This window comes from Telmatherina bonti (assembly GCF_933228915.1).
Source record: "Telmatherina bonti genome assembly, chromosome: 12".
NCBI lineage: Eukaryota > Metazoa > Chordata > Actinopteri > Atheriniformes > Telmatherinidae > Telmatherina > Telmatherina bonti.
The window spans coordinates 31414000-31558178 of record NC_136610.1 but is presented as its reverse complement, the minus strand read 5'-3'; the positions used below and the strand labels follow the sequence as shown (position 1 = coordinate 31558178).

The window sequence follows — 144179 nt, the reverse complement described above, 5'->3', positions numbered from 1 at the left end:
GGAGTCAGCTGAGTCCGGAGTTCCAATTATCCAATGGGCAGGGTGGAGATGAGCAGGTGACATGAAGGACCAATCCCAGCCAGGAGGCAGCAATCAGAGTTGTGTTTGAGCAGGAATACCAGCTGAAGGTTCAGAATTAGTAAACTGAAAAACAATACAGGCAGCCGTAACATTGACCTTTCCATCTATGGACTCAAGAAAGAAGTTAACAGCTCTCCTTCCAAATGTTTGAGCTTTTCCAGAACAAGTCTTTAAGGTGTATGGAGTTGGTTTAGCTTCTATGTCAAAGAGACTAAAGAATTCTGACTTAGCTAGTGACCTATTAGACTGTTCATCTATTACAGCATACATTTTTATTGCTTTCTCTTTTTGACCTGCAGGGTATGCTTTAACTAAACTGATCTTAGAACAAGAACGTGGGCTATTGCTTTGGCTACATACCTCTGTACACTTTGAGATGACTGAGGGTGAGCTCTCAGTTTGCTCTTTGCTGTCATTGCATGCTGGTGTGGTGCTCTTTGGAGCTGGAGCTGGAGCAGGACCAGGATGCATCGCTGATAAGTGTTTAGGGCTGTCACACTCGATGCATTTTATCACTGTTTTACAGTCTTTTGCAATATGTTGGACAGACCCACAGCACCTGTAGCAGATGTGATGCTCTTTCAGGTAGGCCTGTCTTTCTTCAACTGGTTTGTCTCTGAAGAGCTTACACTTCTTAAACGGGTGAGGTTTTTTGTGCAAAGGGCACTGGCGATCTGGTTCTTCCATTTTCTTCGGATTGAGACTATTCTGGTTTGGTTCTGCTACAATGTCCGTTTTGTGTGCTGACACAGTAGTTTTGCGGCTGTAGGGCCTCAGTTTTTCTGAGTGAGATGCAACATAACTGGTGGCATTGGACACAGTAAAGCTTGGGTCGTTCCTCATTTTTGCTTTTTGCTGCACAAACTGCGTAAAAACTTAAAAAGGAGGGAATGACACATTATGAGCCTCTTTGTACTGTATCCCCACTGCTGACCATCTTTCTTGTAAGTTAAAAGGAAGTTTGTCAACTATTTGTCTGACTCCTCGAACAGTGTCCAGGTAAGCAAGCCCCGGTAGAGCACCATCTTCTATGGCACAATTCAGCTCCAGTAAGATGTCGCTAAGCTCTTGTAACTTAACATTGTCTTTATTTGTAAGTTTTGGAAAGTCCTCTACCTTTTTTAAGAGTGCATCCTCAATGGCCTCAGGTGAGCCGTAGCACTCTTCAAGATGTTGCCAGACCATCTTGGCACCCGCAGCAGGATTCAGGATGTGTACAGCACGAATGTGTTTAGCTTGTTCAGATGACTTTGGACCTAACCACCTTGTTAACAAATCCAATTCCTCTCTGGGAGACAAGTTCAGGTCATTAGTTGCACTAAGAAATGAAGTTTTCCATGCCCAATAGTTTTCAGGTTTATCATCAAATTGCAGGAGGCCTGTGCTCACCAGTTCTTTACGAATGAGATATTTTGCAAATTCTTGTGCATTGTTAGTTGTAGGCATGTAGCTGTTAGAAGGATCAGTAGTTTGTTTTGGAGGGTTAAGCAGGTGGGTGTTACCTGAGTATGGGTTCACTGTTGGCTCCAGTTTCATTTCCCTGCTTCCCAGTAGTGGGTTTGTTTGAACATTGGCTGTAACAGGATGGGTCATTTGCGTACTGTCTTGAACATCAACCTTCCCATTTCTCTCGAAAGGCTGTACTGCATCATCTTGAATATCTGAATAAAGTAACTCACTTTGTTGTTGAACATATTCACTAGTGCGCTGTGCAGCACTGATAGGCTCGAACTCTACATACTGGGGTCTGTTGGGCTCCCCGCTTTGGAGTTCTGCCTCTTCATATGCTGTGGCTTCAGCTTCAGCTGCAGCTGCAGCCTTCTGGCACTGTAGAAGATGGAGGCTTGCATCTAAATCAGCTTTTTGCTTTAGCATACTTGCTTCCAATTCTGCTTTCTGTTTCATCACATCTGCCTCTTTCTCCGCGAAAGCTAATTGAGCTCGTGCAGCCTTAGCTTTAGCATAGGCTTTTGTGGCTGGTAGTTGATGATGACTGTTGAGACAGCTTACTTGATCTTCTGGATGACAGTGAATTGGTGTCCCCTGGTTGTGACTGTTGCTGTGTTGTAGCTGGTTGAGGTGAAACGTCTGGCTGTTGCTCACCACCGGTTGCTTCACTTAGCTGTTCAGCAGCAAAGTCTTTGAGATAACTCTTTCCTGAGCGTAGACTCATAGTTGCTTAATGTAGCTCTGTATGCTTGAACCCGCCGAGTGAACGTCTTTTTACTGTGCTGTCCTCACAACACGTGCCTATGTGAAGTTAGACAGCCAGCGAACAAAGCAGCAAATATTTTTAAAGAAGTTCTTCACACAAGGCTTGCTTTTCTTGTTTCTTATTGAAGATTTTTTATGAATTATATTTGCATTTCCATTTTTTCTTTTGTAACTGAAACATACAGAAAAGAAAAGCAAATTACTGGCTGACACACATCTCAATGCTACAGTGGAAGTTGGTGGCCTAGCTCAAACCTCATGTGCATATCACATTACCAACATATTTCTAGCAACAAGAATAATACCAACACATATGCCAGTGTTTTCTTAACATTAATACTTACAAAGAAGAAGGTTTCCCAAGGTACAAGCGTATGAGGGTACATTTAGCGTGTATATGAGCTGCTGCTTTACTTTACCAGGCAAACTACGTCAAAGACCTTTTCTATGTTAAGAGCGCTCACTCGCTCAGGTAAAGGTATGATCGATATCACAAAGATTGTTTGCAATACAGATGTTTTACGCTGTCTAATTTTCGATTTTAACATATTTAACCCTTTTAAGCATGGACTCATTCTTAATATTTATTAACTATGAACTCTTGTTTTTTAACCTTATTTATGTACATCATGAACAAAATAGAATTAGTACGGTCCTTGGCCAAAAGGCATGACAAACATTATCACTGTAAAATGACACAAGCCATCTTTTAAAAAAAGAAAAAAATCAAACAAAACAAAACATTTCTTTCCATTTTTATTATAAGTGGAATTCTTGTTAGGATAGGTGTGAAACCTTCAGTTTGTGCACAGGCTCAGAGAGAAATAAATTGCAACAAAACACCTCAAAAACAGCAAAATTCAGTAGAAAAATATTCAACTAGCAATAGACTCTGCAACCTGATTGCTCAATTTGCAGCAGTCAATGCTTATAAAGTGAACCAAAGTAGGCAGCATACAACACTACGAAAGCTCACGTTTATCTCCATGAATCCCATTTGAATAGTTAGAAATGTGATCACATTTTTGCTAGAAAGCAAATACATGTATTTAGAACTAGAATCACCCAAAGAGCATATTAGAAACTCTTATGGAAAATTATTATTTTATTGTTTGTATTCCTCAATTTGATCATTACTTTCCTCTCCTCTTATCCCCCTCATTGAGGAGTCCTCTGTGATGCTTCCTTCCCCCCGTTTCCCTCGTCTCTTTCCCAGTGGTGAGGTCAGAGGGCCTGTCCTTTCCACTGGAGGCACTTGCAGTGACGAATGGCAGCACAGCACTGCCAGCGGCCCACAGCACTAACAGTAAACAGAGAGAGGGCGAAGGAAGAGTGCAAGAGGGCTGAGATAAAAATAAATAAAAAATAAAGACCAATGCAGTGCAAGAGAAAATGAGGAAAGGGAGCTTGCTGAGAAGGACAGACATGAAGGGTCAAAATATTTGCAGGGTGCTTTCCAGCAATGACTTTAACTACTGTTTAACTACTGTGTTCATTGTTTTCTAATTTGCACTGCAGTTTCTAAAGATAAGCTTCCAAGAGTTAGTTACTGTGTTTAATTTTCTATTTTATTTTTATTCTATGTAAATATATGTGTCTCTACATATAGGATCTATAGATATACTGTATGTACAGTATTTATATTTCTGATATTGAGGCTGCTACTATAATTCACTTTCCCTACGGAGATAAATAAATAAATCTTTTCTTATCTTATCTTACTTGCACCATTGCTCCAATGTGTTGATATACTTAAGTTGTTTTTGGGTTTTTTTCAAATGAGTTCACATGTCTACAAAATAAGAAAATAAAAATCAAAAGCAGCATCGTTTCATGCAGCGTTCACAGTGTATTCATGTCCATCACCATTGAACTGTGACTCATTTCATCTGGAGTCACTACCACGCTCACTCATTTAAGCCTGCCAGTGTGTTGTGTCAGACATTTAAAAATGTATTAGGCTCTTGTGTAATTGTGGGGACCAGTGCCGGAGTGACTAATTTGAAGATTCAGGGGTATTTTGGGTGGGCCACGTGACTGTTGGATCCAATGAATAAATAAATAAGTGTGTTTTAACAGACCCAAGCTATGCTAGAACTGATTATCTATTTAGTAGTGAAGTGATGATAGGCTACTGAAATATCTATTCCACCTCTACCAACATCTATATAATTAAACTTTCAGGATGGACAAGAGCTACTTCTCCCTCCACCTGCTGTAGGCATATGTGAAACAAGGCAGAGCTTAGCGTGCAACAGCGCACAGCACTCATTGCTCAGTGAGGAGTCTGACATGCAGTGATCATGAGTGGAAATATTTCAGATTCACAAACAGCAACGATGTGCAGCTTGACGTATGTGTGTGTGTGTGCTTGAAGACCACAAACTACCTCAAACATCTGAGAATCAGTTGTAACAGAGAAGCAGAAGTGATGAGGTTATGATGAAGTGAGCTGAATAGGAGTGAGGTCCTGCCAGCTACTGTCCAGGTACAAAGAGAGAAAACGTGGAGCTGATGGCTATTTCTAGAGCGTTCACTGAGATTAACGTCTGTCTGTGGCTAAATATTTGTGCTGAACACAACAGAAGTTTCTTGCAACATTCAAAGTGAAGCATCTTGTTTAGTTAAAAGGCACAGTAATAAGTATGGTTACATAAAGTAAATATTGAATTACTGCAGGCATGCAGTAATTCATTGCATGCATATGCAGTAATATGTCCCAGATATCACCTCACCTGAATTCCACAGACCCAGATTTGGTCAGATAAGATGACCTGGAGAGTGGATCACTATTTAGACCAGGAGTCATTCAACTGTTTAATAAAAATAAAAAAAAATGTCACTGAGATTTCGAATGAAAAGAAAAAAAAAAAAAATGCATCAGATGGAGAATAACATCAATAAAACTAATCTGACTGTTTTGACTGAGGGTTAAACTGAATATTTTCAGTTGTAGATACAACAAATTAAACAGAACTGGTCTAATTTTCCTCAGTGTAACCACCAACCACAGAGAGATGTGTTTAGTCAACTCAGAGGAATCTACAGGATTTAACATCAGTCATATGTGTGTATCACTGAAAAAATTATGTTTTCTGAATATCTGTGTACTAGATGAAAAAGAAATCAGCAGGTCAAATCTCAGTCAGGGAGACAAACTAAGGACAGGAAGTAATAATGGAGGAAGAAAGCAAAAAAGATGAGGACACAGTAGATGGAGGACAAAGGCAAAAGAACATGGGAGAGGAAATGATTTGCGTGAAACATAAGGTGCTTCCACTTTAGGTTTTTACTATGGTCTCATGTGATGTGTGAGTACTAACAGATGTGTTTAGCTTTTGCACCTGCTGCAAGTGACGACCTTTCCACAATGAAAGCATGAAAACAAATTAGTTTTATTCAATGTTTTTCTAATCTGGTGCATGAGCTTTTAATGCCTATTTTTTACTGTAAAAACAACTACAGCTGTATTCATGCTAGTAATAAAAAAAAAAAAACAACAACAACAAAAAAAAACTGGATTATAAGTGGTAAACAGATGTTTCATTTATTCAGTTTACATCAAGAAGCAGTGGGCTGGTCTTAATTGTGAAACTTAAAACTGGTTTCATTCCTGCCTTGGCAAAGTCTTTACCAGCTATGAATTATACATACTCAATGGAGAGCAAAGCAGATCACTGCAGACTGTTTAATTACTGTTTAATTTCCCACAATCTCGTCTGAAGGCAACAAAGAAATCTGAATACATGAATTATCTGTTTCCATGTGGCCAGGCGTGCCCGGCATAGAAGTGAGCAGCATTTGACTGTGCCTTCGTAGCAGCAGTCTCGCTGTGGAGGCTCTCCTGCTCGGTTATGATATTTACAGAGCATCATTTGTGGTTCTTTTTTTAAAGCAGTCATTGCTTGTTTCTTACATAAGACCACGCTTGTGTCCTTGCCCCTTTTATACCCTCCCTCTTTCAATAAATCCTTTCCTCAGGGCCCTTCATTAGCATCATCTGAAGTTGCCACATCTAATGTCCCGTCTTTGATGTGCCAATCTAAAAATCACTCTGAAAACCTTTTTATAATAATAATAATAAAACAAAAACAACAACAAAATGAAATCTTCCCGTCACATTGTTAACACTCTGGACTGGGTTTGTGGAGCAGGTGATAGCGGCGTTGCGCTACAAACATATAAACACACACATTTACCCACACATGCGCATACGCCTTGTCTTGTCACCACCACGGCCATCACTCTGAGTGATGTCAGTCAAATTAATTGCTGTTCCTTTCCCGTGGCACGCTTGAGGAGCTTTTACAGAGGCAAGGACAGTCCAGGGCCCACAGTAAGTGGACTTTAAAGGACAACACAGCGTGTGTGTTTGCGAGACAGAGAAAGAAATCAGCTTTTCAAATTTCTAATAAACTTAAATTTGATTAAAAGGTGTATTTTGAAACTTGTTTTTTTTATAAGTTGTTTCTGTAATAAGGTTCAAACACTCTTGAAATGAACAGATCAAAACGCCAAATCATCTTAAATTTAGATTTGTCCTCATGGTTTGGCTCCAGACTCTCCCAGGCTAATAACAAAAGCTGTATCGGTGGGTCTCGTGAAATAAAAACCCATCACACGTCCTTGTCACTGCTCTGCTCTCCATTCACACTTCAGCTGCTTCCATATTTCTCTCACTCCCCATTCATGCATTTGAATAGATAAGGTCATTAAAGTTATCAAGGCAGGTGCATCCTTTATATTCCAATCGATCACTCCCTTGAAAATTCCAATTTATACTCACCACCATCTCTTCAACAAAACAGAAATAATGCAGGAATATACATGAGCCAAAATTCTGCTTTAGCTAGGATGTATTGTTGAAAGAGTCAGAGCATCAGCCACAGCTTTAATGCAATTAATAAAAGAAACAAAGCCAGCGGTGAAGATACAGAGGTGCCACAGCGGTTGCACTACTTTATTATTCCAAGCTGTTCACGAGTCCAGATGGGGCACTTCACTTTGCTAATGATGGCAATACATCACTAGACTGAACAGACAACATGAACACCAGCGAAATGCGAGAGTGAGATCTTGGATGTAAAACACAGCTGGTCCCATTAGGTTTCACTCTTTGGATTTTGGTGTGAAATTTGCCCCAGGAGATTTGATGTGTGGAGGTCAAAGCTGCACAGCCAATCACACATACAGCAGATTTCATGGAAACAGACAAAAACATGTTCATTAGTTTGTGCGCTGACATTTCTGAGTTTCACTTATAAGAGACATTTGGGAGACGTTTAAAAGCTTTTTATCAGTAAAAATCAAATGTTTGTGGAGTTAACAGCAGTTTTATGACAACAAAATGAATGATACGGATGTTACTCAACCTCATCTGGTCCAAAAGAAAAGAAGCACAACAGATTCAACATCCACTTTAGATACAGTACTAAATGGATTCTGATGCTTAGAAACTTTACAGAAAACATGTTTTTATAACCAATAAAGACACTCAATTCCAGAGGAGTTAACAAATTTACCACTTTGACTTAAATTAAATTGAGACAAGCAGCTTTTACCTAAAACTGTGGGACTGCTCCACTGGCTGGGGTCCTTCTGTCACATCCTCATTCAGCTTCAGTACATTGTGCTGATTTTAGTCGTGCTCAAAAGTTCTCTAATTTCATTTGGAAATCAAACAACAATCAAAGTTTGGGTATGGCTGAGAATCTGATCTCTCACAGAAGTACAATTACAGCGTGAGCACAACAGTAATAACATTCATAAAATGCACTGACAATCAGTTCACTGCCGTGCTTTTGTTCTTATTTTTAATACAAAGAAAATTAGAAAGCAGTTTGGGGTTGGAGATTATGTACAATTAATATACGATGGATAACTTTTTCACATTGCATATAGCTTCAACACCAAACCCGATTGCATGACCATCAAAACTCAACATCTGGGAGCGTTCAGATAATTATATCATTGGATCTGACGCAGCTACATGCAATATTGAAAAGCCAAATTGGAAATGTCCTTGTCTACATCTCCTGTCTAATGTGGGATTTCTTTCAGAGTACACACTGACATAACTTCCTGTTACATTTGGTCTTTATTGAATGTGGTGGCCACAGTGGTCTTAATTCAATTCAATTCAATTCAACTTTATTTATATAGCGTCAAATCACGGCAATGCCATCTCAAGACGCTTTACAGACAGAGGGGAAAACATAATGAAGGCCAATTCATAACAGCCTATATAAGGAAACCAACAGATTGAGTTGAGTCTAACTCAATCTCCCATCCTGAGCAAGCACACTGGCAACAGTGGGAAGGAAAAAACTCCCTTTTAACAGGAAGGAAACCTCCGGCAGAACCAGGCTCAGGACAGGCAGCCATCTGCCTCTGCTGTGTGGGGGGAAGAGGACAGAAAGACAACAGACAACAGGAACTGCTGCTCCCGGCCAGGGAGACCTGCTGAGACAGGAGACATACATGTTAATGATGCAAAACTGTTATGGGGGGGGGGTAAAAGAGAGAGGGGTAAAAGAGAGAGATAAAGAGAAAAAGAAAGAAGCTCAGTGTATCAGGAAATGTCCCTCAGCAGTCTAAACCTATAGCAGCATAACTAAGGGATGCTAACCATCCCTAGCTATAGGACTTATCAAAAAGATAAGTCTTCAGCCTAGTCTTAAAGGTGGGGAGGGTGTCTGCTTCCCTAACACTAACTGGGAGCTTATTCCATAAGAGAGGGGCCTGATAACCAAAGGCTCTGCCTCCTGCTCGGCTCTTTGAGACTCTAGGAACCACAAGTAAGCCTGCAGTCTGCGAACGAAGTACTCTACTTGGTATATAAGGAACAATGAGGTCTTTGATATATAGTGGTGCCTGGTTGTGGAGGGCTTTATATGTAAGGAGAAGGATTTTAAATTCTATTCTAGATTCAACAGGCAGCCAATGAAGAGAGGCTAAAACTGGAGAAATATGATCTCTCATGCTGGTTCTGGTCAGGACTCTGGCTGCAGAATTCTGGATCAGCTGAAGGCTTTTCAGGGCATATTTAGGACAGCCCAGTAATAGAGAGTTACAGTAATCTAGTCTCGAAGTAACAAAAGCGTGAACCAGTTTTTCTGCATCACTCCGAGACAGAATGTCCCTAATTTTGGCTATATTACGTAAATGAAAGAAGGCTGTTTTAGTAACCTGCTTAATATGTGGACCAAAGGACAGGTCAGGGTCAAATATTACTCCAAGGTTTCTCACTGTAGCACTGGAAGCTAAAGTAATGCCATCAAGGTTCATTACAAAACCGGAAAATGTCTTAGCGTTAGCTTCTAATGTGGGGGCTATTAACCTGGTCTACCATTTGGTCAAAATAGATTTGCAGTGACTTTGATGAATTTCTTCAAAAAATTGTGGAAATAAACCTGCCTGAGCCAATTGGTTTGGGAATGTAAAACCCAAGCTATTGTTCTAAAGTTCAACCTTACAGATGTTACATTATTATTAACTTCTTTTAACATCTCATATTTACAAAAATTAAAACAAAAACTTTTAATCTTTTTATTCTTGTCCAAAACAAACGGAAAAACACAGAGATCTTTTTCTCTGGCTTTTTTGTTACTGTGAAAGTTAAAGGGTTAAATCTGGAAAATGAACTAAATGCAAGTGCTGTACTTTGTTTATACTCCGTTCTGTTCACATTGCAACTTCAGTCTTTTTAACAGAAAAGACAAACACAACACAGTTTTTTTTTTTTTAAAAACTCAATAAATCAGATTTTCGGGGCTCCATGCTCAGGCATCAAATCATCAGGCAGAAATCTAGATATCAATTTATCATAATGAGATAACAGACATTATCTGAAAAAGGATTGTGGTCTTTACATGATCACTTGAATTATCTTGTTGACTCCATAATCAGGTAATAATGAGATTTTTCGGATGCACGGAAACGGGCTCATTATCTAACAACTCACTTGCACCAGCAGAGCTATCAAATGGAATGAATAATTACTTCATAACAGGGTTTAGGACTAGTTCAGGTCTTTTGTAATTTATTCAAACAAAAAAAAAAGCTTTTCATTTCTCTTTCTTTATAACTTGTGTAATCTGATGACTCGTTTACAACCTGTGTGATGTGTGATCATCTGCTGCTGCTGCCTGTTTTCACCCTCTGTTAGATTTCTCCAACTTAGCGTTTCCTACTTTTTGTGCTATGTTTGGTTGATTACATTGTTGAAGAACCTGTTTCCTGTTTATTTGTGGGATTAGCAGCCGGGTTGCGTATTTGGGTTGTGCATTTAATAAATTTCCCAAAGCATCTCTGTCAGTACTCAACGGCATATTCTGCTACTGATGATGATCAAGAGGCTGATTAGAATCAGTCCATGAGTGTGAACATGGATTCTGGATGCCAAAACAGTCAGTAGCTATCTGCTCCAAGTATGTCACTTTTGACAGATCTTTATTGGCCTGTGCTGTATGACAACTCGTACCATCTCCAAATGTTACAGCAGCATGTGCTTTTAAACATGAGGAGGAAGGTTGTGTTCAGCAAAAAGTCCAGATTTTGCCTATAATCGCTGGATTGTAAGGTTAACGTTTGGAAAAGATATGGAGAACTGATGCAGATTGCTGTGCTGATGGGGTAATATGTTTTAGTGGAAGTAGTGTGATGGTGTGGGAACATCTTCCTTAGTGGAAAAACAAGCCTTGTCACCACTGTGGGGAATCTTAGTGCAGAGGTATTGAGATGAAATTCTGCAATCAGAAGCAGATTCAGAAACTAACTCCAGAATCTAGGAGTGCAGAAGATGGACTAGCCTGAGGCCCTGACCTTAACCCCACTGAATACTTGTAGGATCAGCTTAAGCATGATGTTAGTGCCAGAGTGTCCGACACATCCACACTGACTGATTTGAGATAAATATGGTTTAAGAAAGGGAAATCACCCCACAGCATTGTGTTCCACCTCATTATGATGGCTGGTGACGATCATAATGAGGTGCCAGGCTGTAGTCTCTTTGTAAGCTTTATTCACAAGCTACTCGGGACACTGTTTGTTAAAAGAATAAATTCCTACTATGTCTTGTTTCTTCAAACTTCAATCATCCAATAAATGACACCAAATGGGAATCATTCATTATCCTAACCGCTTTGTCCAATGAAGGATCGCGGGGAAGCTGGAGCCTATCCCAGCAGTCTTTGGGCGAAAGGCAGGGTACACCCTGGACAGCTTGCCAGCCCATCGCAGGGCCACACAAAAACGAACAACCACTCACGCTCACACTCTCACCTAGGGGCAATTTAGAGTAACCAATTAACCTAATGTGCATCCTTTTGGATGGTGGGAGGAAGCCGGATTACCCAGAGAGAACCCACACATACATGGGGAGAACATGCAAACTCCACACAGAAAGGCCACTGTCCAAGCCTCAGCTGGATCGAACCAGCGACCTTCTTGCTGTGAGGCCACAGTGCTGTGAGGCCACACACTCTTCCATCATGCAGCTCAAACGGGAATCACAGAATAAACTGCTGGACTGGAGGAGGAAATGTGGTAATTTTGTTACCAGTCCAACCCACAAGCTCAACTCAACTGCTCATCCTACAAATGTATATTCCTTACAAATCTGGCATCATTTAAAAGAGAAATAAACAGGTTTTTCAACACTACAAGATTTATTGTCCAGGAGTGTTGTTTCATCAAAGAAATAATCATACAAACACAAATGACCTTCCTTAGAAAAAAATTCCTTTTTTGCCAAGTTTTTTATCATAACCGACAGTTAAACCCATAAAAACACCATCCACATTCATACACACTAAAAACTGAGTGATTTTCATGTATTTCATTCATTTTTAGCTCATTTTGAGTTTAAGCTCCAAAATATCTCCAGCTAAGGCTTTGTTTTTTTTTTTTAATATAAAAACATTATCTGCTTCTCTTAATGGTAAATATGGATTTCATCAGGTAACATAAGAAAGTCATCTATACAACACTTTCAAGCAGTAATAATTTATCAAAGGGCTGTTGAGTAAACGTGGTTTACAGTTCTAACAATGACAGTTTGGATTTTGTAAGCTGCTATGGCTTCTAAAAGAAATCCAGATCACAGCTTTCTTTCCTTTTAAACGTGTACGATATAATTCCAATCTGTTTTCATTCTAATATTAAGTCACTTGTGGATGTATTTTACCTGCACTTATGCCAAACATCATTTGGTACAATGCTTTACCTCAGGAGTCCATTACAGAGCCAAGGATTTAATGTTGTGTGAGAGAATATTTCTGTGAGCTGTCACGTTGAAATGTGTGACCTGCAACACAGTTATGTTGTATTTGGCGGCGTTCCCTTTGATGTTGTGTGTGTGTGTGATTGTGCATGTCAGTGTGGTGGTAAGGAGGGACAGCAGTGTCTGACACGGTGCACACTGCCCAGTTCTGGGATTATCTGTCCCAGCAGGATGTCAACACCGCTGCACCATCAGACCTCTGGCACAACAGCAGAGAGACTTAATCCCAAATCTCCTCAACTCTCTTAGGAGCTTCTGAAGACTGTGAGTGAGCACTGCAACAGTGTGCATAAAGACAGGTCCCTTTACCTAATGCAACCTTGGGCACATGTGTGGTCATGGTGCCCTTAAGTCAAACTTAGAGTTATCACAGAAATCCTCTTCTGAAGTCAGTCAGACCGGCTGCAACAGGAACTCTTGGAGTCTTTGAACCAAAGGATGAGTCAGTGCTGTGAGAGTCGTGAGTCATTTCTTGTTTAGACTGGCCGTCTCGATGTTGTGGCCTCCTGGATGCAGTCTGTGGCAGCCCAGCAGGATGGAGAAGGCCTTGCGGAAATCAGCATTGAAGGCATAGATGATGGGGTTGAGGGAGGAATTAGCCCATCCGAACCACACAAACACATCAAAGGTGGTGGGGTTGATGCAGGGGAAAGCCTCTCCTCCGCTCGACTGCTCGCAGAAGGGCACCATGCAGTTTAAGATGAAAAATGGAAGCCAGCAGCAGACAAACACCCCCATAATCACTGACAGCGTCTTCAACACCTTTGTCTCTCTCTTAAATGTCATTTTGAAAGAGCTCTCCGACTCTGCGATGCTGGAGCCTCTACCCATGCTGTTGTGTCTGTTCTTGGCACTTTCGGCCGCACGCTCCAGAGCAGAGATCCTCCTGATTTGTCTGTGTGCGATGCGATAGATCTGAGTGTATGTGGCCACCATGATGACCACAGGGATGTAAAAGCTTATGAGAGAGGTGGAGATGGCATAGGTCCGATTTAGGCTCGAGTCACAATTCTCTGGGCTTTGGTCAGATGTAGCGTTTGATCCAAGTGACACTAATGATTCCGTGAGAGGTTTGTAAGACTTAGTTTGGGTTTTGTGCCAGTTGAGCTGCACTGGGATGAAGGAAATAAGGACAGACAATGTCCAGGCCATGCTGATCATCACGCAGGCCACTCGGGGTGTCATCTTCCTTTCATAGCGAAAGGGACTAGAGATGGCCCAGTATCGGTCCAAGCTTATCACACAAAGGTTCAGAATAGATGCTGTGGAACACATAATGTCAAAAGCTACCCAGGTGTCACAGAAGGAGCCAAATGGCCAGAACCCTGCGATTTCCGTCACTGCCTTCCATGGCATCACTAAGATGGCGACCAAGAGGTCACTCACAGCCAAGGAGATTACAAAAAAGTTGGTCACTTTCGACCGCAGGTGTCGAAACTTGGTGACGGCGGCACAAACCAGAGTGTTTCCCAGCAAGGTGGTGAGGATGAGTAGCGAGAGAAAACAGCCAGTCAGGACACGGCTCGATGGCGTCTCATCCAAAAAGCCGTCATCGATGACGGTTGTGAAGTTCATGAGATCCATCCCTGAACACCTGCGTGCTGGAAGCATTCATGCCATGCTAAAAGAGTCCTGCTACATTATTCCACTGGAATTTAGGAACTCCCGATGTCCCGCCTGCAAAAATCCTCCATCATTCTTTCAGCTGACAAAGAATGAAAGACGATTTGTCCGAGGCAAGTTTGTTCTGGGAGAAACATTCTCCTGACTTTGTAAATTAGGCTTGACATCATTCGGGCTGCAGTGATGAAGAGGTAGTAAATTCCTCAGATTGTTTCCTTTTGTCTGCACAAACCAAAAGTGATTTCAGGAATCCTGTCTGCTTAGTGAACTCATCAGCAGTCCTGGAGATTGAAGAAATTAATTAGTCTTAAAAAACATTACATATTAATATTTTATTTTCATATTAAATATATACCCACACCCACACCCACGTGTGTGTGTGTGTATATATATATATATATATATATATATATATATATATATATATATATATATATATATATATATAAATAATGTGTGTGTGTATAATTTCTTAATAATGCTAAATAATGCAGCATTTTTGTACTGTTTCTTTCTCTAAAGGCTCTGATGACGTCAAGGTCACACTTGTCCGATTCAAAAGGATTTTTCCCTGCAAAATCTCACCTGTGATGATTACAGAGGAAAACTTTAGATTTATAACACTTCAATGGCTTAAACGTAATTTTTCCTGCTCTTGTGTTTATCCATACTCACCTCACAGAGATCCCGTAGCTTGAAATGGCATTTAAAAACAAATGTCCCATTACTCCCACAGGAACTTAACAAAACAAAGTCCTTCCCCAATGCGTTTAGGCTCCATAATCCACAAACACAAGCCTAAAAGCCGACCGATTCCACGCGCGCCACATCGCTCGCTGTCCTGTTTAAAAGCACACACACACACACACACACACACACACACAGGAACGAAGTGCCACTGTCGCTCTGAGTGCGTCTCCCTGCAGCCACAGTGCGGGTCTGCGGACAAATCCTGACCGCTGCCGCCTCAACTTTTACATGACGCTGCGCTGTCCCATTCAACACCGAGTGGCGCGCGGAGCCTCGTGGCGCGCTGTGGGAAGAAAAGCGCGTCACTGCTCCCCCCACCTTCTCTTTGGCAACTAGTGTTGCTGTTGACCTCTTTAATACAACAGGTAAATTTAGATTTTCTTTCTTTTTTTTTTTTTTTTGTGGGTGGTCCTACCTGCACTGATTAGGATCACAGCAAGCAATGATTGAGACTCGCTTATTAAAATGATCCACTGGAGCTTAGATTTGTTTGAACTGCATAAAGAAATGTGACAATTTCTGGAAGTGGGTCAAACATTCAAGTGTAGCTGGTCTCTGAGTCCACCTACTGGAAAGAGGCAACAATTGCAGGGAAATAAGACCAGGGAACCTGTTACATGTGACACACAATTCATAGAAGCTTGCTTTATTCCCATAAGAAAATATTCACTACTAAAGCATGGATTACTACTTCTGATTTCTCTGAGTGATCATTTCTAGACAGCCTCTAAAAATGTGGGCAGTATCACTCAGCGCACCCTCGGCTGTCATCCTGTTTGAGCTGGTCTCTCTCATGCAGAACATGATGGCCCATGATGCACTGCATGAAAGATGCAGAGGGATGCAAAAAACAGTCGTGACATGCCAGCCGTCACCTTGCGGTGATGTAAGTATTTCTGACAGGAGGAAACGAAACAGCGCAAACCCTTTTCCCTTCACAAACATCCACTCTGTTAGATTCAGAGATGTGACGTATTTAATAATATAATCCACATGACTCAGAGATAAATGAGTTCGACGCTTACAGTAGAGAAGATTTAATTCTGCTTCTCTTGACTGTGTTTTCTGTCAATTTAAAATGTTTTTTTTGTTGTTGTTGTTGTGTTTGGAGGAAATGGTGTGTTTATCCTTTCTGTTCATGCCAGTGATTTTCTGGTACTCTTGTGTGAGTGCTGCTTTGCTGCAGGGACATGAAAGACAGCAGCCAGGCAGGGTTGGGAGTTGAAAGGTCAGAGAGTCGCTGGCCCATATTTCAGAGCATTTCTTCTTCCAACCAACCACCTCCATCTCTGCTTCTGTTTTTTCTTTTTTTTTTTCCTGTTCAAAGGTGCAGCTGCTTCTCTTCTAACTTACATCCCGTGTAGTTCAGATTTTCATGCTGGGCAAAGGATGTTGGTTTCTGCTTTCTTTCCCGCATAACAACTGTCAAATCTTAAAATGTTTCCTCTCTTTTTAATAATATAATGAGTGACTGAGTAATTTGCTCTGCAGACATTGCGATGTGACAAATCCTCTGTATAGCAGTTAATGTCATGACAAAACATGTGAGTTTTTTTGGTCTGATGTGGGATGACAGATGCCCAGCCACGCAGAAAACGCACAAATGCTATGAGTAAGATGGCTCGGAGCCAAACAGGCTTGCGGTATCAACAACAACAACAACAAAAAAAAGAAAAAGAAAGAAAAAATATCATCCCTCTCTCCCCTACATGTTTTTCTTAGTGCATGTATATGACACAGTCATACCAATTATGTATTTTTATCAGCCATGCATATCTACAGAAGTCAGCACAGTCCATGTTTCTGATTCCCTGTCACCCTCTGTTACTGTTGCTTCCTGTATCTCTGCTCTATTTTGCATGTTAGGCTGCTTATATTGCTGCTTATAATGTCTTTACAATGTCCCACACTTTTGGCTAAAACAGAAGGTGGGGGACTTTGAGTCTCTTCTAAATATGTCCTCTAGTTCCCCAACACCTTCTTGTCCTTATCCTCACCTGTCATATCACACACCCACCCACCCACCCACAAACACACACACACACACACACACACACACACACATATATATATATATATATATATATATATATATATATATATATATATATATATATATATATATATATATATATATATATATATATGTATATGTATGTATAAATATTTATTTATTTCATTTTTTAACTCAGTTTTTTTTTTTTTTTATTATTTAACTTTTTAATTAATTACAATTAAATTAGACCATGTGGATAGTGGTACAAAATGTTTTGGAATATTTCAGATGCGCTGTATTTTGTTAGCTGTTTATTCTCTGATCATTGATTGGCTAAAACAACCTTAAGAGGACATCTCATCTTCGTTGTGAAAAATGTGCCATCACTTTTCATGTTTGGGCTGGCTGATTGGTGGGACAGTGGTTACTGCTGTTGTTTCAGAGAGTCACAGTTTTGGCTCTCGGCTGGGTTGTGTGCGTCGACATGTTCTACTGAAGTGTGGGTTCTCCCTGTGTTAACTGTGGGTTGGGCAGTTCCTTTGTCTCTCCCTGATGGAATGGCGAGTGCTTCTGGTCATGCCTGGCGTCTCTCCTGGTAGCTGCTTTGATAGGCTCCGCTCCTCTTCAACTGTGCATTAAAATATGTGGGTGAGGACGGACGTTTTTATAAACACCCTTTCACTTTTCACCCAAACATGATTTGTGTCTTTTCAACAGACTTGTGCTGGATGGGTGAGTTAAATTGTTTGGAATATTTACACACTTTGATTTGCTTGCCATATAGAAGTTCACATCATAGTTTACAGTCTTTTGACAGAACTGTGTTACAGATAGGTGGGTGGGGGGATAATGGATGAGTGACCTGTCCAGGGTGTACCCTGCTTCTCGCCTGCTAATTGCCTGGATAGGCTCTAATCTCCTCGTGATGCACCTCTTGTTCGTCGGTATGAGTTTAATTTTTCTATTAGGCAAGTCTGGGCTTCAGTGTCAGCTCTGACTTCAAAAACACCACACTTAGGCAGCAAAATTTGAACTCGAGGGATCACAACAGCAGATCCTGAACTATCACAGCTTCTACATTACAAATACTTTTACAGTGAAAATAAAGACACACACACACACACACATCTGTAGCATTGGAAAAAGTACCACCATGGACAATGCGATGGGAATTATAATGGGTTTAGAAACAAAACCAATGAGAAGAAATTATGAAAGTAGACAATTTATTTGGAAACAGCAGCACAGCATTTCTCAGTTGAAATAATTGTTTTCACACTGTGAACATAACTTATTATATATGATTTCCATGAATAAGTTTACCAATAATTTATCAAACAAACAAGTAAATAAATAAATAAATAAAAATTAAATAAGTTAACACATGATAATAATAAATAAAATATTTTTTTTTAAAAACACTGAAAAGTTCAGTTTGAAATGAAAGATATAAGTAATACATTCACTTGTCATGTCTGGCATTGCATCACTCATTTCTAACTGTGTATCAGTAACTACTGAAGCTGTCCTGCAGAAAACAGAATACAAGGTGCAGCTGTCAGCTGTGGTTGTTCAGGTTCTTGAAGAACAACAAGTAGATGAGAAAAATCCGTTTGACGTTTACTTGGACCATTTTGCAACTTTGGTCATGCTGGAGGAAAAGAAAGTTGTGTTTCATTTAGATATCTACAAGTAATGCCACAGTCATGAAGAAGAGTCATTTTATCTGTTTTGTGCATATTTATTATTGTTTACTCACTGCGTGTCTTTTTCCCAGTTCATCCAAGTTGTCTTTAAGTGCTTGAAGAGAAATCCCGTCATCGGTTACTGTCACATTGTCAAGAAGTTTCCTCAGCTCTCGACTGAAAACACCCACACATCTGGACTGGAGCAGCAAATTGAGAAATCTTAGTTAGGCTATTATGTTGGTTAAAATGCATGTATCACCCTGTGTCTCATAAGAAAATAAAATAACTTGCTCACAGTACCTCAAAGTAAAAAATAAATAAATAAATAAAGGAGCAATACTTACATAAGTAATATTGGTCAAATTTGGAGCCAGTGCTGTTTTCAGCTGAAGAGACTGAAAAATATATGTGAACGTTATCTTAACTGGCAAATTAATTTATGCGTTTGAAGCATAGATATGACAGCTGAGCAATACGTCAAATAAAAAGTTAAAATAGGACTTGATCATACTTACAGAATTGAAGTGGGCTTTGCTTTTGAGGTTTCTCAAGCTATTTATAATCTCAGTGTTCAAATTTGGATCTGAACAGAGGATGTAGGCAAACTGCAACAGGACTAGTACTAGCACAGGCTTAATCATGCTGCAGCGTTGTTTCTGGCTTCTCTATCACCTCTGTTGACTTAAGTGTGAGTGTTGATGTGATCGCTATCTTAACAACTCTTTATATATAGTGTAAGAATAAGGAAGTCATGACGTATAACACACTGAAATGGAAACACGAACACCATGGGTTTTTTAATTTATTTTTGGATTTTGATGCAAAGATATCTTAAAGAGCACATCTTATGTATAAGTAATATTATCTATAAAATAAAATAAATAACAATGGTTTTTACAGCAAACTTGTTAAGCCAAACTTTCATGAATGGTGTCATTTTGTATTAGTTTGTAATGAAGAAAAGTAAGGTTGGTTTATTTCTAACGCACATTTGATGTACAAGACAATTCAAAGTGCTTTACAAAAAAACATTACCGAGGGTTGGAGAAGAAGCATTAGGAAGTACTCTAAAGCAAACTTTAAAAGAGAGAAAAACTCAAACTCCACTTTATTCATATGTCACTTAAAAAACAACAGTTTACTGAAGGGCTTTACACCAAATTAAAAGCAATATAAAAACAGTTAATAGTTTAAACAAATAAAATATAAAGCTACATGACTGGCCAATAAAAAAACAGTTAAAATGAGTTCAAGAAGAAAGAAAATCACTAAACCAACAACTCAACTAGTATTAAAAGCCAGAGGGGGGAAAAAGGGGCATCTAAATTTTCTCATTTTTGAAAGTGACTGGCTGCTGTCTTGAGGGAAAATGACCATGTTATGTTTTAAAATCAAGCACAAAAAGAATATTTCATTGTGACTATTTAACCATGACTGTGGTCTGCATGGAGTTTTATTGATGTCATACTTCCGACATTGCATCCACCAGTTAACTTACGCAAGCGACTCATTAGTTTCACTGCAGCTGTTGCTTTCGGGGCAAAGTGAGAAAGCTGATATAACATTTTAAGATGCAGGAAGTCAGCTCTTGAAGAGAGAAGTATGTTGTGGCACCCAAGCCTTCTATAAATATCTTAGTTTTTATTTTTGTTTTTTTGTTTTTTTGATCTAATGGCATTTCTGATGACTCATGACTGAATGCAAATTTGTTGATGAAGTTTTAACGAATGTGGGCAGATCTCCATTTCCTGTCGTGTCCAGTGACTGAGAGTTCACTCTGTGTTTTAATGCTGACACTGTGTCACTGGGAAACCCCTGAGAGACAGACATGATCATTGTACATGTATATTAGGTTAAAGGTGTAAAGCACTTTGTACTATGTTTTTAATTCATGAAAAGTGCTTTATTAATAAAATTTGATTTGATTTGAATATACTTATTAGTTGAATGAGTTTTCTCCGCAGGGTGGCGGGGGAGATGGGGTGAGAAGCTTGGCCATCTGGGGGCTCAGAGTAGAGCTGCTGCTCCTCCACATCCATCTGGTTAGGATGCCCCTGGTGAGATGTTCCAGTCACATCCCTGCGGGTGGAGACCATGGGAAAGATGGTCATGGGAAAGGGACTATTTCACTCAGTGGACTAGAAATGCCTTGGGATCCCCCCCCAAAGAGCTGGCAAATGTGGCTAGGGAGCGGGAAGTCTGGGCTTCCCTTGTTCGGCTGCTGACCCCACGACCCGACCCCGGATAAGCGGCAGAAAATGAATGAATGGATGAATATAACCTGTATCTGTTACCTTTGATCATCTCTGTCTCCCTCAAACATTTGCTGAAATACCAGTGAGTTTAAAAGTTATTTGAAAGTTTTGAAAATGACCTTTTTTTTTCCTTGAAAGGATGACATTACTGCTTCTACCATCCATAAACTGCTGACTGAATGTGCTTTATTATCTAATCATTAGCAGAAAAGTGAATATTTTGTCAGTTTGCTAATTTTCTTCATACAAGGTCAAGGAGGAAAGACAGCAGAAATTCACACAAAGAGACATTGTTGCTGGTGATGGAAGTGTTATTAAAAGGCGGTTTTTCAAACAAATGGTTGCCTAGTTGGAGAAATTTTACAAATGGAAAACACTTAAGGTCTGCGATGGCCTGGAGACCTGTCCAGAGCGTACCCTGCCTCTCACCCAATGATTACTGGGATAGGCTTCAGCTTCCCCACGACTCTCGACTGTAATATACATTTAAGAAAATGGATGGATGAGAAACACAGAAGATAGTTGCCAATCCTTCCAGATGTCCCAACAATTTAACAGATAATGCTGAGCGAAACTGAAAAGAAAACAAAATCTTAGTCTCAACAGGTCTCAGTTAGTGTACTCGCTAAAACCAAGAAAGTGGACCACATGAGTCCAGTTCTGAGGTTTTTACACTGGCTGCCTGTCCATCAGGGGATAGACTTTAAAGTTCTGTTGGTGGTCGATAAAGCTCTGAATGGTTTAAGACCAGAATACATCAGATACCTTTTGTCCCAGTATGACCCGACCAGACCACTCAGGTCATCTGGATCTGGTCTTTTATCAGTTCCCAGAGTCAGAACTAGACACAGAGAAGCTGCCTACATCTTCTATGCTCCACATGTCTGGAACAAACACTGAAATACTCAGTTTATTACATCCAGGTCAAAGACACACCTGTTCTCAGCTGCATTTCAGTTCTTATTGAAGATTTTTAAGTTTATTTTAAGTCCAAATCTTCATGTTTTCTTTTTGCTGAAATTGATCATGATTTTAATAGTCTTTATATAGTGTAATTTCTTTTTCTTTTCTTGTTTTAATTTGAAATGATTTCTTAGTTGGAAAAGTTTCAGTGTTTCTGTAAAGCACTTTGAATCACCCTGTTGTTGAATTGTGCCATACAAATAAACTTGCCTTGCTTAACATGTCAATAGTTAACCATAGTTCACAATGGAAAACATTAAAGATGTATGGCCTGTTTGGAAGGATTGCCAGGAGAAAGCCTTTTCTTCCTATAAAAGCCATGTTCATGTTTGTAAATGTGCTCCCAAACATACCTGTTGTGCTCATGAGACCATGAGACCTGTGGACTTGTGTGAATATGTCAAAACCGAACACAGCATATCTACACAAGCGACTCCTATAGTATTATTTTGATAATTTGGACACCTTGTGGTTATTAAGCTTACCATAAACTTTAAAATAAACCAAAATGTTCAGAGTCAGATGTAGGACCATGTCTGATAGCTAAAACTGGCACATAGCAGCAAATCTACAACAAACTGACCAACATAGAAACCATCAGTGTGTTGCAATGATCCAGCCCTCATCTTGACTGAAATGCTATGGACGAATCTTAAAACAGTTGTAGGTTGGCAACTTTTCCACACACATCATAAAATTGGAAAGAAAACTTTTAGCGTATCGCTGAATAAAAGTTGAAGTTGAGTGTAAAAACAGGCTGCGTGATCGAGCCAGGAAATACTTCTCCCCCAAATTTGAACTTTACAAAACATAGAAGTGTGGAAACTCTGGAAGGATTGTGCTGTTTATGTAAATGTTTTGGTTGACCACCAGCACTAATGAGCAGTTTAGACTCATACTCAACCATGCTCATCCGCGGCAGAAACAGTTCAGGGAGGAGTCTCGTTTTGTTGCAGAATAATAGCATCAGCGTAATATCATATAATAGGTCAGAGCATCTGAGTTCAGTAGCTGCTGCATGACATGTTTTTTCTTTCTTAAAAACATAACCGGATATCTAAAGACAATTATCTGGAAGTTTCATTTTTTCACCCAGTGTTTTACGTGGAAGGCAACGTGTTTTGCTCAAATGACTGTACCTGAGAGAGCTGACAGCATTTAGCACTTAAACTAGAGTAGAGTATTTTTATGAAACTTTGTAAAACCTCAAGCTTTCAGTCAGGCTTTTTGCTGTCTTTGAAATACTTTTGGTGCAGTTGAATTTTTAAGAGATATTTTCAAACTAACCAAGTAGACATAAAGACTGTGGACGCAGTAGCAAAAGCAAATTTCACCTGACAGTTCAATACATCTGAACAAGCAGCAGGGCTATGAAACAGGCCACAGCAGAGTATGAAAGAGATATATTCTCTTTGCATATAAAAATGATTGTTTTTCTTCATACAAGCTGTGCCTTTGATTTTCTTTAGAAAAACACTTTGCCTAATTTTTCCCTGATTTAAAACCTGCAAACTTATTTTTCTTTTGTGTCTCAGTCTAATTTACACTTCAAACCAGACTGCAATTCTGAAATCTAAGAGTATGGTATTTTAACCCATCATGACCTGTATACAAGATGTCATTTTACTTCTCTAATCATGAAATCATGTCTCAACATTGCAAATACTATCAGGATTATATATATGCACGCGCAAGTCCTTTACCATTAAAGCTGTAGGTTTAATGGCTAAAAAATTATGTGCTTGTAATGCGGAATCCTATGCAGATCCCAACAAAGTATGGTTAATTGAAACAGGGAAATCCAGAGGAAAGTCAGGAAACCGTTTGACAGAGTGGCAGGAGGTTCCTGAAAACAATAGAATCCTTAATCCTGAGAATGGCTCCAGATTTTAGGCAATGTGATTATACAGGCAAGGATCAAGATCCAAAAAATGCAATGGGGAGGAAAAGGTTTGACAAGGGGTCAGGCACAAGAAGATCCAAAGGACATAACTGGGTCAACAGCAAAATGCAGGGAGAAAAGAAAACACTAGTCACAACAAGGTGAGTACAGCCAACCATCTGGCAGGGAAGCATTTCTTCTTCTTCTTGCGGTTCCGGCAGACTGAACACCACGGGGTGTATTGCTGCCCCCCTCCACTTAAAGGGAAATGCACCTCGCATCTACTCATATTCGATCATGAAGTCCGGAAGAGGTTATGAAGTGGAGCACAGCCTCCGCTACGCCCTTACAGTTCACATTTGGATTGAGGAGAACTTTTAATGATACTGAAGAGAATCCTAGCTTCATGACATCAATAAAAAGAGCTCTTCTGAAGTCCGCATATTTCTCACATTCCAACAGCACGTGATGAACCGTTTCTGACTTTCTACAGAGGTCACAAAGACCATCTTGATGTTTTCCTATTAGAGCTAGATTATTTGCCAGGCCACAATGTCCAAGTCTTAAACACGTGAGGATAACTTGCTCCCTTCGGTTTTTCCCACAGATTGGATTGCAGGATTTTACACTCTGCTGGATTTGGTGGTAGTGCCTCCCTCTTAATTCCCCGTCCCATTCTTCCTGCCATTTCCCAGAAACATACTCGTTAACTATGCTGCGACACTCGAACTGCCCCAACGAGACCCTAACCTCCACCTCCAGCTGCTTTAGAGCCTCCTTAGCGACTGCATCCACAACCTCGTTTCCCTTGACGCCCACATGGGCCGGAACCCAAACAAAGCCTACACTCATACCGCGCTGTTCTATCCTATGCAAAACGACCATAATTTCACATATTATGTCGGGCCGAGCTCCAACGCCCCCCCCTCCAGCGCCATCAAGGCTGACATAGAATCAGAGCAGATAACGACTCTCTCCTCCCTACTTGATTCAGCCCACAATAATGCCCACAGTATACCCACAAGCTCCGCTGTGAATACCGATAACCTGTCAGGAAGCCGACGACACTGCCTCATCTGTAAATGGGGTACATAGAAACCAAATCCTACCCTTTTTGTGTCTGGGTCTCTCGACCCATCTGTATAAATTTGAGTGAAATCACCCCACCTATTCACAAGATGCTCCTCCACATAAACAGAATAATTAACTGCTGAGCCATCATTCATTGCCTTATTGACAGATAGATCAACCTCTGCCTCCGGCCAGAGCCACTGTGGGACTGAAGGCCAACAGACAGGGGGCGCTATCCCTGCTGTTTCCAACGCGAGATCTCCTAAAAGACTTTTAACTGACAGGACAAGGCTACTATGATTAAGTCTCCCTCTCCCCCCTACAAATTCCCAGCAATCCGCAAGCAGAGAAGCCGAAGGAAGAGCTGTACTGGCTCCTTTTAATTTAATGCAATAATTGAGAGTCAATTTTTTACGTCTCCAACTCAATGGGGCCTCCCCCGCCTCAACCAACAACGCTGGGACAGATGTGGTCCGGAAGGCCCCAGTACAAAGCCGCAGCGCCTTGGCTTGAACCACATCTAGCAACTGTAACACTGACTTTGCCGCAGAGCCGTATGCAATGCAACCGTAATCCAAGGCAGACCTTATCATAGCCTTATACACTGTCATCATTGCCCGCCTGCCAGCCCCCCAAGAAGACCCAGCTAGGCACCTTAAGATGTTGATGATTTTCCCACACTTACTTACCAATTTGAGGACATGTTCTTTATACGTCAGCCTCTGATCAAACCATACTCCAAGAAACTTAAAAGAGGCAACTCTTTCTAAAGGCTGCCCGTAGAGCTTTAGACCATACTCAGCTAACTTCCGTTTCCTGCCAAAAATGACAAACTTAGTTTTAGCCACAGACAACCGAAAACCCCATTTGGTGGCCCACATCTCCACCTGGTCAAGAGCAGCCTGCATCCGGTTGATCAAATACTTCACATTTCTCCCTCACTTCCATACGGCTCCATCATCTGCAAAGAGAGAATGCTCAAACCCACTCCCAACATTACTGAAGATATCATTTACCATTATGTTGAAAAGAACAGGACTGATCACACTACCCTGTGGTGTTCCGTTATCCACATCTACTATGCCAGAGAAAGAGCCTCCCACTCTTACCTGAACATGTCGAGACCCAAGGAAATCTTTAATCCAGTTAAACATTCTACCACGAATACCAGCGTCATACAGCTTTATAACCAAGCCCTCCTTCCAGAGCATGTCGTACGCTTTCTCGATATCAAGAAACACACTAACAAGAGCCTCTTTGTTAAAGAGAGCTTGCTTAACATCCCTGTCAAGGAGCAAGACCGAATCCATTGTCCCACGACCAAGCCTAAATCCACTCTGAGCGGGAGAAAAATAACCAGACTTCTCAAGTCTGTGTACCAGGCGGTCAGTGACCATTCTCTCCATTATTTTACAGATTACAGCAGTCAGGGCAATTGGCCTATACGACCCAGGGCTTTCAGCTTCCTTTCCAGGTTTCAAGATCGGGACTATCACTGCATGCTTCCACTCCACTGGGAGACACCCCTCTGGCAGGGAAGCAGAAACAGGAGATGGTTTAAGTAGGGCAGAGAGCAGGTGAAGATGGTGTGTAATCAGTGAGAACAGGTGGAGCAAATGACCTTGATGAGGAAAAGGAGCGATCAGCGTTTTGGTGGACAGTTTTAGGTTCTTTTTTAAATAAACTCTTCATAAGTCTGTTTTGAATGAAGTTATTTGTCTAAATGTTTTTTTTTTTAAAATAAATAAATAAAATGCCTTTAAGTGTCCTAATGTGTTAATTTTCTTATAGTGCAAGTAATTAGTCTTGGTTTGTATTTACAACACAAACTTATAAACACCAAAGTTTCTCACATTAAAAATCTATTGCACACCAAATTGTGTTATTAGGAGGTATTAGTGTAGGTTTTAAGTAAAACTTAATGCTACATTGAAAAATAATACCCAGCATTATTAAGTGCCAATTTGTAACATTTTATGTTAACAAAATAAATGCTTATAAATGAGACACAAAATGTTCAAGTTTTTGTCAGAAAGAATAATATATAAAAACTCTCATGGCTTTAAAATGCATTTAGGTAGTATTTTTTCCTTTATCTTCTCTGAGTAAATTTTAATCTGGATAAACTAACCTAGTTCTATCTATATCTTCATCTTCCAAATGCAGATGGCCCTGTTTATTTACACGCTTTATACCATGCTATTTCTTCTGATGTGGGGGAAATTCAGTCACATGATCTCACAGTGGTTGAAAAGAATGATCACTTAATGATAGATAGATAGATAGATAGATAGATAGATAGATAGATAGATAGATAGATAGATAGATAGATAGATAGATAGATAGATAGATAGATACTTTATTCATCCCCCAGGGGGGAAATTCAGGAAAAAGAAGACAAAAAAGATAACAAAGCCGAGTTATATAAGACTCCATGTGAGATTAATTATAGTAATAATAATTTATAATATTATTTATTTGATTTAATTTATAGCTAAATATTGATTCCAAGAAAATTAGATATGGACAACTTCCTGACTAGCAAGAGATGTAACTGCTAGCCTCAGGATTATCTCAATTAGAAGCTAACAGCTAGCTTGGCGAGGAGTTTATGAAGAGATTTATTCTTATAAAAAATCCTTTCATCATGAAATGATAAAACACATTTTTTTTTATTATTCATCTTATTGGTTTGACCAACAATGGGTGGAAATGTCCATGTACTTCTCAATGTTTCCTTATAATCACAGATGCTGGCAACTATAGATATCATAGTCTTCTGGGAAAACTATAAAGTAATTGGCATAAAAAGGAATAAAGGAATTTGGTATTAATAAAGTTGTCTGAACTGAGCTCATCTGAACTTTAGCATGCTCTGTTTGTCCCACTTTTATAAAGAATGGAGTTTACACATAAAAAAAAAAGTAAGCAAATAGCCTCTATATAGTCAGGTGGCGTACCTGACCTGACTGCTAGCTATGACTGCTCGCCGCCACTGTGTAGCCTAGCTTAACTTGACCATAGACCTTGTGTAAAACAGATTTAATTCTTGTATTATCTGTTCCTGCACAAAAAATGAGTTCACTTAAGTTTGTTTGATTGCTCTGGTGATTAGAAGAATTAAGTTCTTTTCAAATGAGAAGCAGACATTTGCTTTGAAGAGAAATCACTTTTTTTGATCACACAATTTCCAGAAATATAACAATTAACAAATACATTTCTCCTAAATGTGACCTGGCATTTATATTTGTTAAATGATTCAGATTGTGTCTGATATGGAGCACACTTACAAAAACATTTAGCAGTTTTCGTGAAGGAAGCTACAGTAGTGCTCTTGTCTTTTCACCATCAGTGGATTTAGAATCAGATGAGTGTACAAGTGCCGTTGTGAGAAACCGGGTGACATGCAAGCTAATGTTTTCACATCAGGGAATCTTTGAAAGGGGCAACTTTCACAGAAAAAGGGAATTTAAGTGCTGGTTTGCAGTGATAATTCACATTAGTTCAACCGGTTGAGTGTTACTATTCCACTTAAAGACATTAGTTAACACTAGTCCACCCAAAAGAAGTGCTGACCTCAATTTTTCTACAAGGTGTCTTCCCCAGAGCTGAGGTTCAGGAGCTCCCATTACCTTATGTTGCCAATGAGTAATAGATTTGTAGGTGATCCCTTCACCAGGGGATGTTCACACCATTTCTCCCCTGTGTGGTGGAGAATCAGAGGGAAAACTATCTAATTTTTTTCTATGTGCGTTATAAGTGAATGGAAAAAATTCAAGCATGGTTTCTGATCTCTCCTATGAGACTGTGTTTTTTACTGCTGGTAAATATGATGTGAGTGAACATGAGACTGCTGACTGTAGACGGGGAAAACTTTGGTCAATTCAGAGAGACTCAGAGATAGATGGTGTGCTGATAAAAGGTTAATCTTGCATTTCCGTTGAGACTGCACTGAACCTCTAGCTTGGCACTTTGAAAGCATCATCATCCTGAGAGTCAAATGTGTAAATGCAAAACAGTTTATTCCTTTAGTATATTTTACACGACTTCATTTAAAGTCAAGTGCATGTATGCACCTTGCTGTCAAGACATTGCAATAAATGTGTCTATGCATGTTGGCACCAATTTAAGCTGTGAAATTATTGGCTTTTTTCACAATACCTAAAAGAGGCAGATTTAGACAGATTTATTAATGAATGAAAGAATGAAAATAAGACTTAAGCTTTTAACACAAAGGAGTGTTTTTGAGCATATCATTATGCTGAAATTTATCCTGTCCAGTATAAAGAGATATTGGGTTAAAAATGTGTTAAAGATAAGATAAGATAAGATAAGATAAGATAAGATAAGATAAGATAAGATAAGATAAGATAAGATAAGATAAGATAAGATTATACCAACATACAATGAGCAAAAGTAAAACTATGGATCTACTGACCACGTAAGGTGCAAAGATTAATCCTGCTTCAGAAATTATGTAAAGAATAAGATCAATAGTACAAAAATTGATCGTGATAATATAAGCCTGCATTAAGAGTGATCAATTCTACTACTTAATAAGCTCAGATTTGACTGAACTTAAGGCAAGGCAAGCTTATTTGCATAGCACATTTCATATGTAAAGGAATTCAAGATGCTTTTATTGATGGATGAGAAGATGAAGAGAAACAGAAACAATTAAAATCACGTTAAGACATTGAGGTGACTCAAGCCACACAATGGTAATGTTTCATACATTTGTTTCACATAATATATTTCTTTACAGACAAATAGTTAACATCATTTATTAAGAGTGGGACGCCTTCCTGGGGTTGATGCTTCTTGCCCTCACTGTATAGTGCCTGCTGCCTCTGGACTATTTGCACCCCGGTCATGTTCTCTTCCAGCCGTGCCATCAGGCAAGAGATACAGGAGCATTAAAGCCAGGACAAATGAATCATTTTATTCTGAAGCAATCAGAGATGTAAATGCTGCCTAGCACCTCTAACACAACTTTGTGCTCTCAGTATGTGCAATAATTGCATTCACAAGCACTGTGTGGAGTGCTGAATGTCTATCTTTTTATCTTCTATGTCTACTTTTTATCTTCTATTATTACTTTTTATCTTCTTTTATCTGTCTATTCTATTTTACACTTGACACAATAAAATGTTATGTGTTTTGTTTAACGTGTGTTATTTGTTTTAAGTTACCGTTTTTTTGTGCGGGCTTCCTTCCTGGTTGAGGCTGAAAAGCCTTAAATCTGGGCGCCAGCATGTCAGGCTCCATGTGCTGCTGGATTTTTGAGTCTTTGTTGAGTTAACATTAGCAGTTTTCCTTTCCTTGTATGTGTTATTTGGTTTGGTTAAACCACTATCTAAATTACACCCATGTGTCATTGTGTTAGGTCAGTTTTCTTCAGTTTTTGTCTTGTTAAGTTACTCTTTTTGAGTCTTGTCATATTTAGTTAAAGTTTTTTAAGGTCCATTCATTTTTGGTGGATTTTTGTATTTATTTTGGGTCAATAAAAACACAATTTTTCAAATGACTATTTGTTTTACTACTTGGTCCCTGACAGATAAGGGTTTGCATAGGCACATGAGAAAATACATGTTTTTAATCTGGTTGCAACAAGTGTCTGCAACATAAAGTCTAAATTCTGCTTCTCCATTCTTAATCTGGACTCTGGTCTGGACTGGCTGAACAAGTCCTTGGATGTAGAGCTCTGCTAAGTTTATAAATTCTGGACATATCGCAGAAGTTTTCTGGGCCTAAACCTGTTCTGGGATTTGTAAACCAGCATGGGGGTTTTAAATCTATCCTGTGACTGGAATCTTCCAGCAGGGTTCTGGATAAGCTGCAGCAGTTTGATGCTCCTTTTTGGGAAGTCCTGTTAAAAGACCGTTACGGTAATTCAGGCTACTGAAGATGAAGGCATGAAAGAGTTTCTCCTGGACTTTGAGAAAGACAAAACTTTTAATTCTATTGATGATTTTTGCGGTGGTAAAAAAAAAAACTGTCTTGGTGACAGTTTTTACGTGGCTGTTGAAAGTCAGATCTAAATCTATCAAGGCTATCAACTCACCAAGGTTCCAAACTTGATTTCTGATTTTAAGAGCCCAAATTTCAAGGTGCTTTGCAATGCTTCTCTTTATTAACACAGAAAATGTATAAAGAAAAGTGAGTAATTTGGACACAACAGAGGAAGGATTCAGCTAGTCTTATTAATGGACAAGTGGCTTGAATATGTCATACTTTATCAGATGTTTTGAATCAATAGCACAAGTAAATATGACACATCACATAATCTCCTGTTATGAATAGACATGGCAAATGTCACATACTATATACACATACATAGGCAGCCCATTGTGCATGATTAAAGGAAACAGGCAAGAGAATTTGTACAGTGAGTTAAATGTGATATAATCAGACATCAACGGTAAATACATCATCATCATTGTCATCATCATAGTCACCATTATCATCATCATCATCATCATCACTGCAAGCTGCAAGTACACACAAGTGAGAAAAGCTACTTAAAAAAAGAGAAGATTGTAATTAATCTTTTTCTCATATTAAAGCTTGTGGAAAAATAAGAGTTTTAAGAACTGATTTAACAGAACTGATGTGCGGAGCTCCCGCTTTTTGGTAGCTGTTTTCTTTTTAGATAAAAACTAAACGCAGGTTCTTCTTGTTTAGTTTTTACTCTTGAGATGGACCAGAAACTTGACCCCACTGATCATAGAAGGCCTGGTTGCTCATTTGGTGTCAGCAGATCTGATCCCTGGAATACATTTATGAATCAACATGGATTAAAAATAATTCAACAAAAGTGTCACTTCGTGGTTTTATTGAGCATTTGTGGTATTCTGGTAGCTTTGGGTTCTTTTGCTACACACAAACCAGCTGTAACGACCCCCTTTCTAATATGGAGTAAGTCCTCTCATGGAGGAAACAAAAACACCTGAGGATATCTTTAAATGGTACTAGGAAGTTGTCAATATTTGGGCCGTGTGAGGTCTTTTTGTGAACTTCTAGTGTTATCAAATGGAGTGGGGAAGACAGTGGGAACATTTTGGACTCTCTGTTGTGTTTTTTTTCGCCAATTCTTCAACGTTTTTTGTGGTCCACTGCTGGATAGACTACCACTGTAGCACTGCACTCTTGCCATGTGGTCAGGGCTGGATGCACAGGCCGCTGAGCCCAGAGTTCCTGGGGTCCCCTTCCCCACCAAAACTTTGTGAAATTTGTGAATGCTCTCTCAACAAGTGGTACCAATGGCAATACAAAAGACACTGTGGTGTAACTATCTGGCTTTTATGTAGTTTGTTTCATGTCCAAACTGCTGGTGTTGCCCTACTTAGGCCCCACATGGGCCCCACATGGGCTCCAAGTGGGCATGAGACCCTGAGCCTGTGCCCATAATGCCCATTGGATAATTTGGCCTTGCATGTGGTGTGTGTGTTTGGCCTGCAAAAATGTTTAAGCGGGTGGTAAATATCAAGATAACACCAAAGGAAATGCCAGGAACCTTGCTTAAGATAAAAAAGAAAAGAAAAAAGATGTGAATAAGATTGTGCTTTTGTTATTAAAAATGCAAACTCACTTTAAAGTAAAAACTTTCCTTCTTCTATTCTTTTAAGGAGCTTACTACCTATCTCCCAAAGTATCTGTATAAAATGTAGATAATTTAAACCCTTTTTTTATTTGAAAATACTGCAAAGAAAGCACACCAGCTGTTGTTTGCACTTGTTTGAAGGTATGAATAATACAGAGCAAACTATACAGGTTTTAGTTTTAGGTTTGGTTTTTTTTGGAAAGATTTGCATATTTCAGCAAGACAATGCTGAAAAACATTGTACATAACAACAAGAACATATCTCCTACTACACTGACCTGCCTGTAGTCCAGACTGTTTTTGGCTACTGACAATGAAACAGGGAACCAGTGAACCTGCCAAAACTATTACTTATTTTATTATTAATGTGAATAATTATAATAAAAAATTACAGATATTTGTTAGATTAATAAACCAATAAAAATATTTATTTTAAAGTTGTAACATCTGATGTGTCACCTGCTTCAAATTTTTGATTAAAGCACATGAAAGATATATGTAGTCACACTCATGCACATCAGGAAAGATTCGATCATTTACAATAAAAGTCCAAATTTCAAGTGAGTTTGTTTCTATGTTTCTTCAGAAGCTGAGGATATTTGTGAACAGCTTTAGGCTTGTCAGAGACACTCAGATTTAGAAAGCTTAACATAATGTCTGGTGTCCTGAACAATAAAATGGGTGCTCGTCATGGTTGTCAAAAACACATCAAATCTCCTATGTCAGCGTCTTTGTGTTGCAGTGAGTGGGTGCTTTTAAGTCCAATTTCTGAAGCAATGTTACTTTCAGATTTTACTGTAATTTTAGTCATGTTATTAGTTGTCAAGGCTTTTTGTGGTCAGTTGGTGTGCCATGTGAGTTCTGACTGAAACAAAGATAAAAGCATTGCATAACTAATGTAAGAGAACAGCAGGCTTGACACTGAAAGTTGGTAGGTTGGACTGTTATGAGGTCTTTTCTGGTAAAAAATTTTGAAATTTAAAGATCTAGTTGATTACAATACAATACAATACAATACAATACAATACAATACAATACAATACAATACAATACAATACAGCCCAACATGTCTTGAACCTGTTTAAAATTAAGGATTTCAGTCATAACTTAAGAGGAATTTTGTTATTTAAATAACCAAAAACTCAAACAACTGTACATCACTCATTTCGGTGTAAGGAAATTTTATGTTAGCTGTCCCGATAACATAAAATTATGGAGCACTTTGGTGAGTTTTAAGAGACTTTATAAAAAACAAACTGATTTTTGAGTTATGGTACAAAAAAATCAAGTTTTGTAATTTTTATTGTTTTGGGATTGTGGGTTATTCTTATTTTGTTGAAATGGAAAAGAAATGTCTTAGTTTTGTAAAGTAAAAGGAGTCGGTATGAAATACGCTCCATCTTCCACCTACACACTTTCAGTGTCATAAGCCAACTGATTTTTCAGATGTACTGATTACAGTTCTTTGTTCTTGTGTGATGAAATAAACATTCATTCGTTTAAAGTTGTTACAATAGTGTGGAACTGCTTTTATACAGTATAATGAAAAAATGTGTTTTGAAAGGTAATTTAATTAATTAAATAATCCAGTGAGTTGTGTATCATAGCCACCTCTCATGCTACCAATCAGAATTATCTCCCAGCAGTACAGATATTACTATATGACTCACAGTCTTTGTTCTATTTAGTGCTGCCAAGTGTTTAGAATCACCAGATAATAAACCACCTTATTTTTGCTCTGTGATTCTCCTCTGTTCTGATTATGCCGAAGCAAGGACAACAAATTTTTATTTATTTATTTTTTTTGCTCACTGTGTCTGTAGATGCCTTTTAAATATCATTTCATAAACATGAAAAATCTTACCAATCTGTGAGACTTTTTAGCTTTGGGGGTCTGCTGCCATGTTTTTAATGATGCAAAACTTTTCAGGCATTCTCCTTCAGCGCTTTCAGCGTGATGGTCAGTCCTCCGGCATCACAGAGCTGGAACTCCTCCACCATTGCATTGTCATGTGGCTGCACAGCAGCAGGGGGGGCAGAATCTGCTACAGCGTCAGCATCTTCTTTTTCCTCATCTTCCTCAAAGTCATCCGGATATTCAATGTGCTCTGAAGCATCAGGAGCCTCTGAAATGATTGCAAACATGAAAGCTGAGCAAATTACCTCTAAGGTTCTAGGAGAACGGTTGTCAAGAATTGATACCTAATATCAGTGTGTTGATAAAGTCATTATAGTCCAAGCAGGCCAGTTAATATCTTTTTCTTCTGGTTTAAAAACAAAATAACCAGACAGATTATTCCAGATCAACACCTCTGTATGTGTTGATTTGCCTCTAACTTTTAAGAATATCAACATTATTATGTACACTGAATCTAAACTTTTGTGTATAAATGAAATGTAATTGAAATATTAATTAAATGATTATTAGAAACTGAACATGGATGTACATGGATTCTTATTCTTTTCTCATGTACTCAGGCAACATACTCCTTAAGCTGATGTTTTTCTCCAACCAAATTAGCCTATAAATTCCAATAAAAACAAATGATCTTTACTCATTTTTGGGACTGAAATTCTTATTGGACTTCATTGCTTCATAAATAATACTCAGATTTTCCACTTCCTGCCAGTAACATTAAAGTAATGGTCCACAAGAATTCATTTATTTTATCTACCACTTTGTCCAGTTCAGGGTTGGGGGTAAAGTGGAGCCTATCCCAGCACAAGGTAGGGTCCACCCTGGACAGATCACCGGTTGGTCAGAGGGCCAACACAGTGAGACAGACAGCCATTCACACCCCCACTCATTCCTAGGATGAATTCATAGTAACCAATTAACCTAACAAGCATGTTTTAGGATGGTATAAGAGGAAACCTGAGTATACATGAGAACAACATGCAAACTACACACAGAAAGGCCACTGTTCGAACTTCCTCTGCACATAATATTTGGAGGGGGGGCACAAAACCTTTCTGCATTAAAAAAAGTTAAGTAATAATATATTTGTACTCCAACTACATCCCTTGATGATAAGATATGAGTTTAAATCTTTAAAAATCTGCTGAAAGTTGTATTACTGATCTTAGATTTTTTTTTTTTAAATGCTTAGAATAAAAATATTTATATTATATTTTTCTGCCTGATGAAGGATTAATAACCAAAGGAAATTCATGTTTGGTCTTTTCTCTGATAATAACAACTGCTTTTGTATTAAACATAGTTGGAAAGCCTCTATAGTCACTTTTACAGTGAGGTTTAGTTTGTAAGGATTGTGCTTCTGTGGAATAAAAAAAACAAAGCTAAAATGTGCCAAAATCCCCTCCAATATTCTCGTGGTTATGTTTAATCTTGTGGATTGAATGATTGCACTCTGCCACGGTTACAAGGAAAAACCACATAAGGTCATTGCTACACTTTATTTACTTTACACTGTCTCTGCAAACTACTTTAGGTGAGTGGAGTTTTCTATGAGACGGATGCTGCTTTAGTAAAACAACTTTGATAGTTGGATAGTTTATTTCTAAATTAACCTGCAGGCTTTTCTTTGTGTTTAGAATGAAAAGTCCCCAAGTGGTGTTGTAACTTGTTTGCCTTCATACTTTATTATATTAGATAATAATATTTTGGTACATGCAAAAGACTGTGGTCTCTTCATTACCCATCATTGATTATTACTATAACTGGTCAAGCAGGGACAGATATGCTCCATCATACTTTGCTCTTTTTTTATTTCTTGAGTCTCTCTTGTTAATTTATCATAATTTCCTATGAGTACTTTTACTAATTTATCCAGTGTAAAAACTCCCAAGTTTTATTTAGCCTTGCCACGCCTCTCCTGTGATAACTCTGGGCCATCCCTGTGCCCACCCCCACAGTTTGGGAACCACTGGTCTAATATTTCACAAAGAAACCAAACATTGATTAAACACACTAAACCAAATGTTTTCTAACTCTATTCATTTTCCTAAAACCTCTTGTGTTTCTATTTTGGACTTTTTGGATGGTCACCATCAACACCACATCAGACGATGTATCAATTTCCATTTGGACATTAACGTACCAACAGACTCAGCAGAGCTCTCTGCTGATTGTTCACTCAATTCTTCCAAGGACTGACTTCCATCTTCATCAAAGTCCTCAGGATAATGGCAGCTGTTCTGTGCACTAATGCTAAAATCATCTTCCTCCTCTACATCAGTGGAACAGGCTGGCAGTGGCTGTCCTTTGTTTCCCCATGAGTGGTACTGACTGGGAACATCAGGGCTCAGTGTTTTGTTTATGTCTGTGTTATTCCCTTCGGTCTCAGTAGTCTGCTTCTCTTGGAAAGACCGAAGGTGACTTTGCACATCAGCACTTCCGAGTATAGAAGCAGCACTGGGCCTGTTTTCTGGATTGAGGCTGAGCATTCTTTGGATCAAAGCAGAAATGCTCTGTGAAAACATGCCAGGTACAGGATCGTACTCTCCTCTGGTGATCTTATTGATCAGACTCAATAGATTTGTGGCAGCAAATGGGGGTCTGAGCACACAAATCTCATACAGGAGACAACCAAGTGCCCAGATGTCAGACTTACAGCTGTATGGGACATCCCGACAAAGCTCAGGACTGAGGTAGCTGGGTGTGCCAACGCACGTGGATGCCATATCCATTGTTTGGGTCAGTACTTTGGAAATACCAAAATCCCCCAGCTTTACCACACCTTGCTTTGTCAACAGCACATTAGACGTTTTGATGTCTCTGTGAAGTATTTTAGCCGTGTGAATGTAATCTACAGCCATGGTAACCTGTGCAAACCACTCCATCACAGTTTGCTCTGAGAAAAACTCCTCAGCTTTTCTCTCTTTCACTTTATCGTCCAAGGTTCCGCCATCACAGTAATGCATCACGATGTAAATAAAGCCGTCCTCGGAGTTGACTGAGGCATCGGTGCATTTCACAACGTGGGGGTGCTCCAGCCTCCTGATGATCTCAGCCTCTTGGAGGATATCTCTTCTTGTTTCTGCTGTTCTTTTCTCCATCTTTATCCTCTTCACTGCGCACAGGCTCTTCCGCTCCATGTGCCTCATAAGAAACACTTCGGATATTCCTCCTCTGCCCAAACACAAAATTGTCTCATACTTTTCCATAGTTCGTTCTTGGCATTGTTTCTTTTGTTGTTGTTGTTGTTGTTTATAACAGTGTTGTGGTCAGCACTGGACATTAGTCAGGAACCGTTCGTGTTTGCTGTCGTTACTATAGTAACGGCTTGCAACCTGTCATGACTTGGTTGTTTTACCTGTTTTAGCGGTTCCAGTATATGTCTTCTATGTATTTAGTTTAGTCACATTTACTTATTTTAATGTTTATATCAGTTTAATCAAATTCCACGTAAAATTAAAGCGCTTTTGATTACACACGCTGCTATTTAAAAAAAGTAGGCTAAAACAAAACCTAACAAAATCCTAACAACGTTAAAATGTTAAACGTATGTTGGCTAAACTACAGGCCATTAAACCAATAGGATAGATCAAATTGCCAGTAAGAGGGGAAAAATGAACATTTTCATAGAGATAAAGGTTCATTCATAAATGATAAGTTAAACATTTAGATATGCATTTTACATTTTACAGCTACTGACTGTTAAATATTCAAAATGGCAAAATTTCTTAGCCTTCGTTTTTTCTTTTTTTTTTTTTTTTACATTTGACCATTTTCTCACCCGAACCCTGAAAAACAAAATCTTGATGAAAGCAACAATTTATTACACCCCAGAATAAATAAATAAATAATAAAAAACTTTGTGAACATACCCAAAAAAAAAAAAAAAACACTTTCTTGTTCTTTGGTACAAAAATACAAGACTGAACTACTTTAAAAGAAGATAACCAAATATTTATATGATTATTTTTCTTTTATTTATTTACTTTTACATTTCTTTTATTCCCAGATGAGACCAAGCTGCATGGCACAAATGAATCCAGAACTAACAGAGCAAGGCCTTTGAATGAATAGTTTCTACAGTAAAGTTTGCACAAAGAGTGATATAGTATTGTGATATGGGTCTGCATGATTGCAGCAGATGAAGAATATTCCAGACTGATAATTATCTGACTCACACTGTAATGTTTTAACAAGAAAAAAACATTAAATGTCATTAAATTCACAGTGTCAAGAGTGATTAAGATCTGATCTAATGTGGTCTAGGTTTCCAAGAATGAAGTGAAATCAACCTTTACACATGTGGCAAATCTCAGTGTTAATTATTTACATGTGTTGACGAAACTTAGAGAATTGAAACTGGAAAGATTTTGCCATGCATGAGAAATGAGAGGGTCCAACACTGGCTGTTACAGCTGCTACATAAGAGGTCAGTTTCCACTCATCTGAGCAGGGAAGTCAATACACAGCAGGCAGAAAAGAAGAAATTAATCCATTACTTTAAATTATGGCTCTCTGATTGCTTTTTAGTGCAACCCTTTGGCCCATAGTCTTTTATGAAAATAACTGCTTGAGCAAAAGTGAAACCCAAATTAAACTGGAATAACTTATTGAGACTAAATCATTTGCTGACATCTTGGCAACCCCCATTTAAAAAATCCCACCTGTACACCCACCAGACACCAACATTTATATCATTTCACTCACATCTGCATCAGTTTAACCTAAATTTCAACTGATTCATTATCTGATTACAATGATATTTCAGAGTTGTTAATTAACTATGTTCTTATTGTGCTAGTTTGAGCATAGTGTTTGTGTATCTTATTTGTGCACTAGCGATGCATTCAGTCAGTTAACAATACCTTGTTACACTTTCTCTCTATGTTTTATAATGGTAGATATTTTTCCCTTATTTTTCATTAGGTCACTGGCGTCTTTGTAGGCTTCTAGGTGGATTTCCTTTGTGCACCCAACTAAGCCAAGACATCGTTGTTTTGAATTCAGTGAGCCTGGCTTAGTTATTTATCCTGGATGTCAGAATCTCACTTTTGTTCAACAGAACCCTGGTTAAACAGTATCTAAATGTAAATAAATAACCTACTATAATGAGGTATATGACATGCATGCTGTAGGAGCTTTAGTATGACGTTTCTGGTGTCGTGCGCTAGATGACGCTGTGGACACGTAGTATTTACCAATAACTAGGCAAAGAAGAAGAAACAGCGCCGCTTAACTCACAGGCACGCCACTGCGCATGTGCATGAATAGCATAAGAACATGCTATTTTTCCCTTTTTCATAATTTCTGATATTTTTACTCTTTGTTAACTTAAAATGCCACCAAAAGGGAAAGGTGGCAAGGGTGGTAAAGGTTAGTGACTGACTTTTTATCTAAAATTAAGGACACATTTTTACGTTTTACATTAAAATGAACTAAATAACAGTCTGTAAGTTAGCATCTTAACATGTTTACATGCATTTGAACAATATGCACATTTCAGTCATCTTGTGTTGCGGCTTTTAATGGATGTATCAGTTGCTGTGCTCTGACGGTGTGGTGTTGAACTTCATTGCTGTGTAGGAGCTGCTTCAGGAAGTGCAGACGCTGACAAGAAAGAGAAAGCCCAAAAGGGTGGCACTTCTGTGAAGGTAAAGTTTCAGCCCAAACTGTCTAATAAGATGTCACTCATGTTTTAATGGGCTTAACAGAGATAAATATGAGGTTTAGATAGAAGCACATGAACGGAAGAGTATATTTATTAAAAGAAAAACAATCAAATTGAAGCAGTGACATAACCTTTATTTTTATCTTTAACTTTTCATCAGGATACGTTTTGATGAGAGAGTAGGATTTCTCAGGCACATCAAAGATTCTCCATGGAAGTGAGTCTCAGCCTTTAAGGTGGCCTACACATGCCAGGAGCAAAAAAAACATTTTCTTTTTGAGGCTGTTTAATTGTGGCCTTATCAGCTTTAAGTAAGCCTACCATAAAAGAAAAAAGATTGACAGAAAGGCCTGGTCAGTCATTACATTCCTCTCGGGCTTAAATTCTGAACCTTGCCCTAACTCCCCAAAGCAACCCCAGATCATATTGCTACCAATACGGACTTGCACAGGAGACACTATACATGATAGCTCCTGTACTTATTTGTTGCTCTTATTTCCCACATGAGCTCAGTACTCTGGAACAAGGTGGAGCTGCACTTATCAGAACAAATAATGTTATTTACTTTCTCCAGGATCCTGTCTTATGCTACCTAGAATATTAACTAATTCATTTATTTTTGCCGTGTTTTTTTCCCACCCTGATTAGCCTCAGTGATACGTGATTGGCTTAAGGCTATACAGCTGTTTAGTCCCAGTACCTTGTGTTCTCTTAACCGTGTGTGTTGAAATACTCTTCCTGTCATTATTAACCATTGCAGTTAATTTTTTCACCAAACATTTAAATAATAATTGATCATATTCATTCAGCCATGTTTTCTCCTCAGAGATGAAGGTTTATTTCTGTTGTTCCAGGTTTTAAGAATACATTGGACAGTTCTTTACCAAGTTAACTTAATTTTGGTTAGAAATTACGATTTACATTCATACAGAGAACTCTAACATGCTATACAGTCCTGTTCTTAAACTTTTTCAGTCCTGCATTTTTCACGCTTCTTTTTTTTGGCAATGTCGTGTGTAATATATTTTGCACAAAAGATCTGCTGTCAGGGTGGTTTCCAAATTGTTTACAATAAATACTAAAAGGTTCAAGTTAAACCCAACTATTGTTTGTTTGTGAAAGTCCACCTGTTCTGTGCCTTTCAGGTTCGGCACATCCTTTGTGAAAAGCATGGAAAATGCATGGAAGCAATGGAGAAGCTAAAGGCCGGAGTCCGTTTCAGTGAAGTAGCAACACAATACAGTGAAGATAAAGCCAGACAAGGAGTAAGCACGCACAATCTATTGTTCTGTTAGCTTTTACCACCTGCCTTTACTCTTATACTAGTTTCTATGGATCATGTGCTGACTGTGCTGGACACATTATTCTTGATTTCTCATATCAAATGATAAAATCCAGACTGATGAATAGACAATTATTTGTGAAAATCATGTCATTATTCACAGATGCATCTCAGCACAACACAGACAAAAGTCTATTGAGCTAAGTTATGTAGTGACACCACATAAAGTTTTGAGTTTTTGGAATCTTTGAAATGCAAGCAAAGTTTTTCCATTACGGTTTTTTTTTTTTTTTTTTATCCAGGGTGATCTGGGCTGGATGACACGAGGATCAATGGTTGGACCGTTCCAGGAGGCAGCATTCGCATTACCTGTTAGTACCATGGATAAACCTGTCTACACAGATCCTCCGGTCAAGACAAAGTTTGGGTATCACATCATTATGGTGGAGGGGAAAAAGTAACATGGATCAACTCCCCACTTTGTGTTCAACTCAAAAATTGTTTGCTCTACTGTGGCTTTTTTTTTTTTCTTGATACATTATGCGAAATGCTCAAGTAAAGAAATAGTCATGTCACATCTGTTTAAAAAGTACACTAACACTCGGATACCAGTCTGATAGAAATTTTTAAAAATGAGCTTTTTACATTAACCAAATTTTCCATGACAGTTTGCTACATTTGTGGACTTGGGACTGTAAAACGGCCTAATAAATTTATTTTCATTCATCTAATGTAAAATGTGTGTTTGGTTTGTGTGTGAATGAGAGTAAAAAAGAAATGTAGTTTATTTGCCTTCTTATTTCATAAAAAGGGAAATCTTTTTAAATTCTAGTCACTTTTCTCAGGTATTATGGGAAAAATTTATCTTTTCAGAGAGTGTAACTATTGATGTTTTAACGTAGTGGTGTTGAAGTGCAAACTGCAAAACTAATGATTATTTTATGTCAGAGTTGACAATTGATTATGTTGTGAAGTAAAAACAATACCCAACAAAGCCTAGGATGATGCAATCAAGTGTTATCTAATCAACAAGATTAGAGATCAAGGCGAAAAGAAACACTGCCAAGTCTCACAAAAAAGAAGCTTTAGACTAGGATTTGGTTTCAAAAAGTTAGGTTAATGTACTGTAGAACAGCAACCATCAGTCATGGTTCTTGAATACTTATGTCCTGTAGGTTTTAGGAGTTTTCCTGGAGAGCTTTGCAGCCATCTGCTGGGGTAATACCATCAGAACCAGAGACTTGAAGCGAATCAACAAACGGATCAAGAAAGCTGGTTCTGTGCTTGAAGTAACTCTGGAGCTGATGGTGCAAAGAAGAATGCTGCACAAGCTGATGAAGATGATGGAGGATTCTTCACACCCTCTCCAAAACACAGTGAAGAAACAAAGTGTGTTCAGTGAGAGGCTTCTTCAGGTCCGATGTAAGACTGAAAGATACAGAAGAACATTCCTGCCAGCAGCCATCAGCCTCTGGAACAAGAACTCCTCAAATTAATTATATACTACAATATTGTGTGTGTGTGTATGTATATATATATATATATATATATATATATGTATATATATGTATGTGTGTGTGTGTGTATACATATATAAAACAAAATATGAGCTGATGTGGATTTCAACGCGTAATTGTATTGTGGTATCTTCAGATAACATCGCACTATTGAATTAAACGTGGCTCGAGTCATGAGATGCATCAGTTTAACACCCGGACCACTAGGGGGCAGTGGCGTGCACTGTGCAGCACAGCTCCCATCAGGAAAAGACAGTTGACGTTGTTACGCCTTGCTAGATGATTGGCGAGGTAAGATGGCGGCGCCAGAGGAGCCAGAATTATCACAGGCGCAGACCGAAAAACTGCTTCAATTTCAGGTAGACAGCACAAGTTCCATATCAACACACGTCTCTTTGAAACTTCATGTGTTCATTTGTTGTCCCTGATTGCGAATCGCCGTGAACGGGTCGTGTCGTTTGTGTGTAAAACCCTTTTTTTCCAGAATCAACTTGGATAAGAATCATCAGTCCGAAACGTCAACTAGTCAGAGCTAGCATTAGCCATGCTAGCGAAAATTAGCTAAGCTAACTAACAAGTTAGCAGACTTCAAGGACTTAATTAGCGTAACGTTTGCCATATCGGTCCCATAAGCCTTCAGCTACTCCAAATGTGAAAACCAGTATCGTCTCGACTGTGATCTTTCTGTGTTTTTAACAATAGATTTGATTTTCATTGTTGCTCACTTACTATATGTTGGCTAAGTCCATTTTAGCAGAGCTGTCATTCTCAGGCTGGCAATGAAGTTTCGAGAACTCTTCATTGTGTTAGATATCTAAAATTATTGGATTAATATATGATAGTAAGACTTATTTAGCTTTTATTTGTCCTCAGTTACTCTGTCGTTTGGGTTTAGCTTAGATCTGCAGTTAGTTGAATAATTTCATTTCACTTTTGACATTAAGCTCAGATGAGACTATTTTCTTTCCATATTCACGCAGACGTGAAATAGCTACTCAATTCAATTAATTTTTATTTATATAGCGTCAAATCACGGCAATGCCATTTCAAGATGCTTTACAGACAGGAAAAAAAACATAATGAAAGCCAATATATTATAGCCTTTATAAGGAAACCAACAGATTGAGTTGAAGGGTCCAACTCAATCTCCCATCCTGAGCAAGCACACTGGCGACAGTGGGAAGGAAAAAACTCCCTTTTAACAGGAAGGAAACCTCTGGCAGAACCTGGCTCGAGGACAGGCAGCCATCTGCCTCTGCTGTGTGGGGGGGAAGAGGACAGAAAGACAACAGGAACTGCTACTCCCGGCCAAGGAGACCTGTTGAGACAGGAGACATACATGTTAATGATGCAACACTGTTATGGGGGGGGGGGGGGAATAAGAGAAAGAGATATACTAGTAGTATAGTAGTATATCTTTACCTACGTCTTTGTAATTTGTTAACAACCAGAACAAATTGGTACACATTACTATTGTACCACAAATACTTTGTAATGATTGATTACTTCACATTTTGTTTTCACACCATGACAATTTTCAGCTTCTGCAGTTGTCTTGGATCACATAAGTATGTGGCTTTCAGTTGATTGTTACCTAAAAAAAAAGTTAGTACCTTCGTGTTTACATGGGGCTAACAGTTTTGATCAGTACAATTTTTAACACCAGTCAAACTCTCTGACTGAAATAACACAGAAAACTACATTTGTTACACTACAGATCTATGATCTAAATTTCTTTTAGTAGGGTTATCAAGACTTGTGACCACATGAACATATTTTGGAGCATCAACTGCAAATGTTATGTTATATTTTATATCAAAATAAACCAAAAAAGAAAACAAGAATAAATAAATTAAATAGAAATACATGTCCAAAAAAACCCCAAAAGGTCCCACCCTAATATTTCTTTGGACAGTCATTAGCGTTGTTTATGCCACACAGTCAATATGGCATTATTTCAACAATCTACTGGAACGTCGCAAGATTTATTTCATCCAGTGTAAAGTTTTCACCATGATTTTGTATTGGTGATGGAAGTCAGACAACAGCAGAAAGTTTTTTTTCTAGCACATCGCAAAGATTCTCAGTCTAGACAAATGGCCAAGCCATGTGTAAAAGTGATGTCTGATGCTCCCTGAACCACTATTTCACAATTTTAGCTTGGTGAATTCTGTCAAGGTCATGGAATTTGCCTGAGCCATCAAGGTAGAAAATAATCCATTGAAGGGATAACCTGGTCATTCAGTATATTAAGGTAGTCAGCTGACCTCGTTCTTTGGGGACATAGTGTTGCAGAACCGAGACCTGACCAACTGCAGCAACCCCAGATCATAGCACTGCCCCCACAGGCTCGCACAGTAGGCACTATCCTTGATGGATACATGACTTCCTCTACCTTTAGTCTTACCCGAATGCCTCCATCGCTCGGGAACAGGGTAAATCTGGGTTCATCAGACCACATGACCCCCTTCCATTGTTCCAGAATCCAATCTTGATGCTCCAGGGCAAATTGAAGCCTTTTTTTCTTGTTAGTCTCACTGATTAGAGTTCTTATGGTCACACAACTGTTGACTCTCAATCAATTGAGTTTCCTTTGCAGTATGTGTGTGGAAAAGATCTTTGTTTTATTATTAAACATCACCTTAAGATCTACTGTTGTTCTTTGATTTGTTTCACCAAACATTTGAAATGATTGCAGATCAGGATTGTTTTATGACAAAATTTCTTCCTGGAAGATGGTAGTTCTTCACTGTCCTTCCAGTTTCGGTGATGCTTTGGGCAGTTCTTAACTTAGTTTTATTGGTTTCTGCAATGTCCTTGTATTTTTTTTTTTCTCTGCTTGATGACTGATGGTTTGACCCTTTTTAAACACACTAACTTCTTCAATGGGATGTCTTGACATGATTAAGAAACGAAAAACAGTTGGGGTTACATAACTTGTTGCCAGCAGAAAGATAATCACCCATGCAGTAATTATCCAATAGGGGGTCGGTACACTTTTACTTTTAGTCCAGGTGTCGATTATTTTTGCCTTTTCTTTTTTTTTTTTTCTTTTTTTTTTTTGCCAGACAGTTTACCTACAGAACTCTTAGCTGGACTGAAATTCACAGTTAACCTAATCTGATAATGCATTGGTTGCATTAACCTTCCAATCATTGTAGAAAATCCCAAGTTTGAGCAAGTGTTTCTACTTCTGTGAGGAGTTGGAGATCTTCTGTCTGACCGTATGCTCATGTCTAACAGGATTTGACCGGTTTGGAATCAATGGACCAATGTCGTCGAACATTAGAGCAGCATAATTGGAACATAGAGGTAAAGCCACATGACAAAGGCAACATTTTTATCTTGGCTGTATCACATGAATTATTCTGTATTGATTTTATCAACTAAGCTGTTGTTGTGGTTTGCAGAGATGCAGTGGTCTGATGCATTTGATGTTTGTTTTTCAGGCTGCAGTGCAAGACCGACTTAATGAGCAGGAAGGAGTTCCCAGTGTGTTTAACCCTCCACCATCCAGACCACTTCAAGTCAATACAGCAGACCATAGAGTATATAGTTACATCGTTTCAAGGCCACAGCCCAGGGTAGGTCTGCTTGATGTTTTTGCAACCACAATGCAATCCTGTCTTTTTTTAAAATATAATTTCTGTGAAACCAGAGTGACATACTTTACCTTTGTCTGTTTTTTTCCTTATAAAATATGCTTCTCAGACTGATAAGAATACAACTACTTCTACTTTAATGTGGTTTATTGGTGCTTCTTTTCAGGGATTACTAGGATGGAGTTACTACTTGATAATGCTACCATTCAGATTTACATATTACACACTCCTGGACATATTCAGGTAATTAAAACACATTGATTTCAACTTTTAATAGCTCGATGAGTAAATTACCATCATGCTGTCTTTTTTTTCCCCCCAAGGTTTGCCCTGCGGTTCATTCGGCCAGATCCTCGTGGCCGTGTGACGGACCCTGTTGGAGATGTTGTGTCTTTCATTCATAGTTTTAAGGAGAAGTATGGCCAGTCGCATCCCGTTTTTTACCAGGGGACGTACAGCCAGGTGAGTTAATTGATGGGAGATTACAAAACACTTCCTTTTTGGGTCTGCTGCCATGTGGAAATTCTCCCAGGAAAATAGTAACAATGGTCCTGTCATTTGCTTTGTTACTGTGACACATGTAGGCACTGAATGATGCCAAAAGGGAGCTCCGCTACCTATTAGTGTACCTTCACGGGGATGATCATCAAGACACAGACGAGTTTTGCCGGTACAGTCTTTAACTTTTTTTGTTTGTCATTTCAGTGTTGAGCGTATCTTTCATACTGCTTGTAGTCGGTCTATAGAGGTGCATCAGCCTGTTTGTTTTTTGTTAGAGGTTTTTATGGCGCATCATTTCTAGTTCATGATCATGTTTATATATAACTGGTATTTCTGGCCATGTGAATATGAGAAAACCTTTTCACTGGAAATATGTGTGTCCTGTATCTGCTCTGTCACTCTGTAGCAGCACATTATGTACAGAAGAGGTCATAACCTTCCTTAACACGCGAATGCTCTTTTGGGCATGTTCCACCAGCAAGCCTGAGGGCTACAGAGGTATGCAGACTTCAGTTTATTTATTTACTGTCAGTTTTACATGTAAATGTGAAAAAAAAATTGTTTTACTTGGTTTAAGGAACACTTAATTTATATAACATAACATTAACTTTTTTAATCAAGAATGAAAAATGTAACACCATCTGCTCATGCACAATAATATGATAATTTACCAGCTAAAACTGCAGAAAGGCCATGTTTTTATAGCAGTGTGATTCAGTGTGCTGTGTAGAGACATTGAAAGAAGAAAAAATGCATTTCATTTTTAAAATTCTTCTGTCATTTTTCTTTTTGGAAGTTGTTGCTCTTTTCCCATAACAAACTACTTGTTCTGCTTGCAGAACTTGTAAATAGTTCTACAACCTGCTTCAGTGTACTGTTACATGTAGCCGAACAGTTGAGATAATTTCAGACATAATATATATTTTAGTGTCCCAAGCATTGCGGGAGAACACCTACCCATTCCTAGCCATGATATTGCTGAAGGACCGGAAGATGACAGTGGTGGGCAGGCTGGAGGGTCTCATTCAGCCAGAGGATCTCATTAATCAGCTCACATTCATCATGGATGCCAACCAAACATATCTGATGTCAGAGCGCCTCGAACGGTACGTGAAATCAGGAAGTTTACTCAACCGTCAAAATCTTTTTACATTTAAAGGGAAGTTATTTATGATAATGGTTTTGTTTGAGTCCCAGAGTGTAAAAATTTCTCTCATAGTGACACTTTAAAACATTTAGATAACAGCCAGACTCTGTAATCTTTCCTTGCATAATTCACTGAAGCAGAGTTGTGTGGAAGAGTGATTGTGACTAATGAGGACTCGTGCCGACATAGTGTAATGTTGAGGTTTTCAGACCCCATCTAGTGACTTTCTTTCCAAAAAGTGACTAGCAACAAATTTAGAAATGTTTTCTGGTGTTTTTAGAGTCGGATGTGAAAGCATGTGTCCATAATGTATTTTAAATGAGCAGCACTGCCGCACATCCCCCTCCTGCATCCAGAAGCACTCAGAAGTATGAGGCTCAGTCCTCACACAGCAACAGTCCCACCTCCCAGTTGTAGGCAGAGCAGGAGGTGGTCACATCTGCTCCATGATCAGATTGAACACAAAAACATGCAAAGCTATTACTGTAGGGCTGTGGTGATATGCTCTTGTCCCGATTTGATTATGATTTTTTGGGTGCAGATTAGATTTTTATTGCGATTCTCACAATTCTTCAATATTTCTGATTTTTGTTGATTTAAAAAATAAAAAATGTAGAAAAACCTTTTTTTAAAATTTTATTTTAGTGAAGAAAAACGACACATTAGCTAGACCAGGGGTGGGCAACTCCGGTCCTCTAGGGCCGCAGTCCTACAAGTGTTGAGTTTCCCTGCTGCAACTCAGCTGCAGAAAATCAGTGGGTAATTAGCCTAGATTAGTGCAGTTGGATGTCAAGCTCCGCAGCAGTCTGCTAATCAAGTCTGATGTGAGTCAGCTGTGTTGCAGTAGGGAAACTCCCAACACTTGGAGGACTGCGGCCCTCGAGGACCGGGGCCCTCGAGGACCGGAGTTACCCAGCCCTGAGCTAGACCATCATTCTACTGCTATAATGCCCAAGAAGACAACTAAAATGATCAATGAAAACAATCACAATGACAAAAGTTTTTATAATGGATTATTTGTATTTTGGGGGGAAAAAAAATTAGCAAAAAAATTTATTTTAAAATTGTTAAGCAAATAAAAAAATCCCAAATATTTCATTTTTCTATTAGATTTTTCCACCCCTATAACTGGCTGATCCTGCCCTGACCTACCGTTAGAGATCGGTGTCTACTAATGAATAGTGCGAAAAAAAACATTTAAGTACTATAACATGCTGTAGACTCCAAAATAAAACCCAAACTACGCTTATTAAAAATTTAACTTAAACAAGAAAATATAGACAAGGTTTTTATTTCTAAATCATATTTAAAGTGTCCTATAGTTAATGTTGCTTCTCCTCCATGCGTCATCGTCTTATTACAACTATAAACCAGTTTGATTAGATGGTTCATGGAGAGTGTTTCTGTGTAGAAAACTATCCAACTTCAGTTAGCTACTCTGGTGTCAGTGGTGTTATGTCACTCATATTTATTATAAACACTGGATTTAAAGATTGCATCGCTTCACAAGCCAACCCAGTGCATTAGCTTGTTATGTACTCCCCCAGAAGCAAGAACTTTTTTCTAAAAGGTCATTTGTTCTCTCGACCCGGTTTGGGAGTTCTTGCAGCTTGTTCTCGTCACATCAGCTGATAAGAACTTGTTTTTGAGCAGAGTCAAAGAGCAGTTGTTGGAAAATTAAAGAGTGTTATTTGCAGAAAAGTGTGGGGAGTCATCATTTCCGTTGATGCTAAAGATTCAACAAGGCTGCACAGGTGGTTAAGGAATAGCTGGTTTAGGTGATGTGAAAATGTGTACAGCGCTGCCCCACCACTGTGAAATAACTAGGACAGTTGTATTTATCTTTACCCCATCGTAAAGAGGCTTCATGTATGACAAAATCAGACCAAATCTGACTTTTTGTTGCAGATTATGTTGCTTGTTGACATACCCATTCCTGTTTTGCCCTAAACAAAGAGGGGAAAAAGTATATATGTGTAGTAATTACATATTGTTTAAGGTCTCATGGTGAGTGTAAGAAAAAGATCTTTTCTGTAGAAAATTACCAAATTTATTTATTTTTCTTTAAAGCGAGGAGAGGAACCAGACCCAAGTGCTGAGGCAGCAGCAGGATGAAGCCTATCTCGCCTCCCTCCGTGCCGACCAGGAGAAGGAGAGAAAGAAACGAGAGGAGCAGGAGCAGCGAAGGCAAGAAGAGGAGAAAGTCCGACAAACTGCTCTTGCTGAGGAGCGGAGACGAAGAGTGGGTCTTGTATACCTCGTTTAAGCATATAATCACTCTAAAGATCTGCTTAACAAAAATCAAACTTGTGTTGTTACTTGTGACTCTAGACACTCGAGGAGGAGAAGGAGAGGAAGTCAGAATGTCTTCCTCCAGAGCCTCCTGCAGATGACCCAGAAAGTGTCAAAATAGTGTTTAAGCTGCCAAATGACACACGAGTAGAAAGACGATTCCTGTTTGGTCAGTCTCTGACAGTAAGTACTTCTGATAATCTCACCCTGACAAAGTCTTATACAGTAAACCTTTTACACCAGATAGGCCATACATCAGATGGTTGATTTGAGGGAATTGACAGTTTTATGTTTGACACACATTTTGCTCAGTAATAATTTTAAAACACTTGAACTATCATATACTGATAACATGTAGAAAACTCTCCCAGCCCAAATGATTCACTTGTTCACTCGGTTATTTTCCTTTCACAGGTAATATACGACTTCTTGTTCTCTTTGAAAGAAACTCCAGAGAAGTTTCAGATAGTTACAAACTTCCCTCGCAGAGTCTTGCCCTGCCTTCCGACTGAAGAGCAACCCAACCCACCCACGTTGAAAGAGGCGGGACTCAGCCGCTCCGAGGTCCTTTTTGTTCAGGACCTTACGGACGATTAATAGATGACATACCTCTTCTACAAGGAGAAAAGCCCAACCCACCCACCCCACATTCTCACCCACCCTTTTTTTTTTTATATTTTGTTAAATGGCCATCATACATAAGGGATCATTGAGTTAAAATCCTAACCTGGAAATTAAACCACCCTGCATCCAGTCCTTGTTTGGTTGTGTTTACAGGGTTCCCAATAGCCTGGAAAGTCTTGAATTTTATCAAATAAATATTTCTTGAAGTCCTTCCTTGAGCTCATCTTTACATTTCTGTGGAAACGTTTTTCCATTTTGTATTGGCCGCTGGTTAACTCTGGTTCTTCCTTTTCACTAACTCTAGCAGCGAGTGTTACTCAGCTGCATAACCTGGTTCAGAACTGTATCCCAAACTTGTCAACTAGGTAACTGAGGAAGATTTTAATGCTAAAATGCTATCATCACCAGACAAAGCATTGAGAAGTATGGATTTTGTGACGGTGTGAATGCTTTTTTTTTTTCTTTTTTCCTAAATTAGTCCTGTTTGGTCAACTTGTCCTAATTTAACCTTCCTTCTACCTGTATATCAAACTTCCTCCTGTGATAAACAAACCCAACTAAAGCATTCTGAATTTGATGATGCTGTGATTGTTAATCCATGTAGTGTGGAGAGAAAACCTACAACTCTTAAGGAGCAGGATGGTGGATTTGGACATAAATGGGAACCCTGTTTTTCTTAACGAGCCATTACCTGTACATAAGTTTAATATTTAAAATACCCCAACTTACCTTGCATATTGTTTTATTTTGGACTTATGTGTCATAAAATGACCAAATGCAGGTTTGTTACTATGTAAAGCAGACTGCCTCAAGCTCATGAAGTTCAAGCGTACAATATTTTACAAGCCACAGCTTTTACATGTGGCTTTATCTAGTATAGTACAAGTCTGCCCATAGTGTGCCTGTGGTTACTCATAGATGCCTGTTTTTGCCTGTAACATCTGAATGGGCTCATGTAAAGATGTAATTTTCCAAGTATAAATTAAAAACATTTTTAAAATGTGGCTTTGAGAATGTGAAACGCTTATATGTGCCAGATAAGCTGCTTTTTCTCTGCGCCAGGGTTCAGGGGTCGAGTCAACAATGAGGACAAAGTCATCAAGTTGAGTGGAGCGAGAATCGTGACTTCTTTCCATATAGTAATTTATGTCCATCTGAACCATCATGTAAGTGGTCAAATAAGAAACCTTTGATATTGGTATACATCATACATTTATTAGTGAACAACCCTCTCGAATCAGCCACAACAATTAAAAAAAAAGGGGAAAAAATGATTGCACTACTTGGTAAAGCATAACTAGCAACTTTCATTTAAAAAAAGTACAAATCTTAAAAATTTCAAACAGTATACAGATGTATATATAATACACTAACTAGTTATGTTAAATGCTACAAACAATATGATTCCAATGGAATGAAAAAATTATAACAATAAGAACCATTTCCTATATATAATATATATTAGCTGTTTTGTCCCCCCCTCCAATACAAACATGGGAAAAAAAATGAGGTAACTGTAAATGTGCAAGTACCAAAGCAAAATATCTGCCTAACACAGAACACATGCCCCTGGCTCTGTTGGTGGGTGGGTAATCTGGTGTTCAGGCGAGGACCCCTGGAGGCCAAGGAGAGTAAGAACAGTAAACCACTATCCCACCACAGTGAACAAAATAGAAAATAAAATCATTGGTAAACAATAAATGGCATCTACAGAGCAATCAATCACAAATCCTAAATAAACTTTAGCTGCTTATTGGAAAACATTTTTGCACCACACAAGCTGTGAGATTATTTATTAACTCTTAACAGAAAGACTACAAGACTCTATTCTCAGTTGTCATTAAAAATTAGCTCATTACCTAGGCCTTAATGGGAAGTTCTTTTCATTTAACAGGGTAGCTGGATATTGTCAATTAAATATTTAGTCAAAAAAGAATAGTGCTAACATTAACATGAATTAAGGTATCTATATGTGAACAATACATTTTAAGATATTGATACACTGAGAGCAAGAGCCTGATAGGCAGGTACAGTACTACACTGAAATAAGTATGACAACACTTTCTTTTTTAATCCCTTAAACTATATTGATCTTCACTGACATTGTTTAGGGGTATTGGTATAACATGCTTTAAGAATACATGGGATCCATGACAAACTATTGCATTCACGCAAGTGAGTTTTCATACCTAAAAGCAGAACATCTAGCACCTTTTCACTATGGCTTTTGATAAGACTACAGTAGTTTCAGAGCATGTAATTTTCAGTCGTTAGGGCAATAACAGTAACACAATGTAAGAAGGAATTTCTGGACTCAGGACCAGTTCATTTTTTTCTTCTTTTTTTTTTTTTCTCTCTATAAAATGAAGTTAGCGCAATAAAATCTTGTAGTCATTCAGTTCTATTACAAATGTGTGCAGTACAATGCATGGCAGTTATTAGCTGAGCATTAAGATTCAAACCTCCAGAACCCAAAGCCAACTAGAGCTAAAAAAAAATAAAATAAAATAAAAAATAAAAAATCAATTGGGATCCGGTTGACAAGCATGCATATTGTGCACCATTAAATAGGTCCCCACCAGATTTTGAGATATCCTCCACTAAAACACACTTTCCTTTTTTTAATTTTTATTTTCCTCTTTTTTTTTTTTTTGTTAGTTATTTTTTTCTTTTTTTCTAAGTCATGCAAACACCTCTGTAGTCGATTTAGGAGTGAGCTAGGTAGGATAGTGTGCACTGTTGGCACATTTAGAGATGGGATAACAACCGCTATGTCTGAACATGGTTGGAGTACAGAAACAAAAGTCAAACAAGTCTGAATAATACACTTGTAATGAGTTGCAATGTACATTGCTTCTTTTCAGTGAATATTGTTAACATATTTACTGATATCTTTTTCTTGCATGCCTGTCTTTAAATGGTGTAATACCTATATTTCAGACAAAACAGAATATTATAATTGATTACATTAAATTATTTATGGTCTAAGGGAAAGGACCAAACTAAATTCAGTTATACTCTTTTCATGGCATCCTTTCCATCTGAAATGGACTGTTCTCCTTTATTTTTATATACCGAGAGGCCCTGAGTGATATTTTTTTTTTCTTTTAAAACTTACAATATATGCCAGCGATTAGATATGTACACATAGGTTAATTCTCAAAGCTGTGGGTTTAACTCATTAAATGGCTTCTTTTTTTCTCTTGAAGGTGGCACACGTCAAAAGACTCACATTCACTTAAGAAACAAACAAAGAAAAAGGCAAGATTCCTTTACGCATAAGGGTAAAGGTTAAAACTGCCTGTTAGTGCTTACTGGGGCAGTTAAGAGACAAGAGTGAATCCAAAGCAAAAGTTCATTTGTTGCTCTTTTCCTCCAACGCCCCAGATATATCCTGTTTTTTTTCTAGTGTCAACACAAGCAGGGCAACAGAAGTCTTACAGTGTTTCTACACAACTGAATACCCCAGCTCTGCGTCATTTGAAGCTTGATCTGATCGCTGTGGAAAACAAGACAGCTGGTGTTAACGTGGAGCGTCACCAGTGACTTCTACAAGGGTTTTCAACATTCTTCTGTCTTCAAACGTTTATCTAAAAGCATCCACACTGAAGCTTTACATACAGTTGCTCTTTTACAACACCATTACCACTGGCCTAAAACAATGACCTGACCAAGATACCAGATTAAAACACATACCTCACACAACAATTGATAGTGCGCCAACTGTTTCCTTCAATGGATTTTCTCTTAAGGATAAAACCAATAAATAAAACACTTTAAAAAAAAGTGTTTAAAACAAATTAAAACGACAGTATTTTCAGGATTAGTAACAGGGTTGTGCTTGTCAAGGTCATAAAAAGGCAGATCTGAAATCTTTTAACAGTAGGCTATAGATGTATTTTGAATTTTGCTCACGAACAAAGAAATAGAAAGCCCAAGTCTCCCTAAAAGGGGAAGAAAATGTTAATTTAAAACTCACCACTCACTGCACATATTGCTTTCTGCACAGGCCTTCAGTCGGGGCTCTCCTGTTCTTAAACACAGTCGGGGTGTAACCACATGCTAGTCTTCCGTCACGGTGCTTTCTGAGTGAGCAAGCAGTTCTTTTTAGTATGCTTCTTTGTCTTTTCTTTTTCTTTAAATCGGATAATTTTGGTGGCAATGCTTGATTAAAATATTGCTAGTCTGAATCAAAAGTTCATGCAAATCCTAGCATGCTGCCCTGTATCCAGTGGTTACACAATGCATTGGCTCTGTGAACAGGACAAACATACACACACAATATGCACACAAACGCTTGCGCACGCACGCACACTTGCCAGAAGAACAATGCTGACATGGAGGGTGGATGTAGCACTTGTGCAGTTATTCCAGATGACCTCAAAAAGATGCAGCCTATTAATCCGTGACTGCCACCGAACAGATCTGTTCCAGAGTGGATTATCAGGGCCAGAAGATACCCTGCAGCTGCATGTCCCGTCACTTGCAGTCCATAAACTCAGGCTTAACAAATCTGCATGTAACACAGTAAATCACGCTTTCACAATAGCATTGGCAAAGTTGAAAAGAAATAAGGAGTAAAACTGTTAAAAAGGATTGATACATTATTGCAGAACATACATTATTAACAAGTCACTTTGCCAAACACTAACACAAACATGCATCTATGATGGTTAGGCGCCGCCTCCAAACACAGATACCCATGTTGAAGTATTACTTCTTCTGCTAATTGCACAGTGCCTATCATCCTCCAGGCTTCAGGCTCATCTCCTCCAAAGCTGGACTCCCACTTTTCATGAACACCTCAACCAAATCCACTAAATATTAATGAAACCCTGTAAACAAAAGCAGCAAATAATGCATTGTAGGGTCAAATCTTTGGAATCTGCAACAAGGGGGCAGAAAAAGAAGTGGCTGGCGATCCCAGAACTCTGGCTGTAGGCTGCAGTAGGCAGTGGGTTTCATGAGACTCAGACAATGAAGCACAGCAGAGGTACAACACACTCCAGAAAGGATCCTGGATTGCTTATTGTTTAGAGGGGCAGGAGTGGTGGGCTATTAAGCTATATTTACTGGAGGACGTGGGTTAGGTGGCAGGAGTCCCCAGCTTTGAGACAGACTCTGGCGTGTGCAGCTTTCCAGTTCAGCACTCGGAGACTGTTCTCACTCCACTTCCCGGTGTACATCCGAGGCATCGGCTCGGCAGATAGGACAAGTGCGATTGGTCTGGAGGACAAGTTGAAATAACGTTAAGTTTAAAAAAAAACAAAAAAAAAACATAAACCACAGTTTGTATCTACATAGATTTTTAATCAAAGTTCCTGATTCTATTAAAACTGATTTCAACTTACCTTTAACCATTTATCCACACACTTGGCGTGAAATTCATGGTTACAAGGTAATACCCGAAGTAGCTGCCTACACTCAAAGTCACTAAAGCACACAACACACCTGTGACAGAAAAAAAAAGTTAAAAAGACGTGGATCATTTGTAGTGTCAGAAAGAAATGTGATTCTAGGAAAAAATGACAAGAGGCTTACAGCGTTTGTTCAGATAGATGGTTCTCTGAGTTGAATCTGTAGGATGGAAGTTGCTCTATGTCTGCTTTTGTGAGTCCACGTGGTTTTGCTTCACCCAACCTTTCTGCCAAATTCAGCAATGCCTTGAGAGAAGGGAGATAATGTTGGTGATGAGTTTGTTAGAACACTTTATCCCAAAGACAGCAGAGTCAACGAGACACATAGGATATACTTTTTGTCCAATAAGCTACATGCAAACAACATTTTAATGAATAACTTTGTAATAAAAGATGTAGTCATTGGTGCTGCAGTAATTGTGCATGTCATTTTCTTTTTCTTTTATTGCACTTTTGCAGCTTTGCCATGTAAAGTTCCCATTGTGGGATCAATGAAGTCTTACCACATTCTAGTTTATCTATTCTAAAAATGAATGTGTGGGTTCATTTAGTCTTTAGATAATGCTTACCGACCTCACCAATGCTGTTGTAAAAGCATTACGGTTTAAACTCCAGTCCTCGAGGTATCCAGCAGGTTTTTGTTTTTTCCCCCTACCAACACAGCTGATTAAAATCATGGATCCAGAAGCTTCTTGTCAACCTCTTTATGAATTTCATTCAGGTGTGTTGGAGCATGGAGACAACTAAAACCTGATGGGTACCGACCCTCAAGGACTGGAGTTTGACACCTCTGGTTTAAGCCCTCAGACCAATGAGGACCAGTGTCCTGCAAGATTTTCCAAGTGCCCAAGCTGGAACACACCTGAGTCAGACAAGCTCTCCACATGTCTGCTAAATACAGATAGATTTTAATCAGGTGTGTTGGAGCAGGGGCACTTGGAAAGCCTGCAGGACACCAGCCCTTCGAGTACCAGGATTGAGGATCCCTGCTTTGGACCATTTGCAGGTTGCCTGGGTAAAATACATTTCCTAGGACAGAATAAAAGACTGCCTGCTCACATGTTGGGTGTAGTGTTAAGAAAATATTCACAAAGAGGACGGACCATTTCCAGGAAACATCCAGCTACAGAGAAGTGTCTGGATCTGCATCAGATCTGGAGCATTGACATGATGGAGTAAACGGGCAATGTGTACCTGGCAGTATTTCTTTTTTTTTCCCCAGTGAGCAAAGAAGTTAAAAATGCTTCAGCCTTTTCTTCACTTTTGGGAAAGTTTCTGGGCACCGGTCCAAAACAAAGCCTAACTTCTAACCCAGTGGTTTCCAGACCAATTTTTCTTGTGGATCCCTTCATGCGACTGCCAAAAAGCCATGGCCGACCACCTGCCCTGTGGTAAAACTATGTTTGACTTTTAGCTTTTACTAGCTAGCTTCTCATTCAGGCTGACCCATCCCCTGTGCTTGAATAAAACTTAAGTTAAAGTTACCACTGACATATCACCTTACATTTTATCCCTCTTTTTATTAATGACAAATAATCTGCAATGTGTTGCATCACAAAAACTATTTGAATGAAAAAAAAAAAATCAATGTTACGAGGATAGACATGAACAATTCCCCTTCCATAGTTCCACCAGCTCACTGATCTCATAAATCCTGCAGTCTGTTAGGAGTGTCAAAAGTCAGTTCTCCCAGGCTCCTGTCCTGCAGTTTTTGGATGTTTCCTGCTACAGCACACCTGAATCTGATTTATTGGTCACTGTGTAGAACTTGACAACAAGCTGCTGAAGAGAGCTAATTTCATTTAAATCAGCTGTGTCGAAGCAAGGGCAAACTCAACCCACAGGACGGTGGCTCACAAGGACCAGAGTTGATTGGATGTATATGCTGTGGCCTGCAAAGTAGCTTTTTTTTCCTTAAACTAAGGATATACATTATAAAATATTGTTGTACATCAGACTCGGATGATCACCATTTATTCACTTTAGGACCCGGTTTCTAAAGCTGCGATGTCAGGTCCGCATGACTAAAACATCCACATAATGATAAACCATAGCAAATACACCTTTACCTGTGTCTGTATGAACATGGCCTACAGGTTGGAGACAACTACTCTGAACCATTTTTACAAATGTGATTCAGGTATATCTAAATTTTGCTCTCCTGCTACACGTGGCAGTGTGATTGAGCTGATTTAAACACAGAAAAAAGGAAAGTGATTCACAAGTGATCACTTGAAACACATCTGAAGATGCATTTTAATGACAGATGTGAAGAGAGACACATCTGTGACACAAAATGGAAATTAATAACATTGAGTCTTGACATGTTATGTTCTGTCCACCAGTTAATAAAGTCACTAACTTCATAGTTCTCCATCTCCACATCATCCACATCCAGGTCTAAGCTGATGGCTGGACCCACTGCGGTTGGAGGCACGGGAAGCATTGACCTGAACAGAAAACAAGGCATTGTCTTATGAGCAAAAACTGTATCATGATGGCAGCTTTACCAAGTAGGTGACATGCCGTGCAAATCTAAGTAATATCTAGTAACTACATTCAATTTCATTTCAATACTGGATATACAAGATGGAAAAGCCAGTTTACTGCCACATAACCAACATCTACTGCACAGTTACATTAAACACTCAGACCACATCAGCCAATAAATTAGAGGCAAGTAACTGACCACATAGATGAGAAAATAGCTAAAGAAAATAGGAATATGACCTCAGCTGAATAAGAAATGGAAGAAGTGGGATTTCAAGATCCCAAAGCTGCAGTGCTGAAGCAGATAATAATAATAACAATGACTAATAATAATATTCACTAACTGTGTTAGTAACTAGGGAGGATCACATGACTGCTTCTTTCACGCAAATCAACTCCATCAATTTTCTTGTGAATGTATTTGCTCCACTTCACAAACAAGGTGCTTTTACTGCAAGTGCTTACAAGAAGTAAGGGAGGAAGCCGGGGTAGTAAGACGGTGGGGGAGGAGGCGGGGGAAGAGGCTGCTGCAGCCGATATCTCTGTCCATTCACTCGCCGTGGCAGCACATTGGGATATGGCTGGAGAGAGAGAAAAACAAAACAGATCAAGAGCAAATCCTCTGATCATCAGGGGCTCTCTGCCTGAAACTAAAACAATTCAAGACATAACAGCAAGAACACTTTTACAGTAATGTGACAACTTTGATGCCAAGTGATGCTGAGCATTCAAATTACTTCAACTAGGCTTCGTCAACTTGTGCTCGAGAAAGTCCAGCTTTTGATAAAGGCTCAAAATGAATATCTGAGCTGTCAAAAAATTTGTACGAACAATATTCTCTGACATGATCCAAAGTTTACAGTTAAAACGTAACCAAGGAAAATTCAGTTTATCAAGGTATTTTATTCAACTCTGCAATTAAACAAGCCGTTCTCAGCTTTGTTTCATCTTACTTATTTTGTTTTAAATAAATAAATAAGCTTTACAGTAAAAAAGCAAAACACTGTTTGAAAAGACGCTGTTTCGTTTATGACCACCAACAGCTCTTTTGTTCCTTTGCGCTGATGTCCATCAATTATTCTATATTAAATTGTAGCTTCCTGAATAAATAATTTAAATTTTTTATTGTTCCAAACTGAAATCAATTCATTAACATTGTAAAGTTAAGTAGTTTAATCAAAACAAGTCAAATAAAACTGCAGGTAAAATAGTTTACTCATCTACTTAACTTCAGTTTTACTCAACTAATCACCCTTTGTTACAAGAAACATATTGGGTAAGAAACAATCATGCCCCTGAATAGTTGCTCAAGTATCTTTCAGCATGTTGAAGAAAAAAAAAAAAAAAAAAAAAAGCCCAAAATGCCCCAGTGCAGCTGCTGAGAGGCAGCTTGAGAGCATGGATGTAACAGACATCCTCCATCTCTGAATGTATGTCACTGAATGGGTGTGAAATAGGTTGTGCTAAAAAAAGTTACTGTCAATTTCCACTTGGAAAATAGAGATCTGATGATGTCTGACAGGCTGGCTCACCACTCCGAAGGGAAGCTCCTGGTGCAAAGGCTCTTGAGGAAGATACTGTAGGGGCAGTGAAGGAGGCAGCGCTGGTGGGTGATGAGAGGGAGGGTAGGAGAAGCTGCTTAATGGGTGCTGGTCCCCTCTTAGGTCAACTTCATTCTCTACCCTCTGTAGAGGCTAGCGGGACAGACAGTCTGCTGTTAGACTCAATGCTAACATGCTGGTCAACAAGTTTTTTGGTTTTTTAAAAATTTTTTTAATAATGATGACACATATAAACTGAATGACTTACCATGCGTGGGTGCTGAGGCTGTAAAGGGACAAACTGGCTCAAAGGAGTAAGGTGCGGCGGCTGGTGAGGGGGTACAGACGGGGTAGGGTGCAATACAAAATGTTCGCTGGAGATCAGGGGTGGAAAGGCTTGATAAGACACAGGTATGTGCTGCATGGTGCATGCCTGTATGAGCTGAGAAACGAGGAAAACAACACAAAAGTAGACATATTTAAGTTAATCAAACACAAAACTCTGAAGAAGCCTTCACTTATCCAAATACATATTTCTCCTAACATTCCCAACAAGGCAGCTAGAACGAATGCATGTTGTAAGCATGTAGTGAATAGAAGCGATGCACTGCATAAAACACCACTGACAGCACTGCCACAAGACCAGTCTGATAAATAAAATAATCATTTCTGCAACACCAAACACTACTTGTGCACTTAAACGAGCAAAAAACAACAACTACATGTTGCTTAGCTTTTACAAATTACTCTGCCAACATGGAGGCTAAATTACAACACCAAGCTGCTAGTTGGTCATGAACAGTGACAAATTGCATGGCTGGTATGGTGTGCTACATGGATGCCACTGACATTTAAGCTCTTCCTTTTCAAACTCACAGGAGGAGGAAGGCAGCAGAGCAGAGAGAGCTGTCCACTGAACATTACCGAGCATGCTGGGAGCTGCTGAGTGTTGCACCCTGGAAGAGGCTGCCCGGTGTGGATGGGAAATCCATGGGTTGTCACCGTCGTAACAGTGTATGATATCGGGACTGATCCTTGGTGCATCTTTTAAGGAAAGAGGTGTGAAGGAAAGCAAGTTAATTCCATAAATTGCCTAAAAGAGAAGCCTTTGTCATGGAAACAAATGATGGCACACTAACACATTATTTATTCTTAAATGTACGTGTTACAAAGGAATGCAGATGGGCAGGCAAAACAGGAAATCACATTAAATAAAAGAAGAGATCACCAGTAAGGTGTTCTGCTACCTGGTCATGTAGATCCACCATGATGGGGTTCTGCTGGGGCAGGTGAGCAGCAGGGTGAAGCATGCGTGGTGCTGTGCTGGTGTGGCTGTACTGTCTGGACTCATCTAAAGGAACCTGTTGGTGATGTTGGGAGAAGAAGAGATGATGGAAGTTCTCATCCTGGACCGGGGAATTGTGCAGCACAGGTCGGTCTCGTCTGCCCCACTGGCGTCTCACTGGTGGGCTTTGGGATCACACAGAAAAAAATATTGTTCATTTCTACTGACTGTTAGATACAGGATCCACTAACATTTTAATAGGTTGAAATGGACAGTTAAATTACATCCCTAAGTTGACTTCTCAGTTATATCAACATAGTGTTTTTAACTACAAGTTGTACTACTTTTAAATATATATAATTAATATAAAGTAGTTTTAAAGAAATTGTTTAATCATTCAACATGTCTATTACGACATGACAATAGTAAGAGGTAGTGGAGGAACAGAGTGGTATTATGAAAGCTTATCTGTTTTCCAAAAGAAATATAAATTGTTTTTTTTTGTTTTTGACAAATTTTGAGTTTCAGAGTAGAAATTAACTTATTTTTGTCAGCTGTTTATCATTAGGAAAAGGCAGCAACTTAAAACAGCAGAAATCACCCAGAACAAACCAGATTTATTGTGCAATGTGTCATTTACGATACTAAAGCATTCATCTTTCCTGAAAAAAGCTCATTAGAATGAATCTCTCCAGAAAAATATAAACCAGAACTGCATATTCTGGTTAATATTGATGTCTAAGCAATAAACAAGACTAGATATGTTGGTAAAATAATTTACCTATTTAATACTACAATATTATTTGATGTCAATACAACCCTGCTGCGCTGGTTTCAATCACATGCTGATTTCCCTGGCATTTGTTTCTACATTCTGGATCTGTGTGAGGACACCAACGTATATGCTGATAGACATGCTGTGTCCATAAATAAATTTGGGCGGGGAACCCTGGTTGTCAAGTGCCGCAGACCTGTAGGTTTCTGATGACTCCCTGTTCCGACACATTTAAGCCATATTAAACAGCTTGTCAAGTTTTGCACAGGGAAACATATAAAACCTGCTGGACTGCAGCCCTCAAGAACCAGGGTTCTTCACCACTAGTATAGATGGTGTTTGGACTACTAGCTACCTAGCCTTTGAGGTAATGATGAGGAACTACTGAAATATATATACTTTTTTTTTAACAGGAAGTATGTGGACAAACACAAAATCTTAGAGGAAAACTGTTTTTCAAATACCATAGTATCATACCATTGTACTTATTAGATATTTTCAATGCTGGGCGTGAGAAACATATTTAATTTTCTCATGTTTCCTGTGTTAAACGACAATAAATGAACCTTGACTTTGATTGACATTACCCCAAAACATCATTAGAAAACATTTTGGCCAAGTTAACAAATTCCTGTAACAGACCCTAACTGTACACACACTAATTGTATTTATATGTTATATCCATTAATGCATATATTTCTTTATGTTAAACAGTATGTAGAATATATTACATTTGTATACTATCTGTTCCTAATTTTTACTCTATATACAGAAATGTGTATCTTTCATTTTTAACTTGCAGCTAATTCACACAACTTGCTACACTATTATGCAGCAAAATAACTCAAAAGTTAAAGAAGAAACAAAAAATGTCCTGATGTGAAATATTTAAAAGCTTCACCTTCTCCTGAGATGCACTGGGGCGTTGCAGGGCTCTCCAAGGAACCTCCTCGGGTTTAAGGGGGCTGTTGGTGGCAGCCTATTTACTGCTATTTCCCATGGTCGCATTGGTGACGTCGTGCAGACGAGTCACAATCTGGGAAAGGAAACCTTACAGTGGAGGCACTTGTATGTTGCCTCTGATTGTCTTAATCCTGTGAAAACACAAAAACTGAAAAATTAACAACTTGCTCTTTGTATTTCCTGTCAATCAATAAAGCGCATTGGCTAGTCATTATAAACAGTTATGAGGTCAACAAAATCAAAGTGACTGCTCTAAATGATAACACTTGGATGAAAAACAGCTTATCAAGGTTGGCAAATGTGAAATTTCTTCTCTTTATTCCAAGTTTCCTGAAACCAGAAGAACTTTACAGAGAAAGCAAAATGCTTAAATCCATACTACTTGTTGCGAATGGATTAGATTACTGTTTTATTCCTGCATCAGACAGCATTGTCATAAACAAAATAGAATTAAAAAAAAAGGACCAATAAACCAGTTCCATATTTATATATATATATATAAAATATATATATTATTTATATATATACAAATATATATATATATGTACACATACATACATATATATATATATATATATATATATATAGTGTGTATGTATATATACACACACACAGTTGTGCTCATATGTATTCACACCCTTTCATTAAAGGCTGAATTTACAACAGTCACTCAAATAATTGGAGAATTTAAAAAGTAACAATAGCTAAAAATTTGCTAAAATATAATTTAGTAATATAAGACACTGTCTTTTCATTTAATTGTGTTGAAGAAAGAAAAAAATGTATTGGTCCTGGACAAATCAGAGCAATTTTCTGTTGAACAGTGGGACAAAATACCCGTAAACAGGTGCAGAAGTCTGACTGAGAGGAACAGAAAACACCTGACTGTAGCGAAAACAATAAAGAACTGTTCCAGAAAATATTAGTTTATGAGTGATGTAATATGTAATAAATTATCTTATTTGTTTGCTTTTTAAACAAAAATATTTCGATTGAACCAAAATTAGAAAATAATGTAATGATTTTCATAACATTTTTTATTTATTACTTTAGTCAATTTCATCCTATTTTACAGGCAGCTACTTTTTTCCTTTTTTAATGAAAGGGTATGAATAAATATGAGTAAAACTGTATATACACCCCTATAATATACAAAAACATACAGCATTCGTTTAGTCTGTGCCTAACTAGACCATAAAGGTGTTTGTACACTACTTTTATACGTGTAACAAAAGAAACAGGAACATTTCCAATCTGGCAACACGTGTAACTATGCAATAACCTATTTGATAGCATTACAATTACCTAACTATTACATGTGCAAATAACCTATACAAGTTGAAAATTGTTAATTGAGACGTGTTAAACATCCCGTGTGATTAACGCTACGGAATAAATAGGGGTCGCTGTCGTCTGCCTGAACAAAAACATGGGAAGCCATGTGCTCATGAGACAAAGCAACAACAAAAGATGTGGCAGGCAATCAGGACTGCTCGCTATTATACACCCAAGGAGGCCATTGCATTATTAAGCCATTTTTTATAAGGCATCGACAATACCGTACGTGCATAATCAATAAAATGGAAATAAACAACGCTGGGGAAAGCTCCAGGTCCTTATGACTGGAGGAAATGGAGTGTCCCCTGTTGAAGGAGAGCAGCTAACTTTAGCCAAGCTAGGCTAGCGCTTTGTCAGACCTAGCAGGATCCTCCACCTGCATGCTAATACTTGGCTAGGAGATATGCTCATTTTTTCACTGCGCATCTCACAATGCAACATGTTAAAGCCACAGACAAAACCTAATCAGTAAAATATGAAGCCATAAGTTTAGGTGCAACACAACCAACGTCTTACTTTATTAGCAGTTTACTTGCTTGGTGAGAGAAGACCGCAGGTGCTTTAGCCTCCGAAATGTCGAGTCCCATCAAGTTATCCTTGCATGTAACAGCCTCTAACCAAGCATCATTTCCCCGCAAAAAATGTACTGTTAAAGGCCAATCAGGCGATAATCGTTTTTTTCCAGCAATGTTTAGACGATAATATCCCCCAACGTCTGGTATTAGCTCGCTAACGTTAGCCTGTTAGCCCACGCTCTCAAGTGCTGCATAGGGGATACGTTTTATCCAGCAACTGCTAAATAAGCGTCTGTTTATGATAGCCTATACCTGAGAAAAACAATATTTATATCGTTAAAGTTGTGGGAAAAGTAACATCAGCTCCCTAACGACAGAAAACCTTCCTTGGCGCGTGTATGTTCCTTGAAATGCATTGTTATGACGAGACCACGCCCCTTTTAGGAGTGACCAATCGCCGCGCAGCAAATACAGACAGCAGACGTCCAGACAGCCATGGCTACAATGTATCAAAACAAGCAGTTCCTGTTGTTTGCAGATTATAAACAAAAAGATCACTGAAAAGTGGCAGGGTCAAATATAACACGAGTTAAATGCCCCATGTTGCTACTAATTCCTGCAATTAAGTACTGTTTTAACATATTCCACTGGATTTCTGTGATAAAATTGATACTTTTCCTTCAAGTTTAATCAGCATAATCGCTTTCAATGCATTTATGTATGATGATTAGAAGCTCCGGTGATAAATGATTAATTATAACTGAAGATCAGCTAAGCATATACCCTTAAAAACGGCTTAGACACTACCAGGCTACATCAGTTATTATAATCCAGTAATACCCACTGGCAATAACTGCAAGCCTGCTGCACAATGACTGAATATTTTTAGTGTAAAGTTTGTAAAATCTTTTTTTTCCCTTAACTTATTCCACTACTGACAATCTCCATGTACTAATTAATTATTTCCTCACCTTACTCTAATTCATTATGTGCACACTAGTTTGATACTGACTCATCTGGGCATCACAGTAATCTTTCCTGTATTTTTGTCTTGTTTTGATAATTTGCATCCTTCAAAAACACAAAACAAAGTACCAAACAGACAAAAACATGGGCAAACCATGGAAATAAAAGGTATGGCTTTTTAAATCATTACATAAAGCTGTGAAACATGTCCACAGACATATTTTTGTTTCAAATACACTCTGGGGTATAACTCCATTGCTGCTCACAATCCATGTTCAGTCTCACTGGAGGCCACATTGTCCTACTGAAGAGACTATACTCAGCGTGTTATGTAATATTGCCAATGCAGGATCAAGTCAGAAACACCTCTCATCTGTGATGTGAAAACTTGCATCCTTTCTTTTTTTCCCCCTAGGATATAAGGTCCTAAATCTTCCTCATTAACTTGGTGATAATCAATCTTAATTAGGCCGTATATTTCAGGCCCAATTGGTAAGATAACATATATAATATATATATATATATATATATATATATATATATATATATATATATATATATATATATATATATATATATATATATATATTTATGTGCGTGGTTTTCATGTTTAACTGGAAAGTAATGGAGTATACTTGGGGTTTTGAAGGCGTTCTCTCTGTGCACTTATTAGAGAGCTGATTGAGGAGAGGAGCCGCTGTATGCAACATAGACTAAATGTAAACATTACAACATCGCTCTCGGTAGCAGGAAAACAAGGAGGGGCTGGAGGCTGAGCAGGATGACAGCCCTAATAAGCCGTCAAACCACCTCCCTGGAAAAAGCTTCGCAACTTCTCAAATCCCAGCCAAAAAAGCGCAACAAGAAGAAGAAGAGTGTAAATACCTGATTGTTAATATGCAACCATCTGACCATTGATATTCTCCTTGTAATGTTCACATCTCGTTAGGCTAAGTGCGGCATCCTGTGGTCAGCTGTTCCTGTGTGGAACATTCCGTGGATTTCACCACTCATGGGGGAAAAAAGGTGCTTATTCGCGAAAGTCCTCATTTTATAAGCATATTTTGCTGATATATCGTGCTGAAATCTGGCTTTGTAACACCCTAGATTGTTTCTGTTAAAGCCCCATTTTCATGTCGGAAGTAATAATCCGGCCCTGCGGATGTTTGGGACTCCTTCAGTTCCCTGTTCCACCCCATTTCTGTGTATTGCAGGCGCAGAGAGCTCACGCCGCGCGGCCATTTTTACCGTAATGGACAGAAGAAATGTGGAAGACTGAGCAGAAAGTTTAGGGTTCGTTCATGGAAAGAGGGGTGTTGTGTAAAGAAAGAGAACATGTCTTAAGGAGAAATGGAGGAAAATACTCAAACCACTAAACTGTGTGAATATCCTTCTCTTCCTGATGAAGCAAGATTGGCAAGGTTTTGTCAAAAGTTTTAATGGATTAAAATGTTTCCCTGCAATATTAGTCAGCAATACTGATATGTGAAACACATTTTCTGTCGGCTTAAAAGTTGAAAGAAAAAACTGAACCTTAATAAGTCCAGACTCAGAGGGACCCCGACTGACACACACCTCATTGACATGTTCACCTTGTCAATTAGCCAGGTGCAACCCAACATGGAGAGACTGGTAATGTCCAAAGATCAACTTCATGTGTCCTACCAGTATCAGCAACTTGCCTTGTTCAACATGCTCTGTTTCTTCTTGTTGACACTTTGCTCTTGGTTGAAGTTTAGTGGCTGTAATTATTGTTCCTTGCCCCTTTAACTGTGGCTTTATTGTTCTTTTTATATTATATATTATATTATTTTATATTATGATATTGATTTTTTATGTAACATTTTATTTGCCCAGATAGGATAAATACACTGTATTAGCTATTGAACAATAAATAAAATAACTTTATTTACTGTTTTTTTTTTCATCCTTAAAGCTGTCCCGTGGATCCCTGGATCATTTTCAGTTTGGCCCTTCAAGGCAAAAAGTTTGGGCACCCCTGCTCTACAGCAACATGTGCCAGGTATCTTTTAAAATATTAAGTCAGTGACAGAAGTAAATTACAGGCAAAACAATCTATAAAATGGGACACTGCACATAGTTGGAAGACAAATCTTACATATTCTTTAAACAAAAACATACCAGGAGGATTCATTTAGATTAGTTTATGTACACGCACAACCAGAAAGTTAAAACAAAACATCCTTTTGTTTTTTTGCCCACTGATAATTTTTTTTAAAAATTAGGTGAGTCATGAACTTGATTAGGACATCTCTATAAAAGTGGAAGTTACTGGTTTGAAATATTCCGGCATGAGCAAACATAGTGCCAAGGAGGAAAGTACATCAACAGTGATCTTAGATGTTCAGCAAGTTTTGATTCCTTTTTATGTGGAACCTTGTAGACATTGAGTTGCGGTCATCATCATAATGGTGGCCACAACAGCTGAAACCTAATCATATGACAGGCCAATAAACCCAATATGTCCGCTATAAAACTTCCACTGAAAAGGATGGGCTTTCTTTCATACTTAACTGCATTTTCAATTATTTCTGCATCAAATTATACAGAAATATATTCATAACATATATGTTAGGTTAAATTGGAAGTTTTAAAAGTTATTATTAATAATATATTAGAAAGATATTGCTCTTTCCAAAGTGCTTACATTGGATGCACTATTTATTCACTTCTCATTCATACTTGCTGATGGTAAGCTACATGTGTAGCCATAGCTGCCGTGGGGCAGATTGACGGAATGTGGCAGCCAATGTGCACCGACCTCTCTGACCACCACCGGGCATCCTTACACCAGTGATACACCAGTGATGCTGACACTGGAGGCAAAGAGGGAGAGGTGTCTTGTTCAAAGAGACAACAACAAATTACTGTGGAAGTGGTATTTGAATCCTAGTCATTTTAGAATAATATGAAATAATACTTAATATCATATGTCCTTTAAAAACTAAAGAAAATCAACAATCTGCACCTTCGCAGAATTTGTCATTTGCTAACATGGATAAAAAAAGATAGCCTCAAACAACAGTTTGTTTATCTGTCTCCATGACTGATATCAGATACACCTCTATCAGCTGGGCTAATTTTTTGTGATGTTGATTAACATCTTAAAATCATTTAATTTCTTTTTACCCAAAACAGGCTTTTATGGACAAAAGAGTTGTTGTGGCCAACTATTCTGGACTTTTCGTGGATCCTAGCTGTGACCTCTGCGACTGGAGTACAGTATGTTTTCAAAGATAAATTTCTTTTCAGAAATAAGTTTTTTATAAATCTGCAGTGATGATTTTAGCCTGGAATGGTAAACACCATTCAAATCTCAAGAATCATAATTTTGCATTGATGCATAACAAAAGTAGGCACTTGGAAAGGAAACACAGCAATATACATATTTATTTGTCATGTCCCACCCATAGGATGGCTGCTACCAATTACATAGTAGGTCAAAGATGCTTTACACAATAAAATTCAAGTTAGATACGGCAAAAATACAACAAAAGTACAAAAAAAACAACATAGAAAGATAAAACACAGAATATGAAAATATATTTAAAAAGTTAAGTGTGAACAGCAAAACGAAACAGGTGAGTTTATATTTCAAATTTAAAGGTAGCAGGATCTGTGGTGTCTTGGATGTATTGTAGGAGGGAGTTCCAGAGGGCTGGGGCAGCAACAGAAAAGCCCTTATCCTCCCAGGTTGTATATGAGCAGCTCAGACATGTGTCAGTGCTGTAAGGAAGTAAAATAGGTTTTAGCAAAAGGAAAAAGAATTTAAAAAATACATAACAATAAAAAGGTTGATATTCCAGAGACCTCATCTCATAAACCTCAAATGATTCTTTCAATCAACAACTGTAACACAATGACTGTCAACATTTAGCCAAATCACCTCCTTATTATTTGATCAAATTCTCCTATCATTTCCATTACGTAAGCATTTTTATATTTCATGACCTAGACTGTGCTTTATTTATCTTATCAGGACTTATCATCTTGTCTGTGTGGAGCTGCAGCTCCCTGACTGATCCTGGCTTAATTTACCAAGATAAATATGTGAATATAGCTATGTTTCTGTTTACTGGAATTGCTTATGAAGAATTTGATTGTGTTCCTGCCCACTGATATGTTTGTGTTGCTACCTCCAGTGTTGTAAGTCATAAACCAAAGTCTAATTGGATAAGACAAGAAGAGCCAGCATCTGTATATTAGCCAACAGGAAACTGAGAGGTTGAATGTGAGAAACCATTTTGATATCCCTCTGATTTGTTTTGCTAAGAGACTTTCTGTTTGTTTTGCCTGTGTAATATGTTTATTAATCTAAAAATCGCCCATACCAAACACACACCACCCTGAAATCTTTAATGTTCAGTTTTCATAGGGGTTATAAGCAAAACTTAGACAAAGTTCTGTTCATTTCATCTTCATTCTCTGATTTTAATTTGTTTAAATGTTTTAATTGTTAAAGGCAATAATGCAATAATCATTTCTGCAGGCAAACAGTTTTACTAATCATCTTTTGAGTTCCTCTACCACATAAATATTGTTTGTGGTTTTGAGTGAAATACCCTGACAGCTATTAGTCAGTATTAACTAACTGAATCAGAGTATCTTGTGAAATCCACTTAGATTGTCATATTATCTGCCGTCACTCTGAGTAAAATGCCCCAAGCAATATACAGTTTACGCAGTTTTCCACTGACCTTCATGCCCAAGGATCAAAAAAAGTTAATTTAGGAACAAAGCAGCCTCAAATATGTGCAACAATATGTTATATGCTGATGACAACAGCTTCATTTTCTGTCTTTGGCATAAAAGGCTGAATCTTTAGAACTCCACATGTGTTTCATGTTGTTTTAATATTATTTTTTCATATGTATTCTTATTTGAACGTCCTGTTTCCTTAGTGAAAAGCTGTATCACTGCGCTTTTGTTTGAGGGAAAATGTCTGAGTATGAATTGAGCTGATTGAAACAACTGAGCATAATCTTTTGTGTGATGGCCCTTAATTGGTGGGGGGCTGAAAGGGGGGGGGGGGGGGGGGGGGGACTCATTATAGTATGGGTGTGTGGTTTCTGCACAAGAAATCAACCCACTTATTGGTTCTGATGAGGCTTAGTTTTAGAGAGCCCCCTGGTCACGTTGGGTTTACTCAATGGAAACAAGTGAGCAGTCTGGTGTTACTATGACAACAAAAGCACCCATTCAGACAAAAGGGCATTTCAGATGCCTCTAGTGGTTCTGATATGGGCACTGGTGGCCCAGCATGGCACAATGCCTCAAATTCCTGGTAGCAGGGCTGGCCAGTCAATGAGAAATTCCTATTCTAGATGATGGTTCTTATGAGTACTTGAGCTTAAAAAGCCATTTAGAGGGCATATGCTGGTTTTTATCAAATTAATCCATCAGAACTTTTTCCATTCAGAAAGTGCTTTGTTTTATGTAACGCTGTTTGACACTGGGAGGAGGCTAAATGTTGTGTTATTGGATGGACATTTCTGTGCACGTTAATCATTTATGTTTACGACTTCGCCTCGATAATCACTAGGAGAAACAAGAACCAAAGGTCTCTTTCAGACATCAGTACAGAGAAGCCCTCCGTCAGGTAAGTCAGCCTGCTGCATTTTGACTCCCATTTACATTTATAGTGTTACTGCAATGCTTTTAGCAACTACATAACTAGGTTTAAAGTTTTATTTTTTAACAAATTTAAATTTGAGTAACAAATGTTGTATTCTAAGTTGATGTAGTATAGTATCGTATGTGGTTTAACTTGACAATATGGCCACAACTATGCTATTTCATTCTTAAATACATGAGAAAATGGTTTATTCCCAGAAAAAAACATATATATATATATATATATATATATATATATATATATATATATATATATATATATATATATATATATATATATATATATATATATATGTATATATATATATATATATATATTATATTCATTTCAAGAATGGTTCTTAAAAAAACTCTCCTAAATCTTCAGACAGTATTTGTTAGTCTAATGCTACCTAAATTGTAATAAAATTTGTAATAAAATTCATAAAAAGACATTTTATGAATTTTGTTCATATCTATCAATCAAAAATATTGTCAGCATAGGTATACATAATTGACATCATTTGCCTTGTTTTGAGTGAAACTATTGCTTTGTTTTGGGTATGATTTATTTAAGAGCTCATGGTTGTTACGCTTTTTTTGTGTACTCGAAACTCCAGATGTTCTCACCATCCGCTGTTATGAATTGGGTGTGTTCGGACATAAAAGTTGCTGTTAAATTTCAACCCATATAAATCAGGGCAAAGATCATTTTCTGCACTTGACTGTGTAAAAGATGCACATATAGTCATTGTGACGTCATTCAATGATTTGTGGCTGTGTGCTCTAAAGTCTTGACGTTGGCATTTTTTGATTGCTGCCATCTTGGTTTCTGAAGCCAGAGAAGGGTGAAACTGTGGCGAAGCGAACAGTGAATGATAGAGAACCTCATACTGTTTATCAGATAAACACAGGTTACAAGCCTGGCAAACTTAGACACCATAAGCAAGCCAGTAGCTCATTTTTAAGCTAAACTATTCACCTTAGCTTTGTTACCAACACTGACTGATTTCCTGTACAATAACAGTGTGTGTTAAGTTTGGCTTATAAAAAAAACTAACTTTAAGCTCAATTTTCGTAATGAAAAATAAGTTAACATGCAGACTCTTCAGTGTCTTTTTAGAGAAATAAAACATTTTTGGCTACCAGCAGCAACTGAAATGCCCCATCATGTGGGATCGCAGACTAATTTAGATGTTTGCTAGAATAAGAAATCCAGTGAGAGGTAAGAGGTAGGGTAATGTCCTCATGGAGTAACATATTAGCAAACAGATTTTCGTTAGCAGTCAGAAAAGGGCTCAATTAACTTCTAGGACCTTGTTTTATTCAGTCTCTGTTTCTTTTCACTTTTTCAATTCAACACAGATATGAACACTGCAAAAACTCAGCCTTAAAAAACAAGAAAAAATATACAAAAATTAGGTAAATGTTGCTTAAAATAAGATAAATTATCTGCCAACAGAACAAGAAAAGTTGGCTTGTCAAGACTTCCCAAAACAAGTAAAAAAATACTCTTAAAACAATTCTCTGGCATAAAAACTAAGAATTATCATACCTTTAAAAAAATAAGCATATGTGTACTCTATTTAAGATTTTTAATCTTACTTAGATTTCAGTTTTTGCAGTGAAATGAGACCCTTTGAACCCTCTGGGTGGAGTTTTCAGTACTGAACAGTTTTAACTGGTTGAGTATTTCCAGTCAAGCAGTGTTGCCACAGCTGGAAGGACGTCAGGAAAGAGAAACACCTTTTGCTTGACTTTATTTACCTAATCTTTTCTTTACACTTAATTTGAAATGCATGGACTGGTATTTAAAATGATGTTGTAACTCCTTGAAAATAAAGCCTTTTGCTCATTGTGTTCTGGGTGTTGCTGGGTAAAAAGCCATTTTAGACTGTCTTTGGTTGTAAAGTTTCAACTGTATCTGCCTGCTTTGGTAAATGACTTGACCCGATTAATAAATAAGTAAAAATAACTGCTTGTCCATTTGGTCAGTTGATCAATAAGTCACATTTCTGTCTTTGCATTTGCAGACATGGGGGCGTTTACAAGAGGTTTTCTACTACTGTGCCTCGTCAGCCTTGTAAAAGGTGTGTATTCAGTTTTGACAGATATTCTTTCCCTTTCAATTGCCATCTAAACATTTATATGATCTGTGTTTTTCAGCCAATAGCAGTCCTTCAATTGATACTCGTGTCTACACTGTGTGTGAAGACGTCCCCATTGGTATATACGTGTGACAAACATTCACATTATTTTATTTAAACTTTTCCATTCAGTGCATGATTTTACCTACATTTCCTTTGCACAGGTGGCCATGCATTTGACATAGATGCATCAGATCTAGACAACGATCCACTGACTTACTCACTCCTTGGGAGCAATGCTGTATTCTTCACAGTGGACAGTAGCAGTGGGAGCGTAACAGTGAAAAATGCACTAGACAGAGAGGTACACGAAACCAGAACTAAAAAGTCTCTATGTGTTAATTCGTCCCTTTGACAGAATATTAAAAATGCTGAATGAATTTATTTATTCTAGAACCAGGATGTTATGATGCTTCAAGTTTCTATCTCAGATGGTTTCAATACAGTAAGTAACACTAAAGATGGTGGTTTGTGTTTCACTCAGATCAGTTTCTTTGTTTTTTTTTTTTACTTTATACACATAATGTGTCATATCTTTCAGATATCATCGGACTTAACCATAATATTAGCAGATGCCAATGACAACAAACCGTTGTTTCAGCAATCTTCTTATAACATGGAAGTTGAAGAAGTAAGTGGAACGCATCGAAACATGTTTTAACCAGTACATCACTGTTCTTCTCTGAGATGCGATGTTGTTCGTTTTTAATGTCTAGGTCTGCTCTGTAAGTCAATGTAAGATTAGCTCAGTCATGTATGAAGTCTGAGACATTTGTTTTTTTTTTTCATTTTCTTGCCCTCTTTTCTTTTCTTTTAGAATAAAGCCGTAGGATCATCTCTATTCAGTGTGCAAGCCATAGATTATGACACTTCACTCGCTGGTGTTGTTAGATACACCATTGATGAGGTAGGATCCAGTTTTAAACCACAGTCTTGTTTGGTTTATATTGAGATTTTTTTTATGAAATGCAAAATATTAACACCCCACCTCTTTTTTTCCAGGTATCTCCTAATAACATTGAAAATCCATTTAGTATCTCACCAACAACTGGGCAGGTGACATTAGTAAAACCCTTGAATTACACCTCACTGAGCTCCTTCTATCGACTGCAGATCAATGCAACTGTAAGTATAATGCTCTACTTCTTACTATATGTACTCTTTATGATGCATGTAGTAATTAAAGAAAAATGAATCCCATTAAACCTCAAGATGCCAAGGTTTGGTTTGTTCTGACCATTAATGTGGAGGAGCACTACACCCTGTTAAACCACAGCATATGGTATATAGTTTGGTTGATGAAATATTTTGTGAAGCTTTAGTTTGTTGATTTTCTTATCTTTAACCAGAGTCCTGTGTGCTCAAAATAAAATAAATTTCTTCCCTTTGGCTCATCTTCTTATGTGATGCTTGGATGAAAAAAGATGATTATGCGCAAAGTGTTGAGCTTTATTTAGAGCCAAATCACACGTTAAACCAAGCGCAGCATCTTATGGTGGTGGAGTTGAGCTGCAGGACAGCTCCTCACATATAATTGTTTTCTAATTTTTTGGACAAATCCTCTAGATAGGCTGTTTGAGACAAGCATTTTACTGTTGAGTGAATTTTCCAGCTCAGCAATAAAACAGGGTTAATCTATTTATGTTCATGACGCATATTTTATTGTTAACAGCGTATCTTTAAAACCATATCTCAGTCATAATAAAGGAACTTCAATTTAGACATTGATCCAGAGTTGAACTTAAATTGAATGACTCGAGTTTAAGTTTAAGCAGTTTTCCCCCTCTAATTCCAGTCTGTTTTTACTAAACACAGAAAACTTCTTCAGGTTTCTTCTAGTATTAATGCAGGCACACTGTCAAACAAAGCTGAAAATATGCATTCAAATCCCAAATGACTTTCTGTGTGTCATTACAGGACGGAGGAGGCAAATGTGCCTCAGATGAAACAGTTTACAACTCAGCCATTGTTTTCTCCTTCATCACGGTGAAGGATGTCCCGGACCTTGATCCACAGTTCACTGGCACTTCCTTTGTGGGAAATGTTGAGGAGAACTCTCCTGCGGTGAGTGTCAGAGGCTTCTTTACACTGTACTGTTAAACCTGAGTCAGTGTAATGCAGTGAAGCTCTCACTTTCAGCACAATGAATGAGCTTGTGTTGTTAGTCACGGTGGTACAAATAAAGCATCATATAGCGCATGTACTTCATTTGTAAAGTAGGACATCTCAACACTCTTTTTGTTTCTGCCAGGGAACATCTGTGTTCCAAGTGACCGCCATTGACCCGGACACAGGCATCCTAGATAAAATTATCTATACCATTGAAGGTGAGCTACAACAAAATAAACCAGAGCAACTTGTCTTTTTTTTAAGGAGTAAGTAAATATTTCTGCACCTTTTTTACAGCATCCACAGCAGATGGTTTGTTTGCAATCTCAAGAGATGATGGCATCATATCTGTACTGTCAATGATTGACAGAGAAGTTGTTGGCGACACTGTCACCCTGACTGTGAAGGTAACAAGCAGAACCTCATGTCTTCATTTTTTACTATATATATGAAGTTTGATTCAGCTTGCAGTTAGCTTAGCACTGGACTGGCAGTGGAGCAGCAGCTAGTCTGGGTGCAGGCTGTCAGACAACCTGGAAAGGTTTAAGGCTTTGATGCTGAAATGATAAAATTCTTAATTTCTGTTCTATTTCAGGCCACCGAGTCTCAACCAAACATTCATGAGGTCCAGGCCAGCACCACAACGAATGTGCAGATCAACATCCTTGACGTGAACGACAACAAACCCCAGTTTTACAAGTGTGAAGAAGACACTTGTGTGGTTGCGACTGAATTCACAGGAGATATTGCTGAACATTCAGTGGGTGCCGTTCCCATCAACATGGAGGTCAAAGATCTGGATAAGGTAGGAAAAAAATGACAGCTTTTCTTATAACACGTTTGTGGAAGCAAAGTCAGAGTGACATTAATGATCAATCACAATTTACTGTTTTATGATTTTACAGACTGCCAACACTGAGCTACGTTTGGAGGGAGCGGACAAGGACGTTTTCTCTGTGGAACCTTCGTTCACTCAGATCTCTGAGAGCGTAGTTCAGATCATGGTCAGGCAGTCACAAAATCTGGATTTTGAGAAAAAGCAGCAAATGATTCTTCAGGTAGAAAGAAGCAGAAAATAGATCATCAGTCACATTTCTGCAACATGTGTGTTTTGCTTTCCTCTGTTTTAAGCTCTGTACGTTGATGGAGCTCATTATGCATGTGTCATGGTACAGGTGATTGCTATTGATAAAGAAACCAACTTAGGCTCCACTGCCACAGTTACTATAAACATAAAGGACATCAATGACAACAGTCCCACATTCCCAAAGAGCACGTACAAACTGAGTGTGGCTGAGCACTCTCCCATGAACACAGTTGTGGATACCATTACAGTAAGTCCATAACAATCTGGATTTTTAGTCACTTTGAAAGAAAAAAAAGACATTTATAGAAGTTTATCTTTTAAAAATGATTTTCCCAGGCAGATGATCCAGACACGATGGATCAAGGCAACATCACCTACCTGCTGCTTCCAGAAAGCATGTATGCCTACATTTTAACCCCACTTCACAAATTCTCCTGGCTTGAATATAGCTTTTTTCTAGCTTTTTTTCTACCAATATGCCTAACAAGCTGTGCCTGTGTTTCAGATTGACATTCTTTGACGTTAATCCAGAAACAGGCGAAATATATGTGAAAAACCAGGATCTGTTGGATCGCGAAGCCAGAGCTCAGTATTCAGCGACACTGCAGGCCAGAGACTCAAATGACAATCCTGGTAGCACGGTGCTGGAGATTACTCTGACGGACATCAACGACCAGCCTCCAGTCATCAATAGAGACTCTTACCTGCAATATGTTGCAGAGGGCGAGCAGTTTCAACTCAAGATAGATGTAAGTGTGGCAAAACCTTAAGAAAAAAAACCTAAACTTTATATTAAAGGTGTGAATAATTTCATTCCTGTACATATTTATTCAAGTTGTTTTCATCAGTTTATTGTCACTAGCATGTTATTTCTTTGCAACGCTAATGAGTCAGTTTAATTTGCACGAACCTATACTTAAAATCACAATCACAAGGTGCTATACAACATGTAAACACAATACACTGTCTGGTCTTAGCTGTTGATTAACTCCCTCTAATACTTTTTTTGGTACCAGAGAACTATGTAACACAATCATTGCTGTATTAGCAAGACAATAACTATTTTGTACTTTCAACCGCTGCTTTACCTCACTGACTGCAGTTTATTACAAAATAAGTGTAAAAGCATTCATTAGAACAATTAGTCACTCAACTGGAAGACAGTTTTCACATTATGAAGGAACGCAGTACATCATGGATGTCTAAAGCAATGTTTTTCAACCAATGTGCTGGACCACATTCCTGCAGGGTTTTCAGTGTATCCCGGCTCAAACACACCTGACTCAAGCTAAATAGATCCAGCAGCATCTGAAGTTCTGCACAATCACTCATTCATTTGAGCTAGGTGTGTTAAAGCAGGGATGAATGAAAAACTTGCAGGATTGTGGCCCTCGAGGACTGGAAATGGACCCCTGCACTACATATATGTCACAGCTAAGCTAATATTAGCACTCTTAGAGCCATATTTGTTTGTCCCGTCAGCTTCTTTAGATGGTCCTGTTTTAAGTGTAGACTAGGCGCACAGTTCTCCAAACAGCTTCTGGAGATCAACCTAATGTTTCTGGGCTGAAACTCAGCTGGGGCCAGTTTGAACTGGGAAAAGTTGACAAAAGTAAGCTTCATAAGATGAGTAATGAAATTCCAAAAGACATAAATAGGTGAAAAACAGCTAAATAGGATGAACTGGATGATCTTTACGACACCAGCATGACCCAGCACAGCATACACCTTAGATACACTACCAGTCAAAAGTTTGGACACACTTTCCCATTGGATTTAATGGGAAACATTTTACTGGTAGTGTATTTCTGAGGCTTCCCCAGCAGCAGCAAAAGTTAGTAACATTTAAATGTGAATTTGTGGAGCATTAACAGAGATTATTTAACAGTGTTCAACCTTTTAGTCACCAATGGGGAAAAATAGTAAACAGGAAGCAGGAAATCTAAAGCTGAAAGCTACTTATTCTGTTGTTTTATTGTGATGCTACAAAGTTTAACATACTGAGCACTCTGAATTAGTGAAATACAACAAACAGAAAAAAACACATAAATAAAAATGTGAATAATTATTTTGTGTCCTCATTGTTAGAGACAGAAATATTAAAAGTAGTATTGTTATAATGAAACTGCTGCTATGGTTTGTAGCTAACAGGGAGGTAACAGCTTGTGCTGCAGCACTGGAGATGACACAAATGCTGTTATAATCTACAGCGAGGAAGATTAACTTTGCATTCCTCAACAACCCTCAGAGCAAACAGCCCCTTTTCCTGCAAGCATACTTTTAACTACCCGCTGTAAGTTTAAGACAAAGGAAATAAAGAAGATGCAGATGAAGGCAGTGCAACACACTGCGTATGCCCTTTAAATTATGTAAGTTATGTTAGTTCTTACATTGACACTCATTGGGATAGATCCACACCCGTTAAATGCCAGTCGTGTGTTACAATTTATAACACGTGACAGCTTTAGAGTGAACGGTTAAGTCTGAAACCATCAACATATAAGATGTAAAATTTGACAAATACAGCAAACTACCTGAAAAAAACCTGAAATTCTCCTGCTCCCAGTGGAGGATTCCAAGTATCTCGCCACTACTTTCAACAGTCGTACTCTGCATTGTTCTGTCAAGGTGAAGAACCAGCAGAGCCAAAAGGCTCTTAAACTATGTTCCTACCCTCACCTATGGTAACAAGCTGTAGGTAGTGACCAAAACAAGGAGGTCAAGAACACAAGCAGCTGTAATGAGTTTCCTACACATATCCATAGTTTACATGTTCTCTAAGAAACCCAGACATGTCTGCCAGTGCAACATGCTTGCAAAGGAGTCATTAATTTCTTCTGGATTAGTTTGAATAATTTCTTTTTCTTTGACAGGCTACAGATGGCGATGAACCCAACACACCCAACAGCGAAATTGTGTTCAGTCTTGAACCAAATGACTTCAGCAGCATCTTCACCATCGACCCGAGCTCTGGCATGTTAACAAACAGTGGTAAACTGGATCGGGAGGCTCTTGATCCAAAGCTGGATGGGAGGATTGTGCTTACTATAAAGGCAACAGACAAAGGAAGTCCCCCATTGTCCAGCACGGCTCCGGTTTTCATCAACGTGGAGGTAAGCCCTCTAACAACTAATGGGCTGCATGTTAAAGCCAATGGTGCAAGACCTTATTAAGAATCTGACATTCTTCCCCTCTGATCCGCTGCAGGACATCAACGACAACGCTCCTCAGTTTAAAGACTCATCTTACACATTCTCCGTTAAAGAAGGAATAAAAGGCAAGCATTTCTCTTTGCAGAGCTTTTATTCTTTCAAATAATGCATCAGGATTATGATTTCCTTTTTTTCATCCTATCAGGTTTCGTGGGTTCTGTTCATGCTGAGGATATGGATCAAACAACAGAGTTTAATCGTATTTCTTTTAGCATCATCAGTGGCAGCTTTGGCAGTTTTGTCATTTCAACATCTGAGGGGGAGAGTGGTTACATGGGAAGAATCACTGTGGACCCTGAGTTGGACTACGAGAGTCCCCGCAAACAGTACAAACTACAGGTAGAGGCAATGGATCTGGGGAACGAGAAAGCAGAAGTGATGGTGGAAGTGAACGTGCTAGATGTCAATGATGAGAGGCCAGAGTTTGAGTCAATAGAATCTGTGCGTGTCAAGGAGAACACTACCATCGTCGAGGCCATTGCAAAGTTCAGAGCGCACGACAAAGACACCAACCATTCGCTGGTCTATCAGCTGGAGTCTGTCACCTGCATGTGTGGAGGCTCCTCCGAACCCTGCTCCTGGTTTGTCCTCGACTCAAATGGAGACGTTAAAGTCAATGCAGAGCAAACGGTGGATTATGAAGAGTGTAACCAGGCTGTGATACAGGCTCAGGTGGTGGATGAGTACACCGAGACAGGACAGAACAACAGTATTACACCAGGTCAGAGCAGGGCTGTTTACACACAATTAAATATGTAATGTAGAATTGTAACAATATCCAGCACAGCCTACAAATATCTCACACACAAACGGCTTCACAGTTTTTTATTTGGCATCTTTCAGGACAAATGATTATCAATATCGAAGACATCAATGACAACTATCCACAATTCAGCCCCCCAGATTCTGTATTTGGTAAGCTTCTAAGAATTAATACTCAAAAATAATTTCATTTGCACTTTTGTCGTGACGATTGTATCAGGTTTTCCTCTGACATTTTCTCCCTGTTTGTATAAAACAGGGAGAATATGGCAATCCAATCAAATTAAAATGTATTTATATGGCACATTTTTAATATCAAAGAGCAGCGCAAAGGGCTTCATAATGAGAGCAGGGATTAAATATTAAACTAAAATAATTCAAACATCAAATTAAAAAGAAGCTTTCATATATCCAAGCATACAACCTAACCAAATTAAAGACACACAGCTAATCATTCATGATCTCACACACACTGATACAGATAAAGCACCCATGTTAAGATACTCCAGTCTCTAATATCAGGCTTAATAATATTAAAGATGGATAGATGGATAAAGTAATTCTTGAAGCATTTAAAATGATACAACAGTTAAACAAGAGACAAAATATTAAAATGGTTGTTTTTTTAATTAGGGAAATGATGGAATATTACTCGTGTGTGACTGTTTTGTGCTGCAATAACTGCAACCAACCTTTCATTATAAATAGTATAATTTGCTGTAATTGTTGTGGTAGTTGTATATTGAATCCATAAGAAAATTACATAAGCAGTTTTATCATTACAGTAAAAAACACAAAGGAAATAGAATGGTGATATATTCCCTTTTATTTGTGAAAAGTGCCAACAGAGCAAATTTCCTTTTTTAAAATTTTTTTTTATTAATCAATTGTTTCACCTTATGGGTTTAAACGCTAACCTTTCTTTATTGGACTGCAGTTGTGGTGTCAGAAGGTGCAAGCATAGGAACATCAGTTGCAAAAGTCACTGTAAGTATAAATGAAAAACAAAATAACTAATCTAATTTCTGCTTGTGATAGTAAACGTCACCTGATGCCTGAATATCCTTGCTCATAACTCTCTTTCTGATCTCAGGCTACAGATTTAGACTCTGGAGTAAACAGCCAGATAAAGTTTAAAGTAACAGACGTCAAATTTAAGGACACAAACGGTCAAACGTCTGATAAGCTCAACCTGTTTGAGGCTGTCACTACACAACAAAATAACATTTATGTTGGGCTTATTCAGTGAGTATAACATCACCCCATGCAGCCATTCCTGAATACTTGTAGACTTTGTTGACATTCGGATTTTATACATGTCTGTACCCTTGACTTAATTGTAACTTTTCCAATATTCCACAGAACTATCCAAAGCCTTGACTTGAACCTGAGAGGAAAATATTTGGTGACAATAACAGCTACTGATACTGGTGGCCTCTCCACCAGCACCGTATTGGAGGTGAGTCACTGAAGTCTATGAATAAACTGTATATTCCTAACCCATGCTCTGTCTATGTTGCAAATACCATGATGCAACCTATTTTGACACTGTTGTACATTTTCATGTCTCAGATTTTCACAGTGGACGTAACCTACAAAGTTGAACTGCAATTTGACATTTCTAAAGAGGAAGTACAAGACAAGGAGGATGAAATCAAGAGGTGTGGCTCTAATACTAATGTTGTTATATAGTGCAGTGTGTGTTTGATTGATTTAAAGCATTTTCTGAAACCATTTTATTTTCAGGGCACTGACATCTGCCACTGAATCTGTCGTTAAAATTATCACAATTGAAGACGCCAAAGGTATAGCATCCAGGTAAGTTCCTTTTTGAAAGTTATACATACAGCTCACATACATAACTTCACATTGCTACATATGGAAATGGATAATACAGTCTGAATATGTGTTGTTTTGTAAATCACTGCCTCTTTCTCCAAAACTAAAAGTAAGCATTCTTCTCCATAGTCCAGTGTTTCTCAGTTCCGGTCCTCAGGCCCTCCTATCTTCCCTGTTTTAGACATGATCCTCCTCCAAAACACCTGAGTCAGACTATTGAACTTACTCATCAACTACTTTGCTGCCTGTTAACAAGCCCTTTATTTCATTCAGGTGTGTTAAAGTAGGGTTGCCAATAAAACATGCAGGGCAGGGGGTCCAGAGGACCGGAATTAAGAAACACTGCCGTAGTCTGTTTTTGTTCACTAGGTGGTGCCAGTGATCTGACCCAGAAATTGTTGCTGAGGATAAATTATTTGATCATGATACTAGATGATGCTTTCATTACACAAAGAAGATATTCAGATTTACACATCAAATATTGCATATAGATTCCACGTTGTGAATGTGTGTTCTCTGTTCTTTGCTCAGGAATAAAGCAAAGAGTGTTGTAGTGGCATACTTTGTCTATCTCAACGGGACAGCTCTCACCAAGGGTGAAGTGGAAACAAAGCTTTCTAATCCTGAATATTTCCTTTTACTCCAAAATCTTGGCCTCAGTAACATTGTAAGTTTGGATAATTTCAAGATTTTTTGCTTTTAGTTATGATCTTACTAAAATACGAGAGGTTCATTTTTATTGTCTTTCAGGGAAATGTTCCGGTGACTGAAGAAGGAACAAACCCTGTGCAGTATGTCCTGCTGGGGCTAGTTGGAGGTCTCGTCATTGTGCTGGTTGTCCTCACCACGTCGCTGTTGTGCACCCGCCGAAAGTAAGAAAACTGAGTTTGGAATAAGGAAAAAGCGCCAGGCAGGAGAATAAAATACAAAACTGCTGTACCAGCACCGAAAGCAACACTTTTATTTTGAAAGATCTGAATCTAAAGGCATAATTTCTTTGGTCATCTTCTATTTTTCTCTCCAGCTACAGGAGGAAGCTAAAGGCCGCCAAAGCCATGAACTCTGCATCCACGGTAAATGTTGACAACCAGAAAAGTGGACCAGTGGTACCTGGAACCAACAAATACACCATGGAGGGGTGAGGAGACAAACATAACTAATGAGTGGAATATATAAATCACACTACATCTAACTTTTTTGGTCTCTAATGTAAATTTCTTGTCTTTCGCAGAGCTAATCCAGTGCTTAACCTCAACATTGACTCAGTTTTAGCGATTAACATGGATGAGGAGAACTCAGACATTGACAAAGTCAGGTATAGAAACCCTTTTGTGTTTTGATCCATCTTTGTAGTCGTGCTGCTCCTTGAACTGGGATCACTTCCAGGTGAACATTTTGTCACAGTGTGCTCATTACAGTATGCTGGAGTGCTGACCTTCTGCTCCCAGCCATGCCATGTGACACTTCTTTGAATCAAAACTCATTTTAGAAAAACAACAAAATAAAAACAAAATATTTGACTTATTTTTCTCCTTTCTCACCCAAGCCTGAACTCCTTGGACTACAGTGATGATGTGATCAATGAAAAGGGTACTAAATCTTCCATGGTGAGTTTGCATTTTAAAATCTATCCACACTTTGATTTATGAGAATTAAGCAAAGCTGTCTAACTTTAAAATGTGCTCTGCATAACAGCAGAGTATCCAGGAAGAGGAAGAAAACGGCGGCCCACCAGAATACAGTGAGCCTCTGGGTGCAGCACTGGCCCAGCTGGGACAGAAGAAAGGCAACGACAAGCCCGCTGTTGGTTTTACCAACCCTGTGTTTGACACAACAGACCTGTGATGTCCATCACAGGAGAGGCTAAAAGCCTCAGACGGACATTTCCATACAAACCAAATAAAAAATTACTCTAAATAGGCCTCCGCTCTCACCATCGGCAATATATTATCAAACATAAGTGATGAGTTTGGCAAATAAGTCACATCTTCTGACTGATGAACTCATTTAATAACACATTCATTTCAAGACAAAAAGTAACCAACATGGGAGACATTTAGTCAATGAGAATCATGTCAGATTCATTGTATTAAGTTCATGAAATTAGTTTGGATGGCAGAAAACAGAGAGCAGTCCTAGTCCCAGCTCTTTAAGCCACACAAAAACAGACTGATAAGATAGGTGTTTGTATCCTTTTTTTTTTTTTTTTTTAAAGTATTTAAGTTTGAATAAGTTCACTTGTTGCAGTCTGTAAGTTTAATATTTGAGAGTTCAAATGAAATGTCTCATTAATCTTGTGGAACTAAATTAAAGAGTGTAGCAAAACTGCAAAAATGACAAACAAAAATGGGACAGCAAATAAAACAGTTGTTAGTTACACAAGAAAATCACTTTATTTCAGTTAACATATTAGGCATGGTCTCAAAACATTTGTTTAATGAACTGTATATAAGTAATATCAACACAAATGCTAACTTTTATTCAGCAAATGCTACTAGAAATTAAATCAAAAGTGAGGAATTTACAAGGATATGTGTAGTGTTCGTGTGAAATGAATGCGTGTCTGCCAAAATCGTGTTGTATTTGTATTTGCATTGTGTTTGATGCACTTGCTGTCGATTGCTTTGTGGATTCATGCAAGTGGCTGCTCGAAAAAGATTATTTCATTGTTTACTGACAACTAAATGAATGTATCACAAGTGCAATCTGTGAATAAAATCTGTTTCTTCAAATGTGGACTTTCACGAGATTAATGCGTCAACACCAACATTACTGACACTGCAACAAAACCTGAACTAAAACACATTTCAAAACAATTTTCATCACACAATTTACAACTGAACCACATCTCATGGCATCAAAATACAGTGAGGAGTAAAGTAGCCTGATGCCGGGGATCAGTACTTTACTCTAGTGATTATTGTGCGTGCCGTCATCACATGAAAACTTTTCACTATAAAACTGAGTTGAAGCAAAGACCAGAATATCAGACTGACAAAAAGTGCAATAATGGCTGCAATTCCTCTTACACACACAATAGGCTAACATTTAAAGCAATTAAAATTGTGTTAAATGCCATTAAAATCACCTTTACACTGCACCGACAGAACACAAGGTCCAAAATCTTTCATTTCCCTCAGTCGCAGATGTGTTAAGCTTGTTGGCGACCTGGAGGAGAGCTGGTTGCCATGACTTCATGTTGGTTAAGGTGCATAAAAAAAAAAGCACCGGGAGCTAATATGACTAAGTGGACGACTCAGTGTGAAAACATTACAATAGCTGAGCTAATGGTGACACTTTTGCTATATCGAGTCCATTACTCTGTCAGTCTGTGCAAAGTGACACCACAGGAAATTTCAAGAAGTGAAAAACAACAACAACAACAAAAAAAAAAAAAAAATCAAACAGTATGGCTGTTTCTGTGTGATTGATGCTTCATGGTACAAACTCTGCATGCTTTTGTGCTTATTTATCTTGTGTGAGGAGGCGATTTGTTTCTCACCCTGTCAACACAATGTCACGCTGTTGCAAATCACAGCCACATATTTCAGACGTGATCCTACAGCAGAGATGATTTACTCCAGCCAGCTGCTGTCACTTCTCCTGTTACTCGGTGGTGTGCGCTCTGGAGCAACAGTGTGGCTGCTGCATGTTCTCCATCAGCAGACGGAAAGGATTTCTCCTGCGCCTTCTCCCCTTCCCATCCCGCTTCCCTATCTTCCCTGAGCGGCCCTTGCCTGAACCTCCTTGTGCCGCTTCTAATGTGAGAGGCGTGGCTGAGGGGTTGAGTGGAGGCGGGGGAGGCATGGAGGACTGCCTTTTTTGCTTTAATACCTGCTTCTCAAGATGCTTCTGAATGGCTGAACCCAGAACAGCCACTTCCACCACAGCACCATACACCTCCCACGTCATCCCTTTCTCATCCCAGCTCACCTCCTGCACCGGCTCCTCACACTTCTCCTCACTTTTTTCCTTACAGTTCACAACCTCCTTTTTGTCCTCCTCCATCTCTTTACATTCTTCCTTCTCACGTTCCTTTTTGTCCTCCTCCATCTCTTTACATTCTTCCTTCTCATGTTCCTTTTTGTCCTCTTCCACGTCTTTACATTCTTCCTTTATTTGTTCCTTTATATCCTCCTCCGCCTCCTCTATCTTCTCCTCTATGCTAGGCTCCTTCTTGATCTCAGGAAAGGTGGTAGCAACTGGAGTTCTCGGAGTCATGGGCGCTGTAGCAACTGAACGATACGCCACCTGCATGCCCACCTGCAACTCTGCGTCTTTCGTCTCTCCACCCACAGCCACACCTTTCCCGAAAGAACTGGGAAAGTAAAAGGCTTGGTCCCCATCAGGAGGAGTCATGGGGCTCGTAGCAGCAGACTGGCACTGCACCACATCCAGGCTCACCTGTGTGCGGATGTTGTGGCAGCCAAAGGGAGCAGGGGATTCAGGAACAGGAGGTTTTGTCACAGAAACTTCCCTCAGCTTCTCACACGCATCTTTGTTTTCTGTGACATCTGAAGCCTCAGCTTCCGTGCACACTTTAATATCCTCTGCTTGTCTTTTGGGATGCCTCATATTTGACGCGTCCTGTACCGGAGCGGGAGTTTCTGTGGAGATATTTCCCTTTCCGTCCTCTCTCTTTGTATTGCTGTTATTTTCTCCTGCTTCTTCATATTCGTCTATTTTCACCATCTGTGGTTCAATAGGATGAAAATGTGACTCAGACTTTTCTTCCTCTTCCTGCTCATTATTGCCATAGTCTGTCACCAAGATTGTAATGTCTTGATCCAAACTGCCCATCCTCTGCTGCTTACTCTGCTGATTCCTGTCCTCCACTGTCACTTGTGAATCTTTCACCACAGCAGCCAGGCAGCTATTAGAGCACTCCAGGGACACAGTTGAGCTGAAGCCTTCAGTTGTCTCCTTCGAAGTCGCTATTTCTAACTCAGGCTCTGCTGGACTTTTTCTTTCTGTAAAACTTTCTTGTCGGAAGCTTTCAGCCTTCTCCTCTTTCGTTTTCGCTTTCTCCACCTTGCGCGCCGTCTCTGTCCCGATCAGCACTGGGAAAGCTGTGGTCGATGGTGTCTTTGGAGTCATGGGGGATGTGGCGACTGAGCAGAACTCCACTTGCTGACCCACCTGCAGCTCTGCGTCTTTGGTGTCAGAACTAACAGCTCCAGATTTCCCAAAAGTGCTTGGAAAGAAAAAGGAATGGCCTCCTTCCTCAGGAGGAGTCATGGGGCTGGTGGCTGCTGAGCAGCACTGGACCACCTCCAGGCTTACTTGTGTGCGCATGTGGTGTTGCCCAAAAGGGGCCGGAGAACGTGGGTCGATGGGACCTGGAGTCGATGGCACAGGAACAACAATACCCACAGTACCCACTTCTTTTCCTCTGCTAAGAACATTTTTATCTGCAGGATCTCCATCTCTTGGGAGGCTGATTGAGACTGTTGTGTCTTTTTGTGCATTCATTGTCTCATGAGCTGCTGGTTGAGATGTCGGCGGCATGGCGTCAGTCTGTGCACAGTCTTTAACTTGCTTGGAGTCACATTCAGCAGTGTTATCACAAACCACTCCTGAAAGCACTTGATCTTTAGGTGTTGGGTTTTTGTCTCTCCTCTCAACAGGATTGACATTCACGTCCATTTTTTTCTGATAGTCCTCTTGAGTTGTTGACTCTTGACTCGTGTGAAGTGGACGTCCTCCAGCTACGGCACTGCAATCCGAGCCTGCTGGATCTCCTCCATCGTCTGTTTTCTCACAAGGCTGGCGATCCTCTCTAAGACCCCTCATTTCATCCTTAAGACTTCCCATTCTGTCTCTGCATTAAAGTGGTAGAATAACCTGCAGGGCATAACACAACACAGACATGCTGTTTATGCAAACTGTAATCAGAGACCAGCCCACGCACAAGCAGAGGATAAAACAACAGCTTGTTTTTCAAATCCAAATATTTTGTAACATCGATGTCAAGCATCACTAAAACTATTAGATGGAAATATATTCGCATGCTTGTTTCAGCATCACAAGGTGCTGTAAAGTTAAATCAATACTTTCTGCAAACTGTTGCCACGACAGGTGTTTACAGCCGCCCCCCCCAAAAAAAAACATTAATCACCATAGCTCGTATTTCCATTTCAGTCCTTCAGCACATACCAGCAAATCGCATGCAGAAAAATCCAGATCTAAGCTCCAAAAAAACATCCACAAGAAAACAAACAGGAAAATCAAAGTCAAATACCTCAGCAGCCAAAAGTCAGACTGAAGCCTCTCCACAACTCCTCATCAGATTAGTCTCAGAAATCACAAATTTCCTCACTGCTTGAGACCAACGACTGTCCGTGCGGCTCCCCTGTTTGATTGATTCTGATTGCACGGGCTACAGGTTTGTCTCTGGAAGAATCTATCTTAGGCAATCCTCGCTCTTTATGGCTGTGGCTGTGTCTATTGAAAAGCTTCACATTTCCAGTTTCCCTGGAAACCACGGGTGAGCTCTGGCAGCGAGTGGTAATGTAATGACAAAAACCTCTCTTCAGCTCTCTAATCATAAGTAAATCATTGTAATTAACTCCAGGTTCTCATAGCAACACAATGGCGACTGTGAGCAGACGGATAAACCTGTGATCTGGTGAAGTGGCTGTTGCTGGAGGAGTCTTTAGAAGAGGCACAAACTGATGATAAAAAGCTCCCACGTCACTTCAAGTGTTCAGTGTGAGGGCCTCTGGAGGAAGGATGAAGTATGCAGAAGAGGGGTTCTTCTTCTTCTTCTTGAGAATGAATTTCTGTTTTGAGGTAAGACAGCAGTTTGTGTCTCAGCGCGCGTATCCGTGCGCATGTGTGTGTGTGTGTGGGTGTAAAGTCCACATTTGATTGAAAACTTTGTGTGATATGAAGTAATGAACAGTTATAGTAAAAAGCAGGTTGTTGCTGTTCATGTGAAAAGATAAAAGCACAGGCTTATTACAGCCCCCCTCCCCATCCCCTCACTTAAAAAAAAAAAAAAAAAAAGTCACGCACACTCAGGTTTTGTTGGGAGAAATTTGTGATACTGTGAATGTTCTGCTGCAGCTCACATAAAAGACAACAGAAATATCCAGCCTGAAGGAGCCTGGAGGAGGCAGAGATGTGCCTCCCACACAGACAAACACTTGGAAAACACAGTTCCAAATACTCCAAGCGTCCTTGCTTGGTTTGTAAAACCCGTTTCTCCCACTTTTTCAGTTATTATGTGAGATTGAGGATGTTTCCAAATTTTTATTTTACTGCACATGTTTCATGTTTGTTTTACTGTCGCGGTGAGCCTGGCCAGAACACTGCGTGCTGACAGAAGTAGTCTCACCATCAATTCAAAGGCCTCCACCAATCCTTAGCCAGCACTGAGTTCTGTTGCCTAGCAACCGTGTAGTGTGATGGAGGGAGGTGTGCTGCTGAGGACCAAGGTAGACAGTTCTGATCACACTCTCATCAGGGGCCATCAGTCTGCCAAAGGCCATCTTCTCGGCAATGTGTTGGTAATAATGACTGTGGTGATTCATTGATGAGCGCTCTTCATAGTGCAAAAACAGCATGCGTCACAGATACAGCACTTCTACAGTTTTTAACAGTGTTATCTTCACTGTACTCAGCAGGGTATCACATTTCATGAAACCGAGAGGGGAACTTGGTACTTGTTTATTTCCCAAAATAATTACATGAAATAAAATCTCTTATAAGGCAAGAAACATTGTTTAAAAGGAGAAAAAGAGACAATTTACAAAGACTTCTTTTGGAATGTTAGTTATCTGGAAATACATACTGCATGTATGTATATTATTACTGATATATATATATATATATATATATATATATATATATATATATATATATATATATAGGCAAATTGCTATATATATATATATATATATATATATATATATATATATATATATATATATATATATATATATATATATATATATATATATATATATATATATATATATATATATTTACTGTCTAAAACCAAGGATGAACATAGAAGTTGCTCAAGTCTGCAAAACAGGTGCTGCTAATTCTTTGGGAATCATTTGGTTTCCATTTTCTGTCCGAACTCCTTGATGGTGTCCGTGGCCTTATCCGCAGCTTTTCCTATTGCTGACTGAGTCTGCCTGCTGACTTCCTGAGCAGCTTCAAGAAGTCAAGATAAAGCAGAAGAGAAATATTCAGGAAATTAAACAAGTCAGCTGGACTAACATGTGAAAAGTTGATCAAGGTTGAAGCTTTCATTAATGTATCACAAGAAAAATGTAAGTAAATCCATGTTATATTTTAGTCCACTGGTCTCTTACAGGATCAAAATGACTCATTGTTAAAGGAAGCCAAAAAGGATCATTTTACTTCTTTGATAGTGACACACACAGAATAAAATAAAAACAAAACAAAAAAAACCCCAAAACAGTCTGATATCGTGTGACAGTTTGTGGCAACTTCACCTTTCAAATTTAGAAAAACACATTTTTTTCAAGACTTTAGTGACATTTTTCATTAAAGAGCTTTTCTCATACTGACATGTAACACAGTAGCACACTTAGTCAGCTGGTGTCGACGCTCTAAAATTCGCTTTCCTCAAAAGATCTATTCTCATGTTTCAGAAGCTCATAGGCAGAGGAATGTGCGCTTTACCTGTGCTGACTGTTTCTTTGGAGGAGTCTGCCACCTGCTGCACAGCATCTTGAGCTGCTGCCACTGGAAATACATCACATCGTCTAAGCTTGTTTATGCGCTCAATGTGAGCTTTTGTTACAGGAAGACATTTAGTATTTATTGCAATACAAAGACACAAATTCCTATCTTTTTTTTTTTTTTAACTTTTGGCTCTGTATGATGCTTTAAATCTCTGTACCTGCAGTGTCTGTGACTCCTTTCGCAGCAGAGTGACTTGTCCCTTTTAGGCTCTCAAAGGACTTCTTAAACGAGGCCATGGTTCCTGTCTTTGTCCCTGCAGCCTCCACACATCCATCTGACCCGACAGGGATGGGAGCAGCCGTTTAATACCCCCTGTTCGAGCCAGACACCACCTAGCCTGCACGTTCCAGCTGGATTAACCAAAACAAAACCTGCCCAAAGAAACCTGATCAGCCTGGCATCCCAAGTATGGCAGCATTCTGCCAAGGGCCAGAGCCTGATCAGCAGATTCTACACATCCTGTAATCAAACTCCCAGACAGGAGTGTGCAAAAAGATACACACTAGGAGGTATAATACAGATGAAAGAAAAACAAAAGAGTGTTTTTTTTTTTTTTTAACTTTTTATTTACAGAGGATTTGCATGTCTGGCTTAACACATAAACCTTTATATAGACAAGTTCTGTAATTTAAAGCACATATTGATATGACAACCATTATGATTCCAAGACATAATATATTGACTTTAACTTTTTAAAATCTCCATTACACACAAACACACTCACACACAAACATGTATACTCTGTTGGTTTCTAACAGATAGTTTACTGGAATGATTTCACAAGCAACTATAAAGATACAATGTAAAAAACTCTTACTTCATTAACAAATTAATCTCCAAAGAAATGCATAAAAGAAAAAAAGAAAAAACCCACAAACAGGCATTGTTGACACTTAAGAGGAATATTATTGTATTCATATCTGCTTGCAACCAGTCATATTAATTTTTTCCCACTCCCAATGTCTCATTGGAAGATGATGAACATCTATTGCACATTTCTAAATACAGATACACACAAGTACAAAGTCACAAGCCCTGACTCTGGTCTCATTTCATTGGGAGGGAATCAAGGAAATGAGACTGAGAGGACAAATCCTACATCTCAATAAATACCTACACCCAACACATTACATTAATAACATGACATTTACAATATATAATAATAAAAGATTTGTCTTGAAGGAAGAACATTTTTCAGTGGGAATGCTTGTCTTTTTGTTGTTTTTTTTGCAACAGGGATATAATTGTAATAGTTTCAGCATTTGTCCTTTAAATTATTAGAAATGTTATTGTGCTGCTGGTTGGATGGTGGCTTGGAATGATACGTTTATGCCTCTGGCTCATAGTCCTGGCTCTCCTGGGAAAAGAAGAACAGATTTTAGAAGACAGGCGGGTCATATTTGCAGCTGAGTGAGGCCACGTGTTAAGGCTTTAATTAAAACCTAATAGTGTGAAATCCAATCTTAATCTGTTTAAGGAGAAATTATGACATGGAGTTCCTGGTAGCACATGACAGGTTGATGCTGAAGGTAATGATGTCGCGTTATCAGAGCTGAGCTCCTCTGCTGGTTCAGCACATCTCTCTGGGCAGCAGAGGGCAGCACAAGTCTGTGTGAGCCTCAAGGACGAGTTGTGAGTACATTTCCCATCTCTGTGTTGCTTTGTAAATCTCCACCACACGCACACACACAATTATGAAAAAAAAAAAAAAAGAAAAAAAAACACACACACACAACCTCCAGCTTTTTAAGGAATTTCATTTTATCCACAAATCAAATTCTCCTCTCTGATGAGGCTTGCTTTACAGTGGAGCACTCAGACTCCATATTTACAGCAATGCAGGGAGACCCTGACATTACCCACAATGCATGGAGGCACAGAGCGTCATCACCACACCCATTCAGACAGAGCTTGCACATCGCTGGTGTAACAGAGGGTGGGGGAGGGGAAAGACATGCAGAGATGATGTAGGAAGACACAGATGATGTAGCCTTCAGCCTCTGAGAGAATCACTTTTAATTTGGATCTCAGGAAATGTCTTAGTTTCATTCCTTTAATGGCTTGTCCACAGTTAGAGACCGGAAGCAGGTATTAAAAGAAAATCCATGCAAATGCCCTGAATATTGAATATAAGAGATATTATGCAAAATCTCAGTTTAGATCTTGAAACTAAAGCAGATTCTGACTTAAATCTTTCTTTAACTTTCAATTAAGAATATCATAAGCTTTGGGTTAAATGACTATACACACAGTGTATCGTTTCAACTAGCTATATTAAGTGTATTGTGTTATATTTTTCTATATCAGTATAGCTATTTGAAAGTATGCTTTTGAAGCCAATGGCTTTGTACAGTTTGTCTCACCTCTGAAATTCCAAAAATAACCATCTGTGTCAGACTAGCATCCTGCCTCCGTGCAGGCTTAAAACCACATACACCACACACACTCAGTGTTAGTAGGTGGTGCTAAATTCACTGTACTCAATGTACGCTGTGTGGCAGTTGGCTTGTTTGGCTCTTTGTTTTTATTTCCAATGAAAAGGCAGAATGACCTCAGCTTGAAATGTAGTGTTTGTGTGGGACACAAATGGAGGGCAAGTGTGGAGAGTTATCAAAATGAAATATGTAACCTTCTGAAGCTTGTGAATACTGATGAACCTCCCTCAAAGTGAAGTGAATGAACTCATCTCAGCCTGCAATCCACCTCTTTAGAGCTATCTGCCGTACAATCATTGTTTTATTTAAGGATCATAATGTGATATTTTGGAGGCAGAGACTTGTATGGGCTTGTGTCGTGTAGGCTGATTACCTGCTGGGTCTCATCATATGTCTCCCCTTCTGGCTCCAGCATCCCTTCTCCCTGGCCCTCCATGGCCTCCTGCCCATATTCCTCAGGCTGCAAAGAGGGTAAGAGGGAAATACAGAGATGAGTGAAGGAGAGAACAGAAGTAAACATTCTTACAAGAAGGTTAATATCAGGACTTTCCAATCCATGAAACCGTAAAAATGCTGTTCTGGCATTAAGTTCAGTCCGTAACAGTTTCATCTAACACAATGTCCAGATGAAACAGTATCAGTCAATCAGTACCATGAATGATTAGTGAGAAATTACTAGAGCTTGTCAAGCTGTACTGTTTTCTTTCATTTTTTGTTTTATTCCCATTTTGTAGGACAACTTTAATAAAACTCAATTAGCTAAAGTAAACATTTGATGTTCACATTCATTTTTACTTTGTTTAGTGGTAGCATGGGAGCTTATGTACAATATATATGCAGTTCATTCAATTATTCATTTTCCTAACTGTTAAGTCCAATGAAGGGTTCCGGGGAAGCCTATCCCAGCAGTTTTTCGGGTGAAAGGCAGGGTACACCCTGGACAGCTCGCCAGTCCATCGCAGGGCTATATATACAGTTTAAGAGCAATTTTAAGGTTGATTTTGGGAAGGTTATGAAGGGGTTCCATTTTATGTTAAATGCTGACATATTGTTCCAATTGATGTATGGTTACAATTTTCCACTAGAATGTATTTCAGAGATTTAGTTATTTAGTTTTTAAGATATTTGAGTAAGTGATGTGGCATGAACTCTTTATATTCCGTTTCTGGAGGACGTCTTACTTAGCTACAGAGATATGAGTAAAAGCTTTTTTTAAATAAAATTGTCTGTATACTTTGAAAAAAGATTGTGATCTTACAGGCTACAAAATCTTAAAAACAAAAATTAATATACACACAGACAACAACAAGAACAACAACAAAAAGCTTAATAAAACAACAACAAAAATGAATTTTACAGGTGTGCACTACCACTGGCCTAGTACTTTAGCTTGGGAACAATGAACTAAAAACTTTGACTCAGATGTACATTTTTACTTTTCATTAATAGTGAAATTACCAGGCTATTAATTGGCTTAACTAAGATTATTTATGTTTAACTTTAGCATGTTCGGTATGGTTTAACGATAACACCATTTCAAAGTCCTGGCTTTTTCTTAAAAGATATAAAATTTTAATAATTGACATTAGTATGTTTTTGTTTTATTCTGGTTGGCCTACAAGTTTTTATGCAATAAATCTAAAAGCTAGAAGCAGGTAAAGAAGAAAAGAGAACTAGTTGGAGAAGCAACATTCTGTGTTTTGTTCTTGTGGCAAAGACAGCAGACCTAACCTATTATGTTTTTATTTATGGCTGTGGTCGAGCACAATCACATTCTGTTAGCTTTTGCGTCTTCCTGCAGGTGTTTAACTAAAAAAAAAAAAAAATCAGTTTGTTTGGATACATCTTGTCCCATCACAAATAAAAGAAAGGATATGTGTTAACAGCTTTTATTTTTGGGGCTATTTGCTTTGGAAATTTGACCCTAAAACAGCTGGATTCTGCAACTAGTCTGATGTTGTCAACTAATTATCTGCATGTAATAAAAAGGCAACGTCATAAACAGAGAAAATGATTTTTCTCAAATGTTTTATCTTTGTCCTGGTCTTGCTTGCAATTCCTGCACTCAAACTGTCAGTCTTTTGGGGAAGGGATATACTTCAGTACTAGGATCTGCCCTTTATCCATTTATATCTGAAATGACACAAAGACTTGGTTTTGTCACCATGTGGTCCTAAACCTAAGTAAGTTTTAAATATCCAGTAACTCTCAAAGGAAACCAGCTATCATTGGTGCAACTATGAGCTCTGAAAACAAAGCTTGTGGGTCACCAGCCATTTATTTTTAAACCCAACACTAATCAAGTCAATTAGGTCACAGAAGAACAGACTATAATCCTGCGTGCTTTATCAAGCAAGTGTTACTGGTGTAAACCCACCAACAAGATTAGCATGCCCTTAGAGGTTGTACAATGGGACACTATGGCAAGACAGACCTAATCAGATGGATAACTGAGAAAGGCCGTCTATGAAATTGCAGCAGAGTTGTGTCTGATTTGTCACACATTTGAATCCACCTGAGACTTAATCATAAGAGAAGTCTTGTGTGACAACTGTGAAGCAGCTTGTTAAATTCACTTTTTAAGGTCTTGAAATGATTAATTTGCTAAATTAAACAATGTGTGACTAAAACCATTATGCAAACTTGTGCTTCTATTTTCCTGTGTAGCCTCCATGAGCTGCTATAACATTTCAGATTCATCAAAACATGGACTGCACAAGATCTCCAAAGTCTTCATGTGGTAACAGAATGTTAAAACTATTTGCTTGTCACTTAATTTGACTTTTGTTATTCAAATTCTTAGGTCTGATACTGGGCCATAAAGTCCTGGAGATGAGAAAACCCTGGTCACTACTTTGGTTATTCGCCCTTCATGACAATTACTTTGCACTATGGTACTATGACACACATAAAAAAACAAACAAAAAAAAATAGCCGTGATGGCAGCTAAAAAGTAGGTGTCCCAGTGGAAATACAACCAAACAAACAACCACCTCTGGAGCAGAGGAACCTAAGGAAACACTATGAAAATTGACGTGGTGATGTCACAGGATACCAGAGAAGAATAAACATCAGATTAAACTTTATGGCTAAAAAAAGAGCAGATAAAGCCAGAATTAGCAAATTGATGCCACTGGTCTTGTTGGTTTGATTTATCATTTTGTGTGCAAGTTTGTTCATCACATGTTACATACTATATGTTATGATATTTTTTGTGAATTCACATCATACCAGATTTTTGGTTCAGCGTGACGGCAAATTCACCTTATAGCTATGTGTATGCCATGTGTATGGATATGGAGTGTTTTTTATTTTACATTCAACAACTGCAGAAGAAGCCAATGTGCAATAAAAGAGACTCCAAATGACATTACTTTAAGATTGGATTGGACATGTTTCCCACAGATGGATCAGATCAGACTGGAATCTACTGGTAACAAGCAGCTATGTTGGACATCCTTTCACCAGTCTTTCAATTTTTTTTGAAACTTTGAAACATTTTTACACTTGTTGTCCATGTTTCCAACACATTATCTAACAGAAAGGACGTACAGCACTGGCAAAGCTAAAGCAGAACCAAAAACCTATAAATACTGTGTCAGCAGTCTAACAGTCTGGTATCTAGATGAGGAGTTTTAGCACTCTGACCGTGCCTTTGAGAAGCCTATTAGAGCAGGCTGTCAGATTTACTAGATTAGTGAGTCAGTGCAGAGGGGTGGAGAGGGTCCAAGTCTAAAGGATGAGGGCTTAGGGCAGGATGAGGACCTCTCACTGTTTCACTGACAGTCGGACACAGATAGGCAAAATGTCAGCTTGCTGACAGCGAGTTGACCGTTCATTAAAGGTGAAGTCTGCTCACAGGAAAACACAGTCTGTTCTCTAAATGTATCACTTAGATTTCAAAGTGTGACCTCAAGCAGATACTTCCCTGTTGTTTCCAAATCAAATCTGCTTCGCGATGCTCTTTACATCTATGAAACTACAACATGCAGAAGGACAAAAAAGCCTGAAAGCATGCACAGAAAGTGATATCATTTAGGGCATAAAGAGGAGGATGGGAAAAGGTGTATGGAAGAACTGACAGAGAGGTTGATTAGGTCAGAAAGCCCCTGAAAAATGGACACACTGACCTGAAACCTTAATATAGACTGAATTTAATTTTGAGTAGCACTATATTGATTTTCAAAATGTAACTGTCTTTAAAAGAAAAATAAAGCTCGACATGTCTCTGATTTTAAGTCACAAACAAACTTATCTTTTTTTTCGGTTTAGTACAGTAAACCGCTGAGCCAACAGCTCAGGGACTACATAGCTGAAATTCAGGCTGAAAAATTCTGCTTTTAACAAATAACATGGATATTCATCATATTTATCCCCTGCTCTCCAAATCTGGCTCTGCAACAACCACAAACTGATCCAGGCTCCTCAGGATTACAACTCAGCCCAAACTGCCAACAGTAATTAAACAACACTTTCTGTTTCTTCTCTACTTCTTCTCAGGCATGTGTGTAAACACACTGCTGTGGTGTTCTGTCTGCTGACAGGAGCCCATTGCAGAAAATAAAATTCTGTATCACGCTTACTGACGATGACTGTAATTCAGTGGCAACTGCTCATTAAAGCAGAATATGAAGCACACCATTGTCAGCTTAAATAAGCTCTGAGATGTTTGAGTCTTTCTCTCCTATGATAAAATGATGGAAAACAAACCCCAAAGTGGGACTTAATGGTGAAATTTAGGGAGTATGCTGACAGGTTGTAATGACGGAATGTAACTTCTGGCATTTAATATAATTTGATTGAAAAAGTTGGGGTACCCATACTTTACTAAACTTTCCTCTAATGTTTCCTTCAATGTTTTTCGCACAAAAAATATTTTCTTCACCTTAATTCATTAATCTGACAGTTGTGATATAAAATAAGACATGCAAAATAATTGAGCCTATGAAAATACTATACAACCAATAAATGAATGAATCCTCGTCTGGAATACATGAGTATCCAGCCGTTCTGTCATTCTTGTTGTTTATACAAAGCAAACATTATTATGTGGTTCCTAAGTGGAGAGAGATATTATGTTTTGACATTCTGAATCTATCAACCAGGAAAATGGTCAGAAAAATAACTTACAACAAACAAAAGTGTGTATGGACACGAAACTACTTTGCTTTTGTTTTTAAGTTTAAGAGTAGATGCTCTGAATTTTGATGAATGATTCTTTTATGCATTCTTTTAAACCTGCAGAAGTTGTTGAGTTTCGGGAGTTAAGCTGATTCTTTCACAGAATTTCTGAATGTTTTCTTTTTCTTTTCCATTATTTGCTCATTTCCAACTGAGTACTTTTCAGCAGCTGTTGCATCTGTTATCTGGAAAAGGCCATCAAGATTGTTTTCGTTTTTCTTTTTCTTTTTCTTTTTTTTTTTTTTTTTTTTGCTAATTTCTCACCAGAAATCACAAGTACTGGCAATCAACTTAAATGAATCTGTCCATTGGGAATTACGCTCCATTTTCCTCTAAAACCAGCGCTGAGGGGTTGAAGACTTGAAAGCATCTTGACAGATGGGCTATAGACCTGTGCACTTGTGAAATACTGTGCATATACAGTCCTCAAATTCTGAAGTCTTGTATTCCTTGTTGCTCAGAAAATATAACGATACATAGATCCTGTTGGTCTAATCTGATGTGTATACTACACAGGCTTATATTTCTGTGTAATACTTTCTGAACTCTGCGTTATAAAGACTTTCTGAGCAACACGATTGGCCCAAGAGTCTCATTCAGTTTTGCATGAATGTGTCATGATACTACTGTGATGAACTGGCGAGTTTCGCCCAAAGACTGCTGGGATGAGCTCCAGCTTCTCCACGACCCTTCATTAGACTAAGTGGTTAGGATAATGAATGAATGACTGAATTAATGTCATGATACTAACTTTTAAACTCCAACAAGTCCAAAGCATTAATGTTTGCACAAAATTCAAGTGTGCAGAGGTGCCAGAAGACCATAAATGAAGCATTGATGTAGCACAGGGATGTCCAGCTCCAGTCCTCGAGGGGCCCGAATCCTACAGGTTTTACATGTATCCCTACTCAGACACACCTGACTCAAATTAATCAGTAGCAGAACTTAATCCGTAGAGCCCAACTTATTGGCTGTTTGATCTATTTCACGAAAGTCAGGTGTGTTGAAACAGGAATATATGAAAACCTGTAGGACAGCAGCCCTCGAGGGACGACTTTGGAGCAGATACAGCATGTATCACTCCCACCATGAAAGTTATTTAATTTTTAGTAAAACTGACCAACTTTGCATGAAAGAAACTGTTTTAATAACTAGTCATGTGATCACAGCAATTCCAACTCCATCTAAGGGGAGAATCCATGTGTACATGATTGTAGATGGTAATAAAAGATCCTCCAACAGTCTTTTCCCCACATCTTCCAGCCTCAGCTGCAGTGATATGCAGCACTCACGTTCATATCAGTTGGGAACTCGTCCTTCTTCACAAGGCCAGTGGCAGCAACGATGTTCCCCATGGCTCCAGTGGTCTTCTCAGCCACTGCTCACACACACACACAAACACACACAAATGTAACATAATCGCAACCGCTCTGCAGACACATTAAGAGCACAATGGAAGCCCTCTTATGTTTCCTAACTGATTATTGAACCAAATGACCACACACACACACACACATGACCCCCTTAATACCCTCCCCCTTTTGACAATCCTGTCTGTTTCACATTTGACAAGCAGATGGAAAACTCACCTGTGCCCACGCTGTCCTTGGCTTTGTTACCTGAGTTAAGAAAAAAAAGAAATGGGTCAGAGAATGTGTGATGATCTTTGTTGCATTCAGAAATGGATTTTCTTTACATGCTTTACTTAAATATCTGATTAAAAGCCAATAGTTGGCTTATATTACTCTGAACTGATCTGCATTGTATTTCAAATGTCCCCTTCAGAGTTTCTCAGATCATAACTGCAAAGTGTTGCTATCAACTAGTTAGTTTTAATATAAATAGAACAATATCATTTTTTATTTATCACTCACTGACTACACAAAGTTTTGGAAACCAATAATGGCTTCAGCCCTCCGGGTTCCTCTCGTTCTCTATTGTTTTTTTTTTTTGTTTTTTTTTCTTAAGGAAGAAAAATCTTCCTATCTAGTTTAAACTACAGCCAAAAGCATTCTTCACATTTCTGACCTGTGGCGGATCTCATCCATTCAGACTGTACTCCATCAAGCTATTTGAGCAATCTACTGTCTGCCGATTGCTGCTGATCACTCAGGCCCTGACAGCCTCTCAAGTGTGCAGCACACACACGTTATTGGTCCCTGAGGGCCTTTAAAAGCCCACTGAGGAGGGACGGAATAGGGTCAAAGTAGAGAACTCTTTCTACAAAAGGCGAGCCTCAAAGCAAAACATAACTCCATTTAAGCCCCAGCTTGGATGAAGTGCAGCTACTACACAAAGTCCACTTTCATGCAAATGTATAGTAGATGCAGCTGTGAGAGAAAGATGAAATTAAAAGTTGTAATATTTATATATTTGAATTTTAAAGCGCTGGATTCTTCAAGACATGATCACAGTTTCCTGTGATGAACTAAAAACAAGAGACTTGATGAGCAATTTTTAAAATCTAGTGTAAAAGATTTTTTTAAAGTTCACAAACTACCTTCTTGTAATAAAAAATGATGGCACTTTTGGTCTCCAGCAACTGCTTTAGATCTATTTAAAATCATTTATCTTTAAATTAAAACAAAAAGACCTTAAACGAACAACCAGAAAACAATGGAAAGGAACAAAACAAGTAGATTTCAGATGCAAATTCTTCCTCAAAAGTAACATTGAAGAGAAAATGAAAGATATTTCAATGATAGGTAATATTATGTAATAGTTTTTCAAGGTTTACTATGTTTTATAGTAGCTACACAAACTGACCAACAGATACAAAACGCCATAGTTTGATGTGACTAGACTGTAGGGATTTACTGAGAATAGGACATTGATGTAATATAAGCTATCTATTAGGTCATACAGGGGAAAACATATGCCTGTCTGTTGTAACATTATACCTTGCCTCACTCACTACTCAGCTGGGTGGGTGGTCTCTTGTAGGAGCAGCTGTCAAAAGGTGCGCCACAGACCTATCAAATCACTGTTACCCCTCCTCCAAGAGGGCCTTCAAGCATCACACATGCAGCTTTCTAGGACACCACCATGCTCAGCAAGCAATGACAGAGACACCACAGAAATCCTACAGCATGGACAAGATGGAAAATTAGTCTGCACTATTCAAGAAGACCCCGACATGTCTGGGAGTCGTGATGAACAACAGGTAAACAGTGCTAAAGAGATTGAGAACTGACATATGTGACAGCTTTTGCTGTAAAAACCAGCTTTTCTTGATTTTACCTTAAACAGCGCTGCAGAAACAACAACACAGCCTGGTGAAGGCAGAGCAATCAGCAGGAGTGCCGCTGGAAATCTGGCTCCTCAAGCAACAACTATGCAACTGATAAATAAATTCCTGGCAGGTGTGTTCCCGTTGTCGCAACAACTACCTGAACTACTCAGAAGGAATTATTCATCGCAAACAACGAGGGAAATTTTAGTCCAAGAAGATGATCTGTGTCAGTCCTGAAATGTTTATCATCACTCAGGTTTAAAGCAACAGCATTCTGATGATATTTATCAAGAAAAAAAAGCAATGAAAAGGCAAACATTGCCTGCTGTATCCTCAAAAATGAGAGGATTTGCTGCTTTTATTATGTAACTATGCCTAGTAAATCTTTAGGCACTGCTGGTAACACAAGCCATCATGGGCTTCTTGTGTCAGAGAGTTATGATAACAAAATACTTTTTCACATTAACTTTAAAATTAATCGATGAATGTAAGCCAAACCGTTAAACATTGAATTATTTAGTTTTAAACATAACTTGGTTCATAATTTCATTTGATCACACTTTTTTAAGAAAACGATTGGCACAGTAAAAAATGAACCACTTCATAATAATTTTACACCATTAATGAATAATAATGAATGATCACTCAGTGACACTGAATTAAATGATGCACATCTCTGCCTTTACAAAAGAAATATAACAGAAGCTGCAGTAGAACCTGTTAAAGTGGATTTGCTGCTCCACCTCTGTCAGATGTTAGCTTTTCATCAAAATAAAATGATCTATTTTGGCAACTGTGCTGTAAATGAGGAGACAGAGACACTCAGATATCAGTGAGGATGTCCATGAGAAATCAAGCTGCACTAACTGGGATCAAATCAGACGTGTTTTTGCCTGTTTGACTTCAGGAGGTGACCTCAGGCTCAGACTGTTTTCCAGTCTGCTTCTGCCCAATGTGCAGACATGTGGCAGGAGCTGCCCCCACCATCTCGCTGTCCCTACCCACCCCCACTTTCACCTCCTCCTTGTAACACTCTCAAGTCAAGTAAAAGGACACAAGGACATGTTCCTCGTCTCACACACATCAATATTACTCATTGATGTCAATTATTATTAACCACTACAATATTACTGTTGTAAAAAAAAAAAAAATCAAATAGTAAAAGAAAAATCCCTTCTGGACTGCTTTGCTGGTTTTATTTTAAGGTCACGACTGTAATTTAAATGCGTATTGCAACAGCATGCATTAGTAATACAGAGATATTGATCAGCTGATAGGCAGGGTGATTCATCATATCTCTGCAGCTCTAATGAACACTGCTGATTTTATCAGAGGAGAGCACTTACAGTGCCACTAAACGGGAGACAGTTTAGCTTGTAGTACCTAAACAAGAACTATAAATAACTGTAATATTATCCCCTACTCGTATGATATCATTAAACAAAGAGGTAAAAATAAACTAAAAAGCTATGTACAGCCTCAAGTATGGAAGAAGCTGATACAGACCCCATGAAGCGTACAACTGAAACATTTGTTTAAGGATTTATGCTGCATGAGTGGAATTGTTAAACATATCTGCTTCTTCACTGCTGCTCCTGCATGTGACAGGGGGTATTATTGGTCTCAAAGGGGCCTATATGTGATTTGCATGAAAATAACCTGCGAACAGAAAGAAATTTGTGGCCTTACCTACAAACATAACTCCTTCCTTGGTCTTTTCAGCTGCAACTGCAACTCCTTCCTTGGTCTTCTCTGCAGCCACAGCCATCCCCTCTTTCGCTTTAGACAAACCCTTCATAAACACATCCATCTTGGCCAAGCTACTGTGGAGAGATGAACCAGGAGATGTCAGTGACTGCCACCATACATGTAGCTTTACACTTATTATGTACTCTCTGGAATCTTAATTGCTCATATTACCTGACTGGACGCCTAAAATCGTTTAATTTCCACCGATTCGCATGGACATTTATGTATTTCAGTCTAACTGTAGAATATATAGGTTATGGTGAAAGGAGGCAGCACCGCCTCCTCTGGTAGATCGTGACTGCTGCAGTCCAGCCATCATCCTGTAGTAAAACCCTTCTGCTCACTCGTGCATTCAACCCCCTTTTAAAATATTCAAAGGTAAAAATATTTCAATGAAATGTTTAATCATTGAGGCGCTCATTAATTATTACTGGTTTGTAACGCTGCTCTCTGTGGCAGAGATGACACATCTGCTCCTGGCCTTTTCATTTTGCTTTTTATTTTATTTTATTTTATTTTTTATATATATAAATGGGACTCCATCCTTCCATATAATATCAGAGGGAGAATTTATTGCAAATGCATCGCTACGTTGCTGGGGGAAGGGAAGCAGGACGCAGGCTACAGTAGGATACCAGCAGGCATCACGCATTCAGCATCGAATAATGTAGGAACAGGCTGTCCGACCGACCACAAGCAGTGGGATATTAGGAGAAAACAGAATGAGCTGCAGACTAAAACAGCTCGAATGATACTCCTGCGTTCAACGCCAACCCATCCCGGATGGTCAAGTCTGCAACATCCAGCATCCATACGCATCTATTTACACAATGTCGACTGTTTAGTTGCCTTTGGGTTATATTTCACCCATGCCGAAAAGAAACGACAAGAAAAGGCTCGTACATGAAGTACGAGCTGCGAGCCACTGTAGTGCAAGCCAGCGGCGCACCGTCCAGTGGATGACGACGCGCGCAGGCATGCTCCTCGAATGGTGGTGACCTCTATCTAAAATGTACAGAAACCAAACAAATGCAAAGGGAAATAAAGCATCCTTACCTATTTACAAATAGCCTTCGACTTGTCCCCTTATGATTCAGTCAGACACTCAAGGCAAACTATCCTCTAAATGGGAGATATCTTCAGATGATCACTATAGGTGGGCCTTCCACGGGCAGATCTCCACTAATAGGGACGGCCCCCTTCACAGTGCGGCTGAGAATATTGCGTACCCCTCCCCTCCTGTCTTCTCCCTCTACCTATACCGGCTCCTCTGATATTGATCACTCGTTTTACAGAGAGAAACATCATTTTAACAGATCCACTCCACGACATGTCGTTCTTTTCACAGTCAATGTCGCTATTTACAGTTTATGTGAAGCAACAACCCTCCCAAAACACATTAACAGGTTGTTTGGATTATTTCTTTAAACTTTTATGCAAACTTTTTCCTTTTTATTTCTCGAACAGCAAAAAACTAATTTTCTTGCACAGTTTGGGGGGTAACCATATCCATTTGTTTTGTTCCTGTTTTAATAGGAAAAGGCACCACTTCAAATAAAATGTGACACATTGGCTGTGCTCGTGTCTCACCCTGTATCGCACTTAAAATGGCTGACTATAAAACCCCTTTAACCATTTTATGTAAATATTACATTTTATAGGGAAGTGAAACTTGGACGTTAACCACTTTGGACAATTATTTAGTTGTAGCTCAATACAGCAAGTTAGTCTGATGAGGATGCCAAAGCTTTCTGGAAGGGTGGTGGAGTCATGAGGTTGGGCTACTCTGGCTGCTTATTTACTCACAAGCACCTTAATCCAACTCATGCACTCACATATGTCCTGAAACCATTTGTAAATGTTAAGAATGACGTAAGACTGTGCTAGTATTTGTTATGACCGCAGCCTACACGGCTCAGCCAATCACAGAAGAGGATCGACATCAGATGGAATCACGATTTTTTTTTTCGAGCACATATCAAACATTTTTATCAGCACATGAACAAAGCGATTTGACCACAACCGGCAAAGAGTAGGTTACTAATAATCACACGGTGTAAAAAATTGCAGCCTTACCCTTTATTGGTTCCTTCTTGTGGCTTCGAGGAATAAGGGTTAAAAACCACTCCTCCCTTTTCAGCCCCTTCTCTGACGTAATGTGCAGTGACGCCATCCTTGATGTAAAGGGCGAGTGATTACGAAGTTTTTCTCTCCCCCCCTCAACTCCCTCTCCAGTGTGAGGAAATCCCAGCTATGAGTGGGCAGACTGTGGCATTAACTCCTGTTGGATCTGAACAGAATGTCCCACAAGACGGTGACCGACATGGAGAGAGATGGAAACTGAATGTAATTGTTTTATCCCCCTGGCTTTGAAGGCCACGGCAAAAAAGCTTGAGAACAAATTGTTTATTATTATTATTATTATTATTATTATTATTGCTGCATTTTCTTTCATTTAATTTTCATCTTATTATCCTTTATTTTCTTCAGCTTCCAGTCAGTAGGTTTTGTGAGCCGCTGTCCATGGTGCTGATTTGTGTCTCTGTCCATGGTGCTGATCGGACCCTTTACACCCTACAGCAGGATTATGATGCAAATCCCCTTCCTGTCTCTTGCCATCACGTTTAAAACTGGATTAAATGGCCATAGCTGTTATTCGAGTTGTCCTTTACATTTATTTTGATGGCTAGAGGTGCTAAAGATATATTCATGTGCTGGCTTCCTCACTGGACTGCTAGCACTTGTAATCCACATCTGCCCTCCTGTGGTACTTTGTAGTAATAGCATCATTTTTGAATATACTACAATAATATTTTAGGTATTAGGTACTTTGGTTACTCTTCAACAGACTATTTGCATATATATGTGCCACTTCATCTGAGCCACCTTTGAAGGAAAAAAAACCTCACAACTAAATTATCATTTCAATTCTTTGAGAAGAAGAACATCATTATTATTATTATTTTTTTTTTTAGAAACAAACACAGTTTAGATGAGTTTTCTTTTCTAAATAAGTAAGATTATATTTGTCCAGTATTTCACCACATAGCACAAATAAAACTGTCGCAGTTGCAAATACTACCATAATACTAAATGTTAAATTTATACAGATAAACACCATCATACCTTAATGAAGTGGCCATTTTTTTGGCTGATAAAGACCCAACCCATGAAAAAATGATCAGATAAGTCCAATTTTTTTTTAATATGATGTTTTTATTTTGTCTCTTTAATAAATTTAAAATAAAATAGTAACATTTTTTAGGGATATTCACCATTTATTGCCACGTGAGAGTTTGACATTTTTTTTTATAGTGTAATCTTCAGCTTTCTGGTTCCCATTAAGAGGCAAAAGACAAGAATACAGTTGTGTTCCACAGGATTTTTAGCTAAATTTGAACCATAATGTGATGCCAAATGTCTCAGAAACTGTATGTATCACATATGTCATGCCGGGTTCTTGCGGATTAATTTTACATTTAGTTAACCTCCCCTTCATCATGAAACTAGAAAACTAGAAGAAAAACAAATAAATAAAGATAACATCAGATATAGACATAGCACATCAATCGACTGAATAATTTTCACTTGTAACAATAATGTTACTTAGTTTTTGTCCGTCTTACTTCAGTGTTTTGAAACAGTGATGAATTAGACACAGCAGGGAGGATGTAGTTTTGCTGAGTAGAGGGCAACTTTCTTCAAAGAAGAGGAGGTACTGCATGGGAAAAAGGTGGATGAATTCGGTGGTGGTCCCTTTTCTAAGGCCCACAAAGAGACCATGTCTAAAATGCAGTTGTTGACTAAATTTAAAACTGTATCTCATTTAGAGAATATAGAAATCTACCCTTATTACGCATTAGAAATGTCCCACATTCAGTTCAACAAACTTTCAAGTACAAAGTACAAAGTAAATACAAGTAAAGGGGGACAAAATACCCTCTGGTCTGGGCCTTGCTGGTTTTATACAGTTTGTTTTTGATAAAAAATATGACACTTTTTTTTTGTCGTTATTCAGTGGCATTCAACATACAAAATAAAAATCACAAAAAAAGAAAAAAAATAGCTTGACTTTCATGAACCACCCATTTTGTCACTTAATGCTTTATTTACTCACTTTACTGCCTTTTCTTTTTAAGGAAAACTCGCAAAGTAAAGGTCCAGTAATTTATCAAGTTTTTTCTGTCATAAAATAATTTAATTTGTTTTTTCTCATCTAACGCTGTATAAGCTCGTGCTGCAGCGCCAGATGCAGTTTTACCAGCAGCATCAGCTGACTGTTCTCATAGCAACAATATGTCAGGCCAGGGACACATGTAGCAGAAACTCAGCTCAAATGCGTTTAGAGTTTTGTTTTCAGGTCTTTGTATGTCTAACTGGATTTCTGTGAACAAATTTCTAGAAGAAAATTACCATATTTTTTTTTACAAAACAACGTCATCAAAGTTTACAGGTGTATTTAGTAAGATAAATGATGCTCCACCCATCGGCATCTACGGAGGGGTGCCAAAACTAGACATAGGCCTCCTAATTCATAAGAGTTAGGAAAACAAAGTTATTAGAACGGGATTATTCTGTTCAGTACTTCCTGTATTAATAAATACTACACCGTTTTTGTATGTGTATAACAAAAAAAAATATAAAAAAAAAAAAGCTGTAAAACACCCCTTCAACGGGCGATACCATTTCTGAATGTCGGCGTTCTTGTGCAGTGTTGTTGATAGCAAGAACTTTGTGGTCCTGTTTATACGGTAAGATTATTTTCAGTATTTTATTTTTGGCAGCTTTTGGAGTAAAACATTTTTCTAGTCGCAACTCAAACCCATCTATAAACCTGTTTTTGAAATTTACGCAATTTACACACAATTCGTGTATAAAGGTATGAAAAACACTTCCTAGTTAAATTTCATTTTAGTCGAGACAGTTGGTGTAATAATCTGTGGGGTGAATTACAGTTCAAACATCTTTGTGTACATACAGCTTTAACACGTTTTTCCACGTGGAGTCAAACTGTGAGAGACAAAAAGTAGATTTAATGATCTTCACTTCCCAGTTCAAACATAAACATGGATTATTATGGGTCCATGAAGAAGGAATAAACTTGATCAGTTACTTTCACATTTAATTTACTTTTCAGTATTTGAGATAATAGTAGGTACAGTATATTATCACTTTTACATGATGATTTTTTTAATATTGTGTGTGTTCATACGGAATGGGATGGGATCCTGAATTGTGTGTGTGTGCGTGCGTGCGCGCATGTTTTTGGTGCAGACAGTGAAAACCGTTTCCCTCTTCCTCTTTTATCAGCCCAAGTTCGGTTTTCGAGATCTACTATCCTGCAACTTTTAGATGCATCCTTTCTCCAACACACCTGAATAAAACGAGTAAATTCCCTCATCCACATGTCATTCAGCTTTGCAGAGGCCTGGTGACGTGAATTTGTTTGATTCAGGTGTGTTAGAAAAGGGGAAAGTTGGAGAATAGTAGATCTCGAGGACTGGATTTTGGCATTCATATATATTTTAATAATAATAATAATTTTCAGACAGTTTTGCAGTTAAACTAATGAGCAAGTCCAGAAAATGCTTGGAGAGAATATATGGACTTTGGAGCAGTTGGAAGCTTGGCCCATGGCTGATTCCCACTTTGCTTGGTTGGTAATCCAGCCTGACTCAGTGTTATTTCAGCTAACACATTGCATTTGGATTCGGTCCTGACTGGCTCCCCTCAGTCAAGAAGTTCAGAAAACTTTTCAGTTTAATTGCATTTTAATTAACAGCAATACATAAATTCACTTCTCGGTGGGCTTACCTTGGTTCTAAGGAGCTTGCTGTTTGCTGTTAATAAGGGTCCAGTGTTTCCCTTTTGAGGTTTGGTTTTCCAATCCATTTAACAAATACCCTTTTGCTGTAGTAAATTGCACATCTCCATGATGAAAACAACTCTCATCCTTGGCTGCAGTTTCTTTAAATTGAAAATCATCAGAATGGAATAACATCTGACTATTCACTTCAGTGGTTGCTGAAGATATGCTCATCGGTGCACAGCTAAACATTGTTTTTCTGAGCATTGCACAGGTTAATGCCTGCTATTTTATGTGAATGAGTGGCAGTGCACATCTGAAGTAGACTGTGTACACACCACCAGGCTCAAAATAAAGGTGATTCACTCTGCGTTATATTATTGGAAATAAATTGCGCAATAAAATGTTCTCTGCATGCAGTTCCTAAAATGCAAGCACAGCCAGATTCTCAGCCTCAGCTGGCAGCGGTCCCTTCAGCCCCCAGTGAACCTGCCTTTATCTATCATGGCCTCTTTACGACCCAAGCTTGTGCATGATGCCTTTCCTTTTACAGATCCATTGAGTGGAGTCAGTCAGTCACAGCAAGCATAATATAATTCCAATCAATCTACATTATAAAATCTTGACATAAGCTGAGGCCGCCACGCAGCAGAAATTTACAGCTGTTTAGACTGCAAGTCATTTTCCTGAGGCTTGTGCGAACAGGCCACATCTGACTTGTAGAATTGAGTGAAAATAAAACTCTGGCCAAAAAAAAAACTTCAAATATAAGTTTTACGCCTTCTGTGAAGCAGTCATAAATGATTGGGGATGTTTACAGCATTAGCTTGTATTTGGTGGGCTTGTAGAAAGTCTGTGAATAGAAAAAAATCCTTGATGTTTTTAAAAATATGAATACCAGTAAAGCAGTAGTGTTGTTCACCACTAGGGGGCAGCAGAGACTGTGTGTCGTCTTAATGGCTGCGATTACAATCAGCAGCTGTAACCAGGGTTGGAGCAACTCAAGACAAACACAAATCAGTTTAATTTAATGCTTACCCACCGATCCACTGTATGAAATATTTACCTGTTCGTGACACTTGTCTGGCGCTTGAGTGTGTAGTTATCAGGAAAAGCACAACGCTCCTGGCATCGTCTTGAGCTTTCTTGGCTTGCATGTGACACACCAAGTTTTATCTCCAACGTCCAGAATGGCTCAAGACAAACTCTCACCTCACAATCAAGATGGAAAAGGAAGGAAACGGCTTCTTCAGCTGGAATAGGCCGTTTTCATCACACATAATGAAACCCTGTCATAACAGGCTCTGTCTGAAACCCCTGGAGACATTTTGTGCTCAATTGTTTTTTTTTTTTCATGTTGTTGCTGTCTTTTTTTTTTTTTTTCTTTTTTTTTTTTTTTTATCAAAGACATCTGTGTTTGTCATAAAGATTGCTGCAGTGATTTCTCCATGTCTCTAAAGAGCACCCCTGCACTTTAGATAATGTGTGCTAATTTATGTAACATTTGTTAATATATTTGTTTTAATGATCCTCTATCCACTGTGTACATTAAATGCACTGTATAGTCTGCTGATTGAACTATCCTTTGGGTCTAATAGTGGATGTACTGAAATTAAAGGCATTATGTAAATTGAACTTACAAAGTGCTCAAAGCTATTCTCCATCTTCTTTATGCATGCAGGCTTAATTCAATGAATCTTTGTGAGAGCACTTTCACCAATGATTGAACTCGATATCCGGCACCTGAAAATAAGCCAAGCAGTACAGATTAACAATATGACATACTGGAAGCCGTATTACGTTATATTATGTCATAGCAATTTGTTAAACTGTCTCAAGACAGAAGGATGACTTATGTGTTTTGCGTGCCTGCCTGTGTCTGTCTGCAGTTTTGCAGCTTGTTGGAAAAGGTTGCCCCTTTTTTTTTTTTTTTTTTTTTTTTTCATTATATGTCAGATTTTGGCAGTTGTATAAACCCATCACAGCTGGCTGGTTGCCCACACAATCGCCTGCTATTAATTTTGATGCCTAATTGCATTACATAATATGTTATGCTACCTCTTAGAAGAGTCAAACAGCTGTGGCTGTTGGTTGTTTCTGCTGTGCAGAGTCAAGCTGTCTTTCCTCTAGTGCTGTGCCAGACAACAGTTTAATCATAAACGGGGAGCTGCTATGGGTCACTGTCAATTTTAAGCCATATCAATGGGAGACTTCTCTGCAGCCCTTAAGTATATTTTCTCAATGAATTGCAAGATTTTACGTCCAGAGAGATTTGATTCATTTATATTCTCTTATCAGGCTGCAGCTAATTTAAACACAGCAGTTGTACAATGTCATCGGTGACAGACAGAGAAATCAATCTCTTGTTACAGAGCGGCAGAGAGGACAAAGGACAGCTGAGCGTTTGCTGCAACGGACTCTTCCTATAGGTCCCCCAGCAGATGGTAGTGCAGCATCATGGAGGAGCTTCTGTCAGAGCAAAATGAAAATGGTGCAGGAGACGAGCTGTCTGAAAATGAACACTGCAGACTCTGAGGTATGCATCTTAATGGGAAAACGGGATAGTATCTTACAACTTACCTATATTATCACTGTACAAGAAAACACATTCTAAAAAAGAAAAGGAAAATCAGTGTTGATGGTGGTATATCTTTCAATATTCTCCATAAGGTGTACCCAGGAGGATGGCTGAAAGTGGAGCACACTTATTGCTGGGCTGCAATGAATGTGTCTGTGTGTTGCTGCAGTTTTGAATCCAGTCACTTACGTAAATGAATCCAGGACTGAGTGCAATCATAATATTCAAACTGCAGATTAAATACTTGATATAGAAGGAGCAGAGAGCAAACAAAGATCAGAGCAAATATCAAATATGCTGTGATAAGTTAGAAGAGTCTACAAGGGCTTCATGTATGTCACTCATCTATTTTACTTTTGTGTCATCAAATATAGCTTTTGTTATGGATACTGCTGGCAGGGGGTACAGCTATTCCGAGGTCAAATATAAAACATGTGAACTTTCCAGTTCAGGTTAGGCCTTTTTTAAAATTTTTTCCTGCACCATAAGTGCATGAAGAACTGAGATAAGCCTTGTGAGATGATATCTAAGTCCTAAATATGCTCTGTATGCCACATTTGTCACACTAGCAAATGCACAAACTCCTCTCAAAACAACAAGTGGTCAAACATCCCGTAACAATGCGGCTACCTGATATAAAAGTAGGAAGTTTGCATAACAGGAACTGCTCATGCAAGCTTTTGGCCAAACGATCCCAGCTGAGTTTCTAAGGTTCAGCATGCATTGCCATACATGTTCTGACAAAACATGCAAGTGCTGAAAACATCCGCTTGAAGTTCTGAAGCAGAGCTGTATCCTTTGATGTCATGCAAAACAGCTCTCATCAGATGAGCGCTCTGCAGACCGAGACATGCAGCATATAAAAAAAAAAAAAAAAAAAAAATGCTGTGATTGGAAACCTGGTAAGCTAATGAGTTTGCACTTCTATCTTCTCAATTTGTACCGGCTTTTGTGCCAAGGCCTTTGAGGCTTTTCTGTGCCAAGTCCTGTAATAGTGTTCTCATTGTTCGCCTGAGAATGTGACAATTTCTTTTCATAAAACTTAGGGGGGAATCCATCTCGCTTTTTTTTTTTTTTTTTTGCCCCACATGGGAAAGACAAGGAGACTGGGAAAATCACTGTGAATTATGGATATTGCTGCAGTGAAATTAAAATGATAAAAGAATGTCAGGAATAAAAAAAAAAAAAAAAAAAGAAGGATCCTGTCTTAAAAAGGCTCCAATGGCTGGATATTTCACAACTGCATCTGAGCTGCATTGCGGCGTTACAAGTCATAAGTAGCTCTTTTTAAAGACTTCTAAAGCCATATTGCTCATTACTCTTTCATCCTCTCCATGTGTCCGCCTGAGAGACTGAACTCTTGCAATTTTACAGGCAATAACCAGCTGTATTAGTTATGAGGCTCCTTGTTAATGTGTATATTAGACTCTCATTTGTTGCTGTGAAAGTGGAATTATGTAAGGCTGATTGTCTTGTTGTCATCTCCCTCTGTTGCAGCTACCGTCTAAGCAAAGCACAAAGTTAACTATCTGATAAATGAGCTACAAATGAGAGGGGGGGGGGGCAGCTTTCTGAAGAGTTGTTCAAATTATCGGCAGGGCAGTGACCACTGTGCTTATTTGAGCTTAAGATACAGGCTGTTGAGATTTGCTGGGAGCTGAACTAGAGGGTGGTTAAATCTTCAGGCGTGTCCAACCCAGTTCATTCAACCATTAATGCCTGGGAGGAAACCAGAGGAAACATTACAGCCCTCAGATCAACTCTCAGCCAGATAGACCATACTGGTTCCCTTTTCCTATGCAAATTCTCTGCTTCTGTTGCCCAGCTTTGGTAGAAATTCAGTCATTCTCACACATGGCAAGACAGCACAGAGCGCTCCATATCCTCCTCTTCACCATCCAAACACTGTTTCCTCAGCCTTTCAGTTATGGTCACTTTTGATGTAATAATGCCTGCACGTCTGGGTAGTTTGAGATAAACTTGCAGCATTGAACAGCTCTACACTGTGACGTGTATGTAAATATTTACTAACATATTTCAATGGGCCATTCTCCTGAAGAGAAACAACCTTAAAAAAAAAAAATTCAAAGAGATGAAGAAAAAAGACTGACAAATGCTTCATGAATAAAATTATGCATTTGTCTGCACTGTTAAGTACAGTACAACATCAGGCTCCAACTCTTACACACACGGACACACACAGTAATTCTATGAGGCTCAAGGTTGTCGTGCTTATTGAATATATCAACTTAACCACTGATGTCATTGATCAAAAATCCAATTCCAGTTCTATTATTGTGTTAGAGGGTAAAACAATTGCCAAATGACTTTGTAAGGTGCACTCACTTGGTAAACAGATCTGAGATCCATTAAAGCCTTGGAGATTATCAAGCCTCAGTCCAACAATTTGTGGAGATTGCTCTAAACACCTTGTTGCTGACCTTCCTCGTCCACTTGAAAGTCAATGGGAAATGTGGCAAGGAGCCCGCCGGTGCCACAAAGCGCACCCCTGCACTGTAATTATGCCGCATCTCAGCGACTGGCTATTTCCTTGTTCACTTACCTCGCTTACCTAACCATGTGTCCTTATCAATACCTTGGATGAACTCATGTAATCCAGATGTGCCATCAGCTTTATAGCCCCTCACAATACCGCTGGCCACACTTAATAAGAGTATCTTTTCTTTATGCTGTGCTGTATCTATCAGAGACTACATCTCATTAATATTAATGCCTGGGTGCAGCTTCATGTTGTGCTGCAGTTTACTGTAGCTGCTTTTCTCTGACCTTAGAATGAGGAGCGCGGATATTTTCCATGCGCTTAATCAAAATGCATTGTACCTGCTGCATTGATAGGTTAATGTACCTGAGAGGATCAATGCAGTCTCGAGGACGTCTAGCACGACAGACATTTAAAGGTTCGAGAAAGGCTGCACTCATTGTTAAAGCCTGTCAGGATCTTGATCTGGCTTAATTAAATGGAGCTGTGTCAGGTCTGGTGACTGGTGTTATGTGTTACTCGAGCTAATTGGTGAAAGCGAGAGTGTTTAGGAATGCAAATTTAACAAGGAGCTCATCGAAAAAAAAATTCCTTTACACTTTAACAAAAAAAAAGTGCTGCCTCTTTCTTTCTTTTTTACAATATTTGCAACCATCTAGGCCTCAAATCAGATCAAACTAAAAGCGGTCTTGACGTGGCTTAGATCACCAATGTTTAACATGGACTGAATTTCAGGTATTTAAAGGGGTGCTATTATGGTATGTCGAGTTTTCTGAGCCTTCTACAGTGTTACAATGTTGAATCCTCATTAGAGATGTGAACGGCACTGTTTTTTTTTTTTATCACCTAAACATGTTTTTGAGTTTGAGTTCCAGCACTCTCTCCGTTCGGTTTCCATGGCGACGAAAAACGTGTCATTTTAGAGAGTTTATTTCTACTTGGAAATCCTTGTGACGTCCCGGGGGATAAGGTTCGGTGATTGGTTACCTTCTACTGGTTAACAAGGGCATGTACAAATACATCAGGTGGGTGGAAAACGTCGGATAAAGTTATTTCCAACGATGGCTGGTGAGTTTACCAAAGAGAGACATCCTGCTGCATTCGTTGCTGTGGGTTGCTGTTTTCCACTTCGTTTTCAGGCTCTGATTCAGGTTCCAACATGTAGGGCTGTATGCTATGTGTTGACATTGTATTTTTTTTTTTTTATTGAGTTCATATTAGCCTAATCCTTCTGTTTATGAGATGTTACAATGACGGCGAAAGCAGCTGCGGTGCGCTCTCCCGATGTAGTGCAGTGGCGGGAGGCGGGGCTTAATGCGGAAGAGTCTCAATCCACTCGTTTTGCCTGCAGGCGGATCTGACAGCCTACGGAGAGGGTCGGTCTGAAGTAAATAAAGCCATTTGTGACAATAACTCGATCAATTCCAGCCCTTCTGGTCTCAGAAATAAAAATAAATTAGCTTGAAATGCACATAATAGTTCCACTTTAAAGATATCTGAGACGGGGCCATGAATACACATCTCAAAGTGATCAACATTCAAATCACTTGTTCACTGGTAATCTCCATAAAACATTGTTTTTATAACACATTTTTTTGCCTCACACACATGAGAAACGTTGCAATAATTGAAAACTATTTTCATCCATCCTGGTAAAGCTTTGTTAATCAGGTATTTCACAAGACAGTATATAATATACGAACATCACCAAGTGTTTCTTTATCTTTATTTTTTTTAATCTTTTAACCTTGTGAAATAACACCTGCGATACTGTAACATTGTCTATTGAAGAGGAAAAAGTGTCTTTGTGAATACAGAGAGAAACATTTGCTTCAAATGAATAAATAATGAGGGGAGACGAGGTGCTTGCATTAATTTGCAAAGCAAAAGATACAGAAATTTCCCAGAGCTTAAAGCAAAGCTTTTGGGGGAATTATGTTCTTGCGGCAGGGTGTTACAATATGCCACCTAAAATGTCAGCATTTGTGATAAACTTAAAAAGATACAGTGCACTTGACGGTATATTAAACTGAAAGCACTTTTAGACCTTTTGTATATTTAAACGGAGTAGCATTGCATGCATATGTAAACAAAGAATGCAGGATGCAGAATCTTGAACCAGGATTCATACATTTTGAAGGAATATGTTCATTTTACGCTTCATCTTGCATCTATTTTTTTTGTCAATATTTTGCATAGTTGTAGCTGACAAGTATATTGAAATTCACGGAGCCGAGCAGAAGAAGACAGTCATTTTACACAGGACCAGTGAACATCTGCACACCGATTGTGTCTTTTCTTTGCCAGAGTCTGGCAAGCCAAAGCAGGCCTTCACGGTCCAAGATTTGGAAAGCTGCTGTCTTTTCATGATGAAGACCTGAAAGCAAACACAGCTGCGTGGCAGTCGTTGGTCAGTGCTACACGGACATTTTATCTTTAGCCATATTGTAAATCTGACTCTCAAGCCTGGGAATTTTATATCTAACTAAACGGCTCCACAGACTTTATGTAACCTCGGGTATCTGTCTCAGCAGGGGTTCTCACCCAGAGTACCAAAGCAGAAATCCCCGTAACAGAATTTAGCTCATTCTTCTTCAGTATTGCAGCATCTCGCTGTCAATGTTTCTTTAACTCAGGGCTGAAGAATATCTTTACCTTTCTGGCTGCAGAGTAAGATCATTATGATGACGTAAACATTAACAAGAAAAAAAATTCCTGGCAAGTATTTGACTTAACAAAATAAATAAGAGGAATGTTCTGTCCCAAATGGGAAATTATTTGGGATTATGAAGTAATACATTACTAAACTGTAAGACTTTGGTTAATAAAAAAAAAACAAAACTTAATTAGTACCTCTAGAGAACAGAAACAGATCCAAGATTTCAAGGGTAACACTTGGCCAAAATCTCCGCCAGTAAATTATCTCTCACATTAGTTGGTACCCTGCTGCAGGAAAGCTCTTTTTCATTTGGAGATATACAATATGGCAGGCATGATGAATAAATATGAGTCCTGGTTGAAAGCCCAAGTATTCTCCATGTTTAATTAACCAAGCTGTCAGCAAGCTACTCGTATTCTTCTTTTATCCAAGTCAGGCTTGTTTCGTACCATCATTGTGTGTGTGCGCATGTGTGTGTGTGTCTGCTAGATAGTCAGTGTCTTTGTTTTTAGTCTCCATTTTTATTAATGGAAATGATATCATGGTGTGTGTTGACCTTTCAGATATGTTGCCAACTTATGATTTATCACTGAGCCCCACAGATTCTGGTTCTAGTTGAAGGTCTTAATGGGCATGTGATTGTCTGTCATGAGTCATCACGGGGACACTGGTGTGTTTCTCAGCGCCGCTTGCTAGTGTGCAAACACACGGATCCAACAGATGGCAACATTGTTCCTTCCTCAGCAGAACAGGTTAGCTGGCAATCTGCCAGTGAGGTAAGGGTGCATCTAGAAACCCTCAAAAATAAAAACAGCCATCAAATACAAGTGTGGGCGATGACGATGTGACTAATTGTTGCCATGGTGATCCAGTCTTTGAGATAACGTCTAACGGTAAGGGAAAAGAAGCGAGCTGTATAGACAGCAGAGGAGAAAATGAGAGAAGAAAGGAGATTTAGAGGGTGAAAGAAAAAGCAGTAATATTAGGTGTGGGAAAACAGAAAGGAAGGAAGTAACCTCATAATAAAAGGCCAATTCAGTGTCCCTGAGTCGATGCAGTGATGTAAGTACTGTGTAGTTCATGTATTCGAGAACTTCTTGCTTTACAATTCCTAGCTTTCTGAATGGATTTTTAACTCAACTTGGGTCACCATCACAAAGGTTACTGCTGGAAGAAGCTCTCTGCTAATCAAAGGTATCAAAATGAGCTGAGGGAATCCTTTAGCCAGATTTAATTATGTTTATGAAATGCCTGAAAGGGTGGCAACATGATTACAGCCTTGGATAAAAAGCCCTCTCACACAAGTCTTCCAAATGTCAAAAAATTACATGCTGCTGGATGTGTGTTTGAAAGGAAACTGGGATGTATACCTGCCACAAGCTGCAATTTGCAGGATGTAGTTATCCCTTCAATCATCCTCAGGATCCTTTCACTGAGCTTTGCGTGGAGCTGAGGTGGTGTTACGTCTGTTGTTTCCTCAAGCACTGTTACACCACGGTAAGTGCCGAGTCATTGTGTGGTGTGTTTAAATTGTGTCAGGCAGGACCGCTTGGTCGTGCACCATTGCATCAGCCCTTTCTTTTGTTAAACAGGACAATGAACATGAACCCAAGACACAAAAAGTGAGTGGAAAATAAATAGCATGAAAAGGAGGCGGCTCTTCGTTTCAACATCATGACATCATCCAATATCTTTTTTTTCTTAAAAAAAAAAAAAAACCAAAACAAAACAAAATACTAGACTAATCCAGTTTTCCCCTATGGTCAAGGTCAGCTCTTTAATAAGGCAGATATAAATCATCACTGGGCTCGCATTTCCACTCGGCGCTATCTGAGAACCCACAGTCCTGTTGTGTTGTGTATTATGGGAGCTGTGAGTGGTGTGGGAAACTATGCTGAGCTGTGGCTTGTCACCGAGCTGTGTGTCATATGACAACCTGCTACCTGGCAATAGTTTCCACTGGGGCTCAGCGATAAGAAGGGTGCTGCAGATAAGATGTCTCCTATACTGGATGTTCCAGGAGGCCCTGCCATTTACAAGGGAGGGACAGATCCTTTCTAAAGCAGAGTTAGGACTGGATTTGTTTCTCACAGCATGAAGTCGCCTCTATGTTTGATGCATTTTACCCAGAAATGTCAGTGACAGCAGGAATTTGTAGTTATAATTAATGAGTGGTGAATAGCAGCAACCACTGTAAGTGACTTTTCATTACTCACAACTCTGACTGATAACGCCTGATAACGACACAGGAATCTGGATTCGTCCTCACTCCCACACACACTTTGCAAAATGGCAGTGAAGTGACGTTTTTGACATGATACATGTTGCCTCTCGCCACGCAAAATTCGTCAGTAACACCCCTCATGTTGCTGCTCATCCCAACGCCGCTGCTCTTCATCGCTGTACCTGTCACGTTGTGACATTAAAAACAACAAAAAACAAAAAACAAAACACACACCAAACTCCCTGCTCACCTGTTTCCTTTTGTCTGTCTCCCCTTCTGCAAAAAAAAAAAAAAAAAAAATCTATATTTGCAAGAAAGTAGTTATAAATGTTTTCTGTTCAGACACACTGAGGTGGGTGAGAATGTGTTTTTTTTTCGTCATGTAACCCACTTCTGTGTCCCCTCAGCTCTCACCCAGTGTTTACAGGACAATTTGTTGCTGCAACAGCCTCTCTGCAGGAGTGTGTTAAATTAGCGGGGCGTGTTTGCATCTGCAGGCCTGTGTGAGAACATGTTGTAAATGGTTTCTCTGTGTATACATGTGTGCTTACCGCTAGGCTGTTCTGAAGAACTCTACATGCTAACAATCAGCTAAGGCTTCATTAAAATGTAAATTCTATCATGCTTCTAATGAGTCTTTACAGTGCTTCCAAAATAACACAACAAAGGCCTTATGGGGGCTTAACTTAAGATCTAATCTCTGCGTCTTATCTAAAACCTCCTCCTCTCTCTGTGCAAGCAGAATTTGAACACTGTCTGATTTGGAGGCAACAGAACAATCAAAACCAAAGCCTGGCCGGCATTCAGACTGTCCCGCTTTCTCTGTTTATTTGCTTTTCAAGAGCAGCACAAAGCTAATTGGACAGCTGGTGTTGAGCCAATTTGGGTCCCTCAGTCTGGTGTTTACCCACTTTTTGCATAATGCAGATGTGATTGTTGACATTGTATGATGTGGCTATATGGTCACAAGTGGCCATGTGGCTTGTTATCTCAGGCGTAGCGGGAGTGGCAAGACGCAGGGCTTCCTTGGGTCAGGGTAGCACTCAAGTGTCAATTTTGTGTCTTGAGCACTCGATTCATTGTCAGTTAGAAGCTGTACACAACTAACAATTATCCAAAGAGATTGCATTGCATTCTAGATCAAGTAGCCACATGGTGCACGCTGAGTGCTCTGAAAACAAGATGAAGTTAAGCATCAATTACAGCACATTTTGTCAGGCATGAATTTTCTTCTTGTTCTTGTTCCTTTTGTTATTCTTTAAAGATTTAGCTTTTATTGATTGATAGAGGAGATGAATAAAGGGAAAAAAACAAGGACAAAAATGTTACCAGCATGCTTCTCTAAACTACATTTCACTCATAAATTTGAAACAAATATATCGAACATTTACTTCAATATACTTGTAACTTGTTCCAAGAACTAAAATACTTTTAAGGTACAGCGTGTCACAAAATCAAAGCTTAATGACAAAAGAATTTAGTACATTGCTAAAAACTGTGTTTCTATTGATATCTAATTAAAATAATTATGTACTTGCTTTGGGGTTACATTTGGCAGCTGTCATATTGCACCATATTTTACTGCAGTTTCCCTGAATGGACAAATAACCATGTCAAGTGAGCTTGTACAAGTAACACTGTAAATCACAGGTGTCATACTCCTGTCCTCGAGGGGCAGTATCCTGCAGGTTTTTGTTGTCTCCATGCTCCAGTTCAACTGATGGAAATGAACGAGTAGGTTGACAAAGAGCTGTTGGATCAATTTGATTTAAATCAAGTGTGTTGGTTCAGGGAAACAACAAAAAACCTGCCAGATACGAGCCCTCAAGAACTGGAGTTTGCCACCCCTGCCTTTAAAGATGCATTACGTAACTTTCTGACCTTAAAACTTTGTGTTCCAGACTTGTTTAATGACAACGTAACATCTATTCTATGCATTTCTGGAGACGCTGCTGCCCAGCATCCCAAGGCCGAGAAATCACACTATACAACTTTTTTTTTTTTTTTTTTTTTTTTTTTTTTAAATCCAGGACGCTACATGTCTTTGCAGCAGAGGTTCACTTAATGCTAGAAAACACTTGCTGTTTTGAACATGCAAATTCAGATTAAAAGAGATAAAGGGGAAAAAACATAGTCATTGTCTGATTGTGTTTTGCTGGTTGGAGAGAGTTAACAGGTAAGGTAGGATGCAAGATGGATGCTGAATTAGCTATTGATAGTAGGTGCGTTAAGGGGAACATGACAAAAGTTCTGTATTGTGTCTTTAAATGATGCATAGAAGGAGACTGTACACATGGACACAAGTAGTTACCTGTACTTCAGTCATCGCTGAGGCCACTGCATCCACTCACAGGTTAAAACACGTTTGTCTGTAAGGATTTTGGCCAACATCCATTTACAGCTTGCTATTCCCATCTTCAGCAATAGATGTTAGTAATTCTTATACATTTGTGTTCAAAATTCTTTTAGAGGGAAAACTTGATCCTTATTTCATGTTAGCTGTAGTAACAGCACATTCAAATACAGCATCTTGAAAAAGTGTTCGCCTTGAACTTTGCCACATTTTCTTAGGTTAGAAACATAATTTATTTTAGTCAATTTTATGTGACAGACATGAAGTACTAGAAAGTCGTGAAGTAGAATGGTTCCTTTTATTTTGTAAATGTGTGATGTGCATTAAGGTTCAGTCTCCTTGAATCTTGGTTCTCTGTAGAACCACCTTTTGCTGTAATACAGTGTCTTCCATTTTTGTCCTGTATTTAGCTCCTTCCATCTTCCCATAATCCCTGACCAGCTTCCCTGTCCCTGCTGAAGAAAACCCTCCTTACAGCATTATGCTGCCCCCATCATGTTTCACGGTGATGGTGTGTTCAGGGTGATATGCAGTGTTGGTGTTCCGAAACACACAGTGTTTTGTATTTAAGCCAAAAACACAAAAAACAAAAGAAACTTTGGTATCTCTCAGAACACATTATTGTTTGCTGTGTCTTTTATGGCTTTTGGCAAATTGCAAAGTTGACTTCTTATGGCTTAATTTCTAAAATAGGTCTCGTCAAGCCACCCTTCCAAAAAAAAAACCAAAAAAAAAACAGATTCGTTGTCTATCTGACCAGATTTTTTCATTCTTGCCTTGACTAGTTCCCTTTTCTTTAACACTATCCTTTCAATCTTGTTGGATATTTTGTATCAAAGTAAAAGGAAAATGGACAACTTGAAGCTCACACGGCTACCCTCATTTCAGTTCAGTACCACAACAATCTGATAATCAGTTGGAAGTACTTTTATTGCTTGAATTCATATTAACTTATATCTTTGATTAGATTAAATTCTCTGTACGTTTCACGTTTGATTGACACAACAGAAGGATCTTTTTCACAAATTCTATTACTACTATCTTATTATTCTCATTTATATTTTTTGGTGTTTCATCAGCAGTAACAGTTGGATAAGTAAATGAAGGAGATGGAACATAATGTTGCTCATTTTAAAAACATAGCTGGTCTTTATGAATGCATACTGTGAACAAGTAAACATCACAAAAAGGCATTCTGCTGGTATTGGAAGCATATTTAACCCTTTAGGCCAGTAAGACTTTGAACTCTAACATTCAGCATCTTGTGTTTGCACATTTCATTTGTGCTTATGCTTTTGTGATATTGTGTTACAATAGTGTTTTATCAGATTTATCTGAGTTGTGTCCTTTACAGGCATGACAGCTCCAGCTGCTCCAGGATTTAATCGATACATATTAAATCAATGCACATGGACATCTAACATCATTCCATCTTCCAAATCCTCTTACTCTGCTCAGATTGTCTGTTGGCTGAAGCCTACAGGTGACGTAAACCTTTCACAAATCACAATAAGTCAAAGGAAGTTCCTCTAAAGTTTTCTTTTTTGCAGCTGTGGAATGATGCTGCATGTTCTTTGTCAGACCAGAGATGGCCAAAATTGAGGGAAAAAAAGGTAAAATATGCTGATAAAAGGTTTTTGGAAATCTGCTAAAAGGTTTAAGAGCATATATGCCAGATTTTGTGTTTTTTTTTTTATATCAAAGATAAAAATGAGTAACATTTATATTTTTAAGATGTCAGGAAACATAGTAAAATTTGGTTCAGATAAAAAGTCAAAAGATGCATTTTGCACAATAAAAGGTTAAACTGTAAATTGAGGGTATTTCCATCTTTTCATACATCAAACTTTGACTTCATCCTCAGTCACAAACTCTGAAAGGCTTGAGTTTGTTTGATCAGAGGAAGGCGCATCTTGGGGGTGATTAAACTTTGACGAAGTATGCATCTACTTAGAAATGTTGGTTTGTTCCAGTCTTTACTCTCCCCAAGTGACACCAAACTTATTTTTGAAAATACATAGAAAATAACTTGCCTTTAGTACTCCTCCACATTATATTATAATGCAAATGATAACACTGTATATTGCGTAATAAAATTACATTTCAGATTTATGATGCTGAAATGGTGCACCGTGACCTCAAGGGAAAAGAGTGAATCTGAATAAGAAGCGAGACTGGAGCTGTCAGTCTGCAACCAGAGCCCAGCAGCCTTCAATCATGTTGTACTTCACTTGATATGTCTGAAGAGCACTTAAGAAAAGAGATCCGTGACAGAGAGCGAATGATTGAGATACAAGAGCATTGAACAATTTAAATTACATTATGAAAATAGCATATGTGTGCTTTCATCCATTTGTCATTATTAAGAGCGTCTGACAACTGTGCAAAACTCTTGAGCCACCCCTTTATAGTTTGCTGCCAAGGAGGCAAACTTTCTAATCTTTCTAAGTGGTCTTGAGCAACGTTTTCTCCATGCTTTCTGGAGCTCCTTCAACATTTTTATTTGGGCTTTCACTCATTTTTCACCCATTTTCAGTCCAATTTTTGTACCTGACTATTTCTAGTATATTTCATTCTTCAGCTTTTTTAAGCCACTAAGCTTTAGCTTATAAATTATGCCAACATAAAAACAGGCACCTAGCGCTAGTGTTCATACACTGTTATAAATACAAGGCAAATACTTTAGTATAGTACCCATTTATATTATTTCTTCAGCCATTTGTGCCACTAGCAACCTTTCACAAATATACTCTTTTTTTCTTCCTCCTTGTTTAGTTGTATACAAAATAATGCAAAAGATAACACAATTTGATAGATATTATGTTTGTGAGGAGCTTATTCCTAAAGAGTTGTTTGTTGAATCATAAAAAACAAAACAAAACAAAACTTAAACATAATCTGTGTGATTGTTATTGTTTATGGCAACTGGACAAGTAGGGCAGATGAAGTGGTGGACTTATATAAGAAAAAAAAAAAAAGAAAGAAAAAAGAAATTCAACACTTGAAATTTTTTAAAATAATTTCCACGAACTCATGGAGGGAAAAAACAAAAAACAAAACAGCACAGGAGCTATGAAAGCACCTACTTCTTTAGTTGATGCGTTTACTGAAGCTTCATCAGAAACGGTCTACACGTAAGGATGCCTGTCAAGAAGCCATTCTTGATGAAGGGGTACAGGAAGGAAAGGATGAGGCATGCCAAATGAAATAAGAACTCAACTAAAAATCAGTGAGAACAGGTCTTATAGAGTGATGAATCCTCCCCAGAGCCCAGACCTCAACATTATTGAAGTGGTGTCATATTGTCTTGACACAGAATAGAACAAAAGACAGCATCATCCAAAGAAACGCTTTGAAATGTCCTTCAAGAAAACCTGAAGAACTATTCTGGAAAACTACTTACACAGGCTGTTTTTAGTTGAGAGTTCAGGCTGTATTTGAAAATAAAGGTGCACACATCAAATATTGACTTTCAGTCTTCAGAATAGTAGAAATTATACTGTATTTTCATTGTTTGCAAATGTTATGACAAATTGCAATATTATTTTTAACTTTCTTGACAATGAAGGAATTAGGGGTGGCTCCAGACTTTGGTAAAATATTGTGTATATGAAGTATAGAAGTCTGAATATTTAGAGACATGCATTAAAATTTGACAAGTTAGTGCTCTCTAACAGTTTACAGGGATCACAACTCCGGTCCTCAAGGGTCACAATCCTGCAGGTTTTAGTGTTGCCTGGTACAACACACTTGATTTAAATGACAAAGTTCTCCAACAACTTGTCATCTTCTGCCTGTTAATGAGCCATTGATTTGTGTCAGGTAGGTTGCAGCTGGGAAACACTAAAACCTGCAGAATGGTAGCCCACAAAGACCAGAATTGGTAATCTTTGGTTTATGTAATGTCAAAAATGACTCAGCAAAAAAAAAAAAAGTTTTCTAATGATGGACTGGAAACTGATCAAACTGGGGAAAAATACTTTCATGCAGCTGATTTAAAATATGATGTGACCTGAATCAACCAGCAATTTTTCTGCAGAGAATGGTGCTGATTGGTTCCTTCTTTCTTAATAGTAAAGATGAGATTTCCACAAAGATAAAACACACTTTAATTAAAAAGAAGACTTTACAGGACTACAAGGAATGACCAGTTTTCTGCCTCAGCATTTTTTTTTATATTGACTTTTAAAGTTTTAAAAATTTTTAAGGTGATGCAGAGACAGGATGCTCAGTAGAACCCACAAGAGAAGTCTGAAAATGTTGTTGCTGATTGGAGGAAAAAGCAGCACGCAAGACATAAAAAAGCCTGAGGCTGACCTGGAGCGGTGTGGAGTGGTGGTTTCGACCCATGCCACATGCTGCACACTGAACTAAAGCCTAGTGAGTGAAGGCAAAGGAGGACATCATTATTTGGAGGAAATATACAAAGATGTGACTCGTGTTTGTAAAAGCTTTCGTAGATATGCTACTCTTCCTTGGTAATACTCTAAAGACAAAATAAAACAAAGTACAGCTCTTTGGGAATGTAGCGCTTCGGTTTGTTTACAGATATGAAAATGAAGGAAGAGTAAACCTTGGACGTAGGAACACATGGTGTAAGGCTGTTTGTGAAGGCTGTTGTACTGGAAGCCATGAATGTTTTTAAAAGTAAAATATGTTAACACTGTCAGAAATTTGGATAGACTGTTTAAAAATACCTGGCAATGAGCTGTCACGGAAACTTACTGCAATTATTTCTACAGAGCTAAAATCTGCTGTTGTAAAAAGGACACTTGCAAAAGGGACTTTAAATGCATAGCAGTGGAACCATACCAGAAGCTTCCAGCAAACCGATGCAAAAAAACCCAAAAACTTTTAAAATAAATTTAGATTACATTTAGAAGCTTTCATTCACTGCGTTTCCATTACATTTTTTTACAAAATAAAAGCGATATTTGTACGTTTTGACAGCGATGATTTGTAGGTGTTTCCATTGATCAGTGTTTGGCACATCGAGTCTTGTAAAATCTCATTCCTCTCACAAGATTTTTTTTTTTTTTTTTTTTTTTTTTTACAAGAATTGTGGCTTATACAAGGTAGCAACGTAGTGTTATTTTGGGGTTTTCTACTTGCTGCAGAAATTTCCTATGGCCTTTCAAAGCTTTTCTCCCTAATTTTCTTTTCCAAAACTCTTAATATTCACTTTTGTTTGTTCCACACCGCACCATCTTTACCAGAAATGAACTGGTCATGACCCCCCATGTCACATCGGGAACACGTAAATGCGGAAACAGTGGTTCCATTATACTTTTGCAATATGTATCTATATCAAAACGTCTGAAAAACTACCTCATGAGTGTGTAGGAACCTTTTAGCAATTTTTGACACTTTTTTTTTTCAAAATTTAAGTGTTTCCATTAGAATTTTTTATTGCCATATCTAGTTGTTTTTGTTTTTTTTTTTTGCAATGTAATGGAAACTCACTTATTATTGAAAGTTTTGCAAATGCATGTTAGTAATGACCAGTGCTGGATAATTCTTCCTACCTCTAACAAGTATTAAGTTGCATAATTAAGTCTTCACCAGTAAGGACATTCCATTCCACTAAATTTGTTTGTTGATGATTATTAATAGATGTAAAAGTAAATCTACAGCAATGCTTGAATCTCGATGCATTGTGCCAAAGAAGTAGTAGGGATGTTGGTAGTAATCCAATGGAAAGATGGTAAGTATTCAGTTTTTGGTAGCATGCCCCTTGGTAGCTTTCTTTCAAATAAGTAGCATGGTGATTAATTTTTTATCACTTAATGTTTTTAGTTGTTTTATTAACCAGAATTCAGTTGAAGAGACAGTATTCAGGGAATGATGTTTTTCGGGGAATGTGGGTGGGTGTGTGTGGGTGTGGGGGCGTTCTTTGCTCTATGTCCTTGTGTGTGTGTGTGTGTGTGTGTGTGAGTGTGTGGAAAGAGCTTGTGCCTATTATATTTAGATGCCTTTTTATCCACTGTTTGTTTTAATCCTTATGACTTGATTTTATCCTGTAAAGCACTATGTGTTGCCCGTGGCATGAAAAGTGCTCAAGAAATAAAGTTTGATTTGATAATTTCACTGTGAGTGACGGTTTTACAGCCAGGCTGAAAGCTAGCTGCTGTTGCTGTCTGTGAAGCTTAGCTTGCAGGTGCCTCTTTATTTGAGAGTCCAGTTCTTTGCTGCTGGAAAACAATTTTCACCCAGACAAGATATGGATTTCGCAATCATGTTGGTATTGTCCTTTTCAACCAGAAATTTAAAATGATACAAGCTCTTCAATGATTTTACATTGTTTTGTCTCTGCCGTCTTGCTAGCTGGGTGAACTTGTACGACTGACTGAGTGTGATGGGGATTTACTTTTTTTACACCATGTTTTTTCTGACAAAGTATTTTTTACTGTGTTAACCGTTTGGACTCAACATTAAATAGTTTTTTAAAACTATCTTCTAAAGAATAATAAAAAAAAAAAAAGCAGATAAAAATGGATTATATTGAATAATCTTTACACATTAACTGAACTCATCCAGCCACATGCCATGCTGCTATTTGTCTCATACTTCTAAAATTTTGGACGACCGAAGCCAAATTTTCGTAGTTTCTCCCCAGAGAAAAGTTCAGCTGCATGGAGGCAGATCAAGTAAAATCTTTTCCTCAGAGGGTTTCAGCTTTGGAGGGCTCTTAAAAAGATTTTGAAAGCAACAATGTGTGTGTGTGTGTGTGTGTATAGTATTCTCTCTGTGATTTGACATAAATAACACAAAGACATACGAGGAATCTGTGCATTGAAAAAGATTTTGGTATATCTGTGGTTAATGAAGCACAGTTGTACAGCTGCCGTCTTGTTGTCCCATTATTCAGTATGCTGCATGGATGCACATAGCGTGAGAATGATGAATGTATTTACCACATGCAGCATGATTCTATAGGTAGTCCCCTGTCTGTCCTACATAACGTCTGTCCTGCTGAACTAAGTGAACCAGTTATGTTAGAAGTTTATGTTTGCTTCAGTGTCTCAAATACAAATGCACATTATTTTCACAGCACTGCACCTGACAACCCTTCTTGGAGCTTTGATTATTTTCACGAATTCAGGGACATGTTTGCCAGAGCAAGGCTAAAAACAACTTGTGCAGAACAAAAAGTTCTGCACAAACTACAAAATATATGAGCTAAAGGGGGAAAAAAAAACCCAAACTGAAAAAAATAGTTAAATAGTGAATAACTACTGTCCAGGACCAAAGCATTGTTGGATGAAAGTTGACATATTATGCTGCAGTAAAGCTTCAGACAAGGGAGTAATTGGTTTCTTTGGGACTTGTGGCCATGTGTCAACTGAAAGGTTACAAGAGGTCATCAGACATGCAATTCCCCAGACCCCCAAAAACCACATATTTTAAGGAACCACATCATCTTTTGCTCACGTTGAGTTGATTATTTATCAATACGAGTGCATATAGCTTTGAAAACGTTTCCATGTGGAAATTTTCCTTCAGTAGAATCCAAAGTAATTGCATGTAGCATAGAGAAAGATCAAAAGTAAACTGGATAAAAATATAGAACAGATTGAATCAGAGGCCAGCCAAGGAAAGAAAAGGGGGGAAAAAACCCAAAACAATAACATAAAAATGATAGAGAGGAAGCGCAGCTCTAAAAGTGGATACTTCCAAATTTATTTGCCAGGGCTTTTGGTGTGTATGCAAGAGTGTGCACGTACTTTCTTTTCATGCATCTCATAGTCAGACTGAAAGAGATGAAAGCTGTGTTTGGATGGCGAGCTCTTTGTTTAAACGGAACTCTTCATTTCCTTTTGTCAAGTGGAATTCAGATCGCGACCCACTGCTTCTGTCAGTCATTCCTTCAGCCCAGAGGGGAAGAGTCTGTCTTCATCACCCAGGCCTTCTATCCACTGATGTCCTTTTGTTTCAGACTCTATTCATAGTACATGAAAAGTGAGACGTGTCTCTCACTTTTCTCTTTCTCTCTCTAATCCTATTCTTGTTCTTGTGTGGCTTGATTAAGTTGTCATATGCGGGGCTGGATCTTCTCCCAGACTATTCATCCATGCTGGGTCATAATTATCAGAATGGAAGCATCTTACATACCTTTCACACACAAACACACACATATATATCACCCAGGGGAAGAGCACAGGGTGGTTCTTCAACAAACAAAACCAATCAATGTATATCCCCACTAAGTATCATTTTATCAAAGCGCAGGAAGATTGTTGTCATGAGGCAGGCATGCTCCAAATGTTTCTCTGCATCTGTTTGCATGTGTATTCATGTGTCTGCATGCTTGTGTGTGTGTGTGTGCTTGCTTGGTTGCACAACATGCCTGTGTGAGGCATGTACAGTATCTGCTCCCAGAGTACTTAGCCGGAGGAGCTGTCTGCCGTTTGAATAAGGGCAGTCAGTCACCGGCACTAAAGAGAACATTCATCATGCACTTTCACAGCTTACACCTGTTTCTGCTGGCTAAGGCCGACAAGCTGAGATGGCTGTGGCGCCACATCACTCTCCGTGCTCTCTCAAACTGTTCCCGCGGTGCCGTGCACACATATCCTTTATGATGTTTTTCACATTAGCTCCCTGCAATGACCATCACTGTTCATAAGTAATGATGTTAACCAACCTTGGCATGACAGGAGGCCATAAGAGCACCCTATTGTTATAGTACACCAAAATCATCAAAACGCCTGCGCAAGACGATCCACATCGCACAGCATGACAGCACCATCATCTCTTATGATTGGCTCATACACCAGAGGAAGGGGGTTGTGACCTCACACCTGGCCAGTGATGTGATACAGTTATTATAAGAAACTGGAGGAATGGATGGTTCCTGCTCTCCCTTGTAGGGGGGGTTTTGTTTAATGTCCTGCTAGTGTTAACAGCGGTGTTGCATAGCTGCCCGTGATGCATGGCAAGGAGACGCAACACTTTAGAGCTCCAAGCATAACTTTTTCAAGCTCACTGCATTACAAGTAATTGATGACTGCTTTCTGAAATGTGCTCTGGTTTTAGGCTGTCTAAGCTTTTACGTGCAGTGTGTGTGTGTGTGTGTGTGTGTGTGTGTGTCACCATTTTATGGTGATGACATTGGTGAGCATTTACTCATATTGACAGGGTATGGTCATTATTAGTGTGATCCATCAGAGTGCATGTGTCACCATTTTATATCCTCTCCCCTCACGCCTCGGCTTTTGATATTACACCCTTATCTTCTTTGTGCCGCTGTTGTCGGCCATAATGCAGAAAAAAGCCCCTCTGTTCCTCTAACTCGCACAACACAGTCGCAACTCAATCGATTTCCTTTAAAATTTGCAGAAAACATGAGGAATGTAAGCTTTAATATTTCCCACTCTCTGCAATACCTGGTCCAGGTTGCTAGGTAACACGTTGCACGGCAGTGTTTGATGTGTGTGTGCTCTTTGTAAATGGCTTTGATCCTCAGCAAACTGACAGACTCTCCACAGTGTTACCTTCCTCCGGTAGTTTTGGCACCTCATCACACCGCAGAGACTAAAACGTATCTGAAAGCTCCCAAGTGAAATGGAATACCCACCTTGTTAGGCAAAGAAGACAAGGGAAGCTGTCCAGAAAAGTTTAAGCTTTAAACTATTTTCATTAAGAATGACCAGGACAAGGCAGAAGGTGCTTCCTTCCAAGCCTAATTCATGAAAGCTATGGCAACACCATATTCTGCTTTGCACTGCACTGTTGAATATGATTAATATGTACAGTAATTGTGTGCAATTAAATAAAAATGCACATAACAAGCAGGTAAAGTGTATTAATGAGACCAGAGGTGATGAAATGTGGGATTTAAAAGATGTGTATCCTGCTGTGCTGTTGCATGTGATTAAAATAACACTTACTAAAAAACATTTTACCTTTCCATGATATTATATATTTGATGGGAAATCAAGTCAAATGTCATATTTGAGACACAAAAACACATCTGTGAAGATCTACTTTATCGGTTGTGTGCATATTTTAATACACATTTATGTCCAGCTTCTTAAAGCAACACAAATGTTTCTAACCTTATTACTCTGTGCATTTGAATTTATTTGATAGCACACTGGTATTCATTATTTACATTTTACACATTGCCCTGCGGTGTCCCGGGGCTGAGAAACCACATCTTTGTGTTCCAGCCTGGATCATTGTGGGACAGCTGCATTTTGCTTTATAGCGCTATGTCACATGCTAGTGACTGGATATCAACACACTGACCACTTTGGATGTGCATTATGGCTGATTCAGGAAAAATAAGGACATAATGAGAGGAAGTAAGTAAAAGCACAATGATGTGAGTCAATATCAGAAAGCAAAGTGAAGAGACAGGATGCAAGTAGGGCTGCTCGATTATGACAAAAATTATAATCTCGATTATTTTGACTGAAATTGAGATCTTGATTATTTAACACAATTATCCAGTATTTTTAGACACCGCTGTACATTGTGGTGTTCTCGACTCCATGTCGCAGATTGCAACCGTCTAATGCACGGTTCAGAATTGTTTAATCCACTTTTACCGCTTATATTGGAACTATTTTATGTTGGCCTTAATGTACGTTTTATACCAAACAACCACTGTCAGGCTACAGCGTGTTTCTCTCATTCACCTGTTAAAAGACGGCTGATCTGAACCAGCTGGTTAAAGCGTTGCTATGGTAACGCCCCGTAACGGAGGGATATTACAGTGTTTAACTCGCCGAACTATGTATATGGAAATAATGCAGCCAGTTCTCACTGACAATGGTATAAACTATGTTTAGGTGAACTTCCACAACCTACTGCAGTTATTCTACATCGACCTGCAGCCGGAGCCGACTGAGACTGGCCGCCTGGGAGTGCTTTAGGACGGGAGAGGCTCCCGCTGCTCCTTCCTTACAGTAACTGCAGAACAATATGTGCCTTTAAGTCAGTCGCCAAAACACCAGAAAAGTCTCTAATAACTCCAGTAAAAGTTGCTAGATTTGTCGCTAGTCTCTTTTAACAAAAAAAAAGTCACCAGATTTAGCGAGAAACTCGCCAAGTTGGCAACAGTGTCTGAATGAAACCAAAGGGCTGTGGGAGGAGTTTACAGCACAGCGCTGCAATGCCAGTGACGCTTGATTAGCAACTGAAGACAGCAGGAGAGGAAACTGCAAAGAAAAAAAATAATCACATCCTTTTATTTTTATGATCGTGAAAACCCACATCGTAATTGAGATTAAAATCCGATTAATCGCCCAGCCCTAGATGCAAGATAGGTGTTGCATTAACTGTTGTTAGGGGGTGCCAAAATGTTAATGATCTAATCCCATGGGGTATTTTGGATAGCAAGTATACCCATTTAATAAACCCATTCATAAAACAGCTAGAAATATTAAATATAGGTGTTTGTCATCAGATTTATTTTATTTTTTTTTAATTAGCCTTAATATATTTTCATACAGTGTTTATAAAGAATTCTGGAAAAAAAAGAAAACTCTTACGTGCCTGGGCTTTATATGAGTCATATCCCCTCAAAGGGATGCAGCTTTCCAGGCAATCTTTTCCTCATACTTGTCAGTAAAATAAGATTTTTATCTGGAAATGGACACCCAATCTCACGGTATAAAGCTGAAATAGACAGGAAAATTAATCTACAGGTTTGCGTCTATAGATGCAGGATTTGCTGTTTTTCATGCCAGTGGACACAACCACATAGAGGGGAATAGGGTGTCATATAAGCAACTATGAAATGACTGTTGCTTCACTTTCAATAGGTGGAAAGTCTGAATTTGGAGGAGTTGGACTGAGGCCACATGGACATGCAACTGTCAAGCTAGTTCTGTGCTGAGCATCCATCCATTCCCTATAACTACTTTTTCCTGCCATTGGACGAGAGGTGGGGTAAACCCTGACATGGTCACCAGTCCATCACAGAAACAGCAGAGACCAAATGACTACGCACACACTCGCTCTGAAGGTCAGTTCATTATTTTATTTATTGGGATATTAACACTTGTGTGGAAGGAGAATATGTGACAAAAATAAATGTTTGTATCACATCGAAATATCCTTTTCCTGGAATCCTGCCTGCTGAGTCCAGCTGTCTCAACACACACAAAAAATCTTTTTCACCAGCACAAATAATTCATATTTTGTGACTATTTCATATTTTGCCATGCCATGGGAGTGGGAATAGCCACGGACTGACAAAAAAAAAAAGAAAAAGCTATTTCTTGGCAGACAAGATCATAGTGATGTGAAACTGAAGCCAGATAACACATATTACTCTGTGGGCTAAATAGTGGGTTAACAAATGGCGCTCAGCTGGGGAGTACAGAGTCTCTGCAGTGAATGAGAGAGGGACACACAGCCAAAACAATGGTCTTAACTGAAAGCACAATGGATGTTTTGGAGAGGGGGGATGACAGATCAGTAGTAATTGCCACTTTGCACCTAGCAATTAATCCAAACTCATTAAAACCAGGCTTGGACATTTACCCCTAAATGGTACTACCTGCAGGTCTAGTCTAATTATTGCATATAGATATAAACAAGCATTTAAAATAATATTTTAACAGTGATATTTAGGTGTGGGTTTATGTTTTCATCATAATTGTAAAAACCAGAGACTTGAAGTTATTGAATCTCCCAAACTCCAATTTCAGTTCATTTTATTCTAAAAAAAAAAACAAAAAAAACTGTTAAGGCTACGCTTCGCCACGTGAACCATCTTGGGGAGAAAAAAGTGGTTTCAGGTGCAAATAGCCAAGTTAAAATTTAATCATAGAGTTTCTAGTTTGCCATTTTACTCAGACATGCACAACATTTAGATGTGGCCATGGGAAGATGTGGCGAGGAGGAGAGAGAAATGAGATGTGCAGTGCCTGGCCCTGCACACAAGTGCATTTCAGGTTGTGTGAGGTTATTACAGGTTTGATTATTGAGTTCCACAGGGCAATTGGCTCAAATGAGGGCTGACAGCTTTGGAGGGCAGCAAACAGCTGGAGAGCTCATCTCTGCCAGCAGCCATATTAAGACCATTTCACTCCCAGGTGTCTCCGCTGCTATGATCTGTGATTAAGGCATAACTAATGAAGAGCTGATGAAAGTAATCAGGTGCCACTGCATCTGCAGATGCTTCCAAGATGCTGGAGCTACGTCCTCATAATTTAAAAGAAGATTATCAGTACGTCTACGCAGGGAATATGTTAATAAAACCCCAAAGTTTAGAATTCAAGGTAGATGGGGAAACTTTAGAAAATATTTACAAGGTGTTTATAGAGATGTTGTACCTTTTAAAAAGCCTGTGTACAGCAGAGAGACCTCATCTATCACTTCATTTCAGTAAGTACCAGTGTACCTCAATACAACATCACACAAGCATCACTCCATTTTATCAATTCATATCTGTAACTTGGCAACCAATTAACCAGCTGGCCGCTTGGAAATAAACTGAGCAGCTCCTCTGCAGTCAAAAGACTGCGCAAGTTGCGCTCTCCCATGTTGTAGCTTGAGGTCAAATAAAATCTTAACTAAACAGAAACTATGTAATGATCTTGGGAGTAGCTTTTGCTGAGGAGGTGTAGGCTGTGGCTGAAGTCCAGGTGCATGAATTTTTGACTATTACACAGACTGAAAAATGATGTCAATGCTTGTTGGAAATGAACTGACATAATATCTCTTTAGTGCAATATGTATGAGCAGCCACTCACTGTGGCAAAATAAAATCTGGCCCGACGCTATGCGCAGTGTGGGTGTGGGGACCCCTGAGCATCAGGTAATTGCATTTCATAATGCTTATTTCTTCCTCTTTCTTCTGCAATATGTGAGATAATGGAAAGCTGTGTAGAAAGGGGCCGATAACGCGTTTGCCCGCTTCATAACATGTTTTTGATTTAGCTTTTTACAACACCTCCAGCATGATTTTGATGCAGCTGAATCCACAGACATGCTGCTGTTAAGTGGGCAGAGAGCCCACGCACACACTGATATTATCAGCGGGTTTCATTCATCATTTAATTCTTTGGAATCGTCTCATCAGCCCCGTCACCTGTCATGCTGACGGTAAACAAGAATAAATGATGAATTGCATAATTCAATTAGGTGACAACAGCAATCACAAAGGCTAGTTAAGCTATTTGGAGCACTAATGCTGTGAAAGTCAGGGGAGAATATTACATTTTTTCACCAAGTCTTTCCTGTGGTCTACGCTCTTGTTGACAAATCCTACATCACTAACTGCAAAGGACATAAGGTTGAATTAGATCTCAAGGCTGTTTCCATGTAATATTCATTGTCATCTGAGTACATAGCAGCCTCTGCTTCCAGATCAAAAGCATTTCTATTCAGCAACAAGGGAAAGCACTTGAGTGTGGAGGAGGAATTCACAAAACGCCTTGGCCCATCTTTCATATTTCAGTCTTCAATCGGACCTTTGCCAGAGAACAAACAAGATCTGTGCGCTGTCAGGCACGTTGCATAACAAAGAGTTGCATGTTTTTGGAGTGTAACTATTGATAATTATAAAGCTGTATGATCAGTTATCAATTGAATAATGTTATATAAAGTGGGATTATATTGTTACACTTTAGTGTGCATATACACGACACCAACACAATCAAGTGGCAGACATTCAGTCTGATTCAGTTCCTGAACTCAGTCTGACTTTTAGCATTTATAAACTGCTATAAACTAAATGAGATTAAATGATCTTAGCCACTAACTGTGCAAAACAAGTGTTTTAACGTGATCTGACAACATGAAATTATTATGAAATTATGAATTCAAACCTCTGAACATGGAAGAGTTGACCATGTAATACTGCGTTACAGTACAGAGACAACGTTCACCTCTAAAATGTCCCTAAAATAAAGATCATTTATAATATAAAACCATGGCACATGTTTTGTTTTTCAGATCTTCATTTCATTTTACATAAAAACAAGATGAAAATGTATTTTGCACACATGACATCCACACATTCAATAATTTGCTACTAAATTCTTCTCAGATCGTTTTAAATGAGATGTTTGTACAGTTTGGTTTCTCTTTTTCTCTTTTATACAAACTAAACCAGATGCTGCTTTTCCACGACTGCAGTGTTCCTCAGTGACTGAATCTTATCTTTGCATCTGCAGTTACAAAGAATCCCTGCATTAATTTTGTCATGGAGATTCTTGATCAACAAAAAGATGTTAAGTCTTTCTCTTCTCTTTGGAAGAACTGACAATATGTGGTAGACTCAGTGGTCTAATTTTAGACTTGATTTATCTCATGACCAACAGGATTTGCCTTTATATCCAATTCTTCATCCCACATGTGTAGCAGTGATATATTGGAGCCCAACCAGTTCATTAAATATCCATTTATAATTTCCTGTGCTTGTGCAGATAGCCAGCCTATTACATATTTAGGTGACTCTGCCACTGCACTACACAGAGATCAGTCCACGAACGTGCACAAAGAATAGTAGTCAGTGTGTGCAAGATGAAAGTTTTACTCCACAACTGATCACGAACTCACTGGATCAACACCCAAAGGATGGATTTTTAATCCTAAAAACGCAGCAGAAACTGATAAAAACAAAAGGTTAGAAAAGGTTCTAAAGTTTTATTCTATAAAATAAAACCTCTAGTTTAGCTGGACATTATAAAGCCGTAGTGATCCTTGCTGGGATCTTTCACTTTGAATATCTGATTTTTATAGCTATAGACACACTCAAACATTTGTTTACTGTATCATAAAGCATGATTTATTCAATATATTTTGCATGCCTAATAATTATGCACTCGCTGTGTAAAATAAATAAATAAATAACGAAAGCATTGCTTTTAAACTCTGTTTCCTAGAAGCAAACGCAAGTGACATGACAGGCAATCTGACAACACAAACCCAGGTTAAGCCCAGGAGACGAGGTACATGCCCCCTTGCAACACGAGAGTAGCAAAAAACATGACTATATATACCTTGAAAGACATTTCGTGCATGCAATCGTTTTCACGTAGAGTAAAATGTTTATTTTGAGGTTTCTGTAAGCACAAGCGTTTAGCTTCTCTTAACATCAAGCTAAAATCATAAAGACATTTTTACATGCATGCTATTGGTGTGTAATCTATACAGGGAGATATATAAGAAAACTGCATAACTCATGTGCACTCTGAAAAGGAAATCTATACACATTTACACAGACGGCATTTCTACAATGTAATAGCGGAGAGGGACAATCGGCTTTTTGTAACTGATGAGCTCATCAATGTCTATAGTGCTGCTAATAATCTGAAGTGTTAGATTGATAGGCGACTTGGTCCATGAGGAAAATGCACCATTTGTAATAGCCTTAGCACAGCACGTCCCTGACAAGCGTGAACTCGCCTAATAATCCTTGAATCTTCAGGCAGCTTGACAGCTATACTTCACCAATTACCAAATAAATACAGCACACTGCATGAAAATTCTTTGAATTTATTACCGATTCATGACAGCGTCTTACCATATTTCATAGCAATTGTAAATTACACTTAAATGTGTATTGTTTTTTAAATTAAAAGTAAATGCCACGCAACAGAGAACAGTAGATAACTGTAATTTATTAGCATAAAACAGTGTTCTCTGACAAACAGACCCTAACCACGCTCGCTCACTGACACTATAAGTGTGGTGGGTTTCTTGATTGATAGCGATTGCTGCTGTCTCATACTGTTGATGGCGACATTCAAATTGGTGGTCTGTTCTCATAGAAGATTGAAACTGAATGGCAGCAATAACCTGCTTCACAGCCTTGATTCTTCAGAGACTCACTTAGAAGCACACTGGCTTTAATCCACTGAGTTATAATAAATGTATGCACATGAAGTCCAGAAATGTGAATGATGACATTGACTCTCAAACATATGTGTTAATTACTAATTACTACAAATGAGATCCTGCACATGATCTCATACCCAGTCTGGAAACAGAATGTGAAATGTCTATACTAATCCAAGCAATGACAATTAGCTGGTTGACTATAAATATTTGACTCAAAATGTTTTACCATTTCTGTTCCCTACACAGACGCAGCTTAGGTTTGGATTGCTCAGTATGGCGTCATTCTTTGTAGGCACTTTAACTGTCAGTACTCCTTACTGCTTTCCTTCTAACCCTGGCTACGTTGGAATTAATACACTTAGTCTAATGTTACAAAATACAAGGTTACTGGTTGCATATATTGTGATTGTGTTAAGTCGTGATTGTTGACGGCATACTTTACTGTTTTACAATTTCCAATCCTCAGATTGTAGCACAAATTTATGTTGTGCACATGAACACATCTATTATGTAATGAATAGGGAGACTGGGCTAAAATAAAGTTACCATAGTAGTTTGTTAGCACTTTACTTAAAAACCCAAAACAAAACAACCCAAAACAATCAATATATTGCAATACATTCATCAGTTTTTTGCTGCTTATCTGGGACCAGGTCAGCAGCCCAGACTTCCCTCTCCCCAGCCACATTTGCCAGCTCTTCAGGGGGGATCCCGAGGTGTTCCCAGGCCAGCCGAGAGATATCATCCCTCCAGCGTGTCCTGGGTCTTCCCCTGGGTCTTCTTCCTCAGGGAGGTGACAGTATTACCTTACCAGGGAGGCATCCTAACCAGATGCCCGAGCCACCTCACCTGGCTCCTCTTGATGCAGAGCGGCTCTACTCTGAGCCCGTCCCAAATGAGCAAGCTTCTAACCCTATCTCTTAGGGAGATCCCGGCCACCCTGCAGAAGAAATTCATTTCAGCTCCCTGTATTCGTAATCTCGTTTTTTAGGTCACTGCCCACAGCTCGTGACCTTAGGTGAGGGTAGGAACATAGATCAACTGGTAAATCAAGAGCTTCGCCTTCTGCCTCAGCTCCTTCTTCACCACAACAGACTTACGAAGTGTCTGCATTACTGCAGATGCTGCACCGATGCACCTGCCAATCTCATGCTCCATCCTTCCCTCACTCATAAAAAAGATCCCGAGATGATTGAACTCCTCCACTTGGAGCAATTCATGACACAAAATGCTGTTGAAATATTCAAATATAATATGTCATAATATTACAGTAAAATATTGGTATGTGCTGTCAGTATTATTATTTAATGAAGATCAAGTCATAGTTTGCGGGGGAGGGATAATCTCTGGACCAGAAAATACATCTGGGGATTTTTTCCCTTATATATTTTTAATTACATTTAAATTTTGGATGCTTTCACCCACATCTAAATTCTGTATTTCACAAACTTCTGAGGAGTAAATTAGTGTTGCTTTGCACTTCTCTCTGTCAGAAAATTAATTCATGTAAAAAAAAAACAAAACAAAACCCTCAAATTCCTCTTTGAACAGGTTATTTAGCTTATCAGTTATGTGACAAAGTAATGTGAGACCAGTCAGCTTAAAGGAAAAAAGTAAATAATGTTTACCCCTGATATTTATATGTTTGTGTTCATTAAAGGCTTTAAAATGAAACAGTTATCATCAATAGCATTACTCAGTAAAAGCCACAGAAATAATTTCAAAATGCAGATTTTGTCCAGCAAGAGCAAATGTGAGTGTTGCCAGGCAATCAGCTCTTCTAGCATTAGAGGCCGTGGTAACAGTATGCATAAGCCAAAGGGACAAAGACTGTTTCGACAGTTCTCGCCCTGAGCTGGATTTACAAAGCAAGTAAACAGTTGATTGCATGACTTAAGAGCCTGGCTCCATGCTTATGTGAAATGTATGCACAAAACAGTCTGTTTCCTCTATTCTGCAACAACATATGGAGGAAAGGGAGATCTATTTCAAAAGCAACAGCTTTTTAAACCAGGTTAAGAGCCTTGTGAGTGCACATGAATCTGGTATAGCATAACATATAACCCTTTTGGGAGTTGGTGCAGATGCAGTGAACTGACAGTTCATTAAAGTTGAATAGTATCTTGCAGAACCAGGAAGCCAGGAAGAGGGCAGGTTAAAAGCAGACCTGCTTTAGCCGGTTTGTTCATAAGGGGACTAATAATGTATGTTTACCAATAATGACAGCTAGCGGGACGGAAATGACACTGAACTGTCTCACCAATGTGTCCCCTTCACACAGTGTGTGTTCTGGGTAATGATCTACTCTAAAAACAACTACCAAACTCTGACTTTGGATGAAATTTTATTTAAGAACATGCCAACAGCATGAAATCTGAACCTAGTTTAATGCCTTCCGGAGATTTAAGACATATGGTTTACACAAAGTTCTCAAACCACATTCAAAGCTTATGAACACCAAAGAACACAAATAAGTAAAGCTGCACTCACCCTTGCCCTAATTTATCTAATGCCTACCCATCTATACTGTACATGTATGCAGTTGTTTTATTTATTTCTTAAACAGACTCAGATGTCTGGTGGGCCTCTCAGGTACTGTTTTAAAATGGTTTTACTCCTATCTCACAGATCGACAGTTTTTTATAAGTATGGATACATGCTCCTCAAAGACCCATAAAATAAAATGTGGGGTTCCCCAAGGATCAATTTTAGGCCCATTACTTTTTAACCTGTATATGTTGCCACTTGGGGACATCATCAGGAGACACGGCATTGATTTCCACAGCTATGCTGATGATACACAGCTTTACATCGCCGTGTCTCCTGATGACCTGGAGCCAGTCAACACCCTTTTAAACTGTATTTTAGACATAAAGTCATGGATGGCAGAGAACTTCTTACAGCTCAACCAGGACAAGACTGAAGTTTTAATCATCGGTCCTGAAGACAAGAGAGAGATCATTTCATGCAAACTGCAGAGTTTTAAATCCTCCCAGTGTGTACGAAATCTGGGTGTTATTTTTGACTCTGAGCTGAATTTTATTCAACATATCAGAAATGTTACAAAGACAGGATTTTATCATCTCAAAAACATCGCCAGAGTCCGCCCATTTCTCTCTCTTGCCAGCACGGAGGTACTAATGCATGCTTTTATTTCTAGTAGACTAGACTACTGTAATGCCCTGCTCTCTGGGCTTCCCAAAAAGAGTATTTCTAGTTTACAACTACTGCAGAACTCGGCGGCACGAGTTCTGACAAGGACCAGGGGGCGGGAACACATTACACCAGTTTTAAAGTCGCTGCATTGGCTCCCCGTGCAATTCAGGATTGATTTTAAGGTTCTTTTAGTGGTTTATAAATGTCTTAATGGTCTTGGGCCTTCTTATTTATCTGATCTGTTTTTAAGGTATGAACCCTCGCGGACCCTGAGGTCCTCAGGTACCGGCCTTTTAGTTCTTCCTAAAGTTCGTACCAAAACATATGGCGAGGCCACATTTCAGTATTACGGGCCTCGCCTATGGAACAGCCTGCCTGAGGGCCTCAGGGCTGCAGAGACTGTTGATGTTTTTAAAAAAAAGCTCAAGACCTACCTTTTTAGTTTAGCTTATAACTAAGTTTTAACATTCTTATTAACCCATATTTATCTTTCTTTTTAGTTAATTTTATTTATTTATTTATATATTTTATATATTGATTTACATAGTATAGATTTTATTATTTTATTTTAATGGATTTTATTTTTGTTTAGTTATCACTCCAGCTCTCTCCTCATCGGGGTCCTCTTCGCCGAGGGCTGCCCCTGCTCTGACTGCATGGGTGTTGCTGTGGGGGCTGTCCCTGTCTGGTGGGTCGGGATCCAGCGCTGCAGCTTTACGGTTGTGGCGTGGGTCCTGTCTGCCCGGACCCGGGTGGCCCCCATGGTGATGGCCTGGGTGGTCTTGGTTGTGTAGAGGCTCCCTGAGAATACCGTTTCCTTATCTGGTGCACATCTGGTGCAAATGCACCTGGCCATTCATTCATCTTCTTTTAACTGTTACAGGGCAAATAGGGCATGGGTGAGGGTGGTTGTGGGTGGGTGAAAGGGGATGTGTATGTGTGTTAGTGTTTTATCTATTTTGATGTAAATTGTTTTATAATGTAAAGCACTTTGTATTGTTTTTAAGCACGAAAAGTGCTATACAAATAAAGTTTGATTTGATTTGATTTGTTTTGCATATAAAACCATGGTTGTATTGTACTGCCCTGCAGATGCAACATACTGTAATTTCATTATACTCTTAAATAGGTGGTAAAAAGCTAAAATAAAACCTTTAGAGTTTACCTTTAAAGGCCGAGTATGTAAGATTTCAAGGTGATTCTTTCCACCACCAGGTGGCAAACACCAGGTTGTGAGCAAAACCACAAAACTGCTAGCTCCACAAATGACCACAGGTTGGCAGTAATGAGCAAAACTCAGCCCGCACCCCTCCTCCTTTCCAGCTTCAATGAGGGCAGGAATCGCTTGTGAGCTGTAGCTCAGAGCCGCGCTGCAATAAATGTGCTTATACTCCCCCTACTGGTGAAAAAAGGTACTTTTTTTTTTTTTTTTACTGGTCAGAAAACATTCAAGAAGGGTCTTTGTCATTAATTAAACTTGTAATTTAATAACGCATCAAATGTGGACGGACTGGAACCTACATGTTAAAAAAAACTATCTAATTATGATTGTAGTTAATTTTTTTAGTTAATTTATTTTGAAAATATTGAAAATCTTACATACTCTACCTTTAAATAAGAAAAAATAAACTAATATTACAGATAAAGTCTCTGAAAGTTTAGTGTGATACAAGAGATTTTATAAAGATCTATTCAATTTTCTATTCCAAATTCTATTCTTCTTTCTAAAAGCCATAAATC

The 144179-nt window shown here is 38.7% G+C and overlaps 7 protein-coding genes across 7 annotated transcripts; 3 read left to right on the top strand and 4 right to left on the bottom strand.

The window, feature by feature from the left end:
* Positions 1-13042: 13042 nt before the first annotated feature.
* Positions 13043-14161, bottom strand: LOC306762970 (D(1) dopamine receptor-like; the record flags this gene model as incomplete). The annotated part of the gene is made up of 1 exon (XM_079249635.1): positions 13043-14161. The coding sequence occupies one exon, from the start codon at positions 14159-14161 to the stop codon at positions 13043-13045; it is 1119 nt and encodes a 372-aa protein (XP_079105761.1).
* Positions 14162-39564: 25403 nt separating this feature from the next.
* pin4 (protein (peptidylprolyl cis/trans isomerase) NIMA-interacting, 4 (parvulin)) lies at positions 39565-41996 on the top strand. Its single transcript, XM_079249601.1, has 4 exons — positions 39565-39699; positions 39910-39977; positions 41140-41259; positions 41579-41996. The coding sequence occupies exons 1-4, from the start codon at positions 39663-39665 to the stop codon at positions 41735-41737; spliced, it is 384 nt and encodes a 127-aa protein (XP_079105727.1). The 5' UTR covers positions 39565-39662; the 3' UTR covers positions 41738-41996.
* A 1081-nt stretch (positions 41997-43077) lies between these two features.
* faf2 (Fas associated factor family member 2) lies at positions 43078-51930 on the top strand. The gene is made up of 11 exons (XM_079250387.1): positions 43078-43152; positions 46037-46105; positions 46243-46377; positions 46562-46638; positions 46719-46857; positions 46980-47065; positions 47303-47394; positions 47825-48002; positions 50114-50285; positions 50375-50518; positions 50750-51930. Exons 1-11 carry the CDS (start codon positions 43090-43092, stop codon positions 50930-50932), a joined length of 1338 nt encoding a protein of 445 aa, XP_079106513.1. The 5' UTR covers positions 43078-43089; the 3' UTR covers positions 50933-51930.
* A 3919-nt stretch (positions 51931-55849) lies between these two features.
* Positions 55850-63478, bottom strand: rnf44 (ring finger protein 44). Its single transcript, XM_079250379.1, has 10 exons — positions 63369-63478; positions 61655-61877; positions 61284-61451; positions 60676-60849; positions 60399-60560; positions 59332-59447; positions 58739-58826; positions 56501-56622; positions 56311-56410; positions 55850-56185 (listed from the first exon to the last, which is right to left on the bottom strand). The coding sequence occupies exons 1-10, from the start codon at positions 63473-63475 to the stop codon at positions 56123-56125; spliced, it is 1323 nt and encodes a 440-aa protein (XP_079106505.1). The 5' UTR covers positions 63476-63478; the 3' UTR covers positions 55850-56122.
* A 3552-nt stretch (positions 63479-67030) lies between these two features.
* Positions 67031-84884, top strand: cdhr2 (cadherin related family member 2; the record flags this gene model as incomplete). The annotated part of the gene is made up of 30 exons (XM_079250185.1): positions 67031-67126; positions 67199-67275; positions 67464-67498; positions 74050-74109; positions 74195-74334; positions 74848-74937; positions 75033-75155; positions 75948-76094; positions 76282-76357; positions 76437-76546; positions 76735-76944; positions 77045-77197; positions 77315-77473; positions 77563-77624; positions 77732-77975; positions 80100-80339; positions 80434-80506; positions 80584-81159; positions 81282-81353; positions 82138-82187; positions 82294-82445; positions 82563-82659; positions 82773-82861; positions 82947-83018; positions 83571-83706; positions 83790-83911; positions 84064-84177; positions 84271-84354; positions 84586-84646; positions 84735-84884. The coding sequence occupies 30 exons, from the start codon at positions 67031-67033 to the stop codon at positions 84882-84884; spliced, it is 3870 nt and encodes a 1289-aa protein (XP_079106311.1).
* A 1761-nt stretch (positions 84885-86645) lies between these two features.
* gprin1 (G protein regulated inducer of neurite outgrowth 1) lies at positions 86646-88853 on the bottom strand (the record flags this gene model as incomplete). The annotated part of the gene is made up of 1 exon (XM_079250184.1): positions 86646-88853. One exon carries the CDS (start codon positions 88851-88853, stop codon positions 86646-86648), a length of 2208 nt encoding a protein of 735 aa, XP_079106310.1.
* A 4237-nt stretch (positions 88854-93090) lies between these two features.
* Positions 93091-104421, bottom strand: sncb (synuclein, beta; the record flags this gene model as incomplete). Its single annotated transcript, XM_079249541.1, has 5 exons — positions 93091-93120; positions 94572-94658; positions 100672-100757; positions 100969-100998; positions 104301-104421. The coding sequence occupies 5 exons, from the start codon at positions 104419-104421 to the stop codon at positions 93091-93093; spliced, it is 354 nt and encodes a 117-aa protein (XP_079105667.1).
* Positions 104422-144179: the final 39758 nt, after the last annotated feature.

Excerpts from the sequence above, each read along its gene's own strand:
- rnf44 (XM_079250379.1), bottom strand. The coding sequence starts at position 63,475 with ATGCGACCATGGGAAATAGCAGTAAATAGGCTGCCACCAACAGCCCCC. Across the intron at positions 60,850-61,283 it reads TCTGCTGCCTTCCTCCTCCT|CTCATACAGGCATGCACCAT; the intron begins GTGAGTTTGAAA and ends CTCGTTTCTCAG. Across the intron at positions 58,827-59,331 it reads GGCTTCCTCCCTTACTTCTT|GTCAATGCTTCCCGTGCCTC; the intron begins GTAAGCACTTGC and ends TTTTCTGTTCAG.
- faf2 (XM_079250387.1), top strand. The coding sequence starts at position 43,090 with ATGGCGGCGCCAGAGGAGCCAGAATTATCACAGGCGCAGACCGAAAAA. Across the intron at positions 47,066-47,302 it reads GACACAGACGAGTTTTGCCG|CAGCACATTATGTACAGAAG; the intron begins GTACAGTCTTTA and ends GTCACTCTGTAG. Across the intron at positions 50,519-50,749 it reads TGTTTGGTCAGTCTCTGACA|GTAATATACGACTTCTTGTT; the intron begins GTAAGTACTTCT and ends TTCCTTTCACAG.
- pin4 (XM_079249601.1), top strand. The coding sequence starts at position 39,663 with ATGCCACCAAAAGGGAAAGGTGGCAAGGGTGGTAAAG. Across the intron at positions 39,700-39,909 it reads AGGTGGCAAGGGTGGTAAAG|GAGCTGCTTCAGGAAGTGCA; the intron begins GTTAGTGACTGA and ends ATTGCTGTGTAG. Across the intron at positions 41,260-41,578 it reads AAGATAAAGCCAGACAAGGA|GGTGATCTGGGCTGGATGAC; the intron begins GTAAGCACGCAC and ends TTTTTTATCCAG.